Source organism: Antechinus flavipes, chromosome 5 (assembly GCF_016432865.1).
Source record: "Antechinus flavipes isolate AdamAnt ecotype Samford, QLD, Australia chromosome 5, AdamAnt_v2, whole genome shotgun sequence".
In the NCBI taxonomy this organism is placed as follows: domain Eukaryota; kingdom Metazoa; phylum Chordata; class Mammalia; order Dasyuromorphia; family Dasyuridae; genus Antechinus; species Antechinus flavipes.
In genome coordinates this window covers 91,973,333-92,117,511 of record NC_067402.1, presented here as the reverse complement: position 1 = coordinate 92,117,511, position 144,179 = coordinate 91,973,333, and the positions used below count along the sequence as shown (strand labels likewise).

At 38.8% G+C, this 144,179-nt stretch overlaps 5 protein-coding genes and 2 long non-coding RNA genes across 9 annotated transcripts in view; 6 read left to right on the top strand and 1 right to left on the bottom strand.

The window, feature by feature from the left end:
- Positions 1 to 12,407, top strand: part of LOC127538563 (SCO-spondin-like) — an 87,177-nt gene extending 74,770 nt beyond the window's left edge. The window contains exons 92-102 of the mRNA XM_051962371.1: positions 1,040 to 1,178; positions 2,065 to 2,267; positions 2,892 to 3,019; positions 3,280 to 3,422; positions 3,857 to 3,903; positions 6,126 to 6,346; positions 6,713 to 6,808; positions 7,011 to 7,071; positions 7,448 to 7,578; positions 11,631 to 11,781; positions 12,111 to 12,407. Coding sequence (XP_051818331.1) covers positions 1,040 to 1,178; positions 2,065 to 2,267; positions 2,892 to 3,019; positions 3,280 to 3,422; positions 3,857 to 3,903; positions 6,126 to 6,346; positions 6,713 to 6,808; positions 7,011 to 7,071; positions 7,448 to 7,578; positions 11,631 to 11,781; positions 12,111 to 12,133 — 1,343 coding nt within the window. The 3' untranslated portion in view covers positions 12,134 to 12,407. The remainder of the gene's footprint in view (positions 1 to 1,039; positions 1,179 to 2,064; positions 2,268 to 2,891; positions 3,020 to 3,279; positions 3,423 to 3,856; positions 3,904 to 6,125; positions 6,347 to 6,712; positions 6,809 to 7,010; positions 7,072 to 7,447; positions 7,579 to 11,630; positions 11,782 to 12,110) is intronic.
- A 19,873-nt stretch (positions 12,408 to 32,280) lies between these two features.
- LOC127564796 (zinc finger protein 862-like) lies at positions 32,281 to 38,166 on the top strand. The gene is made up of 3 exons (XM_052001558.1): positions 32,281 to 32,367; positions 34,728 to 35,428; positions 37,551 to 38,166. The coding sequence occupies exons 2-3, from the start codon at positions 34,748 to 34,750 to the stop codon at positions 37,761 to 37,763; spliced, it is 894 nt and encodes a 297-aa protein (XP_051857518.1). The 5' UTR covers positions 32,281 to 32,367; positions 34,728 to 34,747; the 3' UTR covers positions 37,764 to 38,166.
- A 9,576-nt stretch (positions 38,167 to 47,742) lies between these two features.
- Positions 47,743 to 56,442, top strand: LOC127564509 (zinc finger protein 862-like). 2 transcript variants are annotated; one of them, XM_052001082.1, is made up of 3 exons: positions 47,743 to 47,914; positions 49,369 to 51,496; positions 52,337 to 52,421. In XM_052001082.1, exons 2-3 carry the CDS (start codon positions 49,503 to 49,505, stop codon positions 52,341 to 52,343), a joined length of 2,001 nt encoding a protein of 666 aa, XP_051857042.1. In that variant the 5' UTR covers positions 47,743 to 47,914; positions 49,369 to 49,502; the 3' UTR covers positions 52,344 to 52,421. The 2 variants fall into 2 exon arrangements, with proteins under 2 accessions (XP_051857042.1, XP_051857041.1); XM_052001081.1 differs by having other exon boundaries at positions 47,753 to 47,914; positions 49,369 to 51,492; positions 52,337 to 56,442.
- A 12,409-nt stretch (positions 56,443 to 68,851) lies between these two features.
- On the bottom strand, positions 68,852 to 80,760 carry LOC127539338 (uncharacterized). The gene is made up of 3 exons (XR_007947907.1): positions 79,636 to 80,760; positions 74,660 to 74,764; positions 68,852 to 72,144 (listed from the first exon to the last, which is right to left on the bottom strand). It is a non-coding gene; the product is annotated as an uncharacterized LOC127539338 (long non-coding RNA).
- Positions 80,761 to 81,537: 777 nt separating this feature from the next.
- ATP6V0E2 (ATPase H+ transporting V0 subunit e2) lies at positions 81,538 to 94,896 on the top strand. 2 transcript variants are annotated; one of them, XM_051963506.1, is made up of 4 exons: positions 81,538 to 81,823; positions 83,706 to 83,753; positions 86,665 to 86,781; positions 94,657 to 94,896. In XM_051963506.1, exons 1-3 carry the CDS (start codon positions 81,720 to 81,722, stop codon positions 86,756 to 86,758), a joined length of 246 nt encoding a protein of 81 aa, XP_051819466.1. In that variant the 5' UTR covers positions 81,538 to 81,719; the 3' UTR covers positions 86,759 to 86,781; positions 94,657 to 94,896. The 2 variants fall into 2 exon arrangements, with proteins under 2 accessions (XP_051819466.1, XP_051819465.1); XM_051963505.1 differs by lacking the exon at positions 94,657 to 94,896 and adding an exon at positions 88,903 to 92,014 and having other exon boundaries at positions 81,546 to 81,823.
- A 14,872-nt stretch (positions 94,897 to 109,768) lies between these two features.
- LOC127538197 (uncharacterized) lies at positions 109,769 to 121,036 on the top strand. The gene is made up of 4 exons (XR_007947694.1): positions 109,769 to 110,410; positions 118,095 to 118,187; positions 120,016 to 120,140; positions 120,901 to 121,036. It is a non-coding gene; the product is annotated as an uncharacterized LOC127538197 (long non-coding RNA).
- Positions 121,037 to 121,166: 130 nt separating this feature from the next.
- Positions 121,167 to 132,965, top strand: GIMAP8 (GTPase, IMAP family member 8). The gene is made up of 5 exons (XM_051962370.1): positions 121,167 to 122,943; positions 124,161 to 124,888; positions 125,702 to 125,750; positions 126,800 to 127,438; positions 129,494 to 132,965. Exons 1-5 carry the CDS (start codon positions 121,167 to 121,169, stop codon positions 130,306 to 130,308), a joined length of 4,008 nt encoding a protein of 1,335 aa, XP_051818330.1. The 3' UTR covers positions 130,309 to 132,965.
- The last annotated feature ends 11,214 nt before the right edge of the window (positions 132,966 to 144,179 follow it).

Here is a 144,179-nt window from a genome sequence, read left to right as displayed (position 1 = left end):
TTCTGATGAAAAACCAGGATAGAACAGAGTAGCCATAAAAGTCTATGTCCTGGCTTCAGCTCTCTAGCCACTGCAAGACATGCGTTGATCATTCCTGTATGGAAATAAGTTTCATTGCCTCTATTTTGCTTCAAAATTATCCCGACTCTCCTTTCTCCAGGATGGTGGCTCAAGGAAGCAGTGTGGGTTTTTTTTTTTTTTTTCATACCAATAGCCTTGGAAAATCATTTACAGATTCTGCCAATGACTTCCTAGTCCCAAAATGTTCAATTTCCAAAGTAGTTTTGAAAATGTTGCAGACACTGAAGAGCCATTGTGTATTAGGGATATGGTTTGAGATGCTGATGTCTTCCTAGTTTCTGCCAGACTGCTTTCTAGTTTTCCAAAAGTTCTTGTTCAATTCTCAATTCTTGACCCCATATTAAATTTTTGGATTTTTCCAACACTAAGCTACTCTGCTCATTTGCTTCTGTATATTGTGTATCTAATCTGTTCCACTGAATAACTTTTATATGAATTATCCAAGTGCCAATTTATTTTGGCGATTAATCTTTTGCCATGTAGTTTAAGATTTGGTACTGTTACATGCCTTTCTTTGCTACGTTTTTCCTGTTAATTCCCTTGATATTCTTGACCTTTTGTTTCTCTAGATGAATTTTGCTATTAGTTTTTCTAGTTCTCTATATTAATCTTTTGGTGGGTTGGTTGCTATGGCACTGAATAATAAATTAACTTAGATAGTATTGTCATCTCCATATTGACTTAGCCTATCGATGGGCAACCAATATCTCTCCAAATATGTAGATCTATCTCTGTTTGTATAGGAAGTTGTACAATTATGTTCACCTATTTTTTGTCTAAGTTCTGACAGGTAGAGTTCCAAGTATTTCATACTTTCTGTAGTTATTTTAAGCCACTATGCTTTAGGGAGATAATGAGTGTGTGTGTGTGTGTGTGTGTGTGTGTGTGTGTGTGTGTGTGTGTGTTATTCAGCATCCTGGATCTTCCCCTAACCCCTCAATCTTGTTTTCCCACCCAGGCTGTCGTTGTCCTCCTGGCCAACTGCTTCAAGATGGCCATTGTGTACCTATATCTTCCTGCCCCTGTGGCTTCCCGAGCTCCAATGCCACTTGGGAGCTGGCCCCACCTGGGGAGCTGCAGTTGGATTGCCATAACTGGTATGGGGGCTGTAGTGGTGCTAGCGGGGTGGTTGAACTAGAACAGGAGTGTGCTAGAACCGGCTCCAGAAGACTAATGATTAAACTTTCAGTGTGAACATTTATACCTCAGAAATCAGTGAGCAGCACAAATAGGGTTTGATCTGTTATTTCATTGATTACTTAGATTTAGGAAAGTTATGGAGAAAAGTTTAATAATGCAGATTAAACTTAAAAGTACTAGAACTGGCTCCAGAAGACTAATTATTAAAATTTCAGTGTGAACATTTACACCTCAGAAATCAATGAGCATCACAAATCAGGGTTCGATCTGTTATTTCATTGATTACCTAGAGTTAGAAAAGTTATGGAGAAAAGTTTAATAATGCAGATTAAACTTAAAAGTACTAGAACCGGCTCTAGAAGACTAATTATTAAACTTTCAGTGTGAACATTTACAGCTCAGAAATCAATGAGCAGCACAAATCAGGGTTTGATCTGTTATTTCATTGATTACCTAGAGTTAGGAAAGTTATGGAGAAAAGTTGAATAATGCAGATTAAACTTAAAAGTACTAGAACCGGCTTCAGAAGACTAATTATTAAAATTTCAGTGTGAACATTTACACCTCAGAGATCAATTCACAATTCAGGGTTTGATTTGTTATTTTGTTGATTATCTAGGAAAATTATGGAGAAAAGTTTAATAAAGCAGATTAAATTTAAAAATAAGTCATATGTACTTCTGTATTTGGAAGAGTCAGTTGCTAAGCATTTATCATTATGCATATGCTGGTCCTGGAGCCCCTGGGGATGGGTGGATATGGAGAGGAGGGGAAGAGGGAAAATGCCATGACCCAGGGATTGAGATCTCAGGCCTTCTTCCCCGGTGTCTCTGCCATCCTTAGTACCTGTGTCAATGGGTCCTTGGGATGCACGCCCTATGAGTGCCTGGTCTTTGGGTCCTGGTCAGGCTGGAGCGACTGCTCAGCCTCCTGTGGTGGGGGTACCCGGGAGCGGCAGCAGAGCTGTGAGCAGAGTCTCCAGGGGTTCCCGTGCCAGCTCCAGGCCATGAAGCAGACAGAAGAATGCAATTCTGAGCCCTGCACAGGTGAGTATTGATAGATGGCTCCCCAGTTCCTGCTAAATAGCACTTTCTCACCCCTCCCCTAGATGCCTAGCTACACGTGACTGGGGGTACCTGTTTTTCAGCTTCATGCCAGCTGGGTGAGTGGTCAGAGTGGAGCGACTGCAGTGCCAGCTGTGGGGGAGGTGTGTCAGAAAGGAAGAGAGATCCACTTCTGGGAACACTATGCCCCCTGCTCTCCCCCCTGCGGCTCCGGAGGACGTGCAGCCCCCAGCCCTGTAGCCAAGGTAAGGGGAGGGAGGAAGCAGAGGCAGGCTTCTAAGTCCTAAGCTCTGTAGGACAAGGAAAGCGTATGCTTAGAGTGGGAGGCAAGGAACAGAGCTCTATATTGCCACAGAATATTTTTTTACCTTTCCAACAGCTTTTAGAGCTTTGATTTCATTTTATTTTGATACCTCTTGAGCTACAGGCAGGGAAAGTAGTGTATCTTCATTGTTTATTTGGAGAAACTGAGGCACAGAAGTCTTGCCCCAAGTTCACGGGCAGATCAGCGGCAGTGCCAGCTTAGGGAGTCAGGCCTCATGGCTCCCAGCTCTGTGTTCCTTTCCTTCCAAGCTCATTCCTTCCACACCTTGCTTCCTTCTCCAGAGTGCCCTCCTGGACAGAGACCCACTCCCTGTGCCACCTCATGCCCAAGCCGATGCTCAGACTTACAGCCCGGCAGCCTCTGTGTGCAGTTGCCTTGCCAGCCTGGCTGCAGCTGTCCTGAAGGGCAGGTGAGTACAGTGAGGATGCTGTAGGGCTGGGGATCGGAGGGGCACGTGGCCAGAGAGGCCGTCTCTACATTCCCTATGTGCCCAGGTGACAGGTGTGTTTGTGACTTGGGAGTGAAGCTCTTGGATGACTTTATGAGAAGAAGATAGGCAGTCTGGGGAAGGAGTGGCTCCGAGCCTAGGACTAGACACTGTCAGTGTGTGGAGGTGGCCAGCTCCAGTGGGCATAGAGCTGATCCCCCATTGCCATGCTTCTGCCTTAGCTGCTGCATGCAGACAGATGTGTCCCCTTGGCTGAGTGCCCCTGCAACCAGCTTTCACTGCCCTGGGCCCTCTTCTTGACCCCAGAGGAGCAAGCTCAAGAGCTACCTTCTGGGACAGTACTTGTCCGGAACTGTACCCACTGGTGAGGGCATCCAGGAGAATTTTGGGAGGAATGGGGGTGGGGGGAGAAAAAGGACAATAAAGCTAGGGATTGAATAGGAGGGGAAGAGGTATGGGAGAAAATAATGGAGTAAAATGCTCAGCAGAAACTGCACCCACAGGTGAAGGCATCTAGGAACTTAGAAACTTGGGGTATCTGGCAAAATATAAGGAGGGGGAGAGAAATGGGATAGGGGTAAAGCTAGGTTAAGGAGGGAGGGAATGGGGCAGAAGGGAATGGGGGTTTGCTCAGTAGGAATTACACCAACTGATTACGACACCGAGGAACCTAATAGATGGGACCTTTGGGGACAAAAAAGAGATAGGGTTAAGACTGGGAATGGAATAGGTTGAGCAGAGGAGAGAAAGGGAATGGAAGGGGATGCTCCCCTGAGTTCTGCGGTTCTCTTCTGCCAGCATCTGCCATGAAGGATCCTTCAACTGTTCCAGCAGCGACTGTCAGGGTGAGAGATAGTCCTGCCCAGTGACCCTTCCCCCAGCACTATCCCCAAACCAAGGGCAGGGCTTGCTCCGAGTCCTAAGGGCTCAAGGAGCTGGCTCATGTCCAGGGTGCCATCTTCTCAACACCTGGGTCTGTGGGAGTGGGGCTGTACTGGGGCTTATCAGTGGCCAGGAGAACGTGTTTAGGGTGGGGGTGAGATCATAAGTCCTGATCCTTCCTCCCCTGATTTGTTTAGGTTATTTACTCAAGTGTACTTATCTTTTAAGGTCCCACTTTTTACAGCTGACCAGAGTGACCTCTTCTTCCTCAATTTCTGTATCACTTCTGTTATTTAGCATTCATTGGCCCTCCTTCAGTTATCTGTCCATCTATCTATCTATCTATCTGTCGCTATCTTGTCTTCTCAATTAGATTGAAAGCTGGTATTTGGGACAGTTCTGTATGCTCTTTTATCCCTCACAGGACCTAGAACCCGCTTATGTGCCCAGTTCTAGACAAATACTGTGGGGAATACCAAGTCTGAGGAGGGAGTCTCCTAGTCATCTAAGAGATTACAGTCTAACTGGGAAGGAACAGGTCGAGAGTGATACAGACTAATATCGATTAGACAAAAGCCTGATGCAAAGAAACTTGTGCAGGTTTTCAGAGAAGGGAAAGCTTGTTATGGGAGGACCAGATGGGAGGATTTCCTGGAGGAGCCTGACTTCTGGGGTGGTTTGGCTGGTCAGGAAGGATGGGGCATCTGGGTAGGGAGAACAGAATGGACAAATGGAGAATGTCTCCCCTGAGCGTCCTGTGCTCTTAGGCATGTATGAGGCTGGCAGGGAGGGATCTAGACCCAGCTGTCCAGATGAGCTCAGCTCCCCTGAATGTAATGCCCACCTGCCAGCCTCCTTCTTCCCAGGGAAGTCCTGTCCAGTAAGCATCCCCACGGGCCTCTGTCCTACCTTTTCTATCTGCGCTACCCTTTCCTCTGACTTCTTGTGTCTGGGCATTTTGGGGGAGCATGGTTAGTTTGCTCTCTAAGCAATCGGGAAGGAGTCTTCAACTTCCTCCAGACCCCTATACCCCTAGCCGACCTCCCCATCCTTCCAGGCCCTGCATTCGAGGCCTCTGCTCGTCTCAGCAATCCAGCCAGTTGCCAGATTGGGGTAGGCAGGTGGGGAGAAAAGCGGCTGTGGAGCATGCAGATAAGAGTAGGGGGACTTCTGAAGAGAGCGTGAGCAGTCCAACATAAGGGACCATAGAGATCATCCCCTTATGGTACAGAGGGGGAAACTGAGGTCCTAAGAGCTGTAATCTACTCTCCTTATGGTACAGAAGGGGAAACGGAGATCCTGAGAGCCTTACTCTACCCCTCTTATGGTACAGAGTGGGAAACTGAGGTCCCGAGAGCCGTAATCTATCTTCTTATGGTAGAAGGGGAAACTGAGATCCTGAGAGCCTTAATCTACCCCCCTTATGGTACAGAGGAAGAAACAGGTCTTGAGAGCTATAATCTATCCCCTTATGGTACAGAGGAGGAGACCGAGGACCCGAGAGCTAAAGGAACTTCTCTGACAGAACAGGGACTCAATGTCTCCTCACTCCCAGTCCCCTTTCCACTCGATGAAGGCTTTAGTTTCACCAGCCTCCCCTGAGAACTCTGTGAGAGGCTGCATGGGAAAGTGGAGGGGGGGTGTCATTGGGTCACAAAAGCCTCGGTTCTACTCCTCGTGCCGTGGGTCTTGGCCAGACAGGTCCCTGCGATCCTTTCCAGTTCCCACTCTAAGTCTTGCCCAGTTCTCCAGAGGCTGGTAATTTAGCTGGAGAGACAGACAGGCAGACATTCTTGGAGCATTTAAGAGAGCATATCATCAGTGTCACCCACAGTAAGTGATGCTGGAGGAGGTGAGAGCAGGGAAAGAACCACGTGGACTGGGGTGGCTGGAGAAATTAGGCTAGGGCTTGAAGAAGGGGAGTTACCTGGCCGGGTGGAGAAGTGGGTGTAAGGCAGAGGGAACAGGATGTGGAGAGGGGGCAGTGAGCATGTGTGATGAGGGCAAGGAAGGACACTCTCTGTGGAGATGGGAAGAGAGGGAAGGAATGCGGTCTTCCAGGGAAATGGGAGAAAATAGAATCCTTGGGGGACATCTGCCTCGGGGTCCCAACTCCCTGGATTGTGGGATTCTTTCTGAGGCTGGGGATAATGGAAGTGGTGGGATTGGGGGGGCTCTCTGGCAGAGTGCCCACCTGGAGAGAGGTGGCAGCGGGTGGCACCGGGGGAACCCGACCTGTGTGAGAAGACTTGTCAGGAGATGTATGCCGAGGAGCCGCTTCAGAGCAACTGCAGCGTGGGGCAGACCGAGGGCTGCGTCTGCCAGAGTGGGCACTTCCGCAACCAGGCGGGCACCTGTGTCACGGCTGCCCATTGCGAGTGCTGGCACCATGGGCACTTCTACTTGGTGAGATGCCCCCTTCTGCCAATCCCCGGAAAATGCCATTCCTGCCACTTGGCTCTGCCAGCTACCACTCTGACCCCAATTTCTCTTTTTTCCTCCTCCCCATTCCCTGAACATGGGGATAGGCTCTTTGGCCCCAAGCAGGGGGCTCGCTGTCTGATTTGAAAGCATCCCTGGGCAGTCTGATCTCCTTCCCACCATAACATACGGCTCCCTTACCCAGACATCAGAACCTCTTCTTTCTGCCGTTTAGGACCTCTCACTTGGCCTGTTTGGGAGGTCCCAGTTGGAACCAAATGAACAGGGTACTTTGGAGAGAAATGTTTAGGGTGGAAAGGTGCTCCTTGCCAATTATTTTCTTCCTTTCAGCCTGGGGCTGAATGGCAGGACGACTGCGAGTGGTGCAGGTGCATCGATGGGAGGAGCTTTTGTACCCAGAGTTGTCCCCCCATCACCTGTGTTCAGGTACGTCCCCTCCCTGTGCCAGGGAGAGCCCACTGCTCCCCCCTCTTGTGGCACCTCTGAAGGAGCTAATGGGCTTCTCTGGGGAAGGGACACGCCACAGAGGGGCAAGTTCAGGATGTGGGGTTCCCTCACAGGGCTATTGGGCAGGCAGTGAGTTAGAGTGGGATTCTTTCCCACATCGGGTCTCTGATTATTCCTGCAGGGTGAGATGAAAGTACAGAAGCCAGACAGCTGCTGCCCTGTATGTCAGCAGGAGGCATTAGGTATGGTGAACATTGGGGGGGAGTCCCCTGCTCTGCCCCCTTTTTGCCAGATTCCTCAGTGCCCTAAACCCCGTAGTCCTTTCTGAATTTTCTCAGCTCTTCCTCTTCTCATGAGAAGTCCTAGAAAAAACTAGGGCCTACTTCATGGTCCCTGAGCAGTCCTTAGCCCCGATCCCTCCTCTGCTGACACTTCTTGTCTGTAGGCCTGGTCTAGGTGTCCCAGACCGATCCCTTCTAGCACTTTGATGTCCCTCAGGGTAAGAACCAGTCAAGTTTCTGCCTTTCTACATCTTGCTCCATTCCTTATCCCAAATCCCCTTCTCCTACGTGCCCTGGTTCTATTCCCATTGTCTGCTTCCCTCCCTTTTCCTGGCAGAGGAGTCATCAGTCCCCTGCAAGCTCCTCACTGAGCTTCGCAATATCACCAAGGGCTCCTGCTACCTGCCCCAGGTGGAGGTGAGCTACTGTAGTGGGCACTGTCCTTCCAGCACTAACGTCATTCCTGAGGTGAGTGGGGGATTGTTCATAAAGGGGGAGGAAGGGAAGGTGAGAGGCTAGGGGAAGGAGGACAGAACATTGTTAAGGGAAGACTGAAAAATGGGTTCCTTCTTGTCCAATTGAGGGAAAGTGTCATGTGAGGCAGGAGGACTGATGGAATGGAGTCAGCAAGTTTTACTAATTACAACTGGAACTGTGAGTAATACAATAAGAGAAGGTTCTGTTTTCCTGGAAAATTTAAGGGAACAAAAAGATAAGCTATGAGACAGAGATAAATAGGGCTAGCAAAAAAAGTAATTTGGCTTTGGTTGAGGCAGGAGGATTAGCCTACATCTTATCCAGCTCACTGTTTCTTCTATTATGATCTTTCTGAAACCAAAATAAATGATTTCTGGCAACCACCTACTCAGGAGAGCTGTTTTAGAGTATATCCCTTCTATATATACCTTTTTGCCATTATCTTCCCAAATCAATAGACTCTCTCCCCTTCCTAACACATCCCTCCTGGAGATGAGTTTTGAAGACATTTATTAGCAATTAATGGAAAGAGATAAAAGTCTACAATCTCTGAAGAGTTAGAGGTACCTGCCACAGAATCCGAGTAATCTTAGCCAAAGGTCCCTTTTGATATTACCCATGAATATCTAGGGCAAGTTTAGAAGGACAAGGAATTAACATTCATTACTTACAGTCCAAGAATCTGGATTCCATGCTTCACAGTGCAACTATCTCTGTTTGGGAGCAAACCCATTGGTTCTGTTCCTCAGTTTGACCCAGATCTAGCTGCTTTTTTTCTTCCCAAGAACATCTTCACTAAGTTTGGTTTTGTCTACCAGTCTCCAGAAAAGAATTTATGGTGTACCACATTAATACAGTTCCTCGTTTACTCTTTCAGAGTGATTACTGCAACATTCTTCTCTTTTTCTTCCCCATGAAAAATTATCTCCCCTCTCCAAAAGAAAATATTTATAGGTTTACAATATCACATATATATCATATATTCCATCATCTCCATCTTTTATTTGTAAGATGAGGGGCTTGAATTTGATGATATAAAGATAGTTTTCAACATTTACCCTTGCAAAACCTTGTGTTCCAAATTTTTCTCCCTCCCTCCCCACTTTCCTCTAGATAGCAAGTAATCCAAATATAGGTTGAACATGTGCAGTTCTTTTAAACATATTTCCACATTTATCATGCCGCACAAAAAAAAAATCAAATCAAAAGGGAAAAAATGAAAAAGAAAAAAACAAGCAAGCTAACAACAATAAAAAAGGTGACCCCATAGTCCTCTCTCTGGATTCAAATGACTCTTTCCATCACAAGTCCATTGAAATTGGCCTGAATCACCTAATTGTTGAAAAGAGCCAAACTCATCACAGTTGATCATAACATAATCTTCTTGTTGCTGTATATAGTGTTCTCTAGGTTCTCCTCACTTCACTTAGCATCAGTTTATATAAGTCTCTGCAGGCTTTTCTGAAATCATCCTGATGATTTTTTTTATAGAACAATAATATTATATAACATTCATATACCATAACTTATTTAGTCATTCCCCATCTGATGGGAATCCACTCAGTTTTCAGTTCATTGTGGGGCATAAGATTTAGGGCTGAAAATGTCTTGAGAAATCATTTAGTTTAAAGATTCTTAACTTGGGATCTGTAAACTCATTTTGCCATATTTTGATAATTATATTTCAATATAATTGATTTCTTTTGTAAAGCTTATATATTTTATTTTATCTATTTAAAAATCTTATTATAAAAGGGCATCCATAAGCTTCATTAGATTGCCAAAAGGGTTCAGAACACAAGAAAGACTAAGAACCTCTTTCTATTGTCCAACCTACTCCTTTGATTGTTAACAATTTAAAATCCATTACAGTTTTGCCTTTTGTTTTTACATGACAATTGTTTCAACTGCTCTCCTTCATTTAGATTGAACAGTCCTTGGTGACAAAGACCCATTTGTCTTTGTGACCATATAGTTCATATTTTGCTTTAGCAGGAACCCACTTCACTGGAGTAAGGGGAAAGAGTTACATTTCATTATAATGCTCTATGGGATCTTCATTCATTCGCTTGACTTTCCAGAGGAAAAAACAGATCTACAGAGATTATGTGACTTTTTCAAGGTCATTCGGCTAAAAAATAACAGAGCTGGGATTTGAATTCAGGATCTCTGATTCCAAATCTGGTAACCTTTCTGTTATACGTGGCAGAGTTGGAAAACTCCAAGAAGACTCAAACTAAATTGTTTCTAGGGTTTAATTGTCTTCTGGATGAACAATACTATATGATCATTCCTCTTTTCCTATTCTTTCTTGAGTTTGAAGTATTACTTCGGCTTGTTTGGGGAAATCTCTTCCTTTAGGCTCTTGCTATTCAGTTGTATGAGATTATTTGTGACCCCGTGGACTATAGCTTGTCAATTCTGTCCACCGGCAAGATATTGGCCATGTCTTTCTTCAGTGGAATAAGACAAAGAGGGAATTATACAGCTAGTGTGTATATAATGGATAATATTCTAATTTGATAAATTATATAACAAATTTGATAAATAATAAGTTAATCAATAAATTTGATAATACAGAATTAGATTAATAAATTCTGACGCTGTTTCCTCATTAACAAAATGGTCATGGCAACACTTGTGAAACAGATGTTGCCATCCAAAAGTAGAACGCGCTGTCTTTAGAGGAAGTGGGTTTCTCTCTCACTGGAAGTCTTCCAGTAAAGGCTGGATCTTCTTATTCAGTTGTTTCACTCCTTTTCTAACTCTTTGTCCCCTCACTGGGGTTTTCTTGATGAAGATATTAGAGTGGTTTGCCATTTCCTTTTTCAGTTCATTTTATAGTTGAGGAAACTGAGGCAAACAGAATTAAATGACTTGCCCAGAGACTTGCTGCTAGGGTCTGATGCTGGATTTGAAATCAAGTCCTTCTGATTTCAGGTCCAGCCCTTTATTGTAGCATCTAGCTGTCCATAAAATGGATGGTCACTTGTCAGATGTTATCAAAAGGCTTCTTGGGTTGAAGTTGATGGTTTTTGTGATTCTGTGACTGCGTAGTTGGTTGGCAGGTCCTGTAGAGCCTACAGTTAGAGTCAGAGTGCTGGACTTGGCATAAGGAAAACCTGAGTTGAATTCTGTCTATTAACATTAATGCTCACCTCAAGTCACAACCTCTCTCAACCTCAATTTCTTCGTCTCTAACATGGAAATACCCACTTTATAGGATAGGTTTAAATGATGTGTGTATAAAATACTTTGTAAATCTTAAAGGATTATTTAAATATCACTGATTCAACATGACTAATGTGGAAAAATGTTTAACATGATTGTACATGTATAATCTGTATTAGATTTGCCATCTTAGGGAGGAAGGAGGAAGAAAAATTTGGAACTTAAATTCTTACAGTAATGGATGTTGAAAACTCTCTTTACTTGTAATTGAAAAACTACTATTAAATGTAGGGAAAAAATATCAGTGTTCCGTTCTTCCATAATCATCCCTCTTGTCTCAGGTTAATAGCTAGCTCCTTGAGTGTTCTGATATAGAGACAAGTATTGTCCTATGGACTAACCTTCCCCAAGTGACTTTTTCACTTAAATGTATAGCAAAATTGATATGCAAAAAAATCCCCAGAAGAGTGTGGTGGGGAAGTACTTTAGTAATTTCACAATTTTTTCCTAATTAGACTATAAGCCTCTGGAGAACTGGACTATTGATCTCTTCTAAACTTGTCTCTCCCTAAGCTCAAAGCTAGGTACATAAAAAGATGATCAATTAATTGAATATCAGTGTATGTTGTAGTAATCAGGAGACGTTACAGAGGAGGGTACATTTTTTTTCTGTTGTTTTCCCTCTCTGCCTGGCTAAACATGCCAATGGAAAGAGTCAAAATTAGAGGCTGCCACTCCAGGCTTTTGGATTTTACTTTTCGATAGTGATGGGGCAGATGGCATAGGGGAGAGACTGTGAGTTCTGGCAAGGTGACACTTTTAGCCAGTCCCTTGATCCCTTTCTGACTCAGCCACCCTCCTCTTGCACCTAGGAGCCGTACCTGCTGAGGGTGTGTGACTGCTGCAGCTACCTGCTGGACCCTGTGAACCCCGTCCGCATCCTGAGTCTGCATTGCCCTGGGGGTGATACAGAGCCGGTGGTACTTCCCATCATACACAGCTGCCAGTGCAGTGCTTGCCAGGGTAAGCCCAAATAGTATTTGTAGGTGGATTTTTAGTGGGGAGTGCCTGGGCTAGAGGGTCCTTCCTGTCTTCCCAGGAGCGGTGCCCAGTGGGCTAGAACTAGGGCTAGAGGGTATAAGTGCAGGGCTGTTCTGGTTTGTTTTTAGGGAGATCTTCCTTATTTACCCCCAGCTACTCTCTCCCCTCATCACCAAACAAGCAAAGCCTCTCTGCTCACCTTGTTATCCCCTTCTCTGCCTAGAATTCATTCCTGCCCCCGACAAACTGGGTTACCTTGCCCCTTGCTGCCTTCTTTTATACATCTCTCTTTTCTGGGGTCTCATTCACAGGAGGGGATTTATCAAAGCGCTGATTGGTAACACAACTCCACAATACGACCTGTATCGTTTGGAACAGAGCTCATTTCAAAACAAGAAAAAAATATATTCACAAAGCATAGCTGAAGGAATATACTATGTCAGACTGTTTTTCTGCAATTTGAGGTTTGGAAAAATAAAGTCTGATAGACCACCCCTCTTTGTTCACAAAGCCAACAGGCATATATATGTATGTATATGAATTACAAATGGTCCTGGGGACTGCGGAACAGGGGCAGCCTATTCCCTAATAAAGCAAATGTGCTAATATTTTTGTGTGTGAAATCTCTGTCTGAGGGTTCAGGGAAAGGAGGTGGTGGATCTGTGCACTGGACAGGACCGTGGGGCAGGAGGACAAAAAGGATGGTATTCTTTAAACCCATAATCCCCTACTAATTATGTCATCTCAGCTAAGTTAGCTGTAATTTATTCTTTTTATTCATCTGTGAAATGAAAGAAATGGTAACAAGCATTTATTAAGTGCCTACTATGTACTGGGCACTTTATAAATAGCTCTTTGGATCTTCAAGAGAATCTCTGGCAGGTAAGTAGGTGCCATTATAATCCCCACTTTACATTTGGAAAACTGAAGCAGGCAGTGGTTGAGTGACTTTACTTACAGGGTGGGTAAGTACAATTATGATCCCTATTTTACATTGAAACTGAGGCAGAAAGGTGCCTGTTTGGTGCTTAGGTGCTTAGTAACCTGGCCAATGTCTGAGGTTAGGTTTGAATTCAGGTCTTGCTGGAGCACCCTATCCACTGAAACACCCTATCCAATCTTGTTGTCTAGGAGGTAGCATGGTAGAGTGGAAAGTCCATTAAACTTAGAGAAGAGGAGGAAGGTACTGGTTCAAGCTCTGCTCTTCTCAGCTCTGATTTTGGCTGAGTATTTCACCCCCCCTGACTTACCAACAACATGAGGTTTTCTAAAGTCTTCCAACTGCAAAATATTCTCTAAACTGCCTCCACCTGGGACCCTTCTACCTCCCATTAACCCAGAAAAGAGAGGCTCATCCATCTGCTCTGCCCAGTGGCCCCCTTCTTTCATCAACTCCCCCTCCCTTGGGTTGGTGCCCTTGTGGCGGCTCTGTCCTAATCCTTACCATCCAGTGAAGGTTAATCCTGGAGAGCTGTAGTGGCCCTAGGCAGACCAGCCCAGAAGCAAGTCCAAGCAAGGAGCCAGGTTTTGGGGATGACAAGAAATAGAAACAGTGTCAAAGTCAGAATCAACAGAAAGAAATATTTTCAGTAGTGGACAGGTGATTTTGAAAACTCCTTGGAGAGTTAGTTGTGCATGGGTTCTTTAATCAAAAAACATAGATTTTTATCCAGCTCATCTTTTATGTATTGTCTTTCTTATTTTCATTTCTCTACCTCAGCTATGGCTTGCAATTAAATTTTTTTGTATTCAATCCTATAATATATCTTATTTCAAATATAAAGGAAATTTAAGGAATAATCATAGATTTATATGGGGATCTTAGGGGCTTTTAGTCCCAATTCCTTATCTGACAGGTACAGAAACAGGCCCAATGTCATATAGGTTTGATGATACAATATAAATACAGTAAATATAACAAATAATTAAAACATGGAGAACAAGCTGGCATATCACACTGTATTCAACTGAGGAGTATGGGAAACCAGCCCTAAAATCCAGGGTTAACTTGCAAACCAGTGCTATGAGGAAGGGGCTAGGCTGAGCCAGGAAACCTATGCATAATTCAGTCTTACTACTAATTAGTTCTATGACCTTGGGCAAAACATACAACTTCTCTGAATTAGTGCCATCAGTTCATGTAAGTCTTCCCAGATTTTTATGAAATGTCTGCTCGTCATTTCTTACAGCACGATAGTATTCTATTACATACCACAACTAATTCATTCATTTCCCAATTGATAGGCAACCTCACAATTTTCAGTTCTTTGACTTCACAAAAAAAGCTGCTATAAACATTTTTTGTATATATGGAGTTCTTTTCCCCTTTTTATGATCTCTTTGGAATATGGACCTAATAGTGGTATTGTTGGATCAAAGGGTATGCAGTTTTATAGCCCTTTGAGTATAGTTCCAAATTGCTCTCCAAAATGGTTGGATCAGTTCACAACTCCACCAAAAGTGCATTAATATTCTAATTTTCTTACATCTTTTCTAACACTTATTTTCCTTTTCTGTCATATTCAACTAACCTATTTCTTTCAAATAATTAATTCAACCAAGTTAAAATTAATTCCATATTTATTAACTGGCATACAACACTAGCTTCTCTGACACAGAGATTTTAAAAAAGAGCCTTTGCTTTGAAGGAATTGAGAGAGATTAATCTTGATCCAGTTGACTTGAGAGGGGAGAATTAGGAGCAATTTAACAAGCATTTTATCCAGCACTGACAATGGGCTGAGGTACTTTGGTGGGCCCCAAGATACAAAGTCAGAGACCAGTCTTTGTCCTTAAGGAATTTACATTCTACTTTTTGGAGGTGGGGTTGGGTGGATGGGAGCAACATATACAAGAACAATTAAATACAAAATAAATAATAGGATAATTAAGGGCATCTCCCATGAAGCTGGGCATTCATGCTCTGAATTTGTTAATAGACTGCCCTGACTTTGTGCTAAAGGATATGTGCTTTGGGATTACCTGGCAATCCCTTATTGCTCCCTGGGACTAGGAGAGTGTATCAAAGATGATTGGCAATTGAGCCAGGAGGAGCTGTCCAATGTACAGTATGTGAGGAGAGGATAAGGGCATTATTGCTCTCTCAACTTCTTTGAGATCATCACTTTGGAGTTCTTGCAGCTTTCATCTGGATTTCCAATTGTGGTAAAGATTAGCAGAATTTTTCTATCCCACACTCTTGTGCCCATAGCAGCTAGGAGATCATAGCAATGAGGAATTGTGTTTTCCTAGGCAAGACTGAGGCTATACTTCAAGTCCCTGAATGTCTCTTGTGCTATATATTCTATTCCCAATCATGAGTGACCAAAAAGTAATCTTGAGAGGTGGATATTTCTAGTGTTAGCAGCTGCCTGATGAGTTCAATCAAACCAAGTCTCTATGAACCTAGAAGTTCACGCAAGTGGTGGGTGCCCTGAGCCACTGGTGACATAGAAAATATTTATGACAATGATCTACCCAATACAAGATCTTCAATAAAGAGAAAGTAGCCTGCAGATTTTTGCAAACAATTTTTGGTAATATATTACATTACTATAATTCTATAATTAGCTGAAAAGCACAGAGAACACAAGATCTTTCCTAATTTATTGAATTTTAAAAGCTTTTGAAAAGAGCATCTCATGTTTATGCAATCCCTGAGATAATTCTGTTTAATAATCTTCTGGGTTATTGATGCCAAGTGAAATAAAAATTAAATTTGTGGTTGGGCCTCTTCAGTCACATCTGACTCTTTGTGACTCTAAGCTGGAGTGGTTTGCCATTTCCTTTTCCAGTTCATTTTACAGATGAGGAAATTGAGGCAAAGAGGGTTGAGTGACTTGCCTATGGTCACACAGACAGTAACAGTCAAGCAGGAATTTAACTCAAGTTTTCTTGACTCTAGGGTTAATACTTTATTCACTGCACGACCTAGCTGCTCGAAATATTAAATAAGGAAACCTATGTTCTTTAAACTCATGGAGGATATCCTGAGTGGAGGGTAGGGAGAGGAAGGACAAATGAAAAAGGGATTACCATTTAGATTGTGAAGCCATTAAGATATTATAGTTTGTGAATGATATAATATTGGTTTATCAAATCCAAGAAAATTGCAGGGGCTCCTCCATGATGAAATTGGCCTAACTATATAGGAAAGACCAAATGGATTAAAAAATGCCTCTTGCCAAACATGGCAAGTTGGATGGTCTGTCCATTTGGCTAATATGTCAGGACATAATACAGAACAATAGAATTAGGATCATTGTGTCTCAAAATTAGAAAGGCTCTCAAATGCTATTTCATAATGTAACTGGCCTGAATCAATTCAGTAGAGACGCTGCTGGATCTACATCCCAAAGAGACCATAAAAAAGGAAAAGGACCCACATGTGCAAAAATGTTTGTAGTAGCCCTTTTTGTAGTAACAAAACAGTAGAAAATGAATGGATGCCCATCATTTGGGGAATGACTGAATAAGTTATAGTATATGAATATTATTGAATATAATTATTCTATAAGAAACAATTAGCAAGATGATTTCAGAGAGGCCTGGAGAGATTTGATGCTAATTGATTTAAATTGATGCTAAATGAAGTAAGTAGAACCAAGAGAACATTTTATACAAGAAGATGATTATACAATGATCAATCCTGATGAACATGTCTCTTTTCAACAGTGAGTTGATTCAGGCCAATTCCAATAGACTTGAAATGGAGAGAGCCATTTGCATCCAAAGAGAGAACTATGGGGACTGAATGTGAATTACAACTTAGCATTTTCACCTTTTTTATTGTTTGCTTAATTTTTGTTTTCTTTCTCACTATTTTTCCCTTTTTGAGCTTATTTTTCTTGTGCAGCATAATTGTGGAAATACGTATAGAAGAATTGTACATATTTAACCTGTATTGGATTATTTCCTGTCTAGGAAAAGGGGTGGAGAGGGAGAAAAAATTTGGAACATAAGATTTTTCAGGGGTAATGTTGAAAATTATCTTTGCATGTATTTTGAAAATAAAAAAACTATCATTAAAAAAACTTTTTTCATAGGATTTTTTAAAAATCTGGTTATGCCTCTTGTGTCCTGTACTTTAAAAATTATTTTTTGAACCCAAGACAGACTTTATAGGGTAGCTATATGGTATAGTGGGTTAGAGTGACAGAGCTGGAATCAGGAAGACTGCTTATCTCAGACACTTACTAGCTGTGTGATGTTGGGCAAACTTGGCAAATTGCCAATTTCCTAATCTGTAAAATGAGGTAGAGAAGAAAATGGTGAACCATTCCAGTATATCTGCCAAGAAAACCCCAAATGGAGTCACAAAGAGTTGCATGTGATTGAAAATGACTAAACAATAATGACTTTATATATACACATTGAAAAAATGTCAGGATTTGTGATTTCATAAGAATTTCCAAGGTGAGAATTCCTTCCCTCAACTAAGGCAGACATAAGTGTTAAATTTTACAGAGTAGTCTGAGGCTCATAGTGATTTGTCCTTGGTGATACATCTAGTAAGTATCAGAGATAGCATTTGGAGTCAAGGCTTTCTCATTTCAAAGCTAGAACTCTATACTATATATAGTATCTCTCTGATATATAGATGTGTTAATTCAGAAAACTGATTTTAAACTTAAATCTATTACATTTCATCTTATTGAATTCAACCCAATATTCTAGTCTGTTGGGGTAATTTTGGATTAGGATTCTGTTGTGTGATGTATTAGCTATTTATTATTCTTGGCTTGGTATCATTTTTATTTCTGATAAGCATGCTGTTGTTGCCTTTTCCCCATTCATTGATAAAGGACCAAGGACAGATCTCTGGAGTACTCTTATCTTCTGCTTGCTTCTACACCATTAATTATTACCCTTAAGGTCTGGTTATTCAACTAGTACCAAACCAGTTTGTTTAGCCACATCTCTCCATATTTCCTATAAAGGTGATATGAAAACCTTGGTTATATGCTTTGATGAAATTTGAATATGTTTATATTGTTTCTCTGATCTATTAGTCTAATAGTTTTGTCAAAAAAGGAAATGAGATTAATATGATAAAACTAAGTCTTGATAAAGCCATTCTGTTTGTGATCACTTGCTTTTTAAGAGGTTCACTAACTATTCCTTTATTAGTTTGCCATGGAATTTTGTCAGTAACTAAAGTAAAGATCACTATCTTATAGTTCAAAGACTCCATGCTTTTTTCTCCTTCAGAAAATCATGATAAATTTTGCCCTTCTCCATTCCTGCCAGCAGTTCTCATATCCTTTATGATTTATCATAGAGCATGTATTTGTGGTTCAACAATCACATCTGCTATCATCTATGTAGGAAAGGCTACCTACATAAATGGACAACGAATTTGACGCACAATTGAAAAAGAGTAACAGAACAGGGAAATAAGGAAGGAGGAAGAGAGGCATTTGGAATATTGTTTTGTTATTTCTTACAATCTCTACCCTATGTTATCTCTACCCCAAAAAACTCCCACAAATGCTTTCCTACTGCATTTGCCTGTAATCACCTGTGGCATTGGAACATCATTGTCTTTGAAAAGAAAATGATTAAAACATTGAAGGAGAAGTACATGATAGATGCAAACAATGTGTTGTCTATTTCCAGAGATGATCTATGCAAGAGAAGTGATGATAGGCAGAAGTTTGTTAAATACATGGCCCACAATATTCTTGAATACCACTTGAACCAGGTTAAATGTAGTTGGGAAATGTTTCACAAAGTAAATAAAAATATAATAAGACATACATGGCCTAAGGGATTCTTATGCATAGCTTTGTGGTCCCCAGTTTTATTTTAGTTTGACACCAGTGATATGACACATCATTTATGAAATACATGACTGGGAAAAGTGAGATGATCATACAAAAAGGATAAAGTATAAAGGATGGGGAACTTGAGAGCTGCTTTGGTAACCACAAAATATTTTTTAAAAAAACATAGAAGGCCTATAAAAGACATTGTGGAAAATATGGAGAATATGAGATAACAGGGATAAGAGTTGTGTCGGGTAAAAAAATGTGTGACAGAATAGCCATATTGATAAAGTTACAGAATAATTGAAATACTGAAGATAATATATGGATTTCTCTATAGTAGAGAAGTCCAGTGTAGCATATAGAACATGCTCAATAAAAATTGGTAGACTGATTAATTAACAAGCAAAGAATGGGGTAGGTGAGGATAAAGAAGTTTTACATTTACAAGAGTAAAGAATAGGAATTTATGGTCACTTATTTTTGTGAAAGAGGTGCCAGGTATGGTGTAGATACCTATAATCCCTGTTACCAGCTAATAATAATAGCTAACATTTATATAATGCCAATCTCTCTGCTAAATACTTAGCAATTATCTCATTTGTTCTTTGTAGCAACCTTGAGAGTAGATACTAATATTATTCCTATATCACAGATGAGGAAACTGAGGCAAGAGTGACTTGCCAGGGCCATACAGCTAGTAAGTTTCTGAGGCTGGATTTAAACTCAAGTTTTCCTGACTCCAGGATCAGTATTCTGTTCACTGCCTCACTGTGAGATTTTTGAGGTTCAGGAGTGCTTGGCTGCAGAAAGTTAAACCCATTAGGTGTCCAAAGTAAAACTGCAACAATATGGTGAGTCTCCAGAAGTGCGAGGCAGGGGACTTAGGTCTGAAATAGTGTTTCAAAGTGTGGATCAATGATGGGAACCCGAGTGAGTTATATAGACTCTTACAAAAGGAGTCTTAATAAATAAAATAAAAAAGAAACAAGGGAAATGTAATCTTGGGGATAAGTCTGAAGGTCAAATATTAACATAGTCAGAGGGAGGATGTGAAGAAATGCACTCCCAAAACATGCAGGTGCCAGACTGAAAAAAAAAATAAATTGGGAACTACTTTTCTGAGTCAGCTTCCATACCCAGGGTCTATCACAGTCAGTGTCTATATGACTAATTCTAATTGCAGATGAACTGTTAGGGAGGAGAGAACTTGATGTGTCAAACACACACACACACACACACACACACACACAGATAAAGCTAGGGCATCCTTATTACTACCCACAACAACACCCATCTGCTGTTACTTCAGGAAAGCCACATCCTATCGAAACCCTAGTTTTTTCATACTTCCTACCTTAAAGGGTTGCTATTAGGAGAACACTTTTTAAACCATTAAGAGCTACACCCATATGGGGACTATTATTATTTCCAAAGGAGAGGAGAAAAGGAAAGGAGGATTATTAACAGCCCTTCTCATCTCCAACTGCTCAGCTGGCTGTGGAGACAATCATTTTCTTCCCCGGCCCCGGGTGGTCTCTTTCAGCTCTGACATTCTGTGGTTTAGAGACCTAGAATCCAGTGTGAGCCTTCTATGGACCCACCCTGTGGTTCGGAAGGAATGTAGGCAGAGAGAACCTACTGACGTCTCTCCCTGGCTCAGGCCCTCGTGGCTGAGGGCGGGGAAGAGAATGTCGGCCGTGAAAATGCTGACAGGTTGCCTAGTAGCGGGAGGGCATGCGCGGAAGGGAATAGGAGGCGTGCCAAACCAAAAGAGAGCTTTCCACCTACTCCACGCTCCGCCTTTCCGGTGGCCAATCGTGGACGCTGAGTCGAAGGCGTGTGTGGTGGGAGGTAGGAGACGGTTACCTAGCAACGAAGAATGGTGCCCCGTTATGATGCGGGGGAGAAGAGATCGTGGGGCGGGAATAGAATTTGTCTGGCCCAATCAGGATAGCGTTTTGCATTAGCCAATCAGCGCTTTCAGAGGACTGCCTGCTTTGGTCGAACTACGCCTCCCGTGAGGCTGCGGCCGATGCCGTAAAGCTGGGTGCTGGGTGCGACGCTCGCTAAAGCCTAGTACCCCCTTTGGGTCGTGGTCACTTGCCCGTCCCCCCTCTATGGCCTCGGTTCCCTGAGTCCTTCGGCCGGGACCCCTCCCCGGCGCTCTCTGCTTCAGAGGGAGCCCAGTCTTCTGACAGGCCTCAGGGCTGGGAGGGAGGAAGAGAGGGGGTCTTCGGGAGGGTTTGGGGGGAGGGGTCCCGTGGAGGGGTCGGCGCAGCCCGAGGACAGCGGGGCCATGGAGTCCGGGGAGTCAGGGCAGGTAGGATGGGAAAGGACGCGGGGACCCCCCACTCCTCCTCCCTCAGCTCCCTTACTTCAGGGAAGCCCGCGCCGGGTTGGCAGGGTGGGTGAGCCTGCCTTGCAGGAAAGGAGGCGCCCGCCCACAGGCCTGATAGGATAATGCTCTCTGCCGCCTCCTGGATCTGCAGCTGCTTTCTTTGATCTGCCGCAGCTTCTCGGAGCTCCTTGACACAGGAGAGGGAGCGGGGCAGTGGTTAGTACTTTACCCAACCCTGCACCTACCTTCCTGCCTCGACCTCCTCTAGCTGCTGGATGAAATGGTCGGGCGAGTGACCCCCTGGAAGAGAAGGCGGGGTGATGGGAAGGAATTTACCTTCCTCCTTCCCCCAAGAGGATTTGGGAAAACTGATCTGCTTCTCAGGGTGTTGGCAGTTAGCAGAAAGGGGTATTATGTACAGTTACGATAGGTTTGGAATTAGAGGATCCTGGGTTTGAATCTAGGTAGTGGGACTTGTAGACGGTTAGGTTCAGTGAACGTTAAACCCCTTGCCCTTCAGTGCTAAAACCTAGGGTCTCAGAGAAAAGGGCTTTCCCTATTAGTTGTCTGGTGGACTGATCGCGGAGAAGCGATCAACGTGCCAGGCTTACCTGGGTCCCACAGAAGTTCGAGCCCCGTGTTCAATTTTTTCCTTCTAAATCCTTTCATAGAAGGTCATCTTGGTCTCCCAATGCTTCTTTGGTCTTAAAAATTTGGGAAGAAAAAAAAGAGCTACTTTGTTTTGGGAACAGAGAAAGGAGAAGAAGAAATAAGCTATTTATGGTCGTATGGACTGTCTAGGGCAGAAGCAAGTTCTGATGAACTACGGCAGCTCCTGTTTGCCAAATGAAGTTCTACTTAGTTGCTGCTGCCTTTTCCCGAAAGTTGAGATGGTTCTTTGGTATAAAGAACTGCCATTCTAACAGTCTCCTCAGAATATAACGAATGCATATTTGAAAAGGTGGATGAGTCCTTAAAGACACTGCTTAGAAGGGAATTAATGCTGAGAGAAATCCTAAAATATTGTAAAGAGAGACTTTACATTTTAAGACTTACATATTTAAGACTAATATTTTTATATTATATCTTTTTGAACTTCTCTCCTTGTATCACTATAGGTAGTTTGCCCTACAAATCAGTGATAGGATTTTATGTGCTGAATTGACACAATGTAACTTGATCAGCCTACAGGTATTGTCATTTATTGACTAGCTAGTATGTGCTCAGCTTTTTATTGGAGAGTATAAAGAAATATTTAACACACTTATGTGATTCTGGGCAAATTTACCTCCTGGTCCTTAGTTTTTTCATCTGTAAAATGAAGGAATTGGACTAGATAAGCTCAGAGGCCCTTTCCAGCCCTAGATTTATGGTTCAATGAATTTAGAGATATGCAAAACAGTTCCTGCACTCCAAGAAACTTGTAATTTCATCTCCCTAAATTCTATCAGTGACACAGACTTTATGGATATATGGGGAGGAGATTAGAAAAAAGTTATATAGAGAGCTGTAAATACTGTTACACTCTGACCTTCATCCCTTGAAGTCTAATTGGTTTCCATCTTGGTTTGCATAACTCCATTTCCTTGGCATATGTATCTGGGAGGAAATAAATGAAAATGCCCTGGGATAATGCTTTTTAGATTGGATGTGCAAATATCCTTGGTACAGTTACAAATTCCCAGGGCTATTAATTTCATGGTTGATTCTAATCTAGACTCAAAGAATAATGTTGGATAAGACTCTCTTTTTAGTATCTTTTGAAATGAGATTTTTATCCCAGAGAGTTGAGTGAAAATGATTGCAAAATAAAATGCCAGTATAAGTTGCCTTCCAAATCCAAGGACAGCTCCTGAGCCCATGGGTGAATGTAGTAGGTGTTCTATTCAGATGTTGAAATATGAAAGGATTTTCTTTATATTGTTGGCAAGACTGGAGAGAAATAGCTTTGCGGTTTTCAAAGATAGTAGTTATCCTTTGGAATCATTTATTCATAAGCAGTAGCTTTAGGGTCTGATGATTCTCTAGCAAATGAGTGGAACTTGTTCAGAGATCTGGTCTTCTCTAAAAAGTTCTCATTCTCTGATAGTTGACATGGAAACAGATCTTTCACCAGCATGAGCACGGTGATAAAAGGAAGGCTAAGAAGAAAACTCCGCACATGTTCTTCTGTACATTTCAGGAGCAGCTGAGGCAACAACAGTCTGCACCTGTTGTAGATGATAAAGCAGTACCTAGTGTGCCATGCATTGGCCTACGAGTGGGAACAGAAATAGGATTAGTACTGAGCAACTGTCTGGGTACCTCATAGATTCTTGGTATTGTAGGAGATGTAAAGACAAGATAAGGGCCCTATTCTTTGAATAAAAAGTGGATATTTCATAATATTTTGTGTGTATATATTGAAGCTAATGTGCTTCCAACCTGTCTTTATACCATAAATAGATTGGTCTATAATGAGAAAAATAATGTGGCTTACTTGGGAGAAAACTAATCTCAGAGTCAGAAAAGTCTTTGGTTTAAATTCCTACTTTGACACATGCTGATTCCTTGGCCCTAGTGAATACTTATTCTCCTCTTAAGTTACTAAGTTCTAGAACTGTGGCTGATCTGTATTGTTATGGAGTTAATATACCAGGAGCCTCTCACCAAATTCCTTCTCCTTTCTAGTACTGGAGATAAAAAAAAGTCATGTGAGTGAGAATAGATTTGGAGCCCGCTGGACTGACTCCCCCAAAGATAGCCACATAAATCTTATTGGAGGACTTTACTCAGAGACTGGGTGGTAGTTGGGGATGTTATAGAAGGGATTCAATATTTTAGATGAGTTAAGGTTAGATTAAGTCCTTTGTTTTAGAATGCCTCTTCCAACTCTTGATATTCTGTGACTAGCTGACTGATGGGGTTGGTTTTTTTTTTTTTTTTTATAATAAAGTAAAATTTTACAATAAACCCACCTTGTCATGGAGCTTTCTTGTTAAATGTTTAAGGATGTCCTCTAGCTCTTCTTGTTACTTTTATCAAGAAACTGCAGGCTTTGGAATTTATACATTTTAAATAATTGTGATATATTGGAAGAGAATAGAGACCCAGTTATAATCTGCTTTTAGCTGACAATCTCAATCAAAGACTTGAAATAAAAGTTGAACTAAGAATTGAAATAAAGATATGTACTAGGAATAAGTTGTTTTTTTCTAGATGACTAGTAGATGAATACATTCTAGCTTTCTGTGATTATAGTGAACTGCAAACTGAAGTATACATCTCTGTTGTTTAGGAATGGTAAGTGGGAAGTAATTGTCCATTTTTGCATTTGCATTTACATTCATATCTTTACCAATTAGCCATTGTTCCTCAGATTTTTGTAACCTTTCGAAGGCTTGAAATTTAAATATATATATATTTGTTCCTGAGTATAAACTGAACCTACTGTTAATGTTTTTCTTTTAAAATCTGCACTTTAACAAAAATATAGCATTTGGGGATCCATTTTTAAGTCTTGGATATCAAATGGGTATATTTTGGTACCCCTCTTGCTTTTGAAGTTTTCAGTAATCAGGTGACACTGAAACTATATAGAATTAAATAAAGCCCAAGAAATTAGCCTTCTGTGTCTTGTTATGACTATGATCATGTCAGGTTTTTCCTTAAGCATTTAGAGTTGTGGAATTTTATTCCTAAAAGATAATACTCCTCCTCCCCCTCTTCTAATGGATTAGCTAGAGTACTGAAACTCTTAATGAAAACTTAAAATTCTTCATCCTTTTTATGAGACAATAATTTGGATATAGTGCCATTTTGATAATTATCAGTCAAAAGAACTAAATTATGGTGGCATTTTGTGATTTACCAAGTGTTTTATATCCCTTCTCAGAACTGATCCTTACAATAACCCTCCCATGAGATGTTAGTACTATTATAATACCTATCTTAGAGTTGAGGAAACTTGAGAATCTGAAAGTTTGAGTGCCTTTTCTAAAATCATGTATGGACATAAGCATTTTGTAGCTTTCTACTGTGTGCCAGGCACTCACTGCTAAGCATTTGTACAAGTGCTATCTCATTTAAACCCTGCAAGATAAATAGTATTTTTATTTTTGAAATCTGAGGCAAAGAGAGGTTAAGTGACTTGTCTAGAGTCACAAAGCTAGACATCAGAGATCAAATTTGAATTTAGTGCTGCCTAAGTCCAGGCTCAGCACTCTACCTACTATATTAACAGCTGCCTCTGCAGTAAGGTACTAGTGAATAGAAGAGCTAGGATTTGAACTGAAGACTCATAGAATTTTATGAACCTGAATTTTAAATAAAAATAAATTCTCCCATTTTTAAAAAAACTTCTGTCCTCCCCTGTCTCTGAGCCTTTAATATACCTGATATCCAGTTTATGGCAGCGGAGCTTCAATTCAAAGTCTTGGCAGAAAAATGTGGCTAAATTCTTTTTTTTTTTTTAATTTAATAATTACTTTATATTGACAGAATCCATGCCAGGGTAATTTTTTTTACAACATTATCCCTTGCACTCGTTTCTGTTCCAATTTTCCTCTCCCTCCCTCTACCCCGTCCCCTAGATGGCAAGCAGTGGCTAAATTCTTAATGACAGAAATGTGCAATTTCCAAAACAAGGACTTACTCAGGTTTATTACATAAACTCTTAGATCAATCTTTTCTGTTCCTTTTTTCTTTTCCTGAGTTTTAATTTTTGTTGTGTGTGTGATAAGGATCCTGAATCCCCTAGCCCTTTTCAGTCTTTAATGTTTTTAAAATATCTAAATGACAATTTCAATAGAATTGTTTTACTTTGTGATTCTATATATTTTATTTTTTGCATTTAAAAACATTATTTGAAGAGGGGTCCACTGTTCAAAAGGATCTATGACAGACATGAAAAAGACATCTGAAAAAAGATAGGTAATATTTTAAGCATCTTTTGCAGGTAAATTTGTCCTTTGTATAATATTCACAGTGAAGAGAAGATTGTCAATTAGCTCTTGCCAGAACTTAGAATCACAAGAATATGAAAGTTTGGAGGAACTTTAGAGATCACTTAGGCTGGCCCCATTTTACAGATGAAGAAACTTAGGCCCTACGAAGTAACTTGCCTGGGTTACTTGGCTATTGGTAACAGAGTCAGGATTAGAATCTATATCTCCCTATTTCTAGTTAATTCCCACTTTGCTTTGTTTCCTTGGTCTTTCATACAGTATCATGAGGATCAAATGAGATAACATGTTTCATAAACTCCAAAACAATAGCAGATATGTTTCACTTTAATGGTAGCAGCATCTGCACTTTGATAAAAACAAAAGCATTTAATTTGAAGTCAGGTTCTGAGTTCAAATTTCAATACTTATACTTATTACCTATGAGATTTGGGGTAAGTTACTTCACTGTACTAGGCTCAGGTTTCTTCATCTGTAAAAATGAGGAGATTGGGCGGTGATTGCTGAGGTCCCCTCCAGCTCAAAATCCTGTGATCCTAGTGAAAAAGTGTTTTATCCCATATCTAGGAACTTTTTAGGACCATCATTTGGATGCATATGTATGTATATATAAGTGATGTGTACATATAGATATTTGCCTGTATATGTATATACATATATTAAATTCATTAGGTTCTCATGATGTGCATATACACACACATATATAAATACATACATATACATATATCATTTTCTGTCTTTTTAAAAAATACAAAAATTAGACATTTCCATTTATTTTGGTTGTAAGATTTGTCCAAAGTAAACATAAGCTTTAGAGCTAGAATGAACTTTAGAACTTTAGGATGAAATTTAACTTGGAGACACTGGGTGTTGAAGTGGATAGAGCATTAGACCTGGAATCAGAAAGACCCGGGTTCAAATGATGCCACATATTTACTAGCTGGGTGACCCTGGGCAGGCCATTCAACCTTTGTCTGTCTCAGTTTTATCATCTATAAAATGAGGATAATAATAGCATCTGCTTGAGGTTCAAATGAGATAATATATGTAAAGTATTCTGCTAATCTAAAATTGCATAGTTGCTAAAAACTTTGAGGTATAGAATTGTAAAGGCCATTAGTCCCCTTTTTTCTTAATGTTTCCATCCCTTCCTGTAATTAGCACACTGACTGGCACATAGTAGGAGTTCAAGTATGTTGAATAGGTCAACATATTCATTTGGTTATCTTTTCCAAGTTGTATAAATTATTCCATTACGTAGCCTGACAGTGCAATATTGCTGCTCTTTCCTAAAAGATAATTTGCTTGCATTGATTGCTTGTCTACTAATGATATTTTCAGTTAAACCCTTTTCTTTTCTCAACTTTCTTTTGTGGATTTTCCCATTTTGGACTGTTTGCTTTTTATGTTCCCACTTTAAGTGTCCTAAGCTCTAGTTTTGGATTCTTATTCCAATCAGTGCTGTATTCTTCCTTCCATTAAAGGTTCCTGAGTGGTAGAGTAGCATGATGAAAGTGGGTACTAAATTTAAGTTATTTGGAGATGAGAAGACAAAATTGTCTTTATGATTTCCTAAGCCTTTATTAAAGGATTCGATCTTGTACTTTGTACATTAGTGTTGAGGGGATAGAATAGAGAAAAGACCAGTTTACCTGCCCCTGGGAGCTTACAAAGCAAAAGCAAATAAACACATCTCTGATATAGCTGGCTATTTATATTAATGAAATATAAGGTAAGCAATTGATTTTTTAATATACTTGAACTTATATATACAATAAATATTATCTTCCATGATCATTCCACTTGGGAGCTCTATTCTTTTCCCAGTAATGCTTCCTTTAATCAAAATATTTTAGGAATCTTTTTTGTATATCATTCAAAATCACATTTCATTTTTTTTTGTCTTTTTGCTTTATAATCATATCTTACTTGTAAACAATATTGTCACTCAGCAGCTTAAATGCCTACTTTATTCAACAGTCTTGATACTGAATGACATCAGACATCTTCCAAAAATTATATCCATCCTCACAGGTCAGTTTGCCATCATTAAGAATATTTGAAAGGATGTGGCTCAGGCTACAGCCAAGAGCAGGTACTAGGCAGTGACTAATAGGGCATCAGAAAGAATAGGTGACACAGAAAAGGAGAGGGGAGTAGGTCAAAAAAATAAACTTGAGTAAAAGTCTGTGCTGATTTTTTTTTCTCCACCTAGATGCTGGTGACGTTTGATGACATCACAGTGTATTTGCTTCAGGAGGAATGGATGCTGTTGGGAGAGCAGCAGAAGGAGCTCTGTGGTTCTGACAAGTTGGTGGCGCCACTGGGTAGGAATTTGTCTTTGCTTCCCTAGAGTCATATTAGGGTAACATTTCTTTATAGGAGTATATGTATGTGAGGATAGGGACGTTCCCCCCTTACCTGCCCATTCATCATGACATTTGCTGCTTGGCCGTCTCTCTAGTCAACTTTTCCCCAACTGCATGCACAGACATGGAGTTTTGGAGCCAAAGGGGCCTTAGAAACCATCTAGTTCAACTCCTCCCCCTTTTTCAGATAAGAAAAAAGAGATATATTTTCAGGGTTAAAATCTATTTATTTTGACCTGTGATTTTATCAGAAATGGGAGCTCTTAGTGAGGACATCCCTTTACTAGTGCAGATTCCTAGGTGTGATGCAGCCTTTAGTTTTTTAGAGCTGCATAGGTCGCCAAGAAGTGAAGCATCTGAACTATAATCTAGGCCAAGTCTTCTGACTCAGAAGCCTTCCCATTGACCACTGGGCAGTAGCACTTATCCTGGACAGGGGACTATAAAGTAGGAAAAGGGAGAAGGCAAAGTGCCTGTCATCTGTCCCCTAAGGAACTTTTTGTCTAGCAAAGGAGACAGGTCATCTATATGAAAAACTGTGCAACAAGCCAGGCCACAGACAAAGCGTCACTGAATGTGTAGACATAGACACACCCACCAGCCTCTTCCACCTACTTCTATTGTCCTCTTCCTGGTAATAAATTTAAGTCACATTGCACTTAAGTCTCAGCAATCCTTAATTTGATCAAGTTTAGTTCCTTCCCTTAAGTTCCCTTGTTTACCTGGTTTATTATCATCTCTGTGTAGGTGACTTTCAGATCTGTATAACCAATATCAGTCTTTCTTCCTGCTTTTCTCCACACCTCCACACTCTTGCATCCTTTTGCAGGGACATCTTGGATTGGAGGCCCCTTAGATATCTCAGACTTAAAATATCAGAATGAACTCCTTCTTCTCTTCTAAACCCATCTGTCCTTTCACTTTCTTCTTCCCATTGAGGATGCCCTCATCTTCCCAAGATCTTTGGGCTCACATACTCAGTATAGTCTGCTGCTCTTCTGTATTTACCCCACGTGTCAAGTCTGTTGTTACAACTTCATTTTTCTCATACCTCCTCTCCCCTCATACAGCCACCACCCTGGCACAAGCTCTCACCACTGGAATATTGCTGGTCTTTTTTCTTTGGTTTCTCTCCATTCTCTCCATTCCAACCCAAGTGCAGTTCTGATCATATCACCTTACTATGATATTCCTATTGAATAAACACCAGGAGCTCCAGGATCAAATATTCAATTCAATTCAATTGAGCAAATGTCCATTAATCACCTACTCTGTTCCAGACATTGTAGTTAGTGCTAGATATAAAGCATTATTTAATGCCCTTCACAACCTGGCCCCTTTCTGCTTTTCTGGCTGCATTGTACTTTATTATCCTCACTTGCTGTTCCATGTACAAGGCACTCCACTTTGTGACTCTTTGCTTTTATATTGGCTGTCCCCCATTTCTAGAATATTCTTCCTCCTCTCCCCTGTCTCTTAGCTTCTCTGGTTTTCTTTGACATAGCCACTACCTACCTTCTTATTGTCCTTTCTGATTTCACTCTTCTTCCCCAAATCCCTTAGTATCTTTCTCCTTGATTTTATTCTCAGGATATCTTGTATATATATATGGTTATTTCTATGTTGTTTTTCCCATTAAAATGCGGATTTCTGAGGCAGCTAGGTGACATAGTGGATGGAACACTGGCCCTAGAGTCAGGAGGACCTGCATTCAAATTCGGCCTCAGGCTGTATGACCCTAGACAGGTCACTTAACCCTGATTGCCTCCAAAAAAAAAAAAGATTAAGAAAAGTGTGAGCTCAAAAGTGTGTGCTCCTTGAGGTCAGAAATCCTTTTTCCTTTTCTTTGTGTCCCTGGTATTTGGCACAGTGTCTGGGCCAAAGTAAATATATAATAAATGCTTCTTGTTTGACAAGAAGTCCATATTGGCCAACTGATTTATTGCTCATATTTCTACATATGCCTCTGAGGATATAAATTATTACTGTCTGTCTTTTTTTGCTCTTTTTAATTATTGATCATTTCTCTGCTGTTCTTTCTACTTTGCTATATCTTCTACTCCATATAGAATTTGCCTTGGTCTTTGAAGAGGTCCGAATGGATGCAAACAGCAAATCATGCAGTATTAATGCTGTCAGGGACTTCTGAGATCACCCTTATTCTATATATATATGACTAACATTCTCCTTTATAATATCATGGTCTTTTTGAAAATCTTAAGTGATAGGGAATTCACTGTTTCATAAGATCATCCATTCCAAGCTTGTACAGCTCAGAGTATTTAGAAGCTTTTTCTAATATCAAGCTGAATGCTGCTTCTGTATCTTCTACTTCTAATGAACTTGAAGTCTTAAATCCCTAGTCTTTTTCACATGTCTAAGCATATGTCTCCCAAAATAGGCTTCAGAAAAAATTTAATTATTTATTTTTTATAATGCCTTGTATAATGTCTTATGCAAAGTAGGCACCTGATAAGAAGTAATTCTTTGCTGAAAGTCTAGTGGATATGTCAGATTATATCTGGCATTCTCCTGTCTTAACTATCAGAAATTTATTCTTACATGATTATATCTCACTTAACTACTCATCCTCTGTTACCTGTTCCTGTTTGACTTTCTATATATGCCTTTTAAGAATCTACATCTGTGGATACATTTCTTGTGAAGGTATGTTCTTAGAAAATACCTTTCTTTTCTCATTACAGTCATTTGTGTTTGTTTTATTAGTTTTTTTTTTTTTAATTCTCTAGAGAAGTAGTTCTCTATCTGGAGTCTATAGACTTCAAGGGTCCATGAATAGATTTCAGGAGATCTGTGAACTTGGATGGAAAAATATATCTTTATTGTCACTAAACACAATTGAAATTTAGCATTTTATTAAACAATTAGTTTTTAAAAAGTTATTCTGAGAAGGAGGCCATAAGCTACAACAGATTGTCAAAGGAGTTCCATGACATAAAATAGGTTAAGGTTCCTTAATTCTTGAATTAGTTCTCCTGTAAAATCTTGGAACATGGGATCATTCTGAGGTTTTCTCAGAACTCTTGGAAAACCCCTATCGATTCCAACTCCATACGATCTCTCCAGTTTTTCCTCTTGTCATTACTCACATGGCCATCACCCCAGATCAGGACCTCATTCCCTCTGTCCTGAATTATATCAGTATCTTTCTAATTGGTCTCCTTGCCGTAAGTCTTCTTAGAAGTTTACAAATTCCAAAACTTTCTTTCTCCAGTGCATCCTTCATATAGTTGCAGTGGTTCCCTGGTGTTTGTAGGATCCGATATTTGGCATTTAAAGCTTCTATAATCCAGCTTGAGGCCATTCCCTTCTCCCTTCTATCTCTTATTCAAAAGCTCAGTTCTGCTGCCATCTGCTGCATGAAGCCTTTTCTGTTCCCCCTCACCTCCTTTCCCCTGAAATGACCCTATATTTATATTATTGATATAAATGTTTCTCTTAGCAGAATATCAATGATTTCATTTTTGTCATTGCATACCTAATGCCTCGTATAATGTCTTAAGCAAAGTAGACACCTGATAAGTAGTAGTTCTTTGCTGAAAGTCTAGTGGATATATCAGATTTATCTTCTCCCTTCTTAATTGTCAGAAATTTTCACATAGCACAGTCCAGTAATGATATGAACATAGCTCTTGTGTCCTCCCTGAGAAAGGACAGTGCTGTGTCATGATCAAATCCAGTGCTTTGTCATACCATGCTGCCTAAGATAGTTGATTCCCTTTATTGTAAAGAGCTTTAAAATCCTCAGTAATAAATGTGAACTGAATGGAACTTCCCTTGGAATTTCTTTTTTGTATTTGTGTCCACTAACTCACATGATCCCTTACTCTTTGGAGTGGAGAGTCTTCCTCCTTTTTCTCCTAACTAACTCAAAGCACCTGTTCCTTTTCTTGACCACTCACCCATGAAGAGAATCTGCTACTTGTCTCCTACTTCTATTCTCAGAGGATGTCTCCAACTTACAGGAATATTCTTCCTCTGGAACTCAGGGCCTCACTGTGATTCTTTGTTCTTTGGAATAGGAACTCCCATTGCTAACCCGGAGTTGTTCTGTAAGCTTGAAGGAGAAGTAGAACCATGGCTGGGAGATGCCCCAGGTCCGAGGAAATTCTTGAATCATCACCTGGGTAAGTTTGGACCTGCCTTTTGAGAAGATGGAAAGGTTGGGGATTAGAAAGAGAAAGAATAGGAATCCTGGATCTCCTCTCTGGCTCATAATTTTCTCTCCTCCCCTCAGAGATTTTTATATCCTCTAGGTTGCATAATCAGTCTACAGCATGAATATGATACTGAAGTATCCTTATAGCACCTTTGTCTTGGTTCAGTCTGAAGACTTAAGATACTGCCAAGTTGTATAGAAACAAGGGGCTGTGTTGGGCTGGGTTTTTCTAGTTCCCCAGAATACTTTGTATATCACCAGTATATCGATGATTAAGACTAGCCAGAACAGTAAGGATATGAGGAGCTGGAAGAATGATAGAGTTAAATATGAGAAGTAAATTCCAAAACTCAAAAGTTGCTGATGTCCGAGGATACAAATAGTGTCTATGGCCCTATCAGCATACTGATTTACATATGGAATGGAAGAGAAAACTCATTTGGGATTTTAGATATCAGAGTTAGCAAGATCCATTTAATTGAATTAAAACAGCCATTAATTACATTATTTTAAATAAGTGTATCGTTATAGTTTAATGGTAATTTAAAAGGTAAAAATTCATTGTTAATGAAATTGAAAGTTTCAAAAATTAATGTTTTGACATGCTTCTTTTAATTATTTTAATTCTTTAATCAAATTTTTTTCCTTTGAGCCAGTTTACAAATAGCAACCTGTTTATAAATTACTATATTTCTTCAAATGAGCTTTAATAACTATATATTTTATATGATTATAATTGATTTGTGTGTTTCTTACTGACATTTACTTTAATTTTTATTTTATCCTGTTCTCTCTGTACTGTTAGACTTAAATTCTTGGAGGGCAAGAACTATATCTCCTATATCTTTGGAATCTACCTAGCCTTACCCTAGTAGTGGAAGCTTGGTAAATGCCAGTGACACTGATAAGCATGTAGGAGTGGCTGACTGCTCAGTGTCAGGGATTCTTCATTGTCCTCTTTGTTCCCTTTTAGTAACCACCCCCTTCAGGATTGCTTTCTGTTTAGAGATGGCACAAGTAATAGTGTTCCTCTGTATTAAGTGACTGTCTTCTGCTTTGAGAGAGAAAAGTGATTGAGAGTGCCCTAAAGAAGCCCAACCACAAAGAGTCATTATGCCCATACCACTGTCCCTTTGTATTCCTTTCTTCAACTTTCTTCATATTTGACTATAGTTGACCCAGAGGATCCTAGTTCTTTTTGTTTAAGATTTAAGTTGTCACAGGGACTAGGTTTTCCTCCCTGGCTGGGCTCTCAACTCTTAATTTTATCAGCTTTACAGTAATGGTCCTCGATTGTTAAGGGAGAAGGTACAACATATCAGTTGATATGCTTAAAGTAGGTATTGATACATTAATAAATACTTTCTCTTTTCTTCTTTTCCTTGTGCCAGTTAAATAGTTCTTGGATGTGATGAAGAATGCGGGCTGTCTGACACAGGCTTCAAGTAAAGAACAATTGAAAGAACTAGGGGCATTTATTCTGGACAGAAGATTAGAGAGACATACAATAGCTATCTTCAAGAATTTTTGTGCTGTTATGTGGTAGAGAGGGCAAATTTGATCTATCTTATTCCAGAAGGCACAATTAAAAGCTGATGATCAGAATGAAAAAGAAATAGATTTGGGCTCAAATAAAGATAGTTGTCTGATGAATCAAATTGTCCAGCAGTGGAATAGCCTTTCCTGGGACGAATTTGGACAAAATTAGAATAGCCATCTGTGAGGGTTGCTACAGAAGAGATTTACAAGTAGATCTAAATTTTCTCTACATTTTCTTCTACTTGAACATTCTATATCTCTAGATTCTAAACTATCTTCTAGAAATAGCTTTTAAACCATGTGGGAAAGATCACCAGTGCCTTGTGGTATCCAGAATAGTTTGTAGCGATATGGTATCTGCTAGATTCTGTTATTTAAAAAAGAAAGTCCTTTAACCTTTTACAAGCATGAACACTCTTTTTTTGGCACATCTAACCCTCTGCTGAATTATTTTTATTTAATGGGCAAAGAATTAAAGCAAAGATTGTAGCCCACTTGTACAGTTGAAAAATGGGTCACTTTCAGCTTTACCAAAATTTTCAGTGTCCATGTTCAAGATCCTTTGAGTTGTGTTAGACACATTGCTACAGGCTCATTTCAAGGTAGTAACTCGGTTTAACCCTTAGTATTTAAGTGCTTAACTGAATATCAGGCATTGTGCTTGGTGTTGGGGTTATGAAGACAAAAAACAAAAACAAAAACAGTCTCTGCCCTCAAAAAATTTACATTCTAATAGATAAAAATTCAATTTTTTTGAAAAGTAAATTACCTTTGTCTCTTTCTCTAAAGGAAATCAGAAGAGGAGATCCATGGGAGAAGTAGACATACAGGGTCCCACTGGAGAAGTTGGCTTGCATCTACCACCACGGAAAAAAGCCTGTGTTTCCCACCTCAGTCACCCAGGATGTGACAATATAGAAGATGATTCCATAGGAAAAGCTAAAAAGATATTAAGGCCACGTTCAATCCAGAAATCTTGGTTTCGGCAGTTTCCATGGTTGATCATGAATGAGGAGCAGACAGCCCTGTTTTGCTCTGTTTGCCGGGAGTACCCATCTGTTCGGGACAAAAGGTCTAGGTTAATAGAAGGTTACACAGGACCTTTCAAGGTGGAAACACTCAAGTATCATGCAAAGAGTAAAGCCCACAAGTTTTGTGTTAATGCTTTGGCTACAAGGGACCCCATTTGGGCAGCCCGTTTTGACAGCATCAGAGAAACATCTGAGGACATGCTGACTACTGCAGAGCATCTCTTCAATGCAGATTATCCTGTGCTCTATCCACCAGGATCCCTGGGTGATTATGATGGTTTGGTTGAACTTTTTCCAAACTCCAGATCTGAGCTTGGGGATGCCACTGAAAATGGAACAGCATCTGCTCTCTACTTGGATTGTATTTCAGATGTGAGGCAGAATGATGTCATCAATGATATCTGTACCTCGTCAAACATTAATAGTTTGTTCGATGATTCCACAGAGTTCTTTTGTCAGGTACTATGTTTGAATAATTTATATCTTTAATCAGTCAACAAGTATTTGTTAAACATTTACCATGTGCCAGGTATCATTCTAAGTGATAGGGATACAAAGAAGGACAAAAAAATCCCTGCTCTCAAGAAGCTTATGTTTTAATAGAAAAATAGTATGTAAAAAAGTATGCACTTATAAGATATATGCAGAATAGAAGGAAGGAAATCTCATAGAATCTCAGACGTTAGCAGGTGGAGGGAATATGAAAAACATTCGTTTAAGTTATTCTGAGCAATAAGTGTTAAAAGTGGGGATAGGGAGTTTTTTTGGAAAGATATTAAAAAAACATTTCATTTTTGATAGGGAAATACAAAAGGTTCAACTCATATTTTAAAATGAATAAATTCATTTACGAAAGATACTTTAATATTTTAATGTTAGGGTTAAGTAAGTAATATAAGCAGAATGATGAGGAAGAGTTGGGAAAGAGATGTTCTAGCATTGTTCTCTTTCTAAATAAAACTAAGCATTATATCTATCCCCTTAGATGAAAAAAGGCCAAACACTGCCAGATTTTGTTATAAAGGCATTCAGTAATCCCTACTTGGGGTAGGAAGATGATTCTTGAAACTTTTCTGTTTTTCAAAGTGAAGAATGCCATTTCATATAGGAAAAAAACTCCATTCTTTTTTTTTTTTTGTCTTTTGTTTGTTTGTTTATTTTTTTATACATATAGTTGAATGAATCATGTTAGAAGAATCAAAATAAAAGGGAAAAACCATGGGAAAAAAACAGAAAAAAGAAGTGAACATGCATGTCTTGATTCACATTAAATCTCCATAGTTCTTTTTTCTGGATGCAGATGGCATTTTTGACCCAAAATCTATTGAGATTGCCTTGAATCCATTAATTCTTAGAGTGAAGAACAAAAAGGTTTTTTCACCTTTTGTAAATTTGATATGAAGGCAATATTATAGAAAAGTGTTTGACTCCCTTTGAAAGATTGTCCAGTTCTGTTAACTTCTTATCCTTGCTACTGTTTTAGGAAGTAATGAGAAAGCCTAGCTCTTTGCATCCCCAGCTGCCTTAATGATGGATGATCCAATCAGTGGGGGGTTTGCATTCAGTGTCTCAGCAGTGCGTGATGTTACAAGGACAAGTTCTTAGTCTTACCAAGTAGTATCACTGTGGACCAAAGTTTGCATGAAGCCCTATATTGTGCTGGAAAGAGCACTGGCTTGGGAATCTGGAGACCTCCCTTCCTTTCGAGGGCTGATTTTGCTGTGGACTGTCTATGGAACTTCTGGCAAGTCATTTCTGCTTCTGGGCCTAAGTTCCTTTAACTGTACAGTTGAAGGTTTGTTGGACTCTAGTTGGAGAAGCCCATGATATATGATCTTTTATATCTTCAGCTTTAGTTGTATTATATCAATGAGTTTTCTTGACTCAAAATTCCATCAGAAGCTATGAGGGTAGCATTAAAATGAGAAAGGATACTTCCAAGGGAGACATTACAGTAAGAAGGGACTTTCCCTACATTGTTCTCTGCCTTATTTTTGTGTCTAGCTTATGGTATGGTTTTTAGCCTTCTAGCTCCTGGGTGGTTCTCCCTTTTCCTCCTTCCTGTGAAAAGACAGGGCTTCCTAAAAGAAGCTGGCTCCTTGTTAAGAACAGGGAATGCCATGGAGCTTTTCTGACTGCCTCTGCTTGAGCCTTGCTCTCTCCATCTAGGCACTGTGTTTATGCTGTCTGGGCCTACCTTATAGCTTTAGGGTCCACATTTAGTGCATTGATTTTAAGAAGATTGGGTAGAGGCTAGGAGGTAGAATTTTCATTCATAGCTAACCTTGGGAATCAAGATTTTAGAGAGAGAAATATGTCACTGGAATGGGCTTCTATGAAGTCATACTCTTAATAGCCATCTCTTTTTTTCTGCCTAAGCTTGAGGGGGATTACTTTGATTATATACTTCAGGATACCATGATGCTAAATAAATTAGTCTCTCAGGAACTCTAGGGAGTTTCTGGGACCTTGCTGGACTTTTTTGTTCAGCAGGGGATGGGCTCTGAGAAGGGCTACATGGAATTTGTGAATGGTATTTGGACATCTAGAGATACTGAGTGCCCGATGCTTTTTGTTGCAGGATTCTTCTGAGGAGGGGCTGTTTCAGGAGGTGCCAGTGGTGTTTGAGGAGCTTCCAGTGGTGTTTGAGGACGTGGCAGTATATTTCACCCGTGAGGAGTGGGCAATGCTAGACAAGAGGCAGAAGGAACTGTACAGAGATGTGATGCGCATGAATTACGAGCTGCTGGCTTCGTTAGGTAAAGAATCCTCTTTTAGGGCTCCAGCAGCCTGACCCCTCCTCTCTGTTCCTGTCATTCTGTCAGCAGAGGCACTGACTATGCTGCACTTCATAAACCCTCCAGATTTGAGTTTCTGCATCATATTCTTTCCCTTGGGGCTAGTTCTGTGCGGTTCAGGGTGAAAGTAACAGGTGGCTACCTGAGGTCATTCTTACCACTCCTATTCAGTTATGGAAGCCTTTGTCATAAGCATCACTAAGTTGGTCATTAGCTAATTTGTAAAGATGATGAAACATGTCTGTGTTCTGCCTCTTTTCTTTTTCTTTCTTTTTTAATTATAGCTTTTTATTTACAAGCTATATGTATGGATAATTTTTCAGCATTGATAATTGCAAAACCTTTTGTTCCAATTTTTCCCCTCTTTCCCCCCAGCCCCTCTTCCAGATGGCAGTTAGACCAATTCATGTTAAATATGTTAAAGTATATATTAAATACAATATATGTATACATATCCATAGTTATTTTGTTGCACAAGAAGAATCGAACTTTGAAATAATGTACAATTAACCTGTGAAGGAAATCAAAAATACAAGTGGATAAAAACGGAGGGATTGGAAATACTATGTAGTGGTTCACACTCATTTCCCAGAGTTCTTTTGCTGGGTGTAGCTGGTTCTATTCATTATTGAACAAATGGAACTGATTTGGTTCATCTTATTGTTGAAGAGAGTCACATCCATCAGAATTGATCATCACATGATATTGTTGTTGAAGTATATAATGATCTCCTGGTCCTGCTCATTTCACTCAGCATCAGCTCATATAAGTCTCTTCAGACCTTTCTGAAATCATTCTGTTGGTCATTTCTTACAGAACAATAATATTCCATAACATTCATATACCCCAATTTATTCAACCATTCTCCAATTGATGGGTATCCACTCAGTTTCTAGTTTCTAGTCACTACAAAGAGGGCTGCCACAAACATTTTTGCACATATAGGTCCCTTTCCCTTCTTTAAGATTTTGAGATATAAGCCTAGTAGAGATACTGCTGGATCAAAGGGTATGCACAGTTTGATAACTTTTTGAGCATAGTTCCAAATTGCTCTCCAGAATGGATGTATCCGTTCACAATTCTACCAACAATGTATCCATGTCCCAGTTTTGTCACATCCCCTCCAACATTCACCATTATCTTATCCTGTCATCCTAGCCAATCTGAGAGGTGGGTAGTGATATCTTAGAGTTATCTTAATTTGCATTTCTCTGATCAATAGTGATTTAGAGTACCTTTTCATATGACTAGAAATAGTTTCAATTTCTTCATCTGAAAATTGTTCATATCCTTTGACCATTTATCAGTTGGAGAATGGCTTAATTTCTTATAAATTAGCATCAATTCTCTATATATTTTGGAAATGACTGCCTCTTCATTTTTTTACTTTGGAGACTTCACTTTTATCTAAGGTTCTTGGACCAGCTAGCCTCTAAGGAAGAAAAACAATAATTATTTGTTAAAATCAACTTTTCTTGTGTGAACTAACAGAATAGAAAACTAAAATATAGAGCAGAGATTGCTTTAATTCAGTATTTAATGGAAACAAAGCACTGTGCCACGATCTGGGAGCTGATATACCTAAAATTGTATTGAATGTAATAGTAAGTATCTAGCACTTTGTGTCTGAGGCAGGATTCAAATTCAGGTTTTCCTCTCTTAACCACTGTTCCATTTAGCTGCCTTCTGGGGACTAAAATGCTTATGATAAAGTGACTCTGGAAGGACAGGAAATACTCAGTAATGGAATTCCCAAGACACAAAGTAAGTAGGAAAAATGGGATTGGTCTAGAGAGACTGACATAAATGTGCGGGGAATTCAACTAGTCAACTTAAATTTTTAAAAGAAATGTACAGAAAATAGAAGCAAGTCTCTGTGTTAGTACAGCCTTGGAAAATAGTAGCAAGCATATTAAAAAGAAACAAGACCTTTGCTTGTGGGGGGAAAAGTGAAAATAGACAGCAGAAAAAGGGAGAGCTGCCATGTGTTTCTATTATTTCCATTTCCTTGTAAAGGAGAATGATTTCTAGATTGGAAATGACAAAGTAGATTCATGGGCAGTGGATACTAAAGATACATAAGGAAAAAGTAAGAGAACACTGAGCTATTTTATTTCTTTATGAAATCAGAACAATTGGTCCTGATGAGCTACATTCCTGGGTCCTGAAAAAAACTGGTAAATGTGATTCCTCTGCTATTCCTCTGTCAATGATATTTAAAAGATTGTGGAAAATGGGAGAAGTGTCATATGATTGTACAAAGGCAAATATCTTTTATTTTCTAAAAAAGGGAAGAGGAGAAATTCTGCAAACTACAAGCTGTTGAGTTAACTTTTAATTCCTGGGAAAATCCTAGAATGGATCCTTAAAGAAATGGTTGGCACTCTTTTTTTTTTTTAATAGCTTTTTATTTATAAGTTATGTATGGGTAATTTTACAACAATGACCATTGCCAAACCTTTTTTTCCAATTTTTCCCCTCCTTCCCCCCACCTCCTCCCCTAGATTGCAGGATGACCAGTAGATGTTAAATATATTAAAGTATAAATTAGATACACAATAAGTATACATGATGGTTGGCACTCTTAAGAAAGGAAGTGGCGATCCCAAAGAGCCAGCATGATTTCATCAGCAATAGATCATACCTGATTTACCTCATGCCATTTTTGGACAGTAGGAGATGCACTATGGATGTAGTTTCTATTTTTTTTTTAACAAAGCTTCTAATAAAGTTTCTCATACTGTTCTGGTGGGAAAGGTGGAGAGAGGTGGACTAGATGGTAAGACTGATGGATTTAGAACTGGTTGGATGGCCAGATTGAAGGAGTGGTTACTAATGGTTCAACATCAGTTGATAGCTCACCATTGGTCACCATTGAGCAATCCCAGAGATCTATGTGCTCGGCCTGCTTAACTTCATCATTGACTTGAATAAAGATGTAGATTGTATACTCATCACATTTGCAGGTGACACAAAGCTAGGAAGAAGAGCTTGCATGGTGGACCAAAAGCATCTTGAAAGGCCAGAACTGAGTTCATTTAGATGTCTTCCGTTAGGCAAAATGTGACAGCGTACATTTAGATACAAATGAGCTTCATAAGTATAAAGTGGGTGAGGCATAAATAGCTAGTGGTTCCAAAATATCTGGGAGTTAGAATAGGCTGAAAGTTTAATGTGAGTCATGAGTGTGATGTGGAACAAAAAAAACCTATTGTAGGCTTGGATTGTATTAGGAGGGGCAAAACTTCCTGATATAAGATGATGATAGTCCCACTGCCTTCTGTTCTCATCACACCTCCTCTGCAGCATTATGTTCAATTCTGGCACCTCAGATTAAAAAGGACATTGAAAATCTGGAAAAGGCCCAGAGAAGGCCATCCAGTCTGGGAAAGGACCTTGAGCTGGTAGCCTAGGAGGATTAGTAGAAGTAGGTTGAATTAGGCATGTCTAATGTGGAGAATAGGAGACTCAACATGATAGTTGGGGTTAAGTATGTGAAGGCTATCACGTCAGAAAGAAATCATTAGATTTCTTCAATTTGTTCCCTGAGGAGAGACCTGACAACATGTCAGGAAGCTGCAGAGAGGTCAACTTGGGCTGGATGTCACAAAGTCCTTATAATGAGAGTTGGCTGCCATGTTACTGGGGACCTTACAGGTCTTCAGATAGACTGAAGGATGACTTTTGGGGTATTTATAGTGGACATTCCTGTCTTTGGATTCATTAGCTGCACTGAATGGTTAGGAAGTTTCTTTCTACCTCTCAAAACAATGTGATTATACATATAGCTGGGTTTTTTTTATCCCTTTCAAAATGTAAAAACAAAAAGTGTCATCTAATATTTTAAGAAATGATTATTGAACGTGAGGTTCAAAAATATTTTTTAGCTGTTATGGCATTTTGTCTGGTATCATAGCCTTCCATAATTTATTAAGCACCTTTGATTTGTAAAAATGCTTTTAATACCATTGTTTAATCATACATAATTTTTCAAGGGCTAAGAGCAAAACAATAGTTCTTTATTGAAGATATTTCATAACATTTGGTATTTGAGTATGTTTAGAATTATTTGTAAAATGAGAGGTTTGGAATAGATGAGATACCTGATTATTCTGATGCTTTAGTGTTTCACTGATATTGACCCAGTGCAACTTTTAATGTAATGGCTTTCACATAGTTAATTACTCTTTATGTAGACTTAATTTTATTGGAATCATAATCCTAAAATCTCCATCTCCCCTCTGTATCTCTTTCCTTTTCCCTCCTTCTTTCCCTTCCTTCTTTCCTCTCTCCCCCCCACTTCTCCCTCTTTCTCTCTTACATTGAATACACACCCCACACCCCCTTTCCAAATATATAACCTCTTAGGTAATTTGTTGAGAATTGAGACTTATGTCAGAGAATCTATCGGATATTTTGTACAACTGGGCAAGAGATTTTAAATATGAATGGTTTAACATTCAGAGATTTGGGCCTGTATATCTAGTTTGTAACTAATCTCTTTTGTTTAGGATGTATTTATGTAGGACCCTATTATTAATCTATATATTTGTATAGCTTAGACCTAGTGTCTTTAAGACTCTCAATACCATTGACTATTAATTTCTCAAATTCTAAAAATATCTTTAGAAATAGTCTATGAAACCTGCTGTTATAATAAAATAACCCATTTAAAGAAATCAAACTGTGGAACCACAACATTTTCACATTGTTTCAGTGGTTGTTACTGAATAACATACCTTTTTAACTATTTGAAGATTTAAAGGTGAATTTGTCCTCCATTTTTTGAAAACATGAGTTTATTTCCTGTTAGGAGCATTGATGTCATGGAAATAAGGAAACCAATGACTTTTTCAGTGCTATTTGTTTCTCCATCTATCTCATCTTGGTGTAGATATAAGGAATTGATTCAATATTATATAAATATGACTTTCATTTTTGTGTAACCATAATGATTCTTTTAAGGAATTGTATATTGGTTGTCTTATTCAGTTAGGTAGATTATTGCCTATAGCTTTGCAAATATTAACCATCATGTTAGAATCTAAAGTGTGGGGTTCCCAGTCCTAGTTTGAGTGTTATAATATTAGCTAATGTTCTAACCCTTTGCTCTGCCCCCCTTGTTATCTAATTATTATTGGTTATGGTGGTAGTATAGTGTTTAGACTAGTTGATGTGTATTTGTTTTTTTTTGTTTTTTTTAAAATTATTTTTTTTTAAATTTTTATTTTTTTTTAAATTTTTATTTAATAATTACTTTATATTGACAGAATCCATGCTAGGGTAATTTTTTTTTTTACAACATTATCCCTTGCACTCGTTTCTGTTCCGATTTTTTTCCCCTCCCTCCCTCTACCCCCTCCCCTAGATGGCAAGCAGTCCTTTATATGTTGGATATGTTGCAGTATATCCTAGATACAATATATATTTGCAGAACCGAACAGTTCTCTTGTTGCATAGGGAGAATTGGATTCAGAAGGTATAAATAACCTGGGAAGAAAAACAAAAATGCAGATAGTTCACATTCGTTTCCCAGTGTTCTTTCTTTGGGTGTAGCTGCTTTTGTCCATCATTTATCAATTGAAACTCAGTTAGGTCTCTTTGTCAAAGAAATCCACTTCCATCAAAATATGTCCTCATACAATATCGTTGTCGAAGTGTATAATGATCTCCTGGTTCTGCTCATTTCACTTAGCATCAGTTCATGTAAGTCTTTCCAGTCCTCTCTGTATTCATCCTGCTGGTCATTTCTTACAGAACAATAATATTCCATAACATTCATATACCACAATTTACCCAGCCATTCTCCAATTGATGGGCATCCATTCATTTTCCATATTTGTTTAATTTTAATAGAATACTTTATGAGAAATAAAATCTGGAACAGTATGTACATTTTAATTTTATAATTTTCTAATATTTATAACATTTAAAGAATTTGCCAGCATACTGTCAATCAGTAAATATTTATTAAACACCTCCTGTGTTCTTGGAACCATGCAAAACACTGGAGAAACAAAAAGAGGCAAAAGACAGTTCCTGCCTTTAAGGAGCTTAAAATCTATTTGGAGAGGTAAGATATAAACAAATATATACAAAGGAAGTTGTGTATAGGCCAAATAGGACCCAGAGGGAAGGTATTGGAATACAAGAGAAGTTGGGGAAGGCTTCCTCTAGAAGGAGGGATTTTAGCTGGAACTTAAAGGAAACCAAGGAAATTAGTAGTTAGAAGTAGAAGAAAGAGAACATCCTAGGCATGGAGGACAGCCAGAGAAAAGTCTGCCACTGAGAGTGGGCATGTCTTATTCATAGAACAACCAGGAGGTCAGCGTCACTGGACAGAAGTGTTGGGGACTAAGGTATAAGAATACTGGAATAGGAGGAGGAAGCTGGATTTTAAAGGGTTTTGAATGTCAAACAGAGCATTTTGTATTTGCTTCTGGAGGCAATAGAAAGTCCCTGATTTTCTACGTCTTTTTGGTTCTATAAAAATGTTTTAGTATAATTGCCTGTGATTTAGAGGTTAAAATAGGCATATTTATATTTACTAAGGTCAAACCTCAGGAGTTTTAAAAATCTGATCACTTGCCTTAACTTAAACTTAGTAGATATCATAGCAACATAAGGGCAGCTATGTAGCACAGTAGATAGAGTTGGCAGGCCTGGAGTCAGAAAAACTCATCTATCTTTGTGAGTTCAGATCCAGCCTCACACAGCCTCACACTGTTTGTTTCAGTTTACTCATCAGTAAAATGATCTGGAGAAGAAAATATCAAACTATTCTGGGATCTTTGCCAAGAAAACCCCAGATGGGGTCAAGAAGAGTCAGATATGACTGAAAAAAATGACTCAATCAAGCTAACCATAGCATCATAAATTTAGAGTTTGAGGATATTTATGTAGTGGAACTCCTGAATTCTTTTGTTATTTTTTAAAATAAGATTTTATTGATATTTAAAATTTTTATTTCATCTTCATTTCTCAGAATATTCCTTTTCCTTTCCCTCTTAGAGACTGTCCTTCAAAACACAAATTAAAGAACAGGGAGAAGTGGTTTAGCAAAAGTATCCTATGGTAGTGGCAGGAGCAAAAACAAGAACAGGGATCATTTTGGAGCATAGGGATGGAAATGAGATTGAGACAGAGTACCAGGACAGGAAGCATCAGATCAAAAGAAGATCTGTAGGAATCCCAGAGCCAGTTCTGTCTCCTATTACCCAATTTTGGGTTGCGATTCCAAGACAAAATGGAACAATTACAATTAGGATCCTAAAAGAGTGTTGAGCAGGGAATAAGTTCTGAAGAGCTCTGAGCTCAGGATCAGGGCTATGATTCAGTTCTAGTTTTTAACCCATTGGTAAGCCTGCAGTGGAATAACCACAGCAGGAATCCCAGACCAAAAATAAGCCAGCATCAGTTACTCTAAACTTGCAGAGCCTCCTAGTGATTGGGAGTCCAGCAATAATCTCTTGAAACTAAAAAGACAAAACATGGATCAGGAACTTCAGAACATGGATCAGAAAAGGAAGGTAGTAAATAGATCTCTCCCTGTATTATACTTTGTTGTTGTTCAGTCACTTTTGACTTCATATTCCCAACTTGGGGTTTTCTTGGCAAAGATACTGGAGTGGTTTGCCATTTCCTTCTCTAGATAATTTTACAGAAGAGAAAACTGAGGCAAATAAAGTGTTTGAGGCTGGATTTGAACAAATGAGAATGAGTTTTCCTGTTTCCAAGCTTGATGCTCTATTCACTATACCACCTAGTTGCTTACCTAGATTATACTACTTTGGGAATATTGAAAACTTGCAGGCCCCTAGATTGAGTTGTTAAAGCAACAGAGGGGTATGAAAAGACAGAAGTCCAGACCAGACAGCCTTCTCTTTTCTGACTCTTGTCCCTTCAAAAAAAAAGTACTCAGAGTTCACTATTAATATCAAGTACAAAATCAAATTGCAGGTTGGAAGAATGAGCAAACAAACAAAGAATCCAACCATTAAAAGTTACTGAGATAATAGAGAAGCTCGACACCAACACAGAAGAGAAAGTCTTTAAAATACTTATCAGCAGTGCCTAAAAGAAGAAATGCAGCTTGAACACTAGCCCAGAAAAGTTATTATTTTTTAAAGAACAAAATTAAAAATCAAAACAAATGAGAGTGGTAGTTGAAAAAAATCAGGAAAAAATGAGAACTCTGCAAATAAAATATGAAAAGAGAATTATCAATTTAGTAACAGATATAAAACATTACTGAAGAAAATAAACTTCTTAAAAATAGCTCAATGAAATAATAGCCTTGAAAATGGCCAAATGAAAGCTCCATGAGACATCAAGAAATAATAAAATACTCAAAAGATGAAAAAATATGAAATATCTCAAGTGACCTAGAAAATAGATTGAGGAGAGATAATGTGATTTGAGAAGCACTGGATTACCTGAAAGCCATGAGCAAAAAAAAAAAGACCCTAGACACTATATTTCAAGAAATCACAAAAGAAAACGTACCTATTTTCAAACAGAGGGCAAAATAGAAATTGAAAGAATCCATCAGCAATTCCTTTGAAAGAACCCCCAAAATGAAAATTCCCATGCATATTATAGTCAAAATCCAGAACTCCCAGGTTAATGGCATACTTTTGTGCTGTAAAAAATGATGAAAACCAGTGATGTCAAACTCAAATATAAATATTCCTGCTTCATATTAGAAAACTAAAAATTAACTTCATGTTGTACTGGCTTTGTTTATTTTGTTAAACATTTTTCAGTTAATATTCTAATCTTGTTCTGGCCACACTGGAAAATTTTGCCAATGGAGAAAGTGTGATAACCTTGATGGAAGCAATGATTTCATGTATAAACATGTATAGACTGATGCAGAGTGAAGTGAACTGAATCAGAATACTTTAGGCAATAACAGCTTAAGGACAGACAAGCTTTCAGACAGTTTTTATGGACTTAAGATCTTTGATCAATACAATGTCCAAACATGATTCTAAATGACCTGTTAAGAAGCATGCTACCTGCTACCTCTCAGGTGATAGTCTTAAATGCAGAGGGAAACATTTGTTTTTGAACATGGCCAATTTGGATATTTCTTTTGCTTGACTGTGAATGTTTGATACAAGGTTTTTTTTTTTTTTTTCTTCTTTTTCTCCAGCAGAGGGAGGTGGAAGAGAAGGAAAATTGATGTTTGTTAATCAAAAAAATATTTAATTAAAAAATACATTGCTCAGAGCCTTAAGGTTCAAAGGATCCTTTTTACCAAAAACACAATCCAGCACTTATTAGCAAAAACAGTTCTAAAAGTAGTCAAAAGTAATTCAGAAGGATAAAAATAGATTAAAAATTTTTGGCAAGGTTAAAAATGGTTAGATCCAGGTGTCTTGAGAGCTCTGTTCAGAAGTTCTAAAATATACTTTAATATTCTTTTTGCTAAAGGTTCTACTATTTGGTCTTAGATCAGTCCATCTGAAGGCAAGGGACCTAATACAATGCCTGGCATATAATAGGTGCTTCCTAGTTCACTGACCTTTTTTTTAGTCATTAGATTGAGTGGTTGTTGAATGCTGTATCCCTATTTCCACCTTGGATTTGTAATATTGATGACATTGTTCTGTTACTTTTCTTTCTTTCTCTTTTCTCCCTTTCTCTTCTGCTTTTTCCTTTCACTTCTCCTTTTTTTCTCTTTTCTTGTATTATTGCCTTAAACTTGCCAGTGGCCCTTATAGATACTGCTATTAGTTGTACTTGGAGCTAAAAAGGTTGATGGTTTCCATGGCTAGAGGAACTCGTATCTGGCCTAGCCACCTCATTTTTTATAAAGAACTGCTTAGTATCTTAGAAAATGTAGTTAACTTGCCCTTAGCTCTTACTCTGACCCAATTTCATGGGTACTTAGCAATGGAAACATGGACATTGTTGAGTTTGCTTTCAAGCCAGATATTATTACAGGTATTTGATGTGTGTGAAAGAGCTGTAGATGAGCCAGTAAATTAACCACTTGTGAGTATAATCTAAGTTGAATTTTCTGTTCTTGGAACAGGACCTGCTGCCGCCAAGCCAGAACTGATCTCAAAGCTGGAGCGCAGGGCAGCCCCCTGGATCAAGGATCCCAATGGACCAAAGTGGGGGAAAGGTCGCCCCCCAGGTGAGTCTTTAACAAATGAGCTCAAAAGGTGGGACTTGGATGTTCACACACAAGGTTTCTATCATATGTCCTCAGCTGTCATATTGCATAATGGATAAGGCAGGAGTGGAGGAACTCAAACTTGTCTAGTGAAGGGAAATTGGAGTGGAAGACAAGGGTCCTCAAAGCACTTTTATAAGGGGTTTTGTAGCTGATGAGAAGAGGTAGGCAGGAAGCTACCAGACTTTTTTAGGGCCCAGATCTTTATTTGTAGAAATGTACAACTATTTTGGGTGGCACAATGGATCGAGTGCTGTCCTTGGAGATGGAAGGACTTCTGTGCTTCCTTGAGCACTTGACTAACTGAGTGATCCTGCACAATCATTTAGCCTATTTTTAAAAAAATAACTTTTTATTGACAGAACCCATGCCAGGGTAATTTTTTACAACATTATCCCTTGCACTCACTTCTGTTCTGTTTTTTTCCCTCCCTCCCTCCACCCCTTCCCTCAGATGGCAAGCAGTACTATACAGGTTAAATATGTCACAGTATATCCTAGATACAGAAGGTAGAAATAACCCGGGAAGAAAAACAAAAATGCAAATGGTTTTGATTCATTTCCCAGTGTTCTTTCTTTGGATGTAGCTGCTTCTGTCCATCATTGATCAATTGAAACTGAGTTAGATCTCTTTGTTGAAGAGATCCATTTCCATCAGAATACATCCTCATACACTATCATTGTTGCAGTATATAATGATCTCCTGGTTCTGCTCATTTCACTTAGCATCAGTTCATGTAAGTCTCTCCAAGCCTTTCTCTATTCATTCTGATTTAGCCTCTTTAGTTCTTACATTTGTAAAATAGAGAAAACAACACCCCCCATCTCCTAGGATTGATTGTCATGATGATCAAACCATAACACAAAAGAAGGGCTTTGCAACCCTAAAGTGACCATTAAATGCCAACTATAGTTATTAGTGAAAATTCTGAGCTTGGTGAGCAGGAAATGCAATCTTTGGCCTTTTTGCCTCTGACAGGTAAGATTCTCCAGGTCTGTGGAGGTCACAGACCTCAAGAGAGGTCTTCTTGACTCCCCCAGAAGTGTGGAGTTGCTGCCAATTTGCTACCAGCATCCTCAGTGACTGTTGCTTAGCTGCTTGTTCTTGGGTTTGGTGTCAGGTGATCACTTGACCCCAGTGTAGCCGCAAGCAATGAGGGTGTCAGGCTGAAGAATCTAAATAGATTGGGGAACTCAGTGGATATTTAGAGGTCATGACAGGTCTATCTGTGGCCATGGACATTCTCCAGGAAGAGGTCCACCTTTTCTTGGGTTAGTCTTTTCTCCTCTGGTTTCTTGGCAGATATTTTGGGTCTCTGAGCTCATAGAGGCCCTTAAGGAAAAAGGTAAGACCTCTCTGAGTTTTGTACAAGTCAGGACAACAAAACTGATATCGTTATTTATTTTTTTCTAAAGGGAAAAAGAAGACTGTTGTTACCACCAAGGAGGTTGACATACCAGTCTCTGTTGAAGAGGCAGGGCTTCCTTTGTTTTCTTTAGTAGAAGTTTGTGACTCTTGCCCCAATCCTGGCCACACTGAAACAGGAGATATGACTGGAAAAGTCAAGAAGACTTACCGACCCCGGTCAATCCAGAAATCTTGGTTTGGGCAGTTTTCTTGGTTGATAAGTGACCCTGAAGAGACCACGTTATTTTGTTCAGCTTGCAAAGAACGCCCTTCTCTTCATGACAGATCTTCTAGATTAGTTAAAGGGTACACAGGACCTTTTAAAGTGGAGACTTTAAAATACCATGAGGTCAGCAAAGCTCATAAGCTTTGTGTCAACACAGCAGAGGTCAAGGAAGATGCACCCCGGGCTGCCCTTGTCCCGGTGGTGCCAGAAATTTCTAGTGACTTAATGGCAAACATGGAACACTTTTTTAATGCTGCCTACTCCATTGCTTACCACTCAAGACCACTGAATGACTTTGAGAAGGTTCTGCAGCTTCTGCAGAGCACAGGGACCATGATATTGGGCAAGTATCGAAACCGTACTGCTTGTACCCAGTTTATTAAGTACATCTCTGAGACACTGAAAAAGGAGATCCTGGATGATATCCGTCATTCCCCTTGTATGAGTGTGCTGTTGGACAGCTCCACAGACTCATTAGATCAGTCTTGTGTGGGGATTTACATAAGATACTTCAAAGAGATGGAAGTGAAAGAGTCCTACATTACACTGGCCCCACTCTACAGTGAGACAGTGGATGGCTATTTTGAAACTATCATTTCTGCTCTGGATGAACTGGATATACCATTTCGGAAACCTGGGTGGGTAGTAGGCCTGGGAACTGATGGTTCAGCCATGCTGAGCTGTAAAGGAGGTTTAATAGAGAAGTTCCAAGAAATCATCCCTCAGCTGTTGCCTGTCCATTGTGTAGCCCACCGTCTCCACCTGGCGGTAGTAGATGCCTGTGGAAGCATTGACTTAGTAAAGAAATGTGACCGGCACATCCGGACGGTGTTTAAGTTTTACCAGTCTTCAAACAAAAGGCTGAATGAGTTACAGGTGGGTGCAGCTGCCCTAGAACAAGAAATTGTTCGCCTAAAGGACTTGAATGCTATCAGGTGGGTAGCAAGCAAAAGACGGACACTGAATGCACTGATTGTGAGCTGGCCCGCCCTGGCCAGCCACTTGCAGAGTGTGGCGGAAGCTGGGGGCCAGATTGGGCACAGGGCTAAGGGCATGCTGAAGCTGATGAAAAGCTTTCATTTCATTAAGTTCTGCCACTTCCTTCTAGACTTTTTAAGCATCTACCGACCTGTGTCTGAGGTGTGCCAGAAAGAGATTGTATTGATCACAGAGGTAAACTCCACACTAGAGAGGGCTTACATTGCTTTGGAAACCCTCCTTCACCAGGCAGGGCCCAAAGAGGAAGAGTTCAACAGCAGTTTTAAGGAAGGTCAGCTCCATGGCATTCCCTTAGACAGGATGGAGATGGCTGAACAGCGGTTCCAGGCAGACAGAGAGAAGATGATTTTAACTGGGATTGAATATCTCCAAAGAAGGTTTGATACTGACCGGTCAGCCCAGCTCAAGAACATGGAGGTATTTGACACCATGGCCTGGCCAGATGGCATTGAACTGGCTAACTTTGGGAACAATGAAATACTTAATTTAGCCAGACATTTTGAGCTCTCCCTCCCACCAGGCTACAGCAAAGAAGGCCTCCTAGAGGAATGGCTAGGCCTAAAGACCATTGCCAAGCACCTTCCCTTCTCCATGCTATGCAAGAATACCCTTTCTCAGCGCTCCCGCTTCCCTCTGCTGAGCCAGCTGATGGCAGTGGTCATTTGTGTTCCCATTTCAACTTCTTGCTGTGAGCGGGGTTTCAGTGCCATGAATCGGATCAAGACAGAGGAGAGAACCAAGCTCTCCAATGAAGTCATCAACATGCTTATGATGACAGCAGTGAATGGTGTGGCAGTCACGGAATATGATCCACAGCCTGCCATACAGCATTGGTACCTGACATCTTCAGGCCGCCGCTTCAGCCATGTCTACACTTGTGCCCAAGTGCCCCCTCGCTGTGATGCAGGTAGGTAAGTAAAAGAGGATGGGGACAGTGTGGTGGACCTGTAAGCATAGTAGAAAAAAGCGATAGACAAGATACCATTATCTCAAATCTTCACTCTCCGAAAAGTTCTGTGGGCCAACTAACCTTATCACTAGGATTCTTTAGTGGCCTGTACCACTAAAGGCTGAAAAATTATTTCCTCCTCTAATAGTGTTGTGACCTGCCTTCCCTACTGTTTCCAATTGTCCTCTTTTTCCTCCAAGACTTTAACAAGCTATAGGGCTGGGTCCCAGCATTGATTTCTGTTTTGTAACTAACCTCAGAGTTCTAGCTGGAATAGCTTCAGAAATTCCAATTTGATGACCCTGATGATGAAATGAGGAAGAGAAACTCAAAAATTGAGGTGTGGGGGAGGAGGAGAGACCAGATAAAGGGGGAGCTCTCAAAATAAACAGGGGGAGAACTAGACTTCAGTAAGCATGTATTGAATATCAATAGTATATAACTTATAGCTCAGTTCTGTGGTTAGGTGCTGTGGGGATATAGAAGTAGAAGATAAAATCTTACCTTTCACCAAACTTTTACTCTCAGGGAGAAAAGATGAACATGTGGGAAATGAGGAATAAAGAATATTGGATGGTATGTAATAAAAATGCTGATGCTAACTGGTGATGACAGTAAGTGCAGCAGGAGTAAGGGATGACTTTCAAAAAGAGATGACTGGCCCTACTTTTCTGGAGCAATAAGTGGGTCTGCATAATGTGGTTTTCATCAGACCAATTTTGGGGCTCATGGAAAAAGGGGAAGGTAGTTTTCTTCTTGACTTTCCCTTTCTGGTCAGTTACAGATTCTTCTTACCCATCAGGTGCTGAGCTCAGGAATGAGAAGATGGGAAGTCTCTATGTTGAGGAAATAATGGATCAGGAGCCAGCCATGCAGTCTTATGGGAAGCCTATCAAAATACCACAAGATTATGTCAGAGACTCGGCTGGATGCCTCACAGCAGCCAAGAAACCCCAGAATTGTCCCAGTGAAGAAAGGATTTTACAAGAGCAGGAAAGCCAGGAGCTACCTCAAAGAACCACCTAACCAACATTTGGGGAAAAGGCAGGGATCATGGGACAAGTTTTTTACAGAGATATCATCTTGAAAATTCCTTATGGGCACTACTCAATTGCAGGCTGACCAGAGCCCTGCTCCTAAGAACTCAGGGAGATGCAGCCCTCAGAGGGGCACATCCTTTTCACCAGGCTTAGCAGCATGTCCTTGGTGGAGCAAATCCTTTATGGGTTAATGTGCAGGGAAATTTTTTTTTATCATGATTTCCTTCTTTTAAAGCCCTAGGAACTCACCTTGTCAAGAAGTTCTTGGTTTCATAACTGGAAGGGTTTCAAGTACAGGAAAAGTCTGTCCGGGTAAATACTGTTTGGAGCTGGGCACTTTATGTCCAGGAACCATTAGAAAGTATGTCCAGGAGGTTGCATGCTTACTTGCATTATGGGTACTAATGCATTGGTAAAGAAGGAGGGGAGAGCTTGATCTAGATAGGGGTCACAGTGTGAGAAAGCAATGCTGTTTTATGGGGCTTCCAATTTAATTATTCTAGGTCAGGGGTTGGGGGTTCCTCATTTCAAGGGTAGGATTAGACATCTAATGTCTGAACCTGGCCAAGGGAGAATTCTTCCCTGCTTTTGGAAAGGCTTCTTTTTGAGTTCAGTAATCCTTCAGACCTGTGTACTGCAGAAAGACCAGAGGTGGGGTGAGAGTTGCAAGGCAATGGGGTCCAGTTCTCTCTCATCTGGGTCACCTGGCACACCCAAGATTATTCCCTTTCTCTTGCCTGGTGCCTCAGAGCCCTATTGGTGCAAAATGCTAGCTGGCTGGCTTCAGGGGATTGTGGAACGATAGTCCTGTTTCTCACCTTTGACTGATATTTCCTTCAATTGGTAATGCTTCAAGAAGCATTAACTTTGTGCCTCTCCAAACCAATTAAATTTGCCATGAGTGTATATACCCCTGCAGTGATATGGAAGGGCTCATGTCTTCTGAGCAAAGTGAACATTGGTATTATTCTTAGGAGCACTTTCTTTCTTGGAGGTTTAGGGTTAGTTGTGGCTAATGCTGCATCTAACTTAACCCTTTTTTATCCAGGGATAAATAGGGCTTCCCTACTTTCCCCAACTTTCCTTTTTAGGAAATAAGATCAGTGTGAAAGTGAGAGGACTTTCTAAGCCTATCCACAGCCCTGGATTCAGCTTATTTCAAATTGGGAACAGAAATAGTGCCACACCCATTGCCATATTTGATTATAAATAAAGGCCAAGGACAGAACATACCTGAAAATATAAGAGCCTTCTTTCTATTGCAGTCCTTGCTGTTGTTGGTAAGATTCCTTTTACCTAAATTAACTGCTCCTTTCCTGATAGATTTATTCTATATTCCCAAGATACATGAAGAAGTCTTTCTGAGAATACCTATCCCTTGGCATCTTGTGCCACTTACTATGCAGACCCAGCTTTCATAATCTGACCTCAGTCTTAGGCACTATCTTGATTTCCCTTTTCTCAGCCAGGGTGGAACCTCCTGTCATATTTCTTTCTTGAAATCTAATCAGGATGCCTCATTCAGTCAGAGGGGTTCAGGGATTCGAACTATACTTTGTCCTCTAAGTTTTGAGGTGCCTTTTTCAGCGTAACTGGATTGGGAACCCCAGTCTTCCCATCTACCTGTGTTGATTTAATGAGTCTGTCTGTGGATATTGGGAATTAATCTCAGATATATAAATGGATTTCTGAGAACAGAATTGGAAGACGACAAAAAGTGACTGCCCTAAGTTTATGTGGTGAGTAATGGTAGTCAGTATGCAGTCCCTAGTGGTCATTCAGGTAACATTCCATAAAATTTCTTCAATCCAGGGGCCGCACTACCATTCCCATTCTCCTGTTATCCTCTGCTCTATTTTTTCTTCACAAATACCTTGCCAACCATGGTCTTCTAAGTGCTCTAACCAGGGCATGAGTCATTTTGATCTTTAATATTGGACAAGGACTTTCTTCTGGGAAATGAATCTGTGATAAGAGATGGAAATGATGATAGAGAAACCTATGAGGGTCTTATCAGAACTGAAGTCATTGCTGAATTCTTAGTTGCATGCACTTTGAAAGAGGCTGTCCATTGCTGGCTTTTTGAGCTGGTTGGCCCTCAGACTGTGGTGACTGAAAATGTTATTTATTTATAAAAAGCTGTGATTGTAGGTATACATATATATTTCCTATATGTAGTGTGGGAATCACAGAAGAAGGAACACCTTTTCTGCTAGACATCTTATAATTCTGTAATTAACCAAGGGCCAAGGGACCTTTGACGAAGTTTTTGCTTGAGGGCTCAGAATGAAAAGTTCTCTGACAGAACTGGCCTTGGGGAAAGCCTCAAGGTTCAAGTTTACTCTCAGCAAGACTTGTATCCTGTATCTTGGAAACTGGATTTGGAAAACCAGTTTAATAGATATGGTTCCTCTTGTGTCTCAAATGGATTTATACAGATGGGGTAAGGAGGAGTCAGCATTTACCTTGGATGAAGATTCAGGCTTAATCTCCTTAAAGAAACTGGGATATCTTTCCAGATTTGCATATTCTTACATATCTCCTTCCCTCCTCATGTTCACTCTCGCTTCTATTCTGACTAATCAGCACTAATCAGTAACTAATCAAAAGCCATAAGAATTGGGGCTGGGAAAGAAAGTTGCCACTTCCTTTCTCATCTATTCATGTGCCATGAAGAGTGTGGCCATGGATGTCAGCCATATTCACTCTTATCAATCCTAGTGTGTCTGGGGAGAGAATCCCATGTTTTATGAGTACTTGACCTTTGGATGACAATAAGGATAAACAAAACAATCCAAGTTATGTCAGTATTTATTCAGCCCGGAATCCACAATGTGGGATCATTGGGGGAAGGGGAGCAGTGATGTCTTTTCCAACTATCCTTGTTTCAGATCTGTGCAGAATGTTTTTTTTTTTTTTTTAAAAAGACACATTTGATTCTTAAGGTTTTGCTATCTGAATAAAGCAGTTTTATTTCAGTGTCTGATTTAGTCTTATACATGCCATGGGTGAAGACTCTAGGAGATGTAGAAACTGTTTTCTATTTTTCTTTCTTTTCAAAAGGAGGCAGAAGGACCAAGAGAGAGATGGTAAGAAAAGGCTGTGCATATCTTTCATGTTTCTCTCTCTCTCTCTCTCTAAGAATTCATTTGTTTTGTCAAAATGAGTGTGTGTAGTGGAAAGAGCCTGGCCTTAAAGTCAGGAAGTGCATATACCTAGCTGGGCTCTGCTATCAGGTAGCTACATCACCCATCTGAAGCTCAGTTTCCTCATTGAAAAGTGGCAATAATGATGTTATCTTCCCTTGCCCTCCACACACTGGGGTTGTAAGAGAAACATTTTGTAAATGGTAGCGCTTTATGATAGCATGCATTATTATGATGAGAAGACAAAGATAGGTATGTGTCTTAGTTATGAAAATGCCAGTGGTTATTCAGGGAAGTGGTTTAGCTTCCCATTAAAAACTCCATCTCTATCGTTGACGAAGGCTGACAGGTCAGGTTTTGAAAGCCCAGAGTCCAGTCTATTCAAGAAAAAAGAGTTCTCTGGCTTGCTACTCTTAAAGAGAGAGAGAACTAACCTCAACAGCTCCCTTTTTCTAAGAGGATTTTCTCTGGAGGCAAGAACAAGGATCCCAAGAGGAGTGAGATCCTCTCAGGAGGGGAGAGCTTTCTGATAGAAAGCAGACAGTACTGCTTGGAGCTAACTTCTTTGCTTATATGCAGACAAAAAATTTTTTGTTTCAGCACATTTTCATTTTTGAACTATAGAGGACTGAGGGAGAAATTGTTTTGTCAGGATGCAGTGTGGGATTTGATATTCATGGACTAACTGATTTATATAATAATAAATATAATTGTATAAATAATTTATATAATGGCTTACATGGGTATGATCTTGCAAGTACCTGTTTTCTCAGAGTGAAATGTGACAGGATAAAAACACACAAACAAATCTTCTCTGATCAATTCCCTCTTCCTGCCCCACATTGAACTTTTAACAAGAAAGCATAAATATAATTAAGTTAATAAAAAATATTTTTTCTTCAGGGTCCCCCCAAATGGAAATTACAGTGGTACTAGGGTATATCATAAAGTAGCCCAGCTCCTTCACCAAGAGGGCAGACCTGGCTAGTTCTGATGATCCTTTTTCTGTTCCTTCCCCTACCAGTCATTGATATTGGGGTGGACAGGAGATAAAATGGCATCAAGGCGACTGAGGACAGAAAGTAAATCAGGAGAGGCTTCCTTGGATGACAATGAGGAATCATAACTGGCTCCTATTAACCTAGGAGTTAGGCCCACTCCTAACTAGAAGCAGGGTTGTTTTCTTAGGGTACCAATTGGTGAGAACTAAGGGAGAGTGGTAGGAGTGACTTTCCATCCACAAAGAAAAGATGGAGGTGAGTGAGCTAATTCTGTCACTCCCCTGCTATTTCATGAAAGCAAGAGGAGGAAGAATGTTACATCAGTGCCTAGGCCAGAAGGGACAGAATTCTTTTTTTTTTTTTTTTTTTTAAGGGACACAATTCTTAGAGGCAATTCAAACCTTGAATGATTCTAATATCAGAGATGAGGTAGAAAATGATCTGTTGAAACATGGTCTAAAGCCTGCCCTTAGGTATGCGTGGGGTTGAGGAAAATGAGTTCATTGAATTATCTCCTCCCTTGCCATCTCCATGACCCCGGTCTTTACCAGATACCTCCCCTACAAAAAGGAGGAGATGGTCTTCAGTGGCAACAGGAGAGGTCCATTGTGAGGAAGGCCTTTGAGTGAAGGACCTGGCCAAAGAACAGAAGTTTAAGTAGGATTCTCCCTACAAGGGGTCAGGAGTGATTGGCCTTCCACTTATGGTTTATGAAATTAGAAAGTCTAAGGCCTCTAGTGCCCCATTATAGGTGAATCCAGCCTGGCATTTTTCCCCTGAAGCTGGAAAACTACTCACATAAAGTAAATGAGTCCTCCTTGAGGGAGCCATATTAATGTGGTTTGAGTCAACAATAGGCTGACACCCCTTCCTTATAGAACTGTTTCATTTGTGTTTCCCAGTAGGAACAAGGGTATGAAAGAAGCTAGATCCTAAATTGCTTGACTGAGTTCAAAAGTATATGTCGAGTATGTGTTTGTCTATGTGTAGATCCAAAGGGGTGTGGGAAAGGATTGAGGAGGAGAGAGAACCCAATTTCTACCTGTTTTTTGAAATTCTATTTTTTCAATGAATGAGCCTTTTTATTTCCTTTCCCTGCTCCCATTTAAAAGAAAAAAAGCAACCCTTGCAACAAGTATATACATAATTAAGCAAACAAATTCAACCTTACCTTTAGTTAGAATTAATAGTCTTATATGATGTGATTTGGGGGATAACACCTCTCCAAATATTGTTTTTTTTTTAAATAACTTTTTATTGACAGCTTCTCCAAATATTGTAAAAAAAAAAAAAAAAAAAAAAGAAAAGAAAAAAGTCATTAGCTTGCCTCAGTGCCTGAAATAGTACCATTAAAATCAAGACTAAAGTATTGAAAACTTTTTGAATTGCACCTCAATTTCTTGGGAAAGATAGCACATATAGTCATTGTGGCAGATGTGGAAGAATTACAGTATTTTGGTCTAGGAAAGAAATGTTGGACTTGTATTCTACTTTAGCTTTCTCAATAGTTGTATGATTTTGGGTAAGTCACTTCTCAACAACCTCAGTTTGCTTACATGCATAGCATGGCTTCTAAATAGCTGTGGAACCCCCTTGCCTATTCTAGGTTCATTGTGGGGTGCTACTCAGGTTACTTTCTACTGCCTTCTTTACTGATTGATGGCAGGAACTATAAATCAAATAGCAAAATACCTAGAACAAATTAGTAGAACAGAGCAAATTAGAGAACAAGGGAAATTAAATAGTAAAATCATTTTCTGCCTCAGTCCCCATACATGGAGGGATGTATTCTTTCACATGATCCCATGCCAGCAGGAGAGGGAAAGTTTCTCAGACAACTCATGATGCTAGGACAATGGGTCACTACTCAGTGTCTCCTAACAATCAGATATACTTCATTGCTTTTCCAGTGTGCCTTAAAGCTATGATTCATTGTCTCAATAGCTACTGACACTACTAATCCTTTGCTTGCAAGCTGCTGCTGCCATCTGCTGTAACTCAATTGTAGCTACTTCGAAGACAATGTTATTATTCTTTTGTGAGATGGCTTGAGCTGAAATTTCTTGGGCTAATCCATTATTTTTAGCCTTTTTGAAAATCTGATATATAGTCATACTCATATAGTACACAGGACAGTCCCCCAGACTGCTGTGGATATATGAGTGGAAAAAGGAGTAATTTATTAAAAATCTAATATGTGGCACTTGTGGGCACATGATAAGCACTTTTACAAGTGTCTTATTACACATATATGTATATATATATACATATACACATGTGTATATGCATATATACAAGTATATACGTAGATACTTTGATAGATCTGTTTTCATTAGTATGGATACTTTTTCCATTACTGCAGATTAAAACTCTCCCATGACATTTCATCCTGTGTGATTCTTGTCTAGATCCTCCTGCAGATACTTGAAGGGGACTCAAGCTGATATAAGTGGGTCTTCCTTTGGATTTCTCAAAATTGCATGGATCCCAGTGGAGCAAGCAGACTGTTTATCAATTGTTTTTGCATCTTGATATTTAGTGAATACACCTTTTTCCTGTCATCAAAATTGCATGGATCCCAATGGAGCAAGCAGACTGTTTATCAATTGTTCTTGCATCTCGATACTTAGTGAATACACCTTTTTCCTGTCGTTCTTCTATTTGATAAACCAGTCCTTTTAAAAAATAATTTATTACTGCCTATTCACTGCCACCATATACTTATTCATTGTTCTTTGGGAGATGTGATAGAGCATGACTCAAAACCTTTTTTCAACACTGAAAAAAATTTAATTAAAAATATATTTAAAAACTTTTGTGAAATGGAGAATCTTAGGGTCACAAAAAACATAATACATTTTTCCAAATGCAATTTAGCCCACTCTCTTCAATTCTAAACCCAGTTCATTGGACCCCTGCATTATATGTCTTAGTGGATCAGTTCTATATGTTGTCCATACAGAAATTCTTTATCCTCTTGGTTTTTGCTAAGTGGATGGTTAGGTGAGCTCTTTCTAGTTTCCTAAATCAGTTTCTCGACTAGTTTCCTAAATCAGATAATCAGTACAATGTTGACTATTTTTTAAAAGGTATATGATTGAGTGGAACAAAATCCTGCCCCCAAAAGGATATGATAAATGTATACACATTAAAAATTATACAAGAATGACTTTGCCTTTTCTTGGAGGCCAGTTCTCTAGCTCCTTCCCTAGCCAGGCCAACAGCTCAGGTTTCTTGAAGGAACTTATGGGAAGAAAGAGATGAAAGAAAATGTTTACCTGGAATTCTGGCCTCTACAGTGATCACTCCATTGGGACTCTGGGATTCTGCTCTATAAGAAAGTTGCGCATCTAGTTGGTTCCAGTCATCCTCCTGCACCTTCCCCTAAGGAAAGCTGGCTAGGGGTGGTGTGAGAAGATAGAATGGAAGAATGGACAACTAAGGGCAAAGGACATATAGACAGGAGTCAAGTATGGGAGCAGGTTAAGGGTGTGGGGAATACTTCAGACTCTGGAAGGGAGTGGTGTGAGGGAACAAAGTTAAGAGTATTAGCCTATATTAGCCATATAGTTCAATGATGCCAAATGGCATCCATGTCCCTCAGGGACCAGACAGTTCTTGCTCCACACCTATACTCCAAACACTACTAGGACAGAGATATGCTTGTCCAGATAAGCCAATGAGAAGTTGGACTTTGTATATGGAGAAGGGATATTCTGGAAGGATGAGTAGCAGAAGAGCTGGGATTGGTACAATCAGGAAACTGGAATTTCAGTGGGCCCTTTTCCTCCCTCATCAGGGTCAGGCTGCTCTTCTATAGAGTCTATCAAGTTAGTATTTCCCCAACATGTCCAGGTAAAGCTTCTGCCCCTCATCTAGTACTAATTAATCCACTGGAGACCTGGGTTGAAGCCTTGCCTTCAATAATTTTTGATTGTATAACTATTTGCAAATTATTTATACTCTTTGAGTCTTACAGAATTAAGAGTTGTCAGGAACCTTGAAGGCCATTTAATCTTATTACCTCATGTAGCTTTTGAGAAAACTAGATATCAAAGGTGAGAGTTGAACCTACTCAAGTCCTCAACTTTTTTTGGACACTACCCATTTTCCTCATTTGTAAAATTGAAATACTTATAGTTCAGAAAAATGCATTGGGAAGCTTAAAGCCCCATAATTAAATCAATTACAGATATAAAGTTTGAAGTAATCTGGTCCAACCATCTCATTTTTCAGATTATAAGTGTGAGCTTCCATTGCACATCCAATATGTGGATACAGATATTGTTTAACTTGGGTTCCACTCTCCTATCTCTAAATGAGGTCCACTGGCTCTCCCATACTCAACCAAGAGATAATGAAGGTTTTCAAGGAGGCCCCCACCTCAAGGCAAAGCAGAGTAGGGATGACCCTAGAAGGTCATTTTGGCCAAACTGCCTCTGTGAAGAATATTACTTAACTCACCTTTTGTATCCTTTGAGGGTCACGTAGCTTTTATTAGAAATCTCACACAAATAATTCCATTTCCTTTTTGTGGGCTTAGCCTGTGCCCTCTCCTTTTGTTCTCAGGGGGGACAAAGAGGATACTTCAGTCCTGTTTTCCTTGACAATTCCAGATCATGGCCCATCTTTAGAGTCATCTTGTTAACTGGGCTTAATTCTTACAAATCTTCCAGAGTTTCTCTTGCTTTTCCTGTCTTTGTATTCCTGATACTGCCAATAGAGATGAGGAATTGGAGGAAGAGAGTATGGATAGTTCAATGAACCCTATCCTTGTGGTTAGATAAAAATAAAATTTTATATCTGTTTAATATTTTAAAGTTGATAAAACACACATGAATTAGTTGATTTGTTCCCTGCAACAATCTTAATCACCCCTTTGAAAGACCAGGAAACGGAGACACAACCTATGGAATGATAATGAATAGAACCTAAGGACAGAGGCAGCTAGGTTGTTCAGTGGCCTAGGGATTCAGTGCTGGGCCTGGAGTGAGGAAGACCTGAATTCAAATCTGATCTCAGATCTGTACTGTGTGATCCTGGGCAAATTACCACCTCTGTCTGCTTCAGTTTTCTCAATAGTAAAATGGGGATAACTATAGCACTTTGCGAGGTTGTTGTGAGAAATAGCATTTTTATAAAGTGTTAGTGCAATGCTTGGTGCACAGTGTTATATAAAGAGATATTTCCCTTTCCTACGATATTCACAACAATGAACTTATTGAGAAACTAAATAAAAATATAAAGGGAAATCTAAAGAAGTTTGCTGTGACCAATTTAATTTTGCAGCAACATTGTTAAAATAATCAAGTGTCGCCGTACAAAACATAAGGTATCCATAACCCCTTTCAACAGATGGCACATTTAGAACATTGTTCCTTTGGAATTTATTCTCTAACGCTGAATTGCATAATGGATTTTCTTAAAAGCAATTAACATGGGGTATACTTGAATGTTAGGTCTTTAAATATGACATATCTGCACTGCTCTTGGATGAATGAAATAGGATAGAAATGAACAATATAGGAATGACATTGACTTTATCTTAAGGTGAAGGATATGATGGGATTTGAAGAATTCTGAGGTTTTCCCAAGCTCTAAATATTCCCTTTCCCATCTAACTCAATAATACCTTGTATTACATTAAAAGTAATTTTTTCTGTAGGCTCCTCTTTTTTTTTTTTTTTTAATTTTTTATTTAATAATTACATTATATTGACACTCGTTTCTGTTCCGATTTTTTTTCCCCCTCCCTCCCTCCACCCCCTCCCCTAGATGGCAAGCAGTCCTTTATATGTTGGATATGTTGCAGTATATCCTAGATACAATATATGTTTGCAGAACCGAACAGTTCTCTTGTTGCGTAGGGAGAATTGGATTCAGAAGGTATAAATAATCCGGGAAGAAAAACAAAAATGCAGATAGTTTACATTCGTTTCCCAGTGTTCTTTCTTTGGGTGTAGCTGCTTTTGTCCGTCATTTATCAATTGAAACTCAGGTCTCTTTGTCAAAGAAATCCACTTCCATCAAAATATGTCCTCATACAATATCGTTGTCGAAGTGTATAATGATCTCCTGGTTCTGCTCATTTCACTTAGCATCAGTTCATGTAAGTCTCGCCAGTCCTCTCTGTATTCATCCTGCTGGTCATTTCTTACAGAACAATAATATTCCATAACATTCATATACCACAATTTACCCAGCCATTCTCCAATTGATGGGCATCCATTCATTTTCCAGTTTCTAGCCACTACAAACAGGGCTGCTACAAACATTTTGGCACATACAGGTCCCTTTCCCTTCTTTAGTATTTCTTTGGGATATAAGCCCAATAGAAACACTGCTGGATCAAAGGGTATGCACAATTTGATAATTTTTTGGGCATAATTCCAGATTGCTCTCCAGAATGGTTGGATTCGTTCACAACTCCACCAACAATGCATTAGTGTCCCAGTTTTCCCGCATCCCCTCCAACATTCATCATTATTTTTTCCTGTCATCTTAGCCAATCTGACAGGTGTGTAGTGGTATCTCAGAGTTGTCTTAATTTGCATTTCTCTGATCAATAATGATTTGGAACACTCTTTCATATGAGTGGTAATAGTTTCAATCTCATCCTCTGAAAATTGTCTGTTCATATCCTTTGACCATTTATCAATTGGAGAATGGCTTGATTTCTTATAAATTTGAGTCAGTTCTCTATATATTTTGGAAATGAGGCCTTTATCAGAACCTTTAACTGTGAAAATGTTTTCCCAGTTTGTTGCTTCCCTTCTAATCTTGTTTGCATTAGTTTTATTTGTACAAAAGCTTTTTAATTTGATGTAATCGAAATTTTCTATTCTGTGATCAGTAATGGTCTCTAGTTCATCTTTGGTCACAAATTTCTTTCTCCTCCACAAGTCTGAGAGATAAACTATTCTATGTTCCTCTAATTTATTTATAGTCTCGTTCTTTATGCCTAGGTCATAGACCCATTTTGATCTTATCTTGGTATATGGTGTTAAGTGTGGGTCCATGCCTAATTTCTGCCATACTAATTTCCAATTATCCCAGCAGTTTTTATCAAATAATGAATTCTTTTCCCAGAAGTTAGGGGCTTTGGGTTTGTCAAACACTAGATTGCTATAATTGACTATTCTGTCTTGTGAGCCTAGCCTTTTCCACTGATCCACTAATCTATTTCTTAGCCAATACCAAATGGTTTTGGTGACTGCTGCTTTATAATACAATTTTAGATCAGGTACAACTAGGCCACCTTCATTTGATTTTTTTTTCATTAATTCCCTTGAGATTCTCGACTTTTTATTGTTCCATATGAATTTTGTTGTTATTTTTTCTAGATCAATAAAATATTTTCTTGGAAGTCTGATTGGTATAGCACTAAATAAATAGATTAGTTTAGGGAGTATTGTCATCTTTATTATGTTCGCTCGGCCGATCCAAGAGCACTTAATATTTTTCCAATTATTTAAGTCTGACTTTATTTGTGTGGAGACTTTTTTATAATTTTGCTCATATAATTCCTGACTTTCCTTTGGTAGATAGATTCCCAAATATTTTATGGTATCAACAGTTATTCTGAATGGAATTTCTCTTTGTATCTCTTGCTGTTGGGTTTTGTTGGTGATGTATAAAAATGCTGAGGATTTATGGGGATTTATTTTGTAGCCAGCCACTTTGCTAAAATTATGAATTATTTCCAATAGCTTTTTGGTAGAATCTCTGGGGTTCTCTAGGTATACCATCATATCATCTGCAAAGAGTGATAGTTTGGTTTCCTCATTGCCTACTCTAATTCCTTTTATATCTTTCTCGACTCTTATTGCCGAGGCTAGTGTTTCTAATACGATATTAAATAATAATGGTGATAGTGGACAGCCTTGCTTCACTCCAGATCCTACTGGGAAAGGTTCCAGTTTTTCCCCATTGCATATGATGCTTACTGATGGTTTTAAATATATGCTCCTGACTATTTTAAGGAAAAGTCCATTTATTCCTATGCTCTCAAGTGTTTTTATTAGGAATGGATGTTGGATTTTATCAAATGCTTTTTCTGCATCTATTGAGATGATCATGTGGTTTTTGTTTGTTTGGTTATTGATATAGTCAATTATGCTAATAGTTTTCCTAATATTGAACCAGCCCTGCATTCCTGGTATAAATCCTACTTGGTCATAGTGTATTATCCTGGTGACAATTTTCTGTAATCTTTTTGCTAATATTTTATTTAAGATTTTAGCATCAATATTCATTAGGGAGATTGGTCTATAATTTTCTTTCTCTGTTTTCAGCCTACCTGGTTTAGGTATCAGTACCATATCTGTGTCATAAAAGGAGTTTGGTAGGACTCCTTCAATCCCTATTTTTTCAAATAGTTTATATAACATTGGAGTTAATTGTTCTTTAAATGTTTGGTAGAATTCACATGTAAATCCATCTGGTCCTGGGGATTTTTTCTTAGGGAGTTGATTGATAGTTTGTTCTATTTCTTTTTCTGAGATGGGACTGTTTAGGATATTTACTTCTTCCTCTGTTAGTTTGGGCAAGCTGTATTTTTGGAGGTATTTTTCTATTTCATTTAAGTTGTCGAATTTATTGGCATAAAGTTGGGCAAAGTAACTCCTAATTATTGCTCTAATTTCCTCTTCGTTAGTGGTGAGTTCTCCCTTTTCATTTTTAAGACTAACAATTTGATTTTCCTCTTTCCTTTTTTTAATCAGATTTACTAAGGGTTTGTCTATTTTGTTGGTTTTTTCATAGAACCAACTCTTAGTTTTATTAATCAATTCAATAGTTTTTTTACTTTCAATTTTATTGATCTCACCTTTTACTTTTAGAATTTCAAGTTTAGTGTTTGACTGGGGGTTTTTAATTTGTTCCTTTTCTAGCATTTTTAATTGCAAACCCAATTCATTGACCTTCTCTTTCTCTATTTTATACAAATAGGCCTCTAGAGATATGAAATTTCCCCTTATTACCGCTTTGGCTGCATCCCATACATTTTGGTATGATGTCTCATTATTATCGTTTTCTTGGGTGAAGTTATTAATTATGTCTATGATTTGCTGTTTCACCCAATCATTCTTTAGTATGAGATTATTTAGTTTCCAATTATTTTTTGGTCTACTTCCCCCTGCTTTTTTGTTGAATGTAATTTTCATTGCATCGTGGTCTGAAAAGGATGCATTTACTATTTCTGCCTTACTACATTTGAGTTTGAGGTTTTTATGTCCTAATATATGGTCAATTTTTGTATAGGTTCCATGAACTGCTGAAAAGAAAGTGTATTCCTTTCTGTCTCCATTACATTTTCTCCAGAGATCTATCATATCTAACTTTTCTAGTATTCTATTTACCTCTTTGACTTCTTTCTTATTTATTTTGTGGTTTGATTTATCTAATTCTGAGAGTGCAAGGTTAAGATCTCCCACTATTATAGTTTTACTGTCTATTTCTTCTTGCAGCTCTCTTAGTTTCTCTTTTAAGAATTTAGATGCTACCCCACTTGGTGCATATATGTTTAATATAGATAGTGCTTCATTATCCATGCTACCCTTTAGCAAGATATAGTGTCCTTCCTTATCTCTTTTAATTAGGTCAATTTTTGCTTTAGCTTGATCTGAGATCAGGATGGCTACCCCTGCTTTTTTGACTTCACCTGAAGCATAGTAGATTTTGCTCCAACCTTTTACCTTTAACCTGCATGTATCTCCCCGCTTCAGGTGTGTTTCCTGTAAACAACATATTGTAGGATTCTGGCTTTTAATCCATTCTGCTAACCGCTTCCTCTTTATGGGGGAGTTTACCCCGTTCACGTTTATGGTTAGAATGACCAATTCTGTATTACTTGCCATCTTGTTAACCCCGGTTTATGCTTTCCTCCCTTCTTTCCCCTTTCCCCCCCTTCCATGTATTAAGCTTGTGAGCACCCCTTGCTTCTCACAGCCCTCCCTTTTTAGTGTCCCTCCCCCCGCCTTAGAGTTCCTCCCCCTATCTTACCCCTTTCCCTCCCAGTTCCCGTATTCCCTTCCACTTAGCTTATTCCTTCCCTTTCCACTTTTCCCTTCTCACTTTTCAATGAGATGGGAGAAGTTTCACCATAGATTGAATATGTCTTAAGATTTTTCACTTAAAGCCAATTCTGAAGGCAGTAAGATACCCACTATATTCATCCCCCTCCATTCTTTCTCTCAGATATAATAGGTTTCCTATGCCTCTTCATGAGATGTACTACCCCCACTTTACCCTTTTTCTGGTACAATGTCCTTTCCACATCAATTTCTAGAACAAGGTATACATGTATTCTTTATACATCTATATAGTCAAAATATAGTTCCCAAGATTAATCTTTACCTTTTTAGATTTCTCTTGAGTTCTATATTTGTAGATCAAACTTTTTGTTAAGTTCTGGTTTTTTCATCAGAAATAGATGAAATTCGCTTACTTCGTTGAATGTCCATCTTCTTCCCTGGAAAAAGATGCTCATTCTCGCTGGGTAAGTTATTTTTGGTTGCATACCAAGTTCCTTAGCCTTTCGGAATATCATATTCCAGGCCCTTCGATCTTTTAATGTGGATGCTGCCAGATCCTGGGTGATCCTTATTGTGGCTCCTTGATACTTGAATTGGGTTTTTCTAGCCGCTTGCAATATTTTTTCTTTCATCTGAGGGTTCTGGCATTTGGCCACTATATTCCTTGGTGTTTTGATTTTAGGATCCCTTTCAGTGGGTGATCGATGAATCCTTTCAATGTTTATTTTTTCCTCTGTTCCTATGACTTCTGGGCAGTTCTCTTTGATAATTTCCTGGAAGACAGTGTCCAGGCTCTTTTTTTCATCATGTTTTTCTGGGAGTCCAATGATTCTCAGATTGTCTCTCCTGGATCTGTTTTCCAGGTCTGTTGTCTTCCCCAGAAGGTATTTCACATTTTTCTCCATTGTTTGATTTTTTTGGATTTGCTTGACTGATTCTTCTTGTCTCCTCGAGTCATTCAATTCCACTTGTTCAATTCTGATTTTCAGTGAAGTATTCTCTTCACTCACTTTTTAAAATCTTTCTCTAATTGTCCCATTGAGTTCTTTTGTTCTGTGGAACTTTTTTCCATTTCGCCAATTTTGTTTTTTAGAGAGCTGTTTTCTGTTTCCAGTTCACTAATCCTATTTTTCAAGGATTTTACTTCTTTATCCACTCTCTCTTTAACTTTCTCCAGGCTCTTTTGCCAAGCCTCCCTCTCCTTTTGCCAAGCCTCCCTCTCCTTTTGCCAAGCCTCCCTCTCCTTTTCCCAAGCCTCCCTCTCCTTTTGCCAAGCCTCACTCTGCTTTCCCCATTTTTCTTCTAGCTCCCTTGTGAGAGCCTTTTTAATCACTTCTATGAGGTTCATCTGTGCTGAGGAACAGACGATCTCCTCCTTTGGGGAATCACCTGGGGACTGCCTGTTTTTAGTCTCCTCAGGATTTAGAGTCTGCTCTCTATCTGTGTAGAAGCTGTCAAGGGTTAAAGTCCTCTTCAGCTTCTTGCTCATTCTGTCTATTAATCAGAGACAAACTACCAAAGAAAAACAGAAAAAACTGGAGTCTTTCTTTGGGGGGGGGCTGGGTGTGTTATCGAGCTTCCTCTACAGACTGCAGGGGGCAGCAGTGAGGCACTAGCAGGACTGTGCTGCGCCTGCGCTCTGAGATCCCAGAGCGTGCTGAGTCATTGAGGGGGGGGGGGAAGGGGGGGGTGGCCAGGTCCTGAGAGACTCCAGCTGTTTGGGGTTGTATTCTTCAGCCCCGGTGTTTTTAGCTTCTCTGCTGGGCTGTTGACTTGTTGCCGGAGGAAAGTATCCAAACCTGTAGCGAAGCTCTCCCCGCAGAAACGGCTACGATCACTCTCCACCCCCTCTCCAGTCTGCTCCTGTGCCCTCACTGCCGCTGCCCGCCGCCTGCGCCCGATCTAAAACCGCCCCAGCCCTCCAGTAAAGACAGACCTTTCTTGGCGGATCTCAAGGATGGCTTCTCTTGGTAACTATTTGTGGGTTTTTTTCAGTCAAGCATTGATTCAGAGGCTTGTAATGAAGTGGATAGTGAGAGAAAGCGCGGAGCTTATGCAACTGTGAGCCTCCTCTCCGCCATCTTAACCGGAAGTCCCTGTAGGCTCCTCTCTAAAATGTCAATGCTCCTGGGAGAGAAATTAGGTTAGTTCTTAATCCCTTAGAATGAATAATAACCCCTGAACTGCTCTTTGCCACTTACAAAGTACTTTCATTTTCACACATATTATATCATTTGCTGCTCACCCCATGTCTCCAGGAGAAGGAAGGGTAGCTGTTATTTGCATTCTTCTGATAAAGAAACTTGTTTGGTAAGGCTGAAACTTGTCATCAACTAATTAGGAGCAGATTCAGAACTGAAAACTAAATCTTCTGATTCCCAATCAGCATTTTCCCCACTGTATGAGATTTGAATTGATTACAAAAGAGAAAGCAACCATGAGAGCACTGGGAGAAATAAGAAGCAAAAAAGAGGAAATGGGAGCAGGAAGAGAGTGTTGGGACAGAGGGCTGGGGCAAGGATCTCTATTCCACAAAGATTCTAGCAAGTGGGGACTTCTCCTCCAGTACCCAATATTGGTTCTGCCTTATAATTGTGAAGGTTGGGGTTGAAATGAGAGGAGAAGAAACAAAAAGGATGGGAAGGAGGATTGTGGGAGAAGAGAGAAGAGATTGAGGGAATGAAAAAAGAGCAGAAGGGGGAAAAGTTGGATAGATGATTAAAGAAGAAATAGAGGAGTGGAAGATGGAAGGGAAGAATTGAGAGTAAAAAGAGGGATAGGAGGAATGAATGGAAAAGCACATCCACTAAACCTTGGACTAAGTGCTGGGGATATAAATACCAGAGACAAAAACAGTCTATCTTTTTAAGCAATTACTTTTTAACGGGAGAGACAACACAAAAAGGAAGTAATGGCTAGAGAGGGGCATTTTGGTCCTGAAAGTTACAAGGATAGGGAGAAGAGTGAAAGAGATGGAGTAAAAAAGGAAATATAGTAGGGATGGAGGGAGAAAGAAGTAAAAAATAAGATGGAAGGAAGAAGTAAAAGAAGGAAACAAAAGGGGCATTAAATTCTATTATGTAATAATTCCTTTGAATTTCCTGGGCTAAAGATTCAGCAGTCAAAATCAGTGTACCACCCTTTTGCTTAGCTTGCCTTAATCAGTTTCTTCTTAACCAATTCAAATTCAGACCCATTTGATAACAGCATGAAGTTAATGTAGTTTTCGTGATTGTCACAAAAATGACCAAAGGAGAGCAGTGAAGAGATCTCAGAGGGAGGAACCATTTAGAAAAAAAAAGAGTTGCCCAAAGTTGTTACAGCTACTTTGTGGAAGAATTTGGACTACACTTTCAATGTCTTACCTCTGAATCCAACAACTTCCCCCTGTACCAGATAGTGCTCATTGTGCCGAAAGTTTCCTTCGTAATCTGGAAACAACATAGTAAATCAGAAGATCATTGGTATTAGGGAACTTGCAATGAGCCCGCAGGGAACAGCAAAGACAGCTAGAAATGTAGGGATGGTAAAACTTTATTATGGAAGAATAACGAACAGTCAATTCTGTGGTCCTGCTTAAATGTTCATAACATAGGACTGGAATCAACCACACAAAAATCTAAGATCATAGGATCATAGATTTAGAGCTGGAAGGAGCCTAATAGGTTATTTAGTCCAACTTCTTCATTTTACAAATGAGGAAACAGATCCAGATTGGCTAAGTGACAAATGACTAGGAGTGGAATTTAGGATTTCCAATTCCAGATTTTTAATAGTGATTTTTGAACCTACTGTTGTGCTGCAGGAAAAGAAAGATGGTGGATTTGGATTTTTGATAGAAGAATAAATGGAAGTTCTTTCAGCCAGACTTCAGATAACATGGCAAGCTGAGGGCTATTTGGACCTTGTCCAGATTTTTCACATGTGGAGAAAAGAATGGGGAGATCTCTTTATCTTCCTTTCTAAAGGATCTTCAAGTGACAACTTCTCAAAGATGAGGAACTTATATTTCTGTTCTATGAGGAGAACTTACTTATAAGGTGAATTTCTTCCTCTCTAGGCCCCTATCTGTTGGCCTTGTGGAATAATTAACCATTCTCATCCTATGAGAGAAGGAAAAGAGCTACTGTGACCTGATTCCTCTGGAAACTCCCAAGTGGTCTGGCCCCATGATAATCTTCCCAGATGGCTCTTTGAAGATATCCCATTCTATCCTCTTTTAGTGGCTGACCATGGCAATCCAAGAATAGTCATGCTACTGCCTCAGAGAAGCAGTCCCTTCTTTTGGAATGTCACATTCCCCAGCACTGGAAAGTGTCTTGGCTCTTCATCATGGGTCTTTTGGTGGGTCAGCATAATCCTCTTGTCCCGGAAAGCCTTTCCACATATCTTGCACTGATAGGGTTTTTCTTCTGGGAATGATGAGAGCATTCATTGTCCCCCTGCCCAGTGTACCCACAAGTGGCTTTTCAAATGCTGCTTCTGGCTACAGGCCTTCCCACATTCAGAACATGTGTATGGTCATTTCCCAGTGTGTACCCTGCAGTGGATGGTCAGTGTCTTCTTGTCCTTAAAACTCTTGCCACAGCTGACACAGGTGAAGGGATGCTCACTTGTGTGGATGCATTGGTGGCTGACCAGATGGTGCTTCTGGCTGAAGCATCGAGAGCACAGGGAGCAAGTAAAAGGCCTCTCACTTGTGTGCACTCGATGGTGACTCCTGAGATGGTGCTTTTGGCTGAAACACTTCCCACACTGAGGACAGCGATAGGGTCTCTCACCAATGTGTGTCCGCCTGTGGGACACCAAGATCTGCTTGAGGCGGAAGCACTGGCCACACTCCCCACAAAGGGCCTCTCTGCCAGGTGACCATTGATGTGTTTCGTGAGGGTTCCAGCCTTTCTGAAGTCTTTCCCACACTGAAGGCAGACATGAAGCTTCCTGGGGTCAGGTCTTCTGTGCTTAGGGAGGCCATGATTTGGAAGGGCATCTTTGAGCATCACTCCCATTTTATCATGCTTCCCGACATGGATCTTTCCATGCCTCTTGAGGTCCCCCTTGGAAGGGAAACCTTTTCCACACTCGAGGCACTTAAAAGGCCTTTCTCCCGTGTGGCTGCACTCATGGATGGTCAAGGCTGTGTTGCTTTTGAAGCTCTTGTCACACTCAGCACAGGTTAGGGGCTTCTTTTTTCCCAATAGTCTTTGGGGCACACTAGACCTTCCTGTATGGGTCTGTTTTTTCTAGGACTTTTCTCTGCTACTGTTTTTAGTCTTTAGGGAGAGCTGGACAATACCCTCTGACTTCATCAAGAATGTAAATGGCTCTGAGTCTTCCATATTGTCTCCAACATATTTAATCCTCTCATTTCTGATCCAATTCCTAGAACCTGAAGAGGAGAAAAAGAACCCATATGTTAGCCTATGGAGAGGGCTGTACTCCTGTCATTGAATATTATCTCCCAGCCCCAGAGCAGTCCCCACAAAGAGTATCCTATAATAGTCTTGTTCCATATCTAGATAGGGCCATTAATTGTGGAATAACAGTAAAGCTGCAGCCCTAAGCCAGAGCTGGGGATAATACCTACAGTTAGATTTTAATGAAAAGCAATAAATAGGATCAAACACCTTCCAACCTTACCTTTCAGCAACAGGGAATTGATATGGAAAGAAACTGAGATTTCAGTGCCTCAAAAATTGAACCAAAGTTATTAAGCTTTGCTGTAGACAAAGACAGGTAATAAAGACATAAATATAGATGAAGAATAGTTACTTTACCTACTTGGGTTAGTTTTAGATCAAATAAAATTGCAGTTAAGCCAGAAAAATTCTTGGAAGTATCAAAGAATGAGCTAATTTAGCTTAGATACTATCTGTAGAAGAAGGCTGTGATGTCCATTGTGCACAAAGGGGTCATGGAGGAAAGACCTAAGTTTGAGGATACTCTCCCTGGGTTGCTTATGACCAAAGAGCTTTCAGCTTGTCTTTATATGCTAGAACCACTATCTCCTGGGGTTGAAATGACTCCAGTAACCTCTCCTCCCCATTTAACTTCCCTCCCCCTCATCCAAAAGAGGAACCTAAAACATGCAATGCTCAGTGTAGATCAGCAGTGTCAAATAAAAATGCAGTCACATGTTGACTTTGAAAACCCCATACTGACATTATTGCGTTATACTGTATTTTGCTAATTATTTTCTAATTACATTTTAATCTGGTTCTTGCTATACAGACCTATATATTACTCTGACCCCAAAATACCACTCAGCTAAGACAAAGTCTAAAAGAATAAAGCATAGGGACCACATCCGTCCAGTTCCAGAAGGTTGGATCAATGAGACCAGCAAGATGACATTTTCAGAAACACAGTTGTAGTCATCAGAGGTGGGAGGTCCCCCTCCACATACATTCCTCACATGTGGGCCCTTCATGCTTTATCCTTTTTCCAGCTTACTCTTCTTACTAATGGTTTGTATATCTTAGAAAGACTGTATCCTAGGCTTTTTTTTTTTTTTTTACTTTTTTTGGTAATTTAAAAATTTATTATTTACTTATTTTTATTTTTAAATTTTGAGTTCCACATTCTCTTCCCCTCCCCTATTCCTTTCCTCTCCACTGAGAAGACTAATAGTTTGATACAGATTATATATGTCATGCAAAACATTTCCAAATTAGCCACATTGAACAAAAAACACAAGAAAAATAAAGTGAAAAAATCATACTTCAATTTTCACACAGAGTTCATTGGTTCTTTCTGTGCAGGCAGAGAGCATTTTTCATCATAAGTCCTTTAGAATTTTGGGGGGATCATTGTATGGATCAGAATAGCTAAGTGTTTTAGTTGATCATCATTATAGTATCATTATTACTGTATACAGTGTTCTGCTGGGTCTTCTCATTTCACTTTTTAGTAGTTCATTTAGATCTTTCCAGGTTTTTCTGATATTTGCCCTGCTTGTCATCTTTATAACACAATAGTACTCCTTCACAATCATATGTCACAACTTGTTTGGCCATTCTCCAGTTAAGGGGCATATCTCCTCAATTTCCAGTTCTTTGCCACCACAACAAAGAACTACTATATTTATTTTTGTACATATAGGTCCTTTTTTTCTCTTTGGGTTATAGACCTAGTATTAGTATTAAATTTGTAACCATCAAGTCCAGGGAGCTGAAACAATGGATGCCAGTACATTAAGAATGCTGATACAAGGTGAGAATATCCTTGTTACAATTACAGTTACAGAAATGTTCAGCAGTTTTACTCCCTAAGGAGGTTGCTGCCAATAAAAAAAAAAAAAGAAAAAGGAAAAAATGCCTATTTGTACAAAGATCTTCTTAGTAGTTATTAATAGTTTGATGCTATTTATAATAGCACAAACTGGAAACAAACTATATGCCAAATGTGTAAAGGAATATTATATTGCATTAAAAAATGGAAAAACTCATAGGAAGTAAAGCAGGAGAAGAAAACAAGATTCATTACTGCAATGATGCAAATGAAGTCTAAACTAAAAAAACCTAAATAAACATTGAAGATTAAATAGACAAACCCAAACTTCTGGTTAAGTATAGTGGAAGATGTTGGTGCTACCTTGTTAAAAGTCAAAGCTCACAGCCTTCAAATTTTTTTTTAAACAAAGTATCTGACTTAATGTATTTTCCTCAAATCTAACATTATATTCTGCACACAATAGGAGTTTAATAAATGTTTGTTGCTCTAACTGCTAAAGGTGGAACTCCCAGTCCAAACTAGGAAGTCTGGATTAACTTGTGAGAAAAAAATTGAAAACTAACAAATTCATATAAAGAAAATGCAAACTGGTTAAATAAAGTTAGAAAAAAGTTAGATAAAGTTAGAAAACCAGAGATCTGTGCAGTGATTGACACTGACATGAGACTCACCCCAGTGGTAATTCAAGCTGCTTCTATCATTCTGGGATTCCTTTATCCATGGTTCTTCCTTCTGTTCAATTTTACAAATAATCTCTGGTTTGGCAGCAGTATACCCTGAATAAAGAAAGCTGATTGAAAGTGTATCTTGTAATCACATAGGTAGAAATATAGTTCTCAGTTGAAATCTGACTTGAAATGCACATTTGTAGTGAATTGGGCTATGAGAAACATGCTGTGACTTGAAAGGCTGATGTACTAGGCAGTGGTTCTCAAACTTTTGTTTTCAGTACCTTTATCCTATTAAAAATTATTGAGAATCTCTCCAAAGAGTTTTTGTTTATTTGGATTATATTTATAGACATTTACCATATTGGAAATAAAAGCTATTTTTGAATTTGTAGATCCTCTAAAAGGGTTTCAGAGATCCCCAGGATTCAGGGGTCCTCAAACTATAGCCTGTGGACCAGATGTGGCAGCTGAGTTCGATTATCCCCCTCACCCAGGGCTATGAAGTTTCTTTATTTAAAGGCCCACAAAACAAAGTTTTTGTTTTTACTATAGTCCGGCCCTCCAACAGTCTGAGGGACAGTGAACTGGTCCCCTGTTTAAAAAGTTTGAGGACGCTTGGTCCTATGGTCTAAAGTTTAGACCATACTTTGAGAACCACTGTTAGGGCATCAATATGCATTTGTGGGCTGCATAAAAGGCAGGGGGGTTACATTGGCACAGTATGCTTTAGAGCTGTAAGAGACCTTAGGGGTCCTCTACCCTCTCCCATTTTATAGGTGACACTGAAATCCAGAGATGTCATATTGTTTGTCCATGGTCACAAAAATAAGAAAGCTCAGATTTGAATTCAGGTCTTCTGAATAGAAATCCATTGCTCTTTTCACTATAGCTCCAAATAGCACTCTATTACCGACCCCAGAATAAAAAAGCCCAGCCAAGGAGAGGGAAAAACCAGGTTCTGAACCCTTTTTGAACTGTTTTAGTCTTCTGGGATTCTGAGAAAATTTGTGACTCTAGGCTCCCTGACCCCACACACCTGGGGATTCCTGACTGGACAGCTACCAAGCAAGTAATCAACACCCTCACCCATTGAGGTTACCAACTCATAGGTTCCCCTCATCACGTCCTGGTAAAGCTTCTTCTGTACTGCTCACTATTCCTGGGAGAAGTAGACAGCCACATCCTCGAATGTCACTGGCATCTGCAATGACAGCAACCACTCTGCACTGCTGTCATCCTGACAAAGTCCCTAGAGAGGATATCTAGGGACCTCCATGGGTCTGAAGCATACTTTCCAACCCTTTGAAGTGACTTTGGGTCTCCTATATTTTGGGAAGAATCAGGAAAATTCAATTGAATTTTAACATGTCTCTCTGCAAAATTCAGTTCTGTAAACCTTTTCTTTCGTTTTAACTGTCTTATTTTTTTAAAGGCTTTCTGCTTTCATAATTTTTAGGAAATTAATGAATATAGATACAAATGATGATTATATCAGGTCACATTGAGGGCTGTCATGGTAATTTCTACCAATCAACCAATCAGAAACATTCACTATTAAGGGTAATAGGGACAATTCTATTAGTAGTAACTGCCCATCTGAAGGTATCAAATAACAATAGATCCCTCACACTGAAATTATTCCAACACCTTCTGTAAGGTAGAGTTCTTTTCTATCCATCCATCAGCTATTTTCCCCAGGCTCTTCCCAGAGCCCATTCCTCAACTCCCAGCCTCTGCTCAGGAATTATGATGGAATAATAATGAATAGATTTCCCAGAAGCCAAGTAATTTCATCATCTGGCCAACCCATTTCCTTTTCTAAGATTCCTATTCATTTAGACCATTAGTGGCTTGAGTTCAAACCAATGTAAATTGAAATACTATGAGAAGATGCTCCTATCATGAAATTACTTAAGAAGATTGTGTTCCTGGGTCCTGGGAACTAGGGATTGGGCTAGCTGATTCTAGCAATGACTTTATTCCTCTATTCATTATCTTAGGATTTATATCCATATTCTTCCAAAAGAATGAGATAATAAACATAATGCAAAATTTGGAAAATTGTACCTAAAAGCAGAATAGAGATTATCTAAAGGGAACAAAGGAACCACATATAACCAGGCATCTATGGTGAGTTAATTGTGGTATATTTAATGCCTCTAAATATGAAATTAAGACAAAATGGAAACTACACTAACATAGCTTTCATCTTCTGATACCACAGAGCACTCAAGTTTAATTATAGGAACAAAGTTTCTTTTGAAACTAGGCTCAAATTTATCCCATGGATTCTTGCCTCAATAATAAGGTCCTAGATTTAGCCAGTAAAGAATTTTAGGGACTATCTCGCCCAATTTCCTCAATTTATAGGTGAAAAAAACTGGGGCACAGAGACATGCTCATGATCTCCAAGAAGTGAGCAACCTGGCTTTGCATTATTCCCTAACCCAGGCCATCTATCCCATGGAGACTTTTGGATATAATCCTCAAGAGCCAGAATTTCACCTTTAGCCATGAAGCATTTCCAGATCATATCAGTACATGGCAAACATTCTTTTCTCTGAATTGCTAACAAAAATAATGGCACAAATTTCCACAACACATTTTAAAGTTTATACTATCCTTATTCACAGCAATCTAAAATAACCTTATGAAGTTGGTAACTAAAGTATTATGATCTCCATTTTACAGATGAGACAGAGAATCTCAATAATACTGGGAAGTTAGTAGTATTAACATTATTAACCCCATTTTATAGATGGGGAAACAGACTCAGAGAATCTCAATAGCCTTGTGAGGCAGAATATGCAATTTTGGCTTCTTTTTATAAAATGAGACACCCAAAGGTCAAGATGTGTACATGGCTTGTCAGTGGTTACTGGTGGCAGAGATGGTAGAGTCGGGTTTCAAACATTCTAGGTTCTTATTATACCACATTACTTTTCTTTATTATTTGTTTTTCTGTGATAATATAGCACTTACCTCATACTTTATAGAGGCAGAATTAGTTGAAAGAACCTTGAACTTGAACAGGAGTTCCAGGTTCAGGACTAACTGGCTATATAAATTCTCTTATCTCCCCTGAGCTGGAGTTTCCTTATATGTAAATAGGATAATAATATTTGTATCACTTGCCTCAGAAAGCTGTTTATTTCAAGGAAAGCACATTGTAAAACCTAGAAATATGTGCCATTATTATCTTATCCCTGTCTGATCTCCATTACAAGTCTGGATACTATGTCTTTGTATATTTCATAGAGCTTTTCCTATAAAGGACACTCAGTAAATATTTGTTAAGTGAATGATGGGACTCTTACTAGAGAATGTGAACTGCAAATTGTGGTACACAACATGATGGAATGTTTTTGTAGATTAGGAAATGAGGAATAAGGATTTCAGTGAAACCCTAAATAAAATGACAATACAAAATAAGTAGAATAAGAAAACCATGTAATAACTACAGTAATATAAATGGAAAGAACAATAAAATGAAATAGAACATTGTAGAATCATAAAAACTAAGCTTTACCCAGGAAAAGAGATGAGAAAACTTTATCTTTTGTGGAAGATTTGGGGATACTGTGAAGGGAATTTTCAATTCAATTCAATAGCATTAAGTGACAAACACTGGGATAACAAAGACAAAAAATGTAACAGATCCTGTTCTTAAGTTTATGTGGGGGCATGAAAGAGATTTCTCTCTCCTCTAACTGTTTTCTGTCTCTTCTTCCAGAAGATTTTTAGACTATAAGTCTATATTTATCTATTTACAGATAAGTAAAAACAAAATAAAATACAAAACAATTGATGCAGTGGGGTGGATCACTGACAACTGAAGGAATGAGAAAGTGGTACTATGCTAAGCCTTAACAGGCACCAGAGCTTCCATAGGGCAGAGGTAAAGCAGGAGAGCAAGGCTGATATTGGTTGGTTCTGCTGAATTGTTTATTTTGGTTTTTAGTTTTTGTTACAAGGGAACGTTTGATAGTTTGGGAAAGGAAATAATGGAAAATGAATGTAAAGTAGAAGTGAAAGACATCAGTAAAACTCATACAAGCCAGATAGAATGTGGATGGCTTATTTCAATCCAACCTGTCGGTGGAAAACAGCAGCTAGTGCATATGCTATGTGTAATGATGTTTTCTTACTATATGGACGCTCAGATTTTCCCCACCAAGATTTGGAGACAGATCTAATCAGGAATGAGGCAAATTATGCTGATCTTAAACACTGGGAAGGTAGCAGGCAGGTCAGCATCCTGCTTTTAAAATAATCTCCAGGATCCTGGCATTTTCTTTTGCAGGAGGGGAAGGTACAGTTACCCATTCTAACAATCTCCCCTGTGATTCTTAGAATTTGGAGCTGGAAGAGATTAGGGATTCAACTAATTTGACTCTCTCTGTCTATAGTTTTAGGAATAGGCCCATTGAGGGCAAGGTCATGGGGCTAGTTAATGACAGAGCTAGATCTAGAACCCAGATCTCCAGACTTAGTGTAGATCCCTTCTAATTCTAATTTTCAACTTTAATTCATAATTGCAAGAGGAACAGTACAGAAATACCACCACATTTAGGATCACTTAGATGATCTTATCTGCTTGTGGTTTACAAATCCTAAAAACTAGAAGAGGGAATACAATTCTCTTTAGTCTGCAGAACAAGTTTTCCCTTATTCCTTCTATCCATCTTTTCCATCATAGTCCAGTCTCCACAGTTTGGTGCAAATTATGGAAGAGGAGAGCTTGTGCTGTACTCATTTCTCTACCCCTACAGGCTCTCTGTCACCTGAATAATAAAGAAGCCTGAAACTCAGTTCTAAGACAGAACCCGCCCTCGAAGAGAACAGCGTCAGGCAGAGGGAAGAAGGGCCCAGTTGCCTTCATCTCTCTCTTTCCAAAGTTGGTTGCCTCTCTTTCCAATGCATTGGGCCTTCTCTTGGGCTCGAGACTGCCCGGAAGATTGGGCAGGAAGTCCTACCTGCAGAGAGAGCCTTTAGGATAGGTTGCATTCTGGCCCCAGACCGGCCCTGGGCCGGGGCTCTCCTGCATGGGCTGCAGCTGAGGCATTGGAAGCTCTGCGTGTCACCGGAGACAGGAGGCTGGCTTGCGGCCTGAATCCTGGCCTGTTCCGGGCCCTCTGTTCCGGGCTGGCCAAACTGGGAAGCTTCCACGCACCTCAGGCACTCAGGGCGGGATAGAATAGTCATATAGATATTGAAGGACAAAGAAAACAGGAGGAGGTAGAGGACGAAGGAAAGCAACTAGCAGATGGGAAGGGTTTAGCGGAGAATGAAAGCAGGATTGGGCCCAGTATAAGAGACGGGGTAAGCGTGGAGATCAAATCTGAGACCAGACTAGGAGATGCTGGAGGACACAGGATTTAAGAGCATCCTTCTTGCAAAAGGTGAGATTCATCTTCATTATTCCCCTGCTCTAGCGTGGACCAATAGGCTGTGCCTGTTCTAAGACCTGGGCGGCTCCTGCCTATTCCCACTCCCTCCGTTCGTCCCCGGTGGCTTCTGGGACTTGTAGTACTTGGTAGCCACTCCCAGAGGCACCCACACCCATTGGCCACTCTTCTTGCATTCTGGACGCTAGGGCCAGGAAGCGGAGTCGGCGTGGAATGACTAAAAGGGGGACAAGGTGAAAAGTTTTTTCTTAGCTTAGATAAGAGGAAGAGATGTGATGCACTAAAAGTGGTGTCTCAGAGAGTCTCAAAATAAGTAATAAACAAGGGACCGATGGCGGGCACGGCAAGTACTTCCAGAAGAGAATGCGATTGACTTCGGTGTGCTCCTGCTGCCGGGGCTCTCTAGGCATGTTGTGCCAAATGGAAAGAAGAGGGTAGGAGGTCAAGGCTGATCCTCATGTTATCCCTCTCATTTTCCCCTTTGCAACACCTATCGGGCTATTAAACCTCAATTCAAACTTCATCTCTCCTGGAAAGCTTCCAGATGATTCTCCCCTTTCTTCCCCATTGGTAAAAAGCAAACATACACCCCTCACTCAAACCTCCCAAAACAAACCCAAAAACCTTCCTCTTCCGAGCCCTCGAGAAAGTTTATTTTGTAATCCAGTAATATTGTGAATTATAGCTACGAGTGCTTATCTCTTATTTCTTTCCTAGATCTAAAAGCGCGAAGTCTAGAATCAAATTTTGTCTAAATTTTGTATTTCCGCCGGAGTCTCGCTCGGTGATAGGCACGATGTAGGCGCTTAGTAAATTGTTTATTCGTTGATTAATTTTGAAAAGGCACCAGAATAGAGACTGGATAGCAAGCAGGTTTCAGTTGCCAAGTCTGTCATTTATCAGAGGATCACGGGATCTAGTCCAAACCATTCATTCTACGGATGAGGAAATTGAGAATCATAAGACTGAAAATATCTTGCCCGAGTTCACAAAATGTAGCAGAACTGGAAGTCGAACCTAGATCTTCTGCCGCCAGATCTGGTACTCTTTTTCGTTATGCATTGTGCAATGGTAGGCAAGTCATTCTATCCCTCTGGACCTCGGTTTCCTCATCTATAAAATGAAGATGCCCGTGTGAGCTCGCTTTCAGGTATACAACATCCCGTGATTTCTGTACAAAGGAGGAAGAAAAAGTGGGATAATTTAATGCTATCTGGAGAAGAAGAATCAGAATCCCTGCAGATTTTATTCTTCCTTCCTCCTTCCCATCTTGTTTGCCACGATCCCACCTACATTTTAAGGAGTCGCTGCCCAGGGTTCTGCTTTTCTCGGCCCTAGTTAGGCTGGCTAGGCTTGCCTGGGAAAACTGCTGCATACGCTGAAGAAAGGACCCATATCGCGAATTCCACCTGGGTCCTAAAAACCTCCTGGCTTTCTCGCAGCCTGAGGCTGAGGACGGCTATTGCGCATGCTTCAGGGCTGAGCTTGCTGATTTCTTAAATCGGTGTGCTTAATCAAAGGCAGAGAAATCCGACGCTGCGGTAGAGGTTCTGCTTCCGAGCTTTTTACTCCGGCCCTGTGCATCCCATCCCGGGCCCCCTCCGTTCTAACGTGTTCCTGAATATTCCTTCTGGTTCCAGCCCGCTCCGGCCATGACAGCTCATTCCTTCGCTGTCCCGGTGATTATCTTCACCACCTTCTGGGGCCTTATCGGGATTGCAGGGCCTTGGTTCGTGCCCAAGGGGCCCAATCGCGGGTAAGAGGAAACCCCTCTGTCTCCCCAAGCGCTCGTGAGTTCCAGATCCCTGCTCCCCTTCCTTATCTCCGGCCCTGTTAAGCGTTATTCTTCCTCTTACCTGTCAATCACCAAATCACCTTTTCATTTGTCCCTGGCCCTCTCCCTTACTTTTAAAGCCCATCCCCACCCACAGTTCTTTCATCTTCCATCATTGAATTATTTTTTCACCTCAATTATTGATTTAATTACTTCAGTAATATTTATTGAATTCGTTTTGTGTCTCCATCCCAATCCATAAACTGTAGAGATGGATATCAAAGAAAAAGCTCTTTTCTGTAAGCTTCTTGAAGGCAAGCACCATACTAACCCTTAGTTAACGTTTGTAGTTAACTCCTATTGTGCTCTGCATCCAGTAAATGATTAATAATTGCATGTTGAAAGAGAACTGTACAAATATGTACACATATACTGTATTTAAGATATACTTTAACATGTTTAACATGTATGAGACTGCCTGCCATCTAAGAGAGGGAGTAGGGGAAAGGAGGGGAAAAGTTGGAATAGAAGTGATTGCAAGGGACAATGTTGGAAAATTACCCATGCATATGTTCTGTCAATAAAAAGCTATAATAAAAAATATTGCATGTTGAGTTGAAAGACAGGATTACTTGCCCCAAAGGACGATCAGCAGAGAAAACTGGTGTATTGCTTCACTCATGTCTGTCTCTTCACGACCCTATTTGGAGTTTTCTTGGCAAAAATATTAAAGTGGTTTGCCATTTCCTTTTCCTGCTCATTTTATTGATGAGGAAACTGAGGCAGACAAGTTGAAGTGACTTGTTCAGGCGCACACAGCCAGTATATCAGTTACTAGCTCCTGGGGTGGGGGGGATTGTCACAAGAGTTAAGAGAGCAAACAGTCAGAATGAGCCATGCTTCTGTAAAATGACTGTTTACCCAACAGGTGAGGAGCTGGGTAAAGAGAATGACTCCTGGCTACCTGGTAGATCCATCTCTAACCTTTGGCCAGACGAACAGAGCTCTATTGAGACTGCGCTCTTGGGCAGCCTAGTATAATAGAGAAGACCAGGCTTTGCTATTTATTTACTAGCCATGTGATCTTGCATGAATCATTTCAGTTTGACAAACACCAATCAAGTAACTATGTGCAAAGCACCTTTTGAATCATTTGGGATAGAAAAATGAAAAATTACACTGTGCCTACCTTGAAGAAGCTAACACTCTCTGGGCTGCATGTTATTCAGCTTTAACACCTACCCTCTCCTTTTCCCAGGGTTATTGACAAAACTTTTGTGAACTAATTTCCTATGAAGTAGATAATTCCTCAGTTCCTTGTAACAAATTTCAAGGCCAAATTATCTCTACTCTTTGGAATCTCTCAGTACAGTGCCTGAAAACCAGTAAACACTTAAGAAATGTTTATTCATTGGCAGAACTGAGGGTTTTTTTTTTTTTTCTTCTTTGATATGACTAAAATCCTTTTTTGGTGTGTTTTAAAGGCCTCTCTCAGTTCTGCTCCATGTGGACATGAAAAGTAGCTAGTTGAGATTTTAATTTAAAAAAAATTCACTGTACTTCATATTTCTCTCCTGCTTTCCCCATATCTTTATATATCTTCCTACTTAGCCTCTTATTTCCATGGCCCCTTTCTCTTTAAATTTTGATCTCTGCAGGCTAGCTCTGACTTTTACAATTTACAAATTCTATGAGCTTTATGTCTTCCTTTGGCCATCTCTGCTCCATGAGTTTTCAGGAACCCCTCTGATTGGTGGCCTGCAATAGGGAAAAGGCCAGCATGAAGGCACTCTACTGCCCCTCCAAGTGAATTCTAGACCTTTTTGTCTTTGTTCATCTTTACCTCTCTTCTCTTTCATTGCAGGGTAATCATCACCATGTTGGTCACCACTGCTGTCTGCTGTTACTTGTTGTAAGTAGCTCTCCAGGAAGTACAAATCCTCAAACCAATTATTTTGCTGATCTGCCCTTCCCCACATCCCTAATTCTGCCAAACTTCCTTCTTGCTTCTGTTGAGCATTTAAAACATCATGAAAGTTGCACTGATCTACCTAAAGTAGATAAGATTTGGATGACAATTTGCTAAGTATGTGTAAGAGGGGAGATTAGATAGCCACTAGGTCCCTCTGACACTAATGTTCCATGGTTCTCTGAGGTGAGGAGTTTTATAAGGGCCTCCTGCTTTAAGAAAATCCAATACATTACAATTTAACTTATAACCAGATAAATTTGCATTACAAAAGTATTTTTCATTTGTTTTGTGATTCCTTTGTGGTCTGCAAGTGATACTTTGTAAGTATTGCATAAAATACAGGAGAGATTACAGTAGTAGCGGCAGCCCAAATTGGTTGCCTTCAGTCTACTGAAAGGCAGTGTGATACTATATTACTTATCCAACAAAGGAATTAGATATTAGTTGTCTTTCTGGTGTTACTCTCTTTGAATCATTACCTTAGTAACCAGTTGCCTTAGTTTCTCTTTGACATATATCCACAGTACAGCTTTCTGAAAGGCTACAATATTTTTGCTAGTGTTCAACCTTTAAATGCCTAGACTATTCCTCCTATGCCTGTTCTCCTGTAACAGCTTCTACTCAGATTTGAAATTTAAAGTAGGGGACAATGTGAATTATTGCTCCAAGTGATTTAAAATAGGAAATATATAAAGCTAGAGTCTCTACCCAGTAGCTGAAATCTCTCTTGGTCAATGGTCCCCACATTCATAGGACACAGGAACTTGATGCGATGTGACAATAATAATACTAACTGATAACAATATGGCTTTATAATAAAAGCTCTTTAAAATTTGCAGTGATATTATATCATTTAGTCCTTATAACCCTTGGTTAATTATTATTACCCCCATTTTCCAAATGAAGGAACTGAGTAATTTTCACAGGATTACTTAGGTCATAAGTATTTGAAGAATGATTTGATGTCTGCCCTTTTTGATTTCAAGTCCAGCATACTACCCACTCTGCCACCTACCTGCATATGATGTGATATTAGGGAATAATAGTAAAGTCATCCTCTCTCCCTGGGGAATGTGATCTCCAGGCCAGATATTGTCGTAGTTAGTGTGAAGAAAGCACTCCTTAAATTTTGAGGTGAGGAGAGGGAATGCTGAATAGGTATTTGTCTTGCTCTCAGTAAGGAAAATAAGGTCTTGACATTAAAATGTAAGCAAGTGGGAAAGTGATCTGATTTATACATAGCCACTTAATATAGAAGTTTATCCAGGACATAAGAGTTTCATAAAGCAGATATGGCTATGAAAAGGAGTGAAGGTGAGGTGAAGTTAATGGAGACAGTGATGGCTATTCCTATCTTGACTAATGAAAAAGATGGGTGTCATTGCCTTTGGGGACTGAGAGTTGATTGAACCTGGAATAGAGGCTCTTTTCTCTGGGTTTTAATTGGTCAAGCCAGCTTCATCCCTCTGACTCATTGCTTTGGTTTTTATTACTACTCTGGCAGGAAGAATTCCAGCCTGACTCTTATTAGGTAGTCATTTTGGTATAGTAGAAAAAACCCTGCACTCCAAGGCAGGAGACCTGTGTGTATATTTATTCTGATCCTGCTGTTTAGCTATGCTACATTAGCTATGTAACTCCAAATAAGTCAATCAATCTAGAGCATCTTAATGTTGACGTGTATAGAGCACTGGACTTGAAGTCAAGAAAGATTTGAAGTCTTATCCAGCCTCAAATACTTTTCCATCCAGGCAAGTCATTTAACTTCTGTATTCTTCAACAGCCAACATTTCCCAGGATTGGTGTGACAATAAAAATAAAGAATATTTGTAAAGTACTTTGCAAATCTTAAAGCACTATATAAATGCTAGCTATTACTATCATCTGTAAAATGGAGCTAATAATATACATGCTACCTATTTCCCAGGGCTGTAAAGTTATAAACTGCAAAGAGCCATAATAATAGTTCTTCCTGTAGGAAGGCTAACCTGATTAAATAGAATAGGATGGAATGAAAAACTCAAGCACAGGTGATGTCTGAGCCCTGATCCTGGAAATCTCCAGCACCAACCTTCTTTCTCCAGAAATCTACAAGTCTACAAAAAAGGAAAGCTGTTTTTTCTTCATCACCAGTAACTGGCTCATTACCACTCTGGCTCAGTCAAACTTCTATTTATACTCCAGCTGAAGACTGATAATATAGATTTTTAAAGAGCCTCTAGTCCAATATCTTCTTTACAGTGAAGAAACTGAAGCTCTGGGAAGTGAAGTGATTTAACATAAGTTTTTTTCATGTTTCTTTTTGTATCTCCAGAAACCAGCATATTGCCTGTTACATAGAGAGCACTTAATAAGTACTTGATGAATGATTGATCATTACACATGATCAATTAGTGGCAGAACTGAGCCTTGGGCCTTAGTCAGTAAATTCAGTTTCCAAGTTTCTAATCAGTAAGTTCAGTCTTGTGTTCAGATCCCAGAAGATTCTCAAGAAATTTTAAGTCATTTTGGACTACTAGGGTTATTTGGTTAATGTTAAGTCATGGATTTTTCCTATATGGGCTAGTTCTCTATGTAAAGAAAACAGCGATTTATGGACATAACCCTGACTAACTATCACATAAACTCATGTGCTTAGTTATAGGGCAGTCAGGGGATACATGGTACTTAGTTCCATGTAATCCAGAATCATTATTAGAAAAAAGCAACTCAAATCACAAGCCCTAATAATTGATAGGAGAGCAGCAGTTCTTTACATGGAAAAATTATCCTATTAGATGAACTCATTTGTCTGAGGTTCAGGGTAAAGTTCCTCCTTTCAAACTCATCTTCTTGTCTTTGCTTCTGGTAGCTGGCTGATTGCCATCTTGGCCCAGCTGAATCCTCTGTTTGGGCCCCAGATGAAGAATGAGACCATCTGGTATGTCCGATTCCTGTGGGAGTGACCGGCTGCCATCATCTGTCCCAGGTACCAGTGTGGGCAATGGAGACCTTAAGGCCTTCCCAACCCTTCCACCCCAGGCAAAAAAGGACCTTTTCTTTTTTTTCTGCATTCTTAAAATACTGACATTTTATGGGTGAGGAAGGCCTTTTTGAAGGAGCCACTTCAGGTCATTGATTCCCAATGTCTTTTGAGTATGAGAACCTTTTTATTAACCTCAAAAATTTCTCAGTTATCCTTCACATGAGAGTAATTACATTCATATTTTGTTCAAGTTAAAGAAAATTCAAAATGGTAATGCTTGCTGTGCATTGGAATTGATAGACCCCTTACAATAACTCTATAGCGCAATGGGAGATATTATATTCTCTCCCTCAGTCACTGCAGAAACGTTTTGGTTTGGGTCGCTTAATTGCAAGGTCCAGATCAAAATTTTAGCCCTAGGACATGCCTCTGGCGAGCTAAAAGTATATGTTTGGTAGATACTATCCCCAAAAGGAGACAGAAAGTGGTATATGTGGTGAGGAGTAGCAGAGTTAGTTCCCACATCAGCAGAGTCAAGTCCCACATCAGCAGAGTTAGCTCAGGTCATTTCTAATGGCCCACTCTAGAGGGACCTCCCAGCATCCAAGCTTGGGAGAGTTTACAGTCTATATTGTCTAGAGTGGCCATGAGTCAACCTGGAATATACTGGCTTTCTGATAAGTAGGACCTGCTTTTGAGTTTAATCTTTCACAATATTAACATTTTATCCAGCACGTTCTTAAGCTTAACCAATAAAACAAATCAAGCTCTAATTTGTATCACTCACCAGTTTCTGAAGTATAAATGCTCACATTTATCCTTGTTCTTAAAAGTTGGTGTGAGCTGGTTCCAGCCCACCCCTGAATAAACCCCTGCTTTCTGAGATTTTCAGAAGCTGTTCTAGGTAACTCAGTTCAACAAACATGGGCACAAGGATGGAAGAGAAAGAATAACTCTGAGCCTTTCAAGTAGCTCACAGTCCAATGAGAGTACAACATGTTCATAGATTTGGAGGTCCCTGTGTTGTTCTGAGAACAAAAATGTTTTTGAACTGATTACTGATCCATCAGAAAGGAGTCACTGGAATTGATACCAATGCAGGATGGCCTGTGATGGAGGCGAAGGAGAGGTCTAGACAACAATGCATTCTGGAATAATTGATGAGAGGAGGGGTATTAGGGAAAGCTCAATAAAGCAGGTGGTCCCCACACTGGGAAATCTTTTGCATCCCTTTCTCCCTGTCATGTTGCCATCCTATTTCAGTCTATCACAAATTTTCCTGAAATAAGGTTTAGCTTTCTGATTGGGTTTCTTGCCACCATTTTTTCTTTTCAATTCAGTTTTCATATGTTGGTCAAGTAGAAAATTTTAAAACACAGATATGATCATCTCACTTCCAACATATTGCCTCGAGGATAAATATACAAAATTTACCTTCCCATGATTTTTGCATATTACTTCCCATCAACACACTCTCTTTTCCAGTCAGATTGGCCTGCTACCTGTTTCCTATACATGACTTTCCATCTTTCACTTTCATGTCTTCCCACAAATGTTCCATTTCTGGGATATACTTCCTCTCTCCCCTCTGCAGAATCCTCAGCTTCTTCCTCAGCACAGCTCTGGCACCATCTCCTACATGAAACCTTTCCTCCTCCAACTCCTTCCTCTTCCCAGTTATTAGTGAAATTACTTCATGTTAATTTGTATAAACTTTGTACTCATTTATTAATGTGTTGTATTCCCAGGGTAGGATATAAGCGTGAACTCTTTGATCTTTGCCTTTGTACACTTAATATATGATAGTTGCTTAATAATATTTATCAATTTGAATTAAAGAAAGAGAAGGACTTTATTCCTTGCTGGGTTGGGGGAACAAGGAGGCATACCCAAAAGCAGAGGCTCCGATCCAAGGCACTGTCTTCTAGGGTTTTTTTTTTTTTTAAATTTTCTCTCTCTGGGGTAGTTGTCATGGAGAATAGGAAGAGACACAGTATTTACAACATAGGAAAGTGAGGCACTGGGGAGGGAGATGTGGTCATAGAGAAAGACTTCAGTTGTGTTTGCTCCCAGGGAAACCCAACTAACACATGTCGTATATCCATTTTGTCTTTGTCTTTTCAGCTTCTCCAGCCTTCTTGCTCTTCTACTGATTTCAGGCCCAGTCAACCCTGATGGTCCTCTCACTTCTCCATCCCTGTGTTCTTGGTATTATTCTATTGTCTCTCAATTTGGTCACTTTTAGACCCAGATCTTACCATTGGATTTGAGCAGGAACCCAGCCCAATTCTAAGAAATAGCCTCTTCCCTGGGAGATCTGGGGCCCAAGGGAGAGAGACTTGTAATCAGGCCAGAGTGAAAGGATTCTCAGTTTTTAGCACCCCCTCCCTCCTTTTCTCCAGGTCCACTTAATTCCCTGCCAAATATGTGATTTTTCTTTCTACAAATGTGACTAAGTGTAGAGATCTTCCCGCACTCTGAAGTCAGATTTGAACACAGGAAGATGAAGGATAGGTCTCTGTTGAGTGTGTCCAATATTCCTAGGATCTGGGATTGAGTTTTTGGATAGGAGGTAATATAATATAGAGCAGGGCTTCTTAAACTTTTCCTGCTCACAACCCTCTTTAGCCTGAGAAATGTTTTTGCAACCTCCAGTATATAGGTATGAAAAACAGGTATACAAATCAAACATTTACTGATAATAAATCATAATTTTATGGCCATCACATTCAGTTTTGAGACCTCATATGCAGTCATGAGTCACAGTTTAAGAAGCTTTGGTTTAGAAGATACTTTGGATCATGAATCTTGAGACCTGCAATCTTCCTGGACAAGTCATAACCTCTCCTGGCCTTGTAAGGGAGTTGTATTGAAGTTCTTTCCAGCTCTTAACATTTGATTTTCCCTTTATAATTCTGCAATATACTTTGATATAAAATTTATGGACATTGTGAGCCATGGGGGAGGGGAGAGGAATCTTTCTTTTCTTTCTTGGAAAAACATAGAATTGGAGTAAAAACTAAAAGTATATGAAATAATTGTTAAATGTTCTTTTTAGAGCTAAAGAACAAGTATATTTATTGTGTGTAACTTGGTCTGCTTATCCATTGAACTTGCTCATTTTATATAAAGAATGAAAGAAAACCAGAACATTTTTCATATTGAAGATAAAAAAATAACATTAATAACAAAACAAATGAAATTCCCTCAAAAAATTTTAAGTCCTTAGTCATTGAGTTCTTGAATATATTCAACTCTTTCAATTAGGTCAGATAGATGCTAGATACCTCCTTGATCTGTTACCACAATTCCTTTGAGGGGGGTGCCAAACCCTAACATTGGCACTAGGGAACCTGTGGAAGATGTGATCTCGGGTTTTCTGCTACTCCACAAACTAGTTGGAAATACAAGATGGAAAAAGGGAAAGATTTGAGAATGTTCCCATAACAATATGTAAATAATTGATTGCATGGTATAGTAGAAAGGGGCAGCTAGAGGGTGAAACAGAAAAAGTGCCAGGCCTGGAGTTAGGAAGACTCATCTTCCTGAGTTCAAATCTAACCTAGGACATTTACTAGCTGTTTGACCCTTGGGGAAGGCACTTAACTGTATTTGCTTCCATTTCCTCACCTGTAAAAAGAGCTGGAGAAGGAAATGGCAAATTACTCTCCTATTTTTGACAAGAAAAGCCCAAGTTCATTCATGAAGGATCAGACATGACTGAACAATAACAGCAAAAAGAGAGAGTACTGAATTTAGAATCAGAGATCTGGCTGCCTTTGAAGCCAAATTTTGGCTGTGCTGGTGACCCTTTATGGGCACCATGGGCAAGTCACTTCACCTTTCTGAATTGTAGTATCTTCTTTTCTAACATGAGGGCAATGGAGCTCTACGAATCTTTGCCTTCTCTGAATCTTTGATTCTATAAATTGAGTGCTAATGGGATATACAGATGTAATGGAATGCCTGGAGCTGACATTGAGTAACCTAGGTGCTCCTTTTCCTCTCTCTTACCTGATAATCTTGTTGGAACTCTTGGGTCATATCCCTGTGAAAGCACACACACCCCTCCAGGCAAAGGGAAGTTCTTTTTCTTTGCCCAAGTACTTTCTGCTTTCTGTGGATGGTCACTGTGTCATATTCTGAGCAATAGTTATCTAGGGCAGTATCAAGCTTCCCAGAGGATTAATTAGTGTTAGAGATTTGTATTGTAAGGATTATAGAACTGACAGGGCATCCCTTAGCCACTCTCTAGGCCCACTTCCTCATTTGAAAATAAGGAAGCAAACCAAGAGAGGTTAGGATTGTCCAAAGACTAAAATCCAGTATATAGCAGTTCTGAGACTAGGACCCAGAGCACTCAGCAACCCAGGTTGGTGTTTTTTCTCCTAACCAAACTCACTCTTAAAGAAGTATGGTTCTCTTATTTGTTTGTTAATTAATTTATTTATTTGACATTAATTATTTACCACTTATAAACACTTATGAGATATGTAAAAAGAACTATTCTTTTACACATTTTCTGGTTCTGGTTGACCAGCTTCTCCCACCTTCTCCTTCTCCTCCCTCACCCCCATACACATCTACAAACCAGGAATATCTGTCTGTTCTCAGATTCCCTGGGTTTGTGTTTATCCCAATTGCATTCAATTCCCCTTTTGTTTAATGATCTAGGATTGGTGAACAAACCAAGGTGTTTGATGGTGGTTTCCTAACCTCTGCTTGCTCTTCTGGCTCCTGCTCACTCCCCAAATTTTTGGTATGGGCTGAGAAGGGAAACAGCTTAGGAGCTGGACCTGAGGTTTCACACTATAGCCCTGGGGTAGAGGGGAGGTAAGGAATTATTTTCCTACAGCTCCTGAAAATCACTTTGTGACAAGGAAACTTGTTATCCCTCATAACTTCAGCTCCCTAGAAATCAGTGACATCTATGTGCTACACTTGAGAATGGATGAGTTGACCTTGTCCCAGCAGCAGCTGGTTGACAGCAGTTTTCTAGTGGCTGCACATCTGGTCCTAAGGAAAAAAAACATGACTCTCCTCTCCTGGCAGACCCAATTCTCCCTTCTCCTCTCCAGCTTCAAGCAGAGATCAGGAGCAGAGAGAGCTAGAAGGGTGTGTTTAGACAGAACTTTGATCATCTCTGCCCCTCCTTGGCTCTCTTGTATGTGGTAGAGATCAGTGATTCTTAGTACAATGGATAATATGAATGTTCAATAAATCTGGGCACAAATCATCTTTTGTTGTTGTTGTTGTTTTTACATCACATTCTGGAGCTTATCCCATCTCTCACCAGGAAGTACTCCTTTGGAGCAAAGAAAACATTGAAATGAAACCAGTTGATTATAGTGATTTTGTCTAATCTGCATTCTTTGACCCTTATTGTCTCTCTGCTAAAGGGAGGGATATGTTTGTTCACTGGGAAATATGACTGTGTGCTGCTGTTATTCAGAACTCTGTCCTATTGGCCAAATCAACAAGTCAACAAACATTTACCAAGTACCTATTATGTGACAGGTATTGGGGACACGAAGAAAAGCAAAACCATGCCCTGACCTCAATGAGCTCACATTCTATATAAAGCTATAGTATGTATATAAATACATGAATGGGAGGTAGAATAGAAAGGCAGTGTGGTATAATAGAGATCAAAACTCAAAGCCAGAAAGATTTGGATTCAATTCTTACTTCTGGTACTAGCTGACTTGGGACAAGTTGCCCTGTCAAAGACTGTTCTAGGGTAGTCTTCTCCCCCCTCATATTTTTAGATATTAAAAAAATGTTTAACATTAATTTTAAAAAATTGAGTTCCAAATTCTGTCCTTTCCTCTAATTCTTACTTTACCCGTTGAGAAGACCAGCAGTCGGATGTCCATTATACATGTAACATCATGTAAAATGCATTTTGTTATTAGCCATGTTGCAAAAAAAAAAAAAAAAAGCAAGGAAAAAAGTAAAGAAATATGTTTCAATCTTTACTCAGAGTTCTTCTATTCTCTTTCTGTAGTTGGAAAGAATTTTTCATCATCAGTCCTTTGGAATTGTCATGTATTGTATTGGTCAGAGTAGCTAGGTGGTGAACCACCTTGTATCACTTCTGATACAATGTTGCTGTGACTTTGTACAGTGTTCTCCTGGTTCTGTTCACTTCACTTTGCCTTAGTTCATATTACTTCATAGACTTCTTCCCAGGTTTTTCTGAATCCATCTCCATTGTGAGAATTATTTATTGATCACATATTTGTATTTTATTCACTATATAATTGATTCTATTCTCAACCACATTTCATATTCTGCTTGACAAAATGTAAGCTGCTTTTTTGGGATGAAGGAGGTTAAGTTCAAGAGTTCAGTCTTCTTCTCTCATAGTTAGATATTAAGTTTAGAAGTTTAGTACTCTCACAAAACATTTTATCTCTAAGGAACCTTTTTCTAGCAGCTCCTGCAAATCACTTTGTGACAAAGAAACTTGTTCTCCCTCATAACTTCAGCTCCCTAGAACTCAGTGACATCCATGCACTACACTTGAGAATGGATGAACTGACCTTGTCCCATTTTAGGCTTGTCTTTGTCCAATTAAAAGTCCAAAAAAAAAAAGGCTTTATCTGATCCCCAGATGCCAATGAGTCTGCTAACCTTACCTCTCAATGGTGATGGGATACAAATGGATTTCATAAATCCATAAGGCATTCCTTTAAAGCAGTGTTTCCCAAAGTGTGGTACACATACTCCCAAGGGTACAGGAAGAGTTTTGTGAGGGTAAGCATTGCACCCGAGTTTGGTGGGGATATTCACTGCACCAACCTTAGCTGCGCCTCATTCTATGTTCTCATGAGTCAAGTCAAGACAATCTTGTGAGGTGTGAGATGGTCCGGTGTGACACTTCATTACAGAGACAACTTACTTTGTTAATAGTTAGTGGCTTTTCCAGGCGCCTGTGTATTTTTAGCTTTTGTGCGATTTTTCTTATAGGAAAGGTTTATTATGGGCTTTTGTAAGTCCCACTGATTTTGATTATTTTTATATAGAAGGATGAAATTGTTTGTGCTGAGATAATAGATTGTCATAATTTTGGTTCCCTAGTTGTTAATTTTAATCTAAGATGCAGTTCCACATCCAATAGTCTGTTCCTTTTTTTTCAACTTAATGTCTACAAATGCTGAAAAAGCAACTTCACATAAATATAAAGTTGGAAAAGGCAAGATGTATTTCAGAACTTTTTCTCTTAAAACAAGATACACGTTACATTTGTAGCCAGAATGATGTTAAAGTACACTCCTTATGTTTATTTTTCAAGAATCCATCTGAAGCCAATTCCAACCACTGCTCTCTTTCTGCATGCAACAGGCCTTCTGGCATGGATTCATATTTGATTATGTATAATTTTATTTTTCATTCATTATTATTTTGTGTATGTACCTATATATATATTTGATTGTTATTAAAATACATCCATTTTTTTTGACGAGGGGTACTCATTTTTATGAAAATTATAGAAGGGATACACATATGTAATGTTATGCCACAGTTCTCTTTAACTGTCTTGACTCAGTTTCCCTGTACGAGTTTCCCTTGTCTCAGTTTCCTTAACTATTCTGTCTCAATTCCCTAAGCTGCAAAACTCCCGCTTTGGTCAGACTGAGAACCATTTGCTCTAAGGTTATAAATTGTTAGCAAGATAAACAAGAGAATAGACCTCCTGACTCTTTTCTGTCCTCAAGAATTTACAATATCCTTCTAAAATATTTCAAGATATCTCATTGACATCTTTATCTCTGTGTATTCAGACATCCTATTTCTGGGTTTTTTTTTTTGATTTATGGCCTCCCCTATCCTGACAGAAGTTTTCCTGTGCTTCTTACCCCTTCCTTTGTTTAGATAAAAGATATTTAAGAAGTTGGGGTTCCTCCATTCATTGCTAGAAGCTTGCGGCTGGATGCTGGATGCTGGACGCTGGACGCTGGATTCTTTGAGATGACAGTCTCCTCCAGCCCTGGGACCAACATAGATTCCTTGGTCCCAGTATATCTTTATCTCTGTCTGACTGGATAATTTGAGACAAGAATCCTGTCCAGTCAATTTTACTCTCCCATTAATAAAATATTAAAAACTCTCTAATCTCTCTCCTGCCTCAGTTTCTCTGGCATTACAGTCAGAAGTTTGGGAAACACTGCTTTAAGACATAGAAAGATTGTCCTAATTCTTGTGTGTGTGTCACCCCCTTTCTTTAATGTAGCCAATCATGATTCCTCAATCCCATGATGTTGCCAATCTTATAACCAACTGTATGATTTCCTCACCTGTTCTGTAGGCCACAAAAAGGAATTGCATATTCAATTCTTTGTCTTTGGATAGAAATTGAAGTAAGCCATTAAAATTGTTTTATTAGCAGTTAGCGTCCTTGATCAACTCTTACATTGCTCAGAGAGAACATGCCTAGTTTTTATTGAAATTTTCTTCATGTCACCTTCATTTTTAACAGTAAAATAGTATTCTATAAGATTCTTAGGGGCAGGGACTACCAGCCAAGATAGCGGAGAGGAGGCACACAGCTGTGTAAGCTCCGCATTTTCTCTCAGAATCCATTTCATGACAAGCCTCTGAATTAATGGTTGACTGAACCCCCCCCCCCCAAATAGTTACCAAGAGAAGACATCCTTGAAATTTGCCAGGAAAGGTCTGTTTTTGCTCGAGGATGGGGACGGTTTTAGATCGGGCGCAGGCTGAGGGCAGGTGGCGCCAGAGAGAGCACAGGAGGCAGCTCATAGCCGAGCAGACCATAGCGGGGTGGGGTGTGATCTCAGCCGGCTCTGAGAGCTTTAATTCAGGATTGGATACTTTGCCCTGGCAGCAAGTCAGTAGCCCAGCAGAGAAGCTAAAAACACAAGGGGTGAAGAATACAACCCCAAACAGCTGGAGTCTCTTGGGACCTGGCCACTCCTCCCCCACAGTGTCTCAGCACGCTCTCAGAGTCTCGGAGTGCACAGGCGCAGTACAGCCATCACTGTGCTGCTAGTGCCTCACTGATGCCCTCGCAATCTGTAGAGGAAGCTTGGTAACACCACCCAGCCCTTCCCCCCAAAAAAGCAGATTCCATTTGTTTTTTTTTTTTTCTTTTTCTTTTTTTCTTTCCTAGTTTGTCTTTGATTCTTCTCTGACGAAATGAGCAAAAAATTTAAAAGGACCTTAACCACTGACAGCTTCTGTATGGACAGAGAGCAGACTCTAAACCTTGAGGAGATTAAAACCAGACTGTCCCCAGGTGAATCCCCAAAGGAGGAGATCATCTGTTCCTCAGCACAGATGAATCTCATAGAAGAAATTAAAAAGGTTCTCACAAGAGAGCTAGAAGAAAAATGGGAAAAGGAGAGGGAGGCTTGACAAGAGAGCCTGGAGAAGTCATCCCACTCATTTAAAGACAGAGTGGATAAAGAAATCAAATCCTTGAAAAATAGGATTAGTGAACTTGAAACAGAAAATAGCTCTCTAAAAAATAAAATTGGTGAAATGGAAAAAAATTCCACAGAACAAAACAACTCAATTGGACAAATAGAAAAAGATATTTAAAAAGTGAGTGAAGAAAATACTTCATTGAAAATCAGAATCGAACAAATGGAATTGAATGACTTGAGGAGACAACAAGAATCAGTCAAGCAAAACCAAAAAAATCAAACAATGGAAAAGAATGTGAAAAACCTTCTTGGGAAAACAACAGACCTGGAAAATAGATCTAGGAGAGATAATCTGAGAATTATTGGACTCCCAGAAAAATATGATGAAAAAAAGAGCCTGGACACTATTTTCCAGGAAATTATCAAAGAGAACTGCCCAGAAGTCATAGAAACAGACGATAAAATAGACATTGAAAGAATTCATCAATCACCTACTGAAAGGGATCCTAAAATCAAAACACCAAGAAATATAGTGGCCAAATGCCAGACCCCTCAGACGAAGGAAAAAATACTGCAAGTGGCTAGAAAAACCCAATTCAAATATAGAGGAGCCACAATAAAGATTACCCAGGATCTAGCAGCATCCACATTAAAAGATTGAAGGGCCTGGAATATGGTATTCCGAAAGGCTAAGGAACTTGGTATGCAACCAAAAATAATTTACCCAGTCAGAATGAGCATCTTTTTCCAGGGAAGAAGATGGTCATTCAATGAAATAAGCAAATTTCACCTATTTTTGATGAAAAAACCAGAACTTAATAAAAAATTTGATCTACAAATATAGAACTCAAGAGAAACCTAAAAAGGTAAAAAGAAATCTTGGGAACTATATTTCTGCTATAAAGATGTATAAAGAATACATGTATATCTTGTTCTAGAAACTAGAGTTGGAAAGGACATTATATCAGGAAAAGGGTAAAGTGGGGGTACTACATCTCACAAAGAGGCAAAGGAAACGGATTATATCTGAGAGAAAGAATGGAGGGGGATGAATATAGTGGGTATCTTACTGCCATCAGAATTGGCTCTAAGAGAAAAATTTTAGACACATTCAATTTATGGTGAAACTTCTCCCACCTCATTGAAAAGTGAGAAGAAGAGAAAAGTGAAAAGGGAAGGAATAAACTAAGTGGAAGGGAATATGGAAACTGTGAGGGAAAGGGGTAAGATAGGGGGAGGAATTCTTAGGCTGGGGGGGAGGGATACTAAAAAGGGAGGGCTGTGAGAAGCAAGTGGTGCTCACAAATTTAATACTGGGAAGGGGGGGAAGGGAGAAAGAAGGGAGAAAAGCATAAATAGGGGTTAACAAGATGACAAGTAATACCGAATTGGTCATTTTAACCATAAATGTGAACGGGATAAACTCCCCCATAAAGAGGAAGCGGTTAGCAGAATGGATTAAAAGCCAGAATCCACAATATGTTGTTTACAGGAAACACACCTGAAGCGGGGAAATACATGCAGGTTAAAGGTAAAAGGTTGGAGCAAAATCTACTATGCTTCAGGTGAAGTCAAAAAAGCCATCCTGATCTCAGATCAAGCAAAAGCTAAAATTGTTCTAATTAAAAGAGATAAGGAAGGGCACTATATCTTGCTAAAGGGTAGCATGGATAATGAAGCAATATCAATATTAAACATACATGCACCAAGTGGGGTAGCATCTAAATTCTTAAAAGAGAAATTAAGAGAGCTGCAAAAAGAAATAGACAGCATAACTATAATAGTGGGAGATCTCAAACTTGCACTCTCAGAATTAGATAAATCAAACCACAAAATAAATAAGAAAGAAGTCAAAGAGGTAAATAGAATACTAGAAAAGTTAGATATGATAGATCTCTGGAGAAAACGAAATGGAGACAGAAAGGAGTACACTTTCTTTTCAGCAGTTCATGGAAACTATACAAAAATTGACCATGTATTAGGACATAAAAACCTCAAACTCAAATGCAGTAAGGCAGAAATAGTAAATGCATCCTTTTCAGACCATGATGCAATGAAAATTACATTCAACAAAAAGCCAGGGGAAAGTAGACCAAAAAAATTGGAAACTAAATAATCTCATACTAAAGAATGATTGGGTGAAACAGCAAATCATAGACATAATTAATAACTTCACCCAAGAAAACGACAATAATGAGACATCATACCAAAATGTGTGGGATGCAGTCAAAGTGGTAAAGGGGAAATTTCATATCCCTAGAGGCCTATTTGTATAAAATAGAGAAAGAGAAGGTCAATGAATTGGGCTTGCAACTAAAAATGCTAGAAAAGGAACAAATGAAAAACCTCCAGTCAAACACTAAACTTGAAATTCTAAAAATAAAAGGAGAGATCAATAAAATTGAAAGTTAAAAAAAAAACTATTGAATTAATTAATAAAACTAAGAGTTGGTTCTATGAAAAAACCAACAAAATAGACAAACCCTTAGTAAATCTGATTAAAAAAAGGAAAGAGGAAAATCAAATTGTTAGTCTTAAAAATGAAAAGGGAGAACTCACCACTAACGAAGAGGAAATTAGAGCAATAATTAAGAGTTACTTTGCCCAACTTTATGCCAATAAATCAGACAACTTAAATGAAATGGAAGAATACCTTCAAAAATATAGCTTGCCCAGATTAAGAGGAAGAAGTAAATATCCTAAACAATCCCATCTCAGAAAAAGAAGTAGAACAAGCTATTAACCAGCTCCCTAAGAAAAAATCCCTAGGACCAGATGGATTTACATGTGAATTCTACCAAACATTTAAAGAACAATTAACTCCAATGCTATATAAACTATTTGAAAAAATAGGGATTGAAGGATGTTGGAATCCTTACTAACTGCTAAGTAATTAGAGTTGATCTAATCTTACAAGAAGATGTTTTGGCCAGAACCTGAAACAAGGTACTAAGTAGAACTAATTAAGACAAGGCTTGTGTTCACACCTTTACTCATTGGAGTCCACAAGTATGCTAGCTTCACAAAGTACACTTTCTAACTTCAAGAGAGTTCACACCTCCCTTAAAGTCATTGGGCCAGAGAGCACTATGGGAGAAAACCCATAATCCCATTCTCTCAGAAGAGGCAGATAAAAAGCCAGCGATGAGGGATCTATGGCAGAATACATTTTTTCCTCTTGGCTGGCTGATCGCGCTGGACTCGAGAGGAACGACTCTTGTGCAGAGAACACTTTAACGGATTTCAGTGGAGCTACGCCAGAAGCCCTCTCTCCGCGGCAAGTTGGTGGCTGGGCTCCCCAGAAGGAGATAAGAGAGACCTTCCATCTCTGTCTTGGTTGGAGGCAGAAGAAAGCAGAGTCAGAGGCTGAAGGACAGAACCTTTGGATTTGGAGACATCCGAAGGGCTCCAAGCCTCTAAACCGGCTGTGCTTTGAGAAGAACAAACTCCAACATTTGAACTCTAACAGAAGGAGTCCTACCAAACTCCTTTTATGAAATAGACATGGTACTGATACCTAAACCAGGTAGGCTGAAAACAGAGAAAGAAAATTATAGACCAATCTCCCTAATAAATATTGATGCTAAAATCTTAAATAAAATATTAGCAAAAAGATTACAGAAAATCATCCACAGGATAATACATTATGACCAAGTAGGATTTATACCAGGAATGCAGGGCTGGTTCAATATTAGGAAAACTATTAGCATAATTGACTATATCAATAACCAAACTAACAAAAACCATATGATCATCTCAATAGATGCAGAAAAAGCATTTGATAAAATCCAACATCCATTCCTAATAAAAACACTTGAGAGTATAGGAATAAATGGACTTTTTCTTCAAATAGTCAGGAGCATATATTTAAAACCGTCAGTAAGCATATATGCCATGGGAAAAAACTGGAACCTTTCCCAGTAAGATCTGAAGTGAAGCAAGGTTGCCGACTATCACCATTATTATTCAATATTGTATTATAAATACTAGCCTCAGCAATGAGAGTCAAGAAAGAGATTAAAAGAATTAGAGTAGGCAATGAGGAAACAAAACTATCACTCTTTGCAGATGATATGATGGTATACCTAGAGAACCCCAGAGATTCTACTAAAAAGCTATTAGAAATAATTCATAACTTTAGCAAAGTAGCAGGATACAAAATAAATCCCCATAAATCCTCAGCATTTTTATACATCACCAACAAAATCCAACAGCAAGAGATACAAAGAGAAATTCCATTCAAAATAACTGTTGACAGCATAAAATATTTGGGGATCATATGGTTTTTGCTTGTTTGGTTATTGATATAGTCAATTATGCTAATAGTTTTCCTAATATTGAACCAGCCCTGCATTCCTGGTATAAATCCTACTTGGTCATAGTGTATTATCCTGGGGATGATTTTCTGTAATCTTTTTGCTAATATTTTATTTAAGATTTTAGCATCAATATTCATTATGGAGATTGGTCTATAATTTTCTTTCTCTGTTTTCAACCTACCTGGTTTAGGTATCAGTACCATGTCTGTGTCATAAAAGGAATTTGGTAGGACTCCTTCAATCCCTATTTTTTCAAATAGTTTATATAGCATTGGAGTTAATTGTTCTTTAAATATTTGATAGAATTCACATGTAAATCCATCTGGTCCTGGGGATTTTTTCTTAGGGAGTTGATTGATAGTTTGTTCTATTTCTTTTTCTGAGATGGGACTGTTTAGGATATTTACTTCTTCCTGTGTTAGTTTGGGCAAGCTATATTTTTGGAGGTATTCTTCTATTTCACTTAAGTTGTCAAATTTATTGGCATAAAGGTGGGCAAAGTAACTCCTAATTATTGCTCTAATTTCCTCTTCGTTAGTGGCGAATTCTCCCTTTTCATTTTTAAGACTAACAATTTGATTTTCCTCTTTCCTTGTTTTAATCAGATTTACTAAGGGTTTGTCTATTTTGTTGGTTTTTTCATAGAACCAACTCTTAGTTTTATTAATTAATTCAATAGTTTTTTTACTTTCAATTTTATTGATCTCTCCTTTTATTTTTAGAATTTCAATTTTAATGTTTGACTGGAGGTTTTTCATTTCTGCCTTACTGCATTTGAATTTGAGGTTTTTATTTCCTAATATGTGGTCAATTTTTGTATAGGTTCCATGAACTGCTGAAAAGAAAGTGTACTCCTTTCTGTCTCCATTACATTTTCTCCAGAGATCTATCATATCTAATTTTTCTAGTATTCTATTTACCTTTTTGACTTCTTTCTTATTTATTTTGTGGTTTGATTTATCTAATTCTGAGAGTGCAAGTTTGAGATCTCCCACTATTATAGTTTTGCTGTCTATTTCTTCTTGCAGCTCTCTTAATTTCTCTTTTAAGAATTTCGATGCTACACCTCTTGGTGCATATATGTTTAATATTGATATTGCTTCATTATCCATGCTACCCTTTAGCAAGATATAGTGCCCTTCCTTATCTCTTTTAATTAGATCAATTTTTGCTTTAGCTTGATCTGAGATCAGGATGGCTACCCCTGCTTTTTTGACTTCACCTGAAGCACAATAGATTTTGCTCCAACCTTTTACCTTTAACCTGCATGTATCTCCCCGCTTCAGGTGTGTTTCCCGTAAACAACATATTGTGGATTCTGGCTTTTAATCCATTCTGCTAACCGCTTCCTCTTTATGGGGGAGTTTACCCCATTCACATTTATGATTAAAATGACCAATTCTTTATTACTTGCCATCTTGTTAATCCCTGTTTATGCTTTTCTCCCTTCTTTCTCCCTTACCCCCCTTCCCAGGATTAAGCTTGTGAGCACCACTTGCTTCTCACACCCCTCCCTTTTTAGTATCTCTCCCCACCCCCCGCCTTAGATTTCCTCCCCCTATCTTACCCCTTAACCTCCCAGTTTCTGTATTCCCTTCCACTTAGCTTATTCCTTCCCTTTTCACTTTTCTCTTCTCACTTTTCAATGAGGTGGGAGAAGTTTCACCATAAATTGAATATGTCTAAAATTTTTCTCTTAAAGCCAATTCTGTAGGCAGTAAGATACCCACTATATTCACCCCACTCCATTCTTTCTCTCAGATATAATAGGTTTCCTTTGCCTCTTTATGAGATGTAGTACCCCCACTTTACCCTTTTCTGGTACAATGTCCTTTCCACATCAATTTCTAGAACAAGGTATACATGTATTCTTTATACATCTTTATAGCCGAAATATAGTTCCCAAGATTAATCTTTACCTTTTTAGATTTCTCTTGAGTTCTATATTTGTAGATCAAACTTTTTGTTAAGTTCTGGTTTTTTCATCAAAAATAGGTGAAATTCGCTTACTTCGTTGAATGTCCATTTTCTTCCCTGGAAAAAGATGCTCATTCTAGCTGGGTAAGTTATTTTTGGTTGCATACCAAGTTCCTTAGCCTTTTGAAATATTGTATTCCAGGCCCTTTGATCCTTTAATGTGGATGCTGCTAGATCCTGGGTGATCCTTATTGTGGTTCCTTGATACTTGAATTTGGTTTTTCTAGCCACTTGCAGTATTTTTTCCTTCGTCTGAGGGTTCTCGCATTTGGCCACTGTATTTCTTGGTGTTTTGATTTTAGGATCCCTTTAAGTAGGTGATCAATGAATTCTTTCAATGTCTATTTTACCCTCTGTTTCTATAACTTCTGGGCAATTCTCTTTGATAATTTCCTGGAAAATAGTGTCCAGGCTCTTTTCTTCATCATGCTTTTCTGGGAGTCCAATGATTCTCAGATTGTCTCTTCTGGATCTGTTTTCCAGGTCTGTTGTCTTCCCCAGAAGGTATTTCACATTCTTTTCCATTGTTTGATTTTTTTGGATTTGCTTGACTGATTCTTCTTGTCTCCTCGAGTCATTCAATTCTATTTGTTCAATTCTGATTTTCAATGAAGTATTTTCTTCACTCACTTTTTAAATATCTTTTTCTAATTGTCCAATTGAGTTCTTTTGTTCTATGGAATTTTTTTCCATTTCGCCAATTTTGTTTTTTAGAGAGCTATTTTCTGCTTCCAGTTTGCTAATTCTATTTTTCAAGGATTTTATTTCTTTATCCACTCTGTCTTTAAATGAGTGGGATGACTTCTCCAGCCTCTCTTGCCAAGCCTCCCTCTCCTTTTCCCATTTTTCTTCTAGCTCCCTTGTGAGAGCCTTTTTAATTTCTTCTATGAGGTTCATCTGTGCTGAGGAACAGATGATCTCCTCCTTTGGGGATTCACTGGAGATTGTCTGTTTTTAGTCTCCTCAGGATTTAGAGTCTGCTCTCTATCCGTATAAAAGCTGTCAAGGGTTAAAGTCCTCTTCAATTTTTTGCTCATTTTGTCAAAGAATCAAAGACAAACTAGCAAAGAAAAAAAGAAAAAAACCCTAAATGGAGTCTGCTTTTTTTGGGGAGGGGCTGGGTGGTGTTACCGAGCTTCCTCTACAGACTTCAGGGGCAGCAGCGAGGCACTAGCCAGACTGTGCTACGCCTGCGCTCTGAGACTCCGAGAACGTGCTGAGACACTGTGGGGGAGGGGTGGCCAGGTCCTAAGAGACTCTAGCTGTTTGGGGTTGTGTTTTTCACCACCCCTTCCCCCCCCCCCCCACACCGGTGTTTTTAGCTTCTCTGCTGGGCTGCTGGTTTGCTGCCAGGGCAAAGTATCCAATCCTGTAGCAAAGCTCTTCCCGCAGAGACTGCTGTGATCACACCCCACCCCCTCTCTGGTCTGCTCGGCTGTGAGCTGCCTCCTGTGCTCTGGCTGCCACTTCCTGCCCTCAGCCTGTGCCCAATCTAAAACTGTCCCTGCCCTCGAGCAAAAACAGACCTTTCTTGGTAACTATTTGTGGGTTTTTTTTCAGTCAAGCATTAATTCAGAGGCTTGTAATGCAATGGATTCTGAGATAAAACGCGGAGCTTACACAGCTGTGTGCCTCCTCTCCGCCATCTGGACAAGTTGATTTTAGAAAGGCCTGGAAAGATTTACACAAAGTTGTGCTAAGTAAAATAAGTAGAACCAGACATACATTGTATACAGTTATAGCAAGGTTGTATGATGATCAGTTTTTTTAAGAGTTGAGAATTAATATTTTTTTGTGGTCAAGAAAGCCCCACACTGTTGAAGACTTGGTTTTTATAAAATGAATATATGATGATGCCTTGTTGTGAGGTTAAAAATCCAAATTGCATCTCAAAAACAGAACCAAACCCAGCAGCTGCTACTCAAGTGTAATACTGCTTCTCTTAGAGAACTGCCTCATTATAAAAAGGTTTGCATTGCTTATTAGTTTTCTTCAGAAAAAAACAGTTGCCCATTTGTTTGTATCATCAGTTGATATTTTTGCATGTGCAGTTTGTTTATATTAATGAATCACTGGGCTTGATTTCTTGGGAGAAAAATCCAAACTCCTTTGAGTAGAATGAGATGATTCCTTTTAAAGTTTCTTTATCCCTTCCTACTCCCCCTCAACCACCTTCTTTATGCTTCTCTTGAACATATTTTCATGTGGTCAGCCACCTACTTCTCTCACCAAATTACGCAAACCATTTCCCTTTATTTTGTTTCACTTTCGGCAGTAACCACGTTTGGAACTAAACTAAGATGACTGAGGATAATAATGTTTGCAAGAATTTATTTTTATACATTAAAAATCATTTATTTCTGGCTGTTTTCTATCTGGAGCAAAATGTGTTCAGTACTTGTTGGACAGAGTCAACTTGTCTCTTTTTCCAGATCAGAGATTCAGAAGGAACTTCAGAGGGTCCTTCAGGTGTCCGGGTCCAAAAATATCAGAGTATGACATGTCTTTCTTGAGGACTCCTTGAGTACAAGGCGTCAAGGAGTCAAGGAAAAGGCTGATGGGGACTATTCCAAATGATTTTAAACAACCACTTGTTGCTGGTTATACTAGTGCTAACTTGGATAAGGAGTACTTTCATTTATCGCTGAATCTAGAGTACCCTTACATCTTGCAGAACCCTCAGGTACTTCTTGCATCCTGAATATGATTTAATTCATCTAACCCTCTAAAAAGAAGCAAAGCAGTTATTGCCCTCATTTTGCAGCCATGGAAAAGTTGCAAAGCACAGAGCAGCAAGTTAAGGCAGCAGACAGTGTTACCTGTGCAGGGATTTGGAGTTAGCACTTGGTTTGACTTACATTATTTATATGATGCTGATAGGATCTTCAGGTCCTCTTCCTGGATCTCTCACAGCCCTAAATGCATGAATCTTGATCTTACAATGATATGTCTCCCACTCTTTTATTTTTTCCCTTCTAAAGTTGGTGGTGATAAAGATGCAGTGATCCACTAAACAAAGCTTCAGTTTATAAATACTATGTAGATAATAACTGTAATGACTACTTCAAGAAAGCAGGAACAAAAGAATTTTAATTATTCTCAGGTTGAAATGAAATTTTATGTCATTCATTGACATGTATAGGACTCTTGCTTTCTTTGTGTTTTTTGAAAAACAGGAAAAGTAAGGTTTTGAAATAAGAGCAGAACTTCACAAAGGAAATCATTGGAAATTAAATTGTACTACCCCTCCAAAAAAAAAAAAAAAAAAGGAAAGAAAGATTTGTTTCTTCTCAGCAGTTCAATGATCTCAGGCAATCCTGATAAACTTTTGATAGAAAATGCCATCTGAAAGAGAACTTTGGAGATTGAATGTTAATCAACACGTTATGCTCACCTTTTTTTTTCTTTCATGATTTTCCCCTTTTTTTCTGATTTTTCTCTCTTACCATGATTCATAAAGAAATATGTATTAAAAATACATCAATTTTTAATGTACTTGTATGACCAGAAAAAATGAAACAATTAATAAAAAATATTCCTCCAACCCTCCAGAGCAATAGTAGCCCAAATTTTCCATATCCCCTCCAACATTTGTCACTTTTCTCTTTTGTCTTGTTAACTAATCTGAAAGGTGGGAAGGTTTTCCACTAACATTGCTTTCCTTTACTGTTTTCTAACTGTTAGTGATTTAGCACATTTTTATATGAATATTGATAGCTTTGATTTCTCCTTGTTGATATCAAAAGACCCAGTGAAACTCAGCAGGTTTGGAGGAGTAAGCCTTTGATGAGCAACCAATGCCCATGGCTTCCCTAGTTGCAACCTTGTCTAGGCGTAGTATTATAACCAGCTTTCTTTTCAAGTGAAAGAAGAATCTTTTATTTGATTTTATTGAGAAATGAGACACATGGAACACAGAATCAGGAGCAAGCTTTACATTGTTAGTTCAGGTTCTTTACCCATTCCAAGTTTTGGATTGGTCAGATTTATAGTTATTTACAATTGGCAAGCTTTACAATCCAAATGCACAGGTAATGCTGTGTTACTCCTTTCAATGCTCTGGGATTTTCTGAGTGGTGTACAAAGAGCAGGCTTCAACTTGTAATTCTGGATCCGTTCCCTCCAAGCACTAGAGTGATTCTTTTTGTGAAAGCTCTATGCCCCAGCTGAATTTTTTCATTCCATACAGATGTCAGTTTGAGATGACTTTCTTTGATAAAATAGCTCAGTTCAACAGGTAGGAACTTTCATAAATTATTTTTCACAGGCACTCTGGGAATTTTTTTTTTTTTTGGCTTCAGTATATGCACTAGCAGCCTCTTCTGACACTTGCACGTTATGAAATCCTGCATGCTTTTTTTTGTTTGTTTGTTTGTTTGTTTTTTGTTTTTTTATTTTTTCTTAATTTTATTTAATAATAACTTTATATTGACAGAATCCATGCCAGGATAATTTTTTACAACATTATCCCTTGCACTCGCTTCTGTTCTGATTTTTCCCCTTCCTCCTCCATCCCCTCTCCTAGATGGCAAGCACTCCTATATATGTTAGATATGTCTGCATGCTTTTTAAATTAGAATGGGAATGCAGGTTTTTTTTTTTTTACAGAATTTAAAAAATAAAAGTGTGGTAAATTTACATAAACTGAGAACTGTCTGTTCTCTTAAAAATAGCAGTGTGACTCGACACTTACAATTTCAGATTGACATGAAGCCTGAACTCCTCAGCTCATCTGTCCTTGATTGTTAGTAACACTAATCCACCGATCCTCGTCTTCTGCCTTTGAGACTGTCTTGATCAAAGTATTTTTAGAGAAGTATGGGGCCTGATCAGTCAGATAGATTTCACCTGACTCCTCTTCGATCCCTCTCTGGCCTCTCCAACTTCTCTCTATTTTCCCCCTTTATTCCCTAAATCCTATCCTCTTACTCATCCATCCTGAGATTAGAAGTTCTTGAATCCTGAAGAACATTGCTTCTCATGTCTGATTCTGCCTTGCTTAGGCATATTTGGTTGAGCCCCTGAGCTATTTCCTGTAACAAATGGCAAATGTTTGTGAACTGTGGCAGATACCTCTGTCATGATTTCTTCACATGAACCATTACTCTGTAACAGTCTAAAATGATGTTTTCTCAGTCAGCTAGCTGGCTGCAATGAGAAGATCAAAGATAGTTAACTTTTTACTTGAAAGTGCCAAAATTATCAATGAAAGCTGTTTCTTCACATACATACATTCTACAGATTTTTTTAATTATTAAAAAGTTCTTTTCACCTTCCTTTTTGACATCCAAAGTTATATTTGTTAATAGTTCCTCATCTTAGACTCTTCAAGGGATAAATCTTCTATTTTACACAAAATTTCTTTTTTTTTTTCTTTTTCCTCACAAAACTGTTCTATGGCCTTAAAGGGACAATGTAGCTTCTAGGGTAAGAGGAGAGGGAAAGTTCATAGAGGGTGCTATGGGGAAACTTATCTGTCATTCCAGGTAATATGGACCATCTAGGCCAAGATAGGCACTCATCCCTGGAGTTAATTGGACAAGATGGAAAGACCTTCTTGACTGGTCCTAGGGATAATACCAAAACCTAATAGACATCTGTAAAGGAAATCATCAATTATCAGATAAGTGATAGGAGATGAGCCTTGGGTTCTTCTCACAACTCAGGAATCAGAGGCTTATAGAAGTGCTTATTTTTTTCCCCTGGGATTCTACATATGAATTCCTAGACTCTCAATCTAGATAAGATAAGGAACAAACTCTTGTTTTCAATTTTATTTTATTTTTATTTTGTTAATTATTGTGATTTATCTTTTAAAATTATTTTTTATTTTGAGTTCCAAATTTTCTTCCTTCTCCAATCTCTTAAGCCACTCTTTAGAAGACAAGCAATATGATACCCATTATACGATTGAAGTCACAGAAATCATGCATCTTTATTAGGCATGTGGTAACCAAAAAAAAATCAACCAACAAAAGGCAAAAACAAAATTAGAATATATATCTGTATATCTGTATATATACTTCTGTCTGCACTCAGAGTTCCTTAGTTCTTTCTTTAGAGAGAATAACATTTTCCATCAGGAGAACTTTGGGCTTGTCATGGATTATTGAATTGGTGAGAGTAGCTAAGTCTGTCACCATTGATCTTCATTGTGATCTTGATGTTATTGCAAATAGTATTCTTATGATAAGATCCTCTTCACTATGCATCAATTCAGATAAGCCTTCCCAAGCTTGTCTGCAACCATCTTTCTCCTAGTTTCATATTATACAACAGTATTCTATTAAAATCATATAACACAACTTGTCCAGCTATCCTTGGTTGATGGACATCTTGGTAATTTTGAATATTTTGCCAATACACATATATATATATATATATATAAACACATACATACCCCTCCCCTAACACACACACACACACACACACACACACACACACACACACACACACAGAAAAGACACTAAATAATCTCTAAGCACAGATCCTTTTTTTTTCTTTGAATTCTTTTGAATGTAAACATAGCTGCTGTATTGCTAAATAAAAAAGCATGCAGAATTTTATAGCCCTTTGGGGATAGTTCCAAATTGTTCTCCAGAATGCTTGGAGCAGTTCACAGCTCCATCAACAGTGCATTAGGGTCTATATCCCAAGAAAAGCATAAAGGAGGGAAAAGGACCCACCTGTGTGAAAATGTTTGTAGCAGCTCTTTTTTTTGCTGGTAAAGAATTGGAAAATGAGTAAATGCCCATCAATTGGCGAATGGCTAGATAAGTTGTAGTATATGAGAGTAATAGAATATTATTGTTCTATAAAAAATGATGAACAAGCTGATTTTAGAAAGACCTGGAAAGTTTTACACAAAGTTGTGTTAAGCAAAACAAGTAGAATCAGGAACACATTGTATACAGTTATAGCAAGGTTGTGTGATGATCAGCTTTGAAAGATTGGTTTTGCACTCTGGTAGATGAGATTTCCAGACAGCTTTACTCCTTCTAGTCCACCTCCTTCTAGACCAGCTTATTCAGCCTCATTTTCACCTGGTGCTCAAGAACACAAGATTCAGGACTCATGTGGCCACTGCTGCTGCTGCTGCTACTATGGAGGAGATACTAGTGTCTGACCTGAGCAGTTTGCCTTCATTTCAGTGACTCCGACATAAACACAGATATACTGAGAATGGCAATAGCTGCATATGTGACAACCACTAGGTTTTTTAAAAGTTGGGAATTAAATTTTTTTGTGGTTAAAAAATTTCACACTGTTGAAGACTTAGTTTTTATGAAAACAATATATGATGATGGCTTGTTGTGTGGTTAAAAAGGTAAATTCCATCTCAAAATACAAACCATTTAGAGCACATCTTCTGAACAGAAAGTGATACAAATCCGAGCCAGGACTGATGAGGGATGTCTGCAGAGAGTAGGGTAAGGAGCACAAATATCCTATTCCTGTTTCCTCGGCTCAGGGAGCCTCTTGACTCAGAAGGGCTCAGCAGGCAGGAGAACACCCAATCCAAAGGTGTCAGACACCTGTTTCTCTTAATTTCCTCATTTTCAGGAAAAGGGCGGTCTCTAGTTCAGACAACTTTCATTTTCCCCCATTCTTTTCTTTCTTAGTTGCCTTTTGCTGCTCACACACACCCAGGTCAGACCTATCCTACACCAACCCTGAAAGGAAAGCTCAGCTCTGTGCAATTTGGTCAAGCCCCAGTGCTGGGGTTGGCCAGATGAGGCGTTGGTGGCACCTCTGTGGGAAGGGGAACTCCCTGCTCAGTCCTGGAGCCAGCCGTGCTCCTCTTAGGCAGTCTGCCTGCTTTCTCTGCTTGTTTAAGGCCTTAGCTTTGGCTCCTGTTGAGTGCGGGGAAGTACAAGTGTGATGACTGCTTCTCACTCCCTCCAAGACTCCAGGTTTGACTCTTAGAGGACAAGCCATTCTCAGGTGAGTGATGGTTCTTTCACACTTTCCCAATTTTGTGGGTGAGGGCTGTTCCTGAGGGGTGGTGGGTGAGAGAGAAAGGCTTGATCAAAAAATCTGAATGAAGGAACAAACCAATGAGACTTGGGTCACTAGGAAGGGAATAGGGATGTAAAGGGCCAAATGCTGCCTCTTTTCTCCTGTCAGACAGTAAAGTCATCTAAAACACTTCCTGGTAACTCCTACAGAAGTAATAGGGTTACAGTGTCTTATCATCCTTCCCAAAAACCATTTGTCCTCTTAATGAGGAACTCAAGGAGGAGGCAATGCTGAACCCAAGGGAATGACCCACCAAGGAGGGAATTTCAGGAAGAGTAAGTAAGACATGTTAGGAGAATAGTTCAGCTTGGTTGTCATTCGTTAACTCTGAATAGTATATCTCACTTTATTCAGTGATCATGTGGCTGGTTTGATTTTTTGGTACAAGTTGATGAGGCGCATGAGTGAAGTTTATTTTCAAAATGCCTTTTCCTGCAGGGTGGTTGTGCATATACCCAAAAGTCAGTAATGTTTCAACATGGCATTGCAAATCTGCTTTTAAATTCATAAAGTCTTTATAGGATTGTGATCTCTTATGGGAGCTATGAGTTCCCACTATGGCTAATGCTTTACATTCATAGTTACCACAATACAGAGATTATAGAGGGAAAAACCTAGGTACTATTATTTATACTCCAGCATAGGATTAGGCTTCAAAGAATACCTGGACCCTAATTTGGATTCTTAAAAAGCTTCTTATAGATAAATTCACACCAGACTAACAGAGAAAACATACTTTTACATTTTGCATTCTGGTACCTTCCTCTTAGGCCATAAAATGAATGAGATCCTATACTTCCTGCAATGTTTAAAAAGTTGATCATAATTAATTACTTTTAATAAATCTGTGTGTTTAAGTCTTTGAACATCACACTCAATATAAATGATGGGTGTCATTGTATAGTCAGGCTTATCTGAAAGAGGGAAATGATAGTGACAGAGACATCTCTACAGGTCACAAATATTTGCCAGTTGATACGGGAAATAGCTCACAAGCTTAAGCAAATATGCCTAAGCAAGGCAGAATCAGAGATGACAAGCAATGCTCTTCAGGATCTAGGAACCTGTAACCTCCAGGTGGAGGAGGAACAAGGGCAAGGTCTAGGGAGTAAGGGAAGGAACCAGGGAGAAGTTGGGGAGAGGCCAGAGAGGGATCAAGGGAGATTGCTCTGAAGATATGTTCATCAAGACAGTATCAGAAGTTAAAGCCAGGATGGATGGATTAAGATTACAAACAACGAGGCTAGATGAACTGAGGAGGAGTTCAGGCTCCACATGAATCTGAAATTGTGAATGTCTAGTTCATACCGCTGTTTTAAAAAGTATAGACCATTCTCACTTTATGCAAATTTGTCTTACTTTTATTTTTAAATTCTGAAAACAATCTGCATTTCCATTCCACTTTAAACATTCTGCAGGATTCTTGCATTACTGCAAGTAAGTGTCTGGAGAGGCTGCTAGTACAGACACGAATGCAGAAATTCCCAATGTTCTTACCAAAAATAATTGATGAATATCCCTATCTGTGGAACTGGCCGATTTGATGAAATCTGAAGCCCATATCTGTACAAAGGGAAAGATCTCTGGTTGGGCAAAGAGCTTCCACAAAGAGAATAACTTTATTGTTTGGAGGATATGTATCCAGAATAGCAAATTAAAACCTGATCCTGTATGTCACTCAGAAAATCCCAGAGCATTGAAAGAAATCAGAAAGGCAACACTACCTGTGCATTTGGATTGTAAAGTCTACCAGTGGTAAATAACTGAGTATAAATCCAACCAATCCAAACCTTGAAGGAAAGAGTAAGGAATCTAAACTAACAGTATAAAATTTGCTTCTGATTCTGTATTCTATGTCCTTCTTGGGACTACATGCTTCTAAAATAAAGGATTCTTTTTTCACTCTAGAAGCACATTGGTTGTAACATTACTCCTAGATGAGTTTGCAACCAGGGAAGCAGTGGGCAGTAGCAGCTCCTTCCAGGTTTACTCTCCCAATTCTGCTAAGTTCCACAGGGTCTTTTCATAACAACAAGGAGAAATCAAAGCTATTGATATTCACATAAAATGTTCTAAATCACTAATAATTGAGAATTATGAAGCAAAACCACATTAATGTGCTATTGCATTCCTTTCAGATTACTCAACATGACAAAAGAGGAAAATGACAAGTGTTGGTGGAGATGGGGAAAATTTTGGACACTATTGCACTGTTATTATTTTATTAAACATTTCATTTCTTTCTGTTTATGCAGGTATGTTAATTTTTAAAATACATATTTCTTTATGAATCATGTTGGGAGAGAAAAATCAAAACAAAAGGGAAAAATCACAATTAAAACAAACAGAAAAAAATGAATATAACATGAGTTGATTTACATTCAATCTCCTTAGTTCTCTTTCTGAATGCATTTAGCATTTTCTATCCAAAGTTATCTAGGATTGCTTTGGAGAATCCTAGTTCCCCAATTAAAGGAACTCCTGAGAACCAAGTTGATCTTGTATAATCTGGCTGCTATTGAGTACAATATATTCCTGTTCTGCTTGTTTTGCTCAGCATCATTTCTTGTAAGTCTTTGCAGGATTTTCTAAAATCAGCTTGTTCTTCACTTTTTACATAATAACAAATTCCATTACTTTCATATACCATAATTTATTCAGCCCCAATTGATGAGCATCTACTAATTTTCCAATTCTTTGCCACCACAAAAAGAGTAGTTACAAACATTTTTGCACATGTGTGTCCTTTTCCCTCCTTTATAATTTCCCTGGGATACAGATGAGCACAATAATACACTGATGATGGAGCTGTGAACTATGAATTAGTCCAACCATTCTGGAGAACAATTTGGAACTATCCCCAAAGAGCTATAAAACTCTGCATCCCCTTTTACCAAGCAATATAACTGCTATGTCTATAACCAAAAGAAATCAAAGGAAAAAAAAGGATCTGTGTCTAAGAGATCATTTATAGTACCTTTTCCATGTATGTGTACATGTATGTGCATGTTTGTGTTTTGGCAAAGTATTTGAATGAAAATGTCCATCAATCAAGAAATGGCTGAAAATGTTATGCTATATGATTATGATAGAATATATTGTACTATATGAAAAGGGGAAGGATATAGTTTCAGAAAAAAAATTGGGAAGACTCATCTATATTGATTCATAGTGAAGTGGACCTCATTATAAGAACACTGTCTGCAGTATCATCAATATTACAATGCTATGATAATTGTGGAAATATTTATAAAAGAACTTCACATGTTTAACATATATTGGAATAGTTGCCATCCAGGGGAGGGCTTGGAGGAAAGGGAGGGAGAGAAAAAAATTGGAATACAAGATAAATGCAAGGGTAAATGTTGAAAGCTATCATATGTTTTGAAAATTAAAAAGCGTTAAAAAAAAAGTTACAATGCTGATCAATGATGAAAGACTTAGCTGATCTTATCAATTCAGTGATCCAAGACAATTCCAAAGAGTCTCCTGATGAAAAATGTTTTCTTCTCAAGAATAAGAAACAATGAACTCAGTACAGCAGAATATATGTTTTTTCACTTTCTAAAATGTTTCTTCCTTTTTCTGGTTGTTGTTATTGTTGTTGTTTTTGGTTGCAACATGGATAGTATGGATGCCTTATTTGTGTTACTTCAAATGTACAATGGGCATCATATTGTTTATCTTCTAAAATGTGATTTAAGAGTTTGAAGAAGGAAAAAAAATTTGAACTCAAAATTTAGAAGTGGATTTAAAAAGACAAATGATATAATAAGAAAAATTTTAAAAATAAATAAAAATATAATAAAGTAGAAAACAAGAGTTTATTCTAAGGCATTCATATGTAGAAACCCAGAAAAAAAACCATGATCGTTGTAAGCCTCTAATTCCTAAATTCTGAGAGGAAATCAAGATTTATAAAAGTATTAATTTTTTTCTGGGATTCTACACATGAATCTAGATGAGATATGGAATGAAAATGAAAAAAATTATACTTCTATCTGCACTCAAGGTTCATTAGCTCTTTCTCTAGAGAGGACAACATTTTTCATCAGGAGCTCTTTGGAATTGTCATGGATTGTTGGATTAGTGAGAGTAGCTAATTCTATCACCATTGATCAGCATTGCAATCTTGATGTTACTATGGACAGTGTTCTTATGATGAGGTTCACTTCATTATACATCAATTCAGATAAGTTCTTCTGAAACCATCTCCCTTCTCTTTTCATATACTTCTTAATTGTTCTCCAGAATTGTAGAACTAATTTACAGTTCATCAACAGTACATTAGTGTAGTTGGTCTGTTACCCAAGAAAATCATAAAGAAGGGAAAAGGATCCACATGTGCAAAAATATGTGTAACAGCGCTCTCTCTCTCTCTCTCTCTTTCTCTCTTTTTGCTAGTGAAGAATTGAAAAATGAGTATATGCCTAACAATTGGGGAATGACTAAATAAGTTATGGTATATGAAAGTAATGAAATGTTCTATAAAAAATGAGGAACAAATTGATTTTAGAAAGGCCTGGAAAGATTTACACCAAGTGGTACTGAATGAAACAAGTAGAACCAGTAACATACTGTACATAGTAACAGCAAGATTGTGTGATGACCAACTATGAAAGACTTGTTTCTTCTCAGTGGTTCAGTGACTCCAGATAATCCCAATAAACTTTGGATAGAAAATGCCACCTGCATCCAGAAGGAGAATTATGGAGATTGAATGTAAATTAGCAAATGATTTTTTCCTTTTTGTTTTGTCTGTCATGGTTTTTCCCTTTTGTTCTGATTTTTCTCTCCCAAAATGATTCATACAGAAATATGTATTAAAATCAATACATATGTATTACCAGAAAAAATAAAACAATTAATTAAAAAACCTCCGAAACCCCAGGGAATTATTATCCCAACTTTTCACCACCATCCCCTCCAACATTTGTCATTTTCCTCTTTTGTTATGTTAAGTAATCTGAAAGGTATGCAATAGCCCAGCAATAGTCCTTTGCTTTACTGTTCTTTAATTGTTAGTGATTTAGCACATTTTTATATGAATGTTGATAGCTTTGATTTCTCCTTTTGTTATCAAAAGACTCTGTGGAACTCAGCAGGATTGGGGGAGTAAGCCTGGAAGGAGTTGCCACTGCCATGGCTTCCCCATTTGCAAGCTGGTTCAGCAGTAATGTGTACTACTAGAGTGAAAGAAGAATCCTTTATTTGATTTTATTTAGAACTGAATTACTCTCAAGGAGGACACACTGAATACAGAACCAGGAGCAAACTTTATATTACTGGTTTAGGTTCCTTACTCATCCTTTCAAGGTTTAGATTGGTTGTATTTAAATCAGAGTTATGTACAATTGATAGGCTTTAAAATCTGAATGCATAGGTAGTGTTGCCTTGTTGATTGCTTTCAATGCTCTAGGATTTCCCAAGTGGTGTACAAGAACAGATTTTAATTTGCAATTCTGGATGCATTCCCTCATAGCAGTAGAAAGTCTCTTTGAGGAAGCTCTATGCCTCAGTAGTTTTTTCCTTGACACAGATATAGGATAGAGATGGCTTTCTTTGATAAAATAGGCCAGTTATATGTATAGAGACTTTCATTAATTAATTTTGGCAGGAATTCTAGAATTTCTTTGCTGCTTCAGTATCTGTACTAGTAAATTCTCTTGACATGTGCATGTTATGAAATCTTGCATGATTTTAAAATTGGAATAGGCATGCAAATTATTTTCAGAATTTTCAAAATAAAAGTGAAGCAAATTTACATAAAGTGGGAACTGTCTATACTTTTAAAAACAGCATTATAACCTGGACATTCACAATTTGAGATTCACATGAAGCCTGAACTCCTCATCAGCTCATCTGTCCTCCATTGTTAGTAACCCTAATCCACCCATTCTTTCTTCAACCTCTGAGACTGTCTTGATGAGCATATCTTTAGAGAAGTCTGAGGCTTGACCAGTCAGACAGACTCCATCTGGCTCTTCCTTGATCCCTCTGTGGCCTCTCCTCAAATTCTCCCCAATTCCTCCCTTCTTCTTTAGACCCTGTTTTGCTTCTCATCCACCCTAAGGCTAGAGGTATCTGAATGAAATGGGCCAGAACTCTGTACTTGAAACAAGGATTCTTACAAGGTGTTAACTCAGTGGAATTGAAGAGACAATGGTTATGTCGTTTAGCATGGTGCTGAATAGTTCTCTAGTTCAGTATGATTGAATTACTCTTACAACAAATAATGGTTCCCTAGTGATATAATGATTGGCTTATACTCAGTATGATGAGTGGATTTAATTGTAATAGAGTATTTAAGAGGTCAAAGACAGACCTAGAGAAAACTAGGAGACAGACTCAGAGAAGAGAGAGACTGGAGGCTGGAACTCAAGGTCTCAGAGCCAAGTAGAGTCATTCATTCCATCTCACACCATTGTGGTGGCTGGCCTATCCTCCTGCTTCTTCCACTGAGACCAAGGCCCATCTGAAGGCCTCCAGAAAGCTAGCTGAGTGCCAGGCAAGGAGACAGACTGTGAAGGGGACAATAAAGACTTTTGGACTTTATCTCTGGCTATTTTTGTGGTGATTATTCTGCTGAAAACAAGGCTGGTCCTGAGACCTCCAGAAAGCTAAGTAGGACATTGCACCTGAATACTGAAGAACATTGCTTCTCATGTCTGATTCTGCCTTGCTTAGGCATATTTGGTTGAGCCCCTGAGCTATTTCCTTTTTTTTTTTTTTTTTTTAGATTGATAAAAGAGGTTTATTATTGGGTTTGGAAGTAAGGAGATAGGTGAAGATAGAGAGAAGGAGGGCACTGGATAGAGGGTTCAGCGGACAGAGGGTCCTCACATGGCTGGCATGTTTGGAATCTCTGCTCTCTGAGCTATTTCCCATGACAAATGGCAAATGTTTGTGAACTGTGGCAGATGCTTCTGTCATGATTTCTTCAGATGAACCATTACTCTCTAATCATCTAAAACTATGCTCTCTCAATCAGCTAGCTCTTTGGGATGACAGGATCATTTATGTTAAAGACAAAGTCAACTTTCTATTTGAAACTGCCAAAATTCCATATGAAAGCTGCTTCTCCACACACCTACATTCTATAGGGTTTTTTTGTTTAAAAAAAGTTCTTTTCACATTCCTTTTGATCATCCAAAGTTACATTTATGAATAGTTCCACATCTTAAGTTCCTCAAGTTAAATCTTCACTTTTACACAATAGGTTCTTTTCTTTCTTTCTTACTACATAAGTGCTCCATGTGAAAAGGACTTTAAAGAGACAATGTAGCTTAATGGGAAAGAGGAGGGGAAAAGCTGACTTGTCAGATGGTTTTAGTGGGAGAGAAAGGGGCAGCTTGAAAATGATGGCCTGCAGAGTAAGTATAAAATGGGGCAAATGGAGGGAGGTCCTGAGAGATATGGAGGTAGTGAGGGAGTGAAGGTCTAGTTACTCCATAGATTAAATAATTAAGAACTGTTTATACGTGAGTCAGAAGGGTGTTTTGTGCTTAGTACAAAGTTCTTTCTCCTTTTTCCAGGAAATGGGCAATCCTCAGTTCAAATAACTTTCATTTTCATCTATTTCTCTTTCTTCTTAATCTGCCTTTTGCAGCTCTTACACATTGTACACCAACACTGGAAAGTTCAGCTCTGTGGGGCAGAAGACTGTGCATTTTCATCCAGCCCTAGTGCTCACATTGATCAGGTGAGGGGTTGCTGGCAGTTTTTTGGGGGAGACTACCTCTTCTGTCCTGGCCCCAGAAATGCCTTTCAGGGAGTCTGCTTTGTTTCTCTGCTTGCTTAAGGCTTTAACTTTGACTTCTGTTGAGTCAGGAAAGAAGTAAATGTGTGATGACTGAACCCCACCCCCACAAGGCATCAAGTTTGGTTCCTAGGGAACAAGCCCTTCTCAGGTGAAAGCTTGTCCTTTCACACTTTACCAAATTTGGGAGTGAGGGCTGTTCTTGAGGGGTGGGTGAAGCTGCCTTTGATGAGGAAATCTGAAGGAAAGAACAAACCCATCTCCTGCCCATAAGAGGCAGTTCTGGGTCATAACTGAGTTGAAGCTTGGGTTCTTAGGAAGAGAACAGGGATGCTTAAGTCTCAGTGCTGCCCCATTTCTCCTGTCAAAGAATAAAGCTATCTAAAATGCCATTTGCTGCTCTCTGTTTGCACATATACACAAAAGTCAGCAATATTTCAACATGGCATTGCAAGTATGCTTTTGACTTCATAAAGTCTTCTTAGAATTGTGATCTCTTATAGGAGAAACTTCTCTCTGAGTTCCCTGGCTAAGGTTTTATTATTATGCTCCAGAATTGGCTCAGGCCTCAAAGAGTATTTGAATCCTTATTAACATTCTTATAAAGCCTCTTATAGATACTAGACTGACAGAGAAAGAGCACTTTTACATATTGCATTCTGGTACCTTCCTCTTGGGCCATAAAATTTAAAGAAAAGATAGATCCCCAATCCCATATTTTCTGTAATCTTATAAAAGTTGATCTTAATTATCTGTCACAAACCTGTATGTTTTGATGCTTGAACACCACATTATCTATAAACAGGGAAATGAAAAGCACTGTGGGGCAGTGTGTAGAGCTGGCCTTAGAACTAGGGAACAAGGGAACAAGAAAACAAAGAATTCTGGGAGAAGGACATCAGACCCATGTCTGACATATGGTATGTAACCTGGACAAATCACTTAAATTCTCACTGGTGCAGCAAATTTGCTAAAGCTGGGGATTGCAGAATATGAGCTGACTTGTACTGGTAGAAGGAGTTTCCTCACCAGGATTTCTCTACTCAAATGAAAACTATGGATACAGTGAAAAAAATTTAAGGGCAAGATGGGAAGTGCCAGACAATCTCAAGATTGTCTTGAGATGTCTGACATCATGATTTCAAGACATTATTGTTCCTCTTTGAGAAAGAAGGATGAACAATAATTACAAATCTAGAGAACCCTTTTCTATGACAGAGGTAAACAAAGAGCTAAAGTCCTGAGGGGTTGAAAGTCTCAGTCATCCCCTTCTTCTAGATTGGGGATGAGGAGAACCAGAGTCAGGGCACTCAGAGCTGGCCAGAGACTCAGCAATGGTTCTTGGTAGGCAACTCCTGACTCTTGAGCAGGTGCAGATGAGAGAAGGGAATGAGGTCAGAACATGACCTGGATAAGGTGGCAAATGTCAGGTATGGAAATCTTGAACCGAACCCCAGCTCTGCCCAGCCAGCTCTCTAGCCACCTTAGCAATCTGCCTGTCCAGGTGGGATGGAAGATGAAATAAAGAGGATCTTCAGCTTCTAAAATTTCTCTTAACTGATCACCTCGCTCTATTGTGTCTGGCTCCCTTGTGAGTTCCACATAAGCCTGATGTTTTTCCATCTCAGAATAGTCACTATCTCCCTGCAGTGTTCCTGTCTAACAGGAACTAGGAGAACTTGGTCACTGAAGAATGGGGCATTTCTCTTTGGAGCCTGCAAGAGAGTGACTTCCCTGATAACTGCCCTAGACCTCAATTTTCTTTCATTAGATAAATGGCAGAGAAAGAAGCTCTCACTAGCCTGACCTGGAAGAGCACAATGGAGATCCCAGCCCTCGGTCGTCCCTTACATCTGGGAACACTATATGATTGTCGCTCGGATATCCTCGTCCCTGGTAATTACTCTCTTGAATGCACAGCCTTGTTCCAGATATCAGGAGAGGGCAGCGTTGGGCAAGAGTTCTTCAGGTGAAAAATTATCGGTCAGAAAGTGAGATTCAGAGACCATCAAAGTGATTAGCACATCTCAGCTTTTTTCTGCATGTTAGAACCCTCTGAGATCTTGTTGTTCTGAAGGGAGATGCAGATGGCATCCAAACCAGGGATGGCAAATCCAAACAAGGAGGGATTGGGGATTTCTGAAGAGGGCAGGGAGAGGAGGGGCTGATTCAGCCTCAGAAGGTAAAGATTAAAAAGAGAAGCAATCTTTGCAAGATCGAAGAAGGAGAATGCTGAGCTTGTGAAAAAAGCCTTTTACTCAGAGAGAAGGTCAGAGACATAGGTGAGTCAGAAATACTGTGTTGGGAGATGTTGGTGCAAATTGTTACACACACACACACACACACACACACACACACGACATTTTTCATGCTAACCAGTCTGCTTAATGTAAAGTTGAAGGGCAGCCTTGAAAGTAAAAGGAAGACATGATGGTGCAGAATGAGGGATTAAGGGAGTGTTTGGGTAGGCAATGTTATCACTTTCCCTTGATAAGCCTGAGGCTTGCAGTGTGGAATATACAATGTGACAAATAGAATATGTTTTTATGACTGCATATATATCACCTATATACAATTTTATGCCTTATCAGTGAGGAGGCTGTGGTCCTCTGCAATCTGCCATTTCCTCCTCCCTAATGTCTCTGTCCCATTCTAGGTGTCACTTTATGGGACAAGGAGACTCTAGAGAGAAATGTGACCACAGAAGACCAATGCAAGACTGAGTTTGACATCATCACCTCTGACTCCATGGAGGAAAAGACCAATGCCATGAACATCACCGGAGAGCTGAAAGCAAGTGTCCTTGGGGGCCTGGTTGAAATAGGAGGCTCTGCCAAATATTTAGGTGATACCAAGACCTCCCAACAGCAAGCTCGGGTCACTCTCAAATACAGTACGACTACCCAGTATTCCCACCTAACAATGAACCACTTGGGAGATGAAAATATTTCTTATCATGATGTGTTTGATAATGGAGCTGCCACCCACGTGGTCACTGCTGTGCTCTATGGGGCTCAGGCTTTCTTTGTGTTTGATCGGAAAAGTTCCATGGATAAAAATATCAAGGATATAGAAGGAATATTGAAGGCTAACGTAGAAAAGATTCCCAAAATATCAGGAAAAGTTTTGGGAGAGGTAAAAATGGAGGACAGTCAAATAATATCAACTAAGGAATTCAGGTGTAAATTTTATGGGGATTTTGTTCTTGAGACCAATCCATTGACTTATGAAGATGCAGTAGAGGTCTATGCTTCCCTTCCTAAGCTGCTTAAGGGCCGTGGGGTGCCCCTCCAAGTCTGGCTGTACCCTTTGGAGAAGTTGAGCTGCAAGGCTGCCAGGCTGGTTCAAGGGATCAGCATGAAGTTGGTATGGGAAGCCCAGGACACTCTGGAAAAATTATGTGAGTGTGACAAGAGGTGCAATGACATGCTGGAGGCACCAGATCTTTCAGTCTTTTCTGCAACTAAGGAAAAGATCAGGCTTTTCCAAGAACTAAACAGGCTGCACAGACAGCTTTTACAGAAGGAAATAGCCAAGGTACTACCCCTGATCCGGGCGGGCAGAGCAGAGGAAGATGAGCTAACCAGTATTTTATCTAGGGAAAGCCAGTCCCCATTCAGTACCAGGAGACTCTCAGAATTCCTAGCTGAGAAGGTCTTTGAGATGAAGGTGATACAGTCCTACCTCACCCTTCTGAAGGAGGTGCAGGTCGTAGCTGATCAGAATGAATTGGATAAGGTGGTATTAGGCTCTCCCCACAGATTTGTCCTGGTGTTTGCATTCACCTCCTTGCAGGAGGAATCCTACTTAGCAGATTGGAAACAGTGGCTTTGGAATCAAGCACCATTAAATCCTGACGGTGAGCAAAAGCCATATTCCTCTTGGGTCAAGGACACAGAGACAAGGAGAAAAGCCATACAATTGGCAGAATCCTTTTCAGCATTTGCCAGGGCCAATCATTCCACTGAGAAGACTCGGTTCATTGTGGCATCTGTCCCAGGCCAGGAGAAGCAGGGGGTCTCCATTTATCTCTATGAAAAAGGACTGCAGGTCAGCTCCAACTTTGAGCTGCCACTCAAACCTCCTCCTCCCCAGATAGTTGAGATCACACAAGACAGTGTTGAGATCATACTGACCCCAGCAAGTGGGAGGGAGGAGAAGATCACTGGCTATCAGATAGAGTACCAGGTTGTAGGCAAAGAAGCCTGGACTGTCATCCCTGTGTCTGGAAAGCCAGAGGTCTTCAAAGTGAGTGGCCTTGAGCCTAGCACAGAGTATTTGTTCAAATTTGCTGAGGTTTGTGAGCTGGGACTCAGTGAGAGCAGTGATGTAAGCATTACTGTGAGGACACGTCCTCCCACCTGCCCTCCTGGGAAGCCAAAAGTTGTCTTCATGAGACCAGAGTATGTAGTCCTAGACTGGCAGAGTCCAGATTTTTGTGGAGTACACGACAAGATCAAGGAATATAAAATAGAGTATAAAGAGGAAACTGAAGCTGTAGATGAAGAGGGGCAAGGAAAATGGTACGAACACAGAACAGGATATAATGTGAATTGTTGGGACATTAATGGATTGACTCCTGGGACTGTGTACAGATTCCGAGTTTCTGCTGTGTATGATGGTGGCTGGACTGGTTACAGCAGTGAAAGGAGTGACCCAGTGAGGACCCCCTTTACTACAGATGAAGCTTTAATCTTTGGTAAGGGGCTTTTTAGCAACTATAATTCATAATGACATTCCTCATTATTGGAATATTTGAAGGGTTGCTGGGATTGATCAGATACTCTTAATTGACTCACAAAATCCACTCAATGAAATTACAGACTCTCAGACTCTAAGAGATTTATTTACAGTTTGTAAGGGTATGGAGCTGTCTGAATAATCAAATTTTACCCCTGCCTTTCCCAGAAGAATGCCAGTTAGATAAGATATTTACCAATTCCAATTACTAAATTAAGTGCCTGAAATACTTACAATTGAAAATAATCACAATTGACAGCCATTCCCCAATTTTTTTTGAGCAATGGTTTTCATTACAGGTATATAAAAATAGTCTTTGACACAAAATCACTTTTTCAAATGAAAGTCAGCTTAAATTTCCTGACTTAAGAATTTCAAAAATGTTCTTCAACATGATAAAATGAACATCATAGTATGTCGCCTCTTCTGACTTCATATGTCTTCTGTGCAATTTCTTTTTGGGAATCTCAGATGTCTGTCTCTTTTCCACATGGAGGGATAGTTCTTTGGAAGAAAACCAGATTACCATTATTGGAAATGAAAGGGGTGAATTTCGTACCAATGAAGAGGAAATTAAAACAATTTTAGGAGCTATTTTGCCCAATTATACCAACAAATTTGACAATCTAAAAATGACTATCTATAAAATATAAATTATTCAAATTAACAGAAAAAGAAATAGAATATTTAAAATTAAAATTTAAATATTCCAATCTTAGAAAAAGAAATTGAACAAGGAATCAACAAACTTCTGAAAAAAAATGCTCAGGGCCTGATGGATTTTAAACATTTAAAGAACCATTAATTTCAGTACCACATAAACCATATAGGAGAATAGGCGAATGAAACTAACAAATTACTTTTATGACACAAATATGGTGCTGATACATAAATCAGAAAGAGTCAAATCAGAGAAAGAAAATTACAGACAAATTTACCTAATGAATACTTAGGAAATTTTTTTTCTTGATTTGAATTGTAATGGTAAACAATAGGGATGATGGCTTCACATTTTTTCCTATTTACCAGCCAGTCACTATATGTAGTGAACCACTTGGTGAATGACTGTTGAATGATGTTAAACTGTAAGTAAATAATATGTACTCTCTAGTTATTCTGATAGCCTTGTGATGGTCAGAGAGAATGGGTATCAATAGATTATTTTTGTGCCAACAGAGCCAACTAACAAGATCCAGAAGCTGCAGATGGAGCCAGAAGTGGCCTCTGGATCCTCAGAAATAAGAATTCTCCTTCTGGGAAAACATGGTTCAGGGAAGAGTGCAACAGGAAACAGCCTTCTGGGGAAGCAAGTATTTGTATCCAAATATAGTGAAGAGCCTGTGACCAAAACTTCCAAGAAAGAAAGTGGAATTGTGGGGAAAAGGAAAATTGTGGTCATTGATACCCCTGATTTGTTTTCCTCAAGAATCTCTGTTAGATATAGGGAACGAGAGATCAGGCATTGCATGACCCTTTGTTTCCCTGGCCCCCATATCCTGCTCTTGGTGACCCCTCTTGGCTATCAGACAGTGGAAGATAAGGAGATAGTGAAGGGTATTCAGAAGATATTTGGAGCTGAAACCACAAGGCACATGTTACTTCTCTTCACAAGGAAAGAAAGTCTGGAAGATGAGGCACTTCCAGAGTATATTAAAGAAACTGATAATGAATACCTCAAGGAACTGGTTCATAACTGTGGGAGTCAGTACTGTGCTTTCAACAACAAAATCAGTGGAGAAGAACAGGATATTCAGGTTAGGAATCTCCTTGAACAGATGGATTGGTTAATGCAGAAGAATGATGGATTTTATGTACGCTTCAATGCAAGTATAGGAAAGAAAGAAAATACTATAAATTCCAAAGCAGATATGTTACCAAAACCATCAAGTGCCCAAGAGTCCCAGGTAAGAGCTTGAATCTAAGAATTACAATAATCAACATAATCTCTTGACATTTTGTGGTGCTTTTAGTTCCAAAAAGGAGTGAGTAGATTGTACTTTGGAGTTAGAGCACATGTGCCCTGATAAGAGGTCATAGTACATGTTCACATCCCAGGCAAGTGCTACATATATAATACAACCTTTTGAGAATTCATTTATTTAATATCAATTCAATTCGTTTATTAAGCTTCTTTTATGTAGCTGACATTCTGCTAAGTTCTGAAATGACAGCAACAAAAATGAAACACTCTGCGCTTTCAAGAGTCTTAGTTTACCAAATAGAAAGAACAGGCACACAGATAACTGTTAAAAAAAATACACAATTAAGAAAAAAGTATTGAGAGAAGGCCCTAATGATTTGTAGGAACAAGAAAGCCTTGTTCAGGAGATAGAAGTCTAGTCTAGACAGAGAATGGTAAAATCTAAAGCAAACTGGTCAGTATACATCAGGAGACCTCAGTTTTCTCCTAATGTAAGATGAGAGAATTAGAATGGATGATTTCCAGGTAGTGTCAGCAGCAAGATGGGACTAACAACTTATTGTCTTTCTGGGCAAGCCTCACTGGTTTTCTTAAGAATCCCAAGGTTTTGGCAGGGCAGAGTGCCTATCATTTCATCTCTGATTCATATTATCAAGGACTACTTTTTGTTTTTTAGGAGGCTGAACGATTGATCTTTAAAGAATATATTTTTATTTTTATTTCAGTTCTTTGAGGAAAGATGAGTTTGGTGATTCACAAAGATTATTCCCCACCCTTCCTCTCTTATTTTTTTCAGGGATTGGTGAATATAGTCAAGACCTATCAAAAGGAAGCTAATGTGTCGGGTAAGACCATGTCTCAATTTTTATTTTACCTCTTTACAGTCTGATATCTTATGTCCATGTCTATATAGGTTAAAACAAGAGATAGTTGGTTAGGAAGAGATAAGGTGGGCATTTTAGTCAAGGGAAATAACATGAGAGCATGAGTAAAAGCATGGAAGAAAGGAATATGGCACGGGCAAAGACTGAACATAGCTGGAGTTTTATTTAGGAGTGTCCTTTTTGCTCCAGGCACATCCCATCAAGTTAAACCAAATCAAGTCAAGTCAACAGAAGAGGCATGTTCTGGGCTCTCTGTATAAGTCCTGTAGGGAACAAATAGATGCTTTAATTTCTTTGTCCATGACAAATTAAAAAGTAGATAATGAAGAAATAGCCCCCTTTTTCTGACCCTTAATGAAAAGGAACTCAAATTAGTTCCTAAATGTCCTCACTCTATTATACTGACACCTATTCTCCATCAGGAGAAATTTGACCCTCTGCATTCTTAGACAGTACTGAAATTTAATGCACTAATCTGGATTGAAAACTCCCAGAATGTGTTTTTGATTTGTCACCACATTGCATCTGTCTGATTCACCAGTATGATTATACCCTATTGCTCAAGTATGGAAATGATAGGGGATCAACCTCAAGACAGATTGAAGTCTAACGCTTAATAGGCATCTCCAAAAATGCCCAATTCAAAGGTTTTCCTATGCCAACGAAGAGGAAAAACATTAGGCATTTCTACTTGCTATATGCCCTATCCTAGTTTTTAACTTTTGGAACTCTTAGCTAAATTCTAAAAAGCCTCAGCAGGCTTTATTTTACTTTCCAAATAAAATGGTTGTACTAGAACTAATACAGAAGAAATTTGAAATTTTCACATGAGAAACATTTTGAGAACCTTTTTGACTCAGAGATTCTAGGATCTACTCACTCTCGAGACCTCTGTTTTGACTGGTAAAATGAGACACCTTACTCAGGTCCCAAGTTCTGCCTAAATTCTGCTGAACTCTGTTGCCTTTTGCAGAAAAGATTATTTAATTAACGTCTGTTTTTCCCAACAGGGTTTGGACACATGACAGAGCCCAAGCAATACAATGAGATACAAGAATTGAGAATTCTTCTTGTAGGAAAACATGGCTCAGGGAAGAGTGCTGCAGGAAACAGCATCCTGGGCAGGTGTGTGTTTGAGTGCAGACTCAGCGAACAGCCCATGACCCAAGTGTGCAGGACAGAGCAGCGGATCTGGAAACAACGAAAAGTTGTGCTCATTGACACTCCAGATATTTTTTCCCAAACAGATCCCCAGAAAGAGCTCCACCATCTCTCCACTCTATGCTCCCCAGGCCTGCATGCCCTCCTCCTGGTGATCTCACTGGGCTCTTACACAGAGGAAGATGAAAGAGTGGTGGGGAACATCAAGAAAGTTTTTGGAGAAGAGGCTCTTAGGAGACATGTGATCCTCTTGTTTACCCGGAAAGAAGACTTGGCAGGCAAAGACCTGATGGAATTCATATCGAACACAAATAAATCTCTTCAGAATCTCATTAGGAACTATGGTTTTCAGTACTATGCTTTCAATTACCGAGTCACAGGACAGGAGGAACGACTCCAAGTGAATGGACTTCTGGAGAAGATTGACAAAATGGTGTATGACAATGGAGGCCAGTTTTGTATCTTTATGAAACCTGCTATTAGATCTGGTAAGAAAATAAAATGTAGATACTCTAGAGAAGGTAGGGAAGAAGGAAAAGGGAGAATTGGAAAGAATGTGTATATTAGAAGGAAGTCCCTAAATGAAATCTTTTCCTTCTTACTTTTTACCAGTCTCTTTTCTGCCATCACCCTCTTGGAGTTTGCTACCTACAGTTTGGCATTTCATTATGTCCTATCTTATATTATTTTGTAGTATTATGTGAGTCAAATTTATTTTTGCAACTAGATTGCAAACTTCTGTCATGATAGAAAACTGCATATAAGAAAAACGGAGGCACAAATTAAGAGATGGGAGGGAACATAGATCTCCATTCATTACGCTAAGGTCCTAATTTTACAAGTGAGAAAAACAAGATCCAAAAAGAGTAAGTAATTTGTCATGAGTCACAAATAGTAAATGAAAAGTCAAGTTTTGTACTCTGATCCTAAGATACCACATCCAGGACTCTTTGCCTTTTACTATACTATCTCTAATAATATATTTTTGATAAATTCTGACTGGTGGGTTAATTGTGATCTCTCTAAGGCTGCTTTGCTAGGTTGCTTAGATATTTTGACTCCAGGAAGGGGGTGAGAAGGAAGAAATAGAAGGGCTTTAAAGCAACCTTTAATAGTCATTGACGAAACATAATCAGGATAGGAAAAAGTAAGAACAATAACAACAATAATAGCCATCATGATAATTTTCATTAAAAGTGGAAAAAATTTATAATCATTGCTTGCTTTTAGAGTAGCTTCATATGTCTTCTAAATATTCTGCAAAAGAAGAGATTTAGTAGATGAGAAATTGGGCAAGCATGAGAAAAAATATAAAAGAATGCATGCACAGAAAATTCTTCACCTCTAACTTCCAAAACTCAAATAACTCAAATTTTCTTGCTTATTTATGGCTGATAATTGACATTTTTCATGATGAAATAAAGTACATTATGAATCATGAAAGAATTTAATTTCATTCAGTCCATTTCTATGTGAAGTACTTCTTAGTACATTTTAATTTTAGAGAATTGAGAATTCTTTCATGAGACACATATATTCATATAATTGTATGTTAAAGAAAAAAAATAATACTGTATTCTCTGTGTTAGAATACTGTGTATTCTCCATCTACAAGAGAAATTTTCAATTAATTTAACACTCATCTAAATACAAGTATTTCTAGCTTGGAGAAAAAAATCCCAAACTGCCAATAGTTCCTTCCTCCTCCCCAATCCTTTTGTCATGACATCACTCTATGTCCAGAAAACTGAAACTAACAATGATAAAAATTTTGAATTTGGAAAATGTCACAAAATGAGAAAACAATGCTTTGGGCTAAACATTTTGCTTTATCTAGTGGATCAAGAGTGATTTAATCTTTTTGAAATTATATTCTCAATTCCTGTTCCCTAGCTCTTAGCCTTTGATCTTTCTAGCTATATTATTAAAGGGAAATGCCTAGAAAGAATTTTGACTCTGAACAATATTATCCTAGATATCACTGTCCTATCCATTCTCTCACAGTAGTATAATTAACAGATTATAACCCCAAACTACCATGATGGTATCAGACACCATATCAAACTGGTGTCAACCACATTGATTCAAAATCTGCTGTAAAGCTGTTTAGTCAGTTGTGTAAGATGTCAGTCATCTTTATGGAATTTACTAACCATGTATTGCTGTCTCCCCTGACTACACTGGGTCAGTGAGACTTTATTAAGTCTGTTAAGAATTTATTAAATGTGACTATGGCCAGGCACTGTGTTGTATACCCAGGAGGTACAGAGACAGAAGATTGTCTTGGTCTTCAAGAAGTTCATAATCTAATGATAGCTCATGTTGCATGAGGGATAAAAGAGATCAGAGATTTTCATGATAGAGGAGTAATGCAGATGTTAAAAGGGTGGGAAGAGCCATTTTGACTTCCCATGGTCCATCTGTTAACAAGAACAATGACAGGTTGGCTTTTGTTTTCCAATATAATTTGGCTCAATAGAGAAAAGGGATGTTTGCATCCTTCAAAATTCTGACCCTCTCATTTTCATGTTGGTGCTTTCCAGATCCAATGATGCCAAAAGAGCTGAGACTCATCCTGGTAGGGAAGACAGGAAGTGGGAAGAGTGCCACTGGAAATAGCATCCTTGGCAAGAAAGTCTTTGAGTCAAAGCTCAGTTCCAGGCCAGTGACCAAGAGCTGCCAAAGAGCGAGTAGAGAATGGGATGGAAGGACACTTGTTGTCATCGACACCCCAGATATCTTTTCCTCCAAAGTCCAAACAAATGAAGATCTGGAGATCTGTCGCAGCATGGTGCTCTCGTCGCCAGGACCTCATGCCCTGCTTCTGGTGATCCAGGTGGGCCGGTACACCAGTGAGGACAAGGAGACCCTCAGGCGCATCCAGGAGATATTTGGAGTTGGAATCCTGTCTCACACCATCCTTGTCTTCACCAGGAAAGAAGACTTGAGGAAGGGAACCCTGAAAGAATATTTAAATGATACAGAGAACAAAAGCTTCTTCTGGCTGGCTAGAGTTTATAAAGGATTTCACTGTGGTTTCAACAATAAAGTTGAAGGAGAGGGACAGGAAGCCCAACTAAAGGAACTGATGGGGATGGTAGAAGGGGTTCTTAGGAAAAATGACTGGTGCTGCTACTCAAATGTGATGTATACCTACATCCAGGAAAATATTAAGCAGCTAAAAGAGGAGTTGGGAGAAGAGCCAACAGGCCAGGGACAGAATTCTAAGGGAGCTTTCTGTAAGGAGAATATGGCATCAGAGGAGTCAAATCAGACCCGCTCTGCTCTAGAAAATTTGAAGAATATTCAGAGGAAATATGAGCAGCATCAAAAATCAGTGCTGGACAAGGAGCCTTAGACCTCTTGGGTGGGTAGGAATTTATTCTGGCAACATTTCTCTAATAGGATCCCCAGAATGCCTTTTTATAATCCAAAAACCATTTCCAGTTGGCTGAATCCAAGCACTGTGATAGAGAGGAAAGAACTGAGAGCCAGGAATCTGTGTAGAAGAAAGGTCAGGGAGGTGTCATTAGCCAGAGGATCACTTCATGGCAAGTATCCTAGACTAAACAACCCCATCCCATGAGATGTGTTCAGTATTATACTTTCCAATGAACTTTTCTATTCATAATCTTATCTTCTTCTTTCTACAACCCTGTTGGTGAAGTTGGTGAAAGGATTCACAGGTAGAACGGGATGTTAGAAATAATCCAATCCCTTCATTTTTCAGAGTACAATCCGAAAGACTCAACTGCTCATTGTAGTTCTGCCACTGACTAATTCTATGGCCTAAACAAGTCAGTCCATCTGGTATGACTATTTTATTTAACAAGTGAGAAAACAAATCTGGTCCCTTCCTGCTGTCATTTCCCATGGTGTCAAGCCATTGGAAATAGTCTGCAGAAGGCTCTGACCCTTCCCCTACCTCCCTCTCCTAGCTCTATTTTAGGTGGAAAAAATTATAATTACTATAGGTTCCTCCCTTCTAAAGCTGAGATTCTATGAACTTCATTTTATAGATGATGAAACTGAAGTTTAATGAAAAACAAAGAGTCAATTGGGAAAGAAATCGAATTTATCCTTGAGGAAAGTAGGAGGGAATAGGCCTATGAGAATAGGGACAGGGTATATTGGGGGAGAGGGTGGTCAGAAGTAAAACACTTTTGGGGAGGGATAGGGTCAAAGGAGAGAGAGAATATAGTGATCCAAGACAACTCTGAAGGATTTATGCTGAAAAATGCTATGTAGGCTAAGAGAAAGAACAGATTGTCTGACTACTGTAGAGTGAAACATACTTTTTTTTTTTATTAAACTTTATTTTACTTGTTTTTTTTGGGGAAAATTTGTTTTCTTTCATAATATGACTTTTATAGAAATGTTTTGCATAACTTTACATGTGACTTTTCAATGTGGGGGTGGGAGAGAGAGAGAGTATCTGGAACTTAGAGTTTTAAAAACAAATATTAAAAATTGTTTTATATATACCAGGGGAAAATTAAATATTAAATGAACCTTACCATAGAGATTTTTTTCATCTCTTTTCATCTTCCTTCTTCTCATGTTTACCTGAAACAGTCACAGAAACAATAGAGTTTAAACACATAGTAGAAACTTTGGGTGGAATCATCCCTTTTGGTATTATGAATATGGACAGAAATTGGACAGGACAGAGACAATGAATACAGACAGTAAATTATGATTGTTTCATGGACTGAGGTCATAGTGAATAAAAGGAAGTTTACTGGAATCAGGGTTAGGAGATTATTTCTAAACTTCTGGGACCTTGAGGAAATCAGGCTATATGCCTGAGCCTCAGTTTCCTCATATATGAAGCTGGATTAAATAATATCTAAGACTCTTTTCAGCTCTAAGATTCTCTGTTCCATCAAAGGTTGTCTAAAGTTCAATCACAATTCATTCATGTTTTTGGTGCAAAAATACCTTTTTTAAAAATAAAAATGCCCAGTATGGCTAATCCATTAATGTATAATAACAAATAGATGTGTGTTCAAGTCCTAGAGAAGGCAATTATAAATCATGTGATACAAAATGAGTAGCTTAACTTCCCCAGAGTCTGTACATCTGTAAAATAGAAGAGTTTGTTAAAGGTAATAGGGAGCCACTAAAGATGTTTGCATATGGATATAATGGCATGAGATTAGTAGGACTATCAATTACATAGTTGTATGCAAAATTGAATGGAAGTTTTGTTACTTTTGAAGGGAATTCAGGGATAATACAGTAAGGAGAAAGATTTTTAGTTTTGGGGAAGTTTTAGATCCAAGGCCAGTCTTGTCCTTGGTCTCATTCTTGTTTCATAAAATTGTATCCCTGGCCTTCAGCTTCTGAATCACTAATACCCAGGTATCCTTTAGAATGCATAGAACTATAATTATCCTCTAGAAAGTGTGTAGTCACTTAAACAATAGCTGTAATGGAAAAGTGTATTGATTCTTTGATTTCAGTCAGTTGGTGGCCTTTCTCTATCAAGGTGTTGTGACCTCTGCTTCCAGAACTTTTCTTTATCAAAATGGAATAATTTTGACTCCTTTTGTATTTCACATTAGGCTTTCCATAAGCTCCCACTTTTAACAATGTCGACTACTTTTTTTATACATCCTATGCCCCATGTATAATAAGTTGTTTTAGACTTAATTTGAATTATATTTTCTAAGTTATTCCATTCTTTGCAGATCTGGACTCATTCTCAACCCATCTAACTCTTTGTAACAACTATTTTGGCCTAAGACACTATTTATGTGACCCTGGAAAAATCACATAATTTTAATTATTCTCAATTTTCTCAACAGAAAAATTGGGATAAAAATTCATCTCCCAAGGTTGTTGTGAAGATCAAAACAGATAATACTTGTAAAGCTCAAAGCCCTTAGCACAGTGCCTGACTCAGGTACTGAGAAATGCTAATCTCCTTCACCCCTTTTTGCCTTTCTTTGTATCCCTACTATTTAGTATACTGCCCAGTGTATAGTAAATAATAAATGCTTGTTTAACTGACTTGACATAACCTTTATTTCCCTTCTCTCCCTGCCACATTCACACTTTCTATTTCTATAGAAGAATAATTACTTCAAGATTGGAAAAGACATAACAATCAAGCAACATCCTGTGTAACTAACCATCCTGCCCTCTGACTTCACTGTCTCAAACATTCTTACTTGTCCATCATTCCCTTATATGTGATATCTTCCCCTTACGATGTAAGTTGTCTAAGTACAGGGACTGTCTTGCTTATATTTTTGTCCCTCTCACCTAGTAAATTTTAAAAATTCTTCCAATACAACACAATTTCTAATTTGATACATTCTTATCATTCAATAGCTAGTTTGCAGTGGAATTGTCAGGGCTGTCTAAGGCAGATGCTGGCACACTTTCTCTCTTCTTTGTCTCCTCCACTTTCCCCACTCCATCCTATATTAATAGTTCACATCTTTTGGTTCTCAGTTTGTTTCTCAGTGACTTTCTGTCTACACATTATCAGGAAGCTCATGATCAGTGTTGCTACTTTGTGCTACATTCAATAGCACTTATCTGAAGGAACTAGATTGAGCCTAGTGAGAATAATCATTTCCTGCTCATAGTGAGGGGAGAGGCAAAAACAAAAGTTTGCAGCCAGGTCTAAGGTTATCATTAGATGAAGAACATACATATCTACTCTGTAGTGTGACCTGAATCATGACCTACAAAATTCCTTCCCAGTTCAAATGTATCTTCCACACTTTGTGGTCATGAATCCTCTCACAAGGGTAATTTTCTGCATTCCATTTTTAATGCGCACCCAAAAAACAAGGACATTGTCTCAAGCAGCTTATAGTAAAATACACTCTTTCCTGTGTCCTCTTCCTGGTGATCTGTCAGGATCTCATAGCTTTATCTTTAGGCAGATCACTCACTAATCTACATACTCTATTTTCATCCCTCTCCTGAGCAGCTATTCTTCTCCCAAGACTATTTCCTCTCTACCTATAGCCACTTGCATGTCCCATGGGCTCTTCATAATCTATAAAGGAGCACAGATTTGGGGCTACAACGGAGCTCATCATTTTCCTTCAAAGTACATCATTCCCCTTTCCTAATTTCCCTATTTACAGCCATGGCAGCAATAACCTCCATCACTTAGATTCACAACCTTGGAATGATTTATATGTCCAGTAATTAATCTTCCTTCAAGATTACATCAATTTTGAAATTGGCGTCTCCTTAATATCTATTGGATCTAGGACTTCTCCCATCAGATTTGAGTTATGGAAGATGGATATTAAAGAAATCCTCCAGAATTAAAGAGTTCCGGTTAAGATGGCGGAGAGGAGGCTCACAGCTGCATAAGCTCCACGCTTTCTCTCACTATCCATTTCATTACAAGCCTCTGAATCAATGCTTGACTGAAAAAAACCCACAAATAGTTACCAAGAGAAGCCATCCTTGAGATCCGCCAAGAAAGGTCTGTCTTTACTGGAGGGCTGGGGTGGTTTTAGATCGGGCGCAGGCGGCGGGCAGCGGCAGTGAGGGCACAGGAGCAGACTGGAGAGGGGGTGGAGAGTGATCGTAGCCGTCTCTGCGGGGAGAGCTTCGCTACAGGTTTGGATACTTTCCTCCGGCAGCAAGTCAACAGCCCAGCAGAGAAACTAAAAACACCGGGGCTGAAGAATACAACCCCAAACAGCTGGAGTCTCTCAGGACCTGGCCGCCCCCCCCCTTCCCCCCCCTCAGTGACTCAGCACGCTTTGGGATCTCAGAGCGCAGGCGCAGCACAGTCCTGCTAGTGCCTCACTGCTGCCCCCTGCAGTCTGTAGAGGAAGCTCGATAACACACCAAGCCCCCCCCCCCCCCAAAGAAAGACTCCAGTTTTTTCTGTTTTTCTTTGGTAGTTTGTCTCTGATTAATAGACAGAATGAGCAAGAAGCTGAAGAGGACTTTAACCCTTGACAGCTTCTACACAGATAGAGAGCAGACTCTAAATCCTGAGGAGACTAAAAACAGGCAGTCCCCAGGTGAATCCCCAAAGGAGGAGATTGTCTGCTCCTCAGCACAGATGAACCTCATAGAAGTGATTAAAAAGGCTCTCACAAGGGAGCTAGAAGAAAAATGGGAAAAGGAGAGGGAGGCTTGGCAAAAGAGCCTGGAGAAGTCAGTTAAAGAGAGAGTGGATAAAGAAGTAAAATCCTTGAAAAATAGGATTAGTGAACTGGAAACAGAAAACAGCTCTCTAAAAAACAAAATTGGCGAAATGGAAAAAAATTCCACAGAACAAAAGAACTCAATTGGACAATTAGAGAAAGATTTTAAAAAAGTGAGTGAAGAGAATACTTCACTGAAAATCAGAATTGAACAAGTGGAATTGAATGACTCGAGGAGACAAGAAGAATCAGTCAAGCAAATCCAAAAAAATCAAACAATGGAGAAAAATGTGAAATACCTTCTGGGGAAGACAACAGACCTGGAAAACAGATCCAGGAGAGACAATCTGAGAATCATTGGACTCCCAGAAAAACATGATGAAAAAAAGAGCCTGGACACTGTCTTCCAGGAAATTATCAAAGAGAACTGCCCAGAAGTCATAGGAACAGAGGAAAAAATAAACATTGAAAGGATTCATCGATCACCCACTGAAAGGGATCCTAAAATCAAAACACCAAGGAATATAGTGGCCAAATGCCAGAACCCTCAGATGAAAGAAAAAATATTGCAAGCGGCTAGAAAAACCCAATTCAAGTATCAAGGAGCCACAATAAGGATCACCCAGGATCTGGCAGCATCCACATTAAAAGATCGAAGGGCCTGGAATATGATATTCCGAAAGGCTAAGGAACTTGGTATGCAACCAAAAATAACTTACCCAGCGAGAATGAGCATCTTTTTCCAGGAAGAAGATGGACATTCAACGAAGTAAGCGAATTTCATCTATTTCTGATGAAAAAACCAGAACTTAACAAAAAGTTTGATCTACAAATATAGAACTCAAGAGAAATCTAAAAAGGTAAAGATTAATCTTGGGAACTATATTTTGACTATATAGATGTATAAAGAATACATGTATACCTTGTTCTAGAAATTGTACCAGAAAAAGGGTAAAGTGGGGGTAGTACATCTCATGAAGAGGCATAGGAAACCTATTATATCTGAGAGAAAGAATGGAGGGGGATGAATATAGTGGGTAACTTACTGCCTTCAGAATTGGCTTTAAGTGAAAAATCTTAAGACATATTCAATCTATGGTGAAACTTCTCCCATCTCATTGAAAAGTGAGAAGGGAAAAGTGGAAAGGGAAGGAATAAGCTAAGCGGAAGGGAATACGGGAACTGGGAGGGAAAGGGGTAAGATAGGGGGAGGAACTCTAAGGCGGGGGGAGGGACACTAAAAAGGGAGGGCTGTGAGAAGCAAGGGGTGCTCACAAGCTTAATACTTGGAAGGGGGGGAAAGGGGAAAGAAGGGAGGAAAGCATAAACCGGGGTTAACAAGATGGCAAGTAATACAGAATTGGTCATTCTAACCATAAACGTGAACGGGGTAAACTCCCCCATAAAGAGGAAGCGGTTAGCAGAATGGATTAAAAGCCAGAATCCTACAATATGTTGTTTACAGGAAACACACCTGAAGCGGGGAGATACATGCAGGTTAAAGGTAAAAGGTTGGAGCAAAATCTACTATGCTTCAGGTGAAGTCAAAAAAGCAGGGGTAGCCATCCTGATCTCAGATCAAGCTAAAGCAAAAATTGACCTAATTAAAAGAGATAAGGAAGGACACTATATCTTGCTAAAGGGTAGCATGGATAATGAAGCACTATCTATATTAAACATATATGCACCAAGTGGGGTAGCATCTAAATTCTTAAAAGAGAAACTAAGAGAGCTGCAAGAAGAAATAGACAGTAAAACTATAATAGTGGGAGATCTTAACCTTGCACTCTCAGAATTAGATAAATCAAACCACAAAATAAATAAGAAAGAAGTCAAAGAGGTAAATAGAATACTAGAAAAGTTAGATATGATAGATCTCTGGAGAAAATGTAATGGAGACAGAAAGGAATACACTTTCTTTTCAGCAGTTCATGGAACCTATACAAAAATTGACCATATATTAGGACATAAAAACCTCAAACTCAAATGTAGTAAGGCAGAAATAGTAAATGCATCCTTTTCAGACCACGATGCAATGAAAATTACATTCAACAAAAAAGCAGGGGGAAGTAGACCAAAAAATAATTGGAAACTAAATAATCTCATACTAAAGAATGATTGGGTGAAACAGCAAATCATAGACATAATTAATAACTTCACCCAAGAAAACGATAATAATGAGACATCATACCAAAATGTATGGGATGCAGCCAAAGCGGTAATAAGGGGAAATTTCATATCTCTAGAGGCCTATTTGTATAAAATAGAGAAAGAGAAGGTCAATGAATTGGGTTTGCAATTAAAAATGCTAGAAAAGGAACAAATTAAAAACCCCTAGTCAAACACTAAACTTGAAATTCTAAAAGTAAAAGGTGAGATCAATAAAATTGAAAGTAAAAAAACTATTGAATTGATTAATAAAACTAAGAGTTGGTTCTATGAAAAAACCAACAAAATAGACAAACCCTTAGTAAATCTGATTAAAAAAAGGAAAGAGGAAAATCAAATTGTTAGTCTTAAAAATGAAAAGGGAGAACTCACCACTAACGAAGAGGAAATTAGAGCAATAATTAGGAGTTACTTTGCCCAACTTTATGCCAATAAATTCGACAACTTAAATGAAATAGAAAAATACCTCCAAAAATACAGCTTGCCCAAACTAACAGAGGAAGAAGTAAATATCCTAAACAGTCCCATCTCAGAAAAAGAAATAGAACAAACTATCAATCAACTCCCTAAAAAAAAATCCCCAGGACCAGATGGATTTACATGTGAATTCTACCAAACATTTAAAGAACAATTAACTCCAATGTTATATAAACTATTTGAAAAAATAGGGATTGAAGGAGTCCTACCAAACTCCTTTTATGACACAGATATGGTACTGATACCTAAACCAGGTAGGCTGAAAACAGAGAAAGAAAATTATAGACCAATCTCCCTAATGAATATTGATGCTAAAATCTTAAATAAAATATTAGCAAAAAGATTACAGAAAATTGTCACCAGGATAATACACTATGACCAAGTAGGATTTATACCAGGAATGCAGGGCTGGTTCAATATTAGGAAAACTATTAGCATAATTGACTATATCAATAACCAAACAAACAAAAACCACATGATCATCTCAATAGATGCAGAAAAAGCATTTGATAAAATCCAACATCCATTCCTAATAAAAACACTTGAGAGCATAGGAATAAATGGACTTTTCCTTAAAATAGTCAGGAGCATATATTTAAAACCATCAGTAAGCATCATATGCAATGGGGAAAAACTGGAACCTTTCCCAGTAAGATCTGGAGTGAAGCAAGGTTGCCCACTATCACCATTATTATTTAATATCGTATTAGAAACACTAGCCTCGGCAATAAGAGTCGAGAAAGATATAAAAGGAATTAGAGTAGGCAATGAGGAAACCAAACTATCACTCTTTGCAGATGATATGATGGTATACCTAGAGAACCCCAGAGATTCTACCAAAAAGCTATTGGAAATAATTCATAATTTTAGCAAAGTAGCTGGCTACAAAATAAATCCCCATAAATCCTCAGCATTTTTATACATCACCAACAAAACCCAACAGCAAGAGATACAAAGAGAAATTCCATTCAGAATAACTGTTGATACCATAAAATATTTGGGAATCTATCTACCAAGGAAAGTCAGGAATTATATGAGCAAAATTATAAAAAAGTCTCCACACAAATAAAGTCAGACTTAAATAATTGGAAAAATATTAAGTGCTCTTGGATCGGCCGAGCGAACATAATAAAGATGACAATACTCCCTAAACTAATCTATTTATTTAGTGCTATACCAATCAGACTTCCAAGAAAATATTTTATTGATCTAGAAAAAATAACAACAAAATTCATATGGAACAATAAAAAGTCGAGAATCTTGGGAATTAATGAAAAAAAAATCAAATGAAGGTGGCCTAGCTGTACCTGATCTAAAATTATATTATAAAGCAGCAGTCACCAAAACCATTTGGTATTGGCTAAGAAATAGATTAGTGGATCAGTGGAAAAGGCTAGGCTCACAAGACAGAATAGTCAATTATAGCAATCTAGTGTTTGACAAACCCAAAGCCCCTAACTTCTGGGAAAAGAATTCATTATTTGATAAAAACTGCTGGGATAATTGGAAATTAGTATGGCAGAAATTAGTCATGGACCCACACTTAACACCATATACCAAGATAAGATCAAAATGGGTCTATGACCTAGGCATAAAGAACGAGATTATAAATAAATTAGAGGAACATAGAATAGTTTATCTCTCAGACTTGTGGAGGAGAAAGAAATTTGTGACCAAAGATAGAGACCATTACTGATCACAGAATAGAAAATTTCGATTACATCAAATTAAAAAGCCTTTGTACAAATAAAACTAATGCAAACAAGATTAGAAGGGAAGCAACAAACTGGGAAAACATTTTCACAGTTAAAGGTTCTGATAAAGGCCTCATTTCCAAAATATATAGAGAACTGACTCAAATTTATAAGAAATCAAGCCATTCTCCAATTGATAAATGGTCAAAGGATATGAACAGACAATTTTCAGAGGATGAGATTGAAACTATTACCACTCATATGAAAGAGTGTTCCAAATCATTATTGATCAGAGAAATGCAAATTAAGACAACTCTGAGATACCACTACACACCTGTCAGATTGGCTAAGATGACAGGAAAAAATAATGATGAATGTTGGAGGGGATGCGGGAAAACTGGGACACTAATGCATTGTTGGTGGAGTTGTGAACGAATCCAACCATTCTGGAGAGCAATCTGGAATTATGCCCAAAAAATTATCAAATTGTGCATACCCTTTGATCCAGCAGTGTTTCTATTGGGCTTATATCCCAAAGAAATACTAAAGAAGGGAAAGGGACCTGTATGTGCCAAAATGTTTGTGGCAGCCCTGTTTGTAGTGGCTAGAAACTGGAAAATGAATGGATGTCCATCAATTGGAGAATGGCTGGGTAAATTGTGGTATATGAATGTTATGGAATATTATTGCTCTGTAAGAAATGACCAGCAGGATGAATACAGAGAGGACTGGCGAGACTTACATGAACTGATGCTAAGTGAAATGAGCAGAACCAGGAGATCATTATACACTTCGACAACGATATTGTATGAGGACATATTTTGATGGAAGTGGATTTCTTTGACAAAGAGACCTGAGTTTCAATTGATAAATGACGGACAAAAGCAGCTACACCCAAAGAAAGAACACTGGGAAACGAATGTAAACTATCTGCATTTTTGTTTTTCTTCCCGGATTATTTATACCTTCTGAATCCAATTCTCCCTACGCAACAAGAGAACTGTTCGGTTCTGCAAACATATATTGTATCTAGGATATACTGCAACATATCCAACATATAAAGGACTGCTTGCCATCTAGGGGAGGGGGTGGAGGGAGGGAGGGGAAAAAAAAATCAGAACAGAAACGAGTGTCAATATAATGTAATTATTAAATAAAAAATTAAAAAAAAAAAAAAGAAATCCTCCAGATCCTCCATGTAAGGAAAGAATTCACCAGTTATGTCATCATTTCCCTCCCAGCTATCACTTATCATTATGCATACCCCTTCTTTAAAATTTTTTTTTGTCTTACTTCCCCCGTCCCCCATTTGATTGTGAGGTCTTTGAAAGCAGGGATTGCCTTTTGCCTTTTTTTCTTTGAATACCTAGTGTTTAGCAAAATGACACACATAATACACATTTAATAAAGTTTTTGATTAACTGACTATATTTTCTCTTTTCCCCATATGCAACAGTCAATAAACATTTATCAAGCATCTATCATGTGCCAGGCTATACTTTTATGTGCCATTAAAATATAATACCTTCTCTCTCTTTGTCTCTCTCTGTCTCTCTGTCTCTGTCTCTGTCTCTGTCTCTGTCTCTGTCTCTCTCTCTCTTTCTTGCTCTCTGTCTGTCTCTCTGTCTCTCCCTCCCTCCCTCCTTGTGTTTTTTCCACATCCCCTCCAACATTTATCACTTTTCTCTTTTGTCATGGTAACTAACCTGAAAGGTATGCAATGGCCCATCAATTCTGCTTTGCTTTACTGTTTTCTAACTATTAGTGATTTAGCACATTTTTATATGAATATTGATAGCTTTTATTTCTCCTTGTTGGTATCAAAAGACCCAGTGGAACTCAGCAAGATTGGGGGAGTAAGCCTGGGATGAGCTATTGATGCTTATGGCTTCTCTAGTTGCAAGCTTGTCTAGGCATAGTGTTACAACTAGCTTTCTTTTAGAGTGAAAGAAGAATCTTATATTTGATTTATTGAGAGGTGAGTGCAGTCCAAAGAAGGACACACTGAATACAGAATGAAGAACAAGCTTTAGATTATTAGTTCAGGTTCTTTACCCATCCCTTCAAGATTTGGATTGGTCAGATTTACAGTTATTTATAATTGGCAGTCTTTACAAACCAAATGCACAGGTAATGTTTCCTTGCTGACTCCTTTCAATGCTCTGGGATTTTCTGAATGGTGTATAAGAGCAGGCTTTAACTTGTAATTCTGGATATGTTCCTTCCTTGCAGTAGAGTGATTCTTTTTTGTGGAAACTCTATGTCCCAGCAGAGTTTTTTTTTTTTGTTTGTTTGTTTAATACAGACTTTGGTTTGAGATGACTTTTTTTGATAAAGTAGCTCAGTTCCACAGGGAGGAACTTTCACAAATTATTTTTCACAGGCACTCTGGGAAGTGATTTTTTTTTGGCTTCAGTTTATTCACTAGCAGCCTCTCCTGACACTTGCATGTTATGAATCCTGCATGCTTTTTAAATTAGAATGGGGATGCAGTCCTTTTCAGACCACGATGCAATGAAAATTACATTCAACAAAAAGCCAGGGCAAAATAGACCAAAAAAATTGGAAACCAAATAATCTCATACTAAAGAATGAATGGGTGAAACAGCAAATCATAGACATAATTAATAACTTCACCCACGAAAATGACAATAATGAGACATTATACCAAAATGTGTGGGATGCAGCCAAAGTGGTAATAAGGGGAAATTTCATATCTCTAGAGGCCTATTTGTATAAAATAGAGAAAATGAAGGTCAATGAATTGGGCTTGCAACTAAAAATGGACTAAAAAGGAACAAATGAAAAACCCCCAGTCAAACACTGAATTTGAAATTCTAAAAATAAAAGGAGAGATCAATAAAATTGAAAGTAAAAAAAAAAACTATTGAATTAATTAATAAAACTAAGAGTTGGTTCTATGAAAAAACCAACAAAATAGACAAACCCTTAGTAAATCTGATTAAAAAAAGGAAAGAGGAAAATCAAATTGTTAGTCTTAAAAATGAAAAGAGAGAACTTGCACTAATGAAGAGGAAATTAGAGCAATAATTAAGAGTTACTTTACCCAACTTTATGTCAATAAATTCGACAACTTAAATGAAATGGAAGAATATCTGCAAACATATATTGTATCTAGGATATACTGCAACATATCCAACATATAAAGGACTGCTTGCCATCTAGGGGAGGGGGTGGAGGGAGGGAGGGGAAAAAAAATCAGAACAGAAACGAGTGTCAATATAATGTAATTATTAAATAAAAAATTAAAAAAAAATCAAATGAAGGTGGCCTAGCTGTGCCTGATCTAAAACTATATTATAAAGCAGCAGTCACCAAAACCATTTGGTATTGGCTAAGAAATAGATGAGTTGATCAGCGGAATAGGTTAGATTCACAAGACAAAATAGTCAACTATGGCAATCTAGTGTTTGACAAACCCAAAGATCCTAACTTTTGGGATAAGAATTCATTATTTGACAAAAACTGCTGGGATAACTGGAAATTAGTACGGCAGAAATTAGTCATGGACCCACACTTAACATCGTATACCAAGATAAGATCAAATGGATTTATGATTTAGACATAAAGAACGAGATTATAAATTAATTAGAGGAACATAGGATAGTTTATCTCTCAGACTTGTGGAAAAGGAAGAAATTTGTGACCAAAGATGAACTAGAGACCATTACTGATCACAAAATAGAAAATTTCAATTACATCAAATTAAAAAGCCTTTGTACAAATAAAACTAATGCAAACAAGATTAGAAGGGAAGCAACAAACTGGGAAAACATTTTCACAGTTAAAGGTTCTGATAAAGGCCTCATTTCCAAAATATATAGAGAACTGACTCAAATTTATAAGAAATCAAGCCATTCTCCAATTGATAAATGGGCAAAGGATATGAACAGACAATTTTCAGAGGATGAAATTGAAACTATTACCACTCATATGAAAGAGTGTTCCAAATCATTATTGATCAGAGAAATGCAAATTAAGACAACTCTGAGATACCACTACACACCTGTCAGATTGGCTAAGATGACAGGAAAAAATAATGATAAATGTTGGAGGGGATGCGGGAAAACTGGGACACTAATGCATTGTTGGTGGAGTTGTGAACGAATCCAACCATTCTGGAGAGCAATCTGGAATTATGCCCAAAAAATTATCAAATTGTGCATACCCTTTGATCCAGCAGTGTTTCTATTGGGCTTATATCCCAAAGAAATACTAAAGAAGGGAAAGGGACCTGTATGTGCCAAAATGTTTGTAGCAGCCCTGTTTGTAGTGGCCAGAAACTGGAAAATGAATGGATGCCCATCAATTGGAGAATGGCTGGGTAAATTGTGGTATATGAATGTTATGGAATATTATTGTTCTGTAAGAAATGACCAGCAGGATGAATACAGAGAGGACTGGCAAGACTTACATGAACTGATGCTAAGTGAAATGAGCAGAACCAGGAGATCATTATACACTTCGACAACGATATTGTATGAGGACATATTTTGATGGAAGTGGATTTCTTTGACAAAGAGACCTGAGCTTCAATTGATAAATGACGGACAAAAGAAGCTACACCCAAAGAAAGAACACTGGGAAACGAATGTGAATTATCTGCATTTTTGTTTTTCTTCCCGGGTTATTTATACCTTCTGAATCCAATTCTCCCTATGCAACAAGAGAACCATTCGGTTCTGCAAATATATATTGTATCTAGGATATACTGCAACATATCCAACATATAA

Excerpts from the sequence above, each read along its gene's own strand:
- LOC127564796 (XM_052001558.1), top strand. The coding sequence starts at position 34,748 with ATGGGAGAAGTAGACATACAGGGTCCCACTGGAGAAGTTGGCTTGCAT. Across the intron at positions 35,429-37,550 it reads CCACAGAGTTCTTTTGTCAG|GATTCTTCTGAGGAGGGGCT; the intron begins GTACTATGTTTG and ends TTTTTGTTGCAG.
- LOC127564509 (XM_052001081.1), top strand. The coding sequence starts at position 49,503 with ATGACTGGAAAAGTCAAGAAGACTTACCGACCCCGGTCAATCCAGAAA. Across the intron at positions 51,493-52,336 it reads GCCCCCTCGCTGTGATGCAG|GTGCTGAGCTCAGGAATGAG; the intron begins GTAGGTAAGTAA and ends CTTACCCATCAG.
- ATP6V0E2 (XM_051963506.1), top strand. The coding sequence starts at position 81,720 with ATGACAGCTCATTCCTTCGCTGTCCCGGTGATTATCTTCACCACCTTC. Across the intron at positions 81,824-83,705 it reads CCCAAGGGGCCCAATCGCGG|GGTAATCATCACCATGTTGG; the intron begins GTAAGAGGAAAC and ends CTTTCATTGCAG. Across the intron at positions 83,754-86,664 it reads GCTGTCTGCTGTTACTTGTT|CTGGCTGATTGCCATCTTGG; the intron begins GTAAGTAGCTCT and ends TGCTTCTGGTAG.
- GIMAP8 (XM_051962370.1), top strand. The coding sequence starts at position 121,167 with ATGAACCACTTGGGAGATGAAAATATTTCTTATCATGATGTGTTTGAT. Across the intron at positions 122,944-124,160 it reads AGATGAAGCTTTAATCTTTG|AGCCAACTAACAAGATCCAG; the intron begins GTAAGGGGCTTT and ends TTGTGCCAACAG. Across the intron at positions 124,889-125,701 it reads CAAGTGCCCAAGAGTCCCAG|GGATTGGTGAATATAGTCAA; the intron begins GTAAGAGCTTGA and ends TATTTTTTTCAG.